Source organism: Nicotiana tabacum, chromosome 8 (genome assembly GCF_000715075.1).
Source record: "Nicotiana tabacum cultivar K326 chromosome 8, ASM71507v2, whole genome shotgun sequence".
In the NCBI taxonomy this organism is placed as follows: domain Eukaryota; kingdom Viridiplantae; phylum Streptophyta; class Magnoliopsida; order Solanales; family Solanaceae; genus Nicotiana; species Nicotiana tabacum.
In genome coordinates, this window is record NC_134087.1 from 43,326,960 (window position 1) to 43,471,138 (window position 144,179).

The 144,179-nt window shown below is 36.0% G+C and overlaps 8 protein-coding genes and 2 non-coding genes across 18 annotated transcripts; 4 read left to right on the top strand and 6 right to left on the bottom strand.

Moving 5' to 3' along the window:
• Positions 1-767: 767 nt before the first annotated feature.
• LOC107825620 (bifunctional pinoresinol-lariciresinol reductase 2-like) lies at positions 768-2,394 on the top strand. Its single transcript, XM_016652498.2, has 4 exons — positions 768-1,143; positions 1,375-1,615; positions 1,708-1,911; positions 2,113-2,394. Exons 1-4 carry the CDS (start codon positions 814-816, stop codon positions 2,298-2,300), a joined length of 963 nt encoding a protein of 320 aa, XP_016507984.2. The 5' UTR covers positions 768-813; the 3' UTR covers positions 2,301-2,394.
• A 31,665-nt stretch (positions 2,395-34,059) lies between these two features.
• Positions 34,060-37,171, top strand: LOC107800051 (mitogen-activated protein kinase kinase kinase 20-like). Its single transcript, XM_016623191.2, has 2 exons — positions 34,060-34,114; positions 35,990-37,171. Exons 1-2 carry the CDS (start codon positions 34,060-34,062, stop codon positions 37,090-37,092), a joined length of 1,158 nt encoding a protein of 385 aa, XP_016478677.1. The 3' UTR covers positions 37,093-37,171.
• Positions 37,172-38,020: 849 nt separating this feature from the next.
• Positions 38,021-40,795, bottom strand: LOC107800052 (endoglucanase 16-like). The gene is made up of 8 exons (XM_075220853.1): positions 40,517-40,795; positions 40,175-40,387; positions 39,888-40,088; positions 39,721-39,798; positions 39,476-39,625; positions 39,255-39,363; positions 38,991-39,154; positions 38,021-38,736 (listed from the first exon to the last, which is right to left on the bottom strand). The coding sequence occupies exons 1-8, from the start codon at positions 40,733-40,735 to the stop codon at positions 38,404-38,406; spliced, it is 1,467 nt and encodes a 488-aa protein (XP_075076954.1). The 5' UTR covers positions 40,736-40,795; the 3' UTR covers positions 38,021-38,403.
• Positions 40,796-41,054: 259 nt separating this feature from the next.
• Positions 41,055-41,136, bottom strand: TRNAS-GCU (transfer RNA serine (anticodon GCU)). Its single transcript has one exon. It is a non-coding gene; the product is annotated as a tRNA-Ser (tRNA).
• Positions 41,137-54,632: 13,496 nt separating this feature from the next.
• On the bottom strand, positions 54,633-54,750 carry LOC142163727 (U5 spliceosomal RNA). Its single transcript, XR_012694659.1, has one exon. It is a non-coding gene; the product is annotated as a U5 spliceosomal RNA (small nuclear RNA).
• An 11,919-nt stretch (positions 54,751-66,669) lies between these two features.
• On the top strand, positions 66,670-70,527 carry LOC107800059 (uncharacterized protein At2g34160). The gene is made up of 5 exons (XM_016623204.2): positions 66,670-66,936; positions 68,248-68,296; positions 69,016-69,078; positions 69,157-69,221; positions 70,058-70,527. Exons 1-5 carry the CDS (start codon positions 66,820-66,822, stop codon positions 70,145-70,147), a joined length of 384 nt encoding a protein of 127 aa, XP_016478690.1. The 5' UTR covers positions 66,670-66,819; the 3' UTR covers positions 70,148-70,527.
• Positions 70,528-71,477: 950 nt separating this feature from the next.
• Positions 71,478-85,574, bottom strand: LOC107800058 (uncharacterized). Of its 7 annotated transcripts, none has more exons than XM_016623202.2 (16): positions 85,348-85,540; positions 84,924-85,024; positions 84,679-84,783; positions 83,811-83,947; positions 83,588-83,724; positions 82,875-83,017; positions 82,597-82,676; positions 81,331-81,588; positions 80,783-80,893; positions 80,421-80,543; positions 79,996-80,117; positions 79,843-79,912; positions 78,476-78,568; positions 78,162-78,289; positions 74,145-74,286; positions 71,478-72,162 (listed from the first exon to the last, which is right to left on the bottom strand). In XM_016623202.2, exons 3-16 carry the CDS (start codon positions 84,761-84,763, stop codon positions 72,052-72,054), a joined length of 1,740 nt encoding a protein of 579 aa, XP_016478688.1. In that variant the 5' UTR covers positions 84,764-84,783; positions 84,924-85,024; positions 85,348-85,540; the 3' UTR covers positions 71,478-72,051. The 7 variants fall into 7 exon arrangements, with proteins under 7 accessions (XP_016478688.1, XP_016478689.1, XP_016478685.1 ...); XM_016623203.2 differs by having other exon boundaries at positions 84,924-84,989; positions 85,348-85,471; XM_016623199.2 differs by lacking the exon at positions 84,679-84,783 and having other exon boundaries at positions 84,924-84,989; positions 85,348-85,569.
• Positions 85,575-87,385: 1,811 nt separating this feature from the next.
• LOC107800050 (pentatricopeptide repeat-containing protein At5g66520-like) lies at positions 87,386-90,113 on the top strand. The gene is made up of 2 exons (XM_075219216.1): positions 87,386-89,599; positions 89,750-90,113. The coding sequence occupies exon 1, from the start codon at positions 87,495-87,497 to the stop codon at positions 89,301-89,303; it is 1,809 nt and encodes a 602-aa protein (XP_075075317.1). The 5' UTR covers positions 87,386-87,494; the 3' UTR covers positions 89,304-89,599; positions 89,750-90,113.
• A 1,610-nt stretch (positions 90,114-91,723) lies between these two features.
• LOC107800057 (putative sugar phosphate/phosphate translocator At4g32390) lies at positions 91,724-93,027 on the bottom strand. The gene has a single exon (XM_016623198.2). The coding sequence runs from the start codon at positions 92,879-92,881 to the stop codon at positions 91,826-91,828; it is 1,056 nt and encodes a 351-aa protein (XP_016478684.1). The 5' UTR covers positions 92,882-93,027; the 3' UTR covers positions 91,724-91,825.
• A 1,172-nt stretch (positions 93,028-94,199) lies between these two features.
• LOC107800056 (DEAD-box ATP-dependent RNA helicase 15) lies at positions 94,200-100,496 on the bottom strand. Of its 3 annotated transcripts, none has more exons than XM_016623195.2 (12): positions 100,362-100,496; positions 100,080-100,210; positions 99,480-99,580; positions 97,090-97,262; positions 96,757-96,988; positions 96,540-96,658; positions 95,897-95,953; positions 95,628-95,812; positions 94,956-95,100; positions 94,779-94,862; positions 94,629-94,692; positions 94,200-94,546 (listed from the first exon to the last, which is right to left on the bottom strand). In XM_016623195.2, the coding sequence occupies exons 2-12, from the start codon at positions 100,193-100,195 to the stop codon at positions 94,536-94,538; spliced, it is 1,287 nt and encodes a 428-aa protein (XP_016478681.1). In that variant the 5' UTR covers positions 100,196-100,210; positions 100,362-100,496; the 3' UTR covers positions 94,200-94,535. The 3 variants fall into 3 exon arrangements, with proteins under 3 accessions (XP_016478681.1, XP_016478682.1, XP_075075318.1); XM_016623196.2 differs by having other exon boundaries at positions 100,080-100,233; positions 100,362-100,476; XM_075219217.1 differs by having other exon boundaries at positions 97,090-97,369; positions 100,362-100,464.
• Positions 100,497-144,179: the final 43,683 nt, after the last annotated feature.

A 144,179-nucleotide genomic window follows, 5' to 3' on the forward strand; every position in this document is an offset into this window, starting at 1 on the left:
CTTGATTTTAAAGAGAAGCAACAAGTTGCTTCTACCAAATAGTATAGTATTTCCCAAGTAAAAGTCATCTCCTTAACCGGTACCTTCTCATATTTATTCATATGAAGTTTAAAACTAAAGAAGATAATAACAAGTTAGGCTATATAGATTTTATTTTCAAATACTTCTAATCTTTTTAAAAGTAATCATTGAGCACTTTTTTTTACATTTTATTCAACTTTAAGTTTTCTAGACACTCTAAAATTTTCCATCAAACTAAGTTACAAAAACATGATCAGAATTGAAACCTAACTAATCACTTCGATTTCTCAAAATCTTGCAAATAAGCAAAGAAGAAAAGGTTAAAAACAAGGAGCTAGCTATATCAGTAGCTTAAACTTGTACCAATAGCACCAGCCAGAATCATGGTGGGAATGATAAGATCCCTTCGCCCTTAATTAGAGGTCTTGGGTTTAAGCCGTGAGAATTAAATAAAAAAACTCTAGCCAGGAGTCTTTCTCCGTTAATGGGCGTTACGTAGTGCGGATTAACTAGACGTTAAATATGAGTACCAGACATAAAGTGAAAAGCAGAAAAAATTCTTGTATCAATAGCATGCTTATGTAGCTTCGTGTCTAAGAAAAAAGATGGAGCAACATTTTAATGTCCCAAAAAAGGAGTAAAATCTAGAACAAAAGAAAACCTTGTACTCCAAGACAAAAAACCCACAACAGAAGGAAAATAAAACGAAATTAATCCATTCTATAAATGGCTAGGTAATGAAGTACTATCATATATAGCAATCCATTAAGAAGAAGAAATTAATATATTAAGATGAAAAAAAGCAAAGTGTTGATTGTAGGAGGAACAGGGTACCTTGGGAAGAGATTAGTGAAAGCTAGTTTAGCAAATGGTAATGAAACCTACATTTTGCATCGTCCAGAAATTGGAGTTGATATTGAGAAAGTTGAATTGCTTATTTCTTTTAAGATGCAAGGAGCTCATCTTGTTTCTGCTTCTTTTAACGATCATCGGAGCCTCGTCGACGCCGTTAAACTCGTCGATGTTGTCATCTGTGCAATCTCCGGCGTCCACATTCGTAGCCATCATATCTTACTTCAGCTCAAGCTTGTGGATGCCATCAAAGAAGCTGGAAATATCAAGGTATATATATAATATAATTAATGAAGAGTTTTCTCATGCACCGCTCGTTTAGGCACATTGAATGTGGAGCGAAAATATCATAACACTTCGAACATAAAATAGCACTTAATTATTCATCCAAACTGATTACATATTCATAATTATATAAAATATGCGTGTGTATTTGAGATTCGGTAATTTTAATCATTGCCAAGACAATTCATTTGGGATATAAAATATAAAAATGTACAGAGATTTTTGCCATCTGAGTTTGGAACGGATCCAGCAAGAATGGAAAATGGAATGGAGCCAGGTAGAGTGACATTTGATGATAAAATGGTGGTGAGAAAAGCCATAGAAGAAGCTCCCATTCCTTACACTTACGTCTCTGCTAACTGCTTTGCTGGTTACTTCCTCGGCGGTCTTTATCAAATTGGCCACATTCTTCCTTCTACTGATTCTGTTGTTTTTCTCGGAGATGGCAACCAGAAAGGTAATTTGTTTGTATAATTAGTTCCTTTTATCTTTCTGTATATGGTTTGTTCTGTATTTTGTATAACTATCTTTGTGTTGATTAATTTGCAGCAATTTGTGTGGACGAAGATGATATAGCAACATATACAATAAAGAGCATAGATGATTCAAGAACACTCAATAAGACAGTTTACCTTAGGCCTCCTAAAAACATACTTTCCCAAAGAGAGGTTGTTCATATTTGGGAAAAGCTCATTGGTAAGGAGCTTAAAAAATCAACTCTTACCAAAGAAGAATTTTTGGCTCCTATGAAGGGTAAGAACCGTAAATCATATACTCCCTTTGTCCCAATTTGATTGGCATTTCCAAAATAATGAAAATGTTGTATTGATAACGTAATTTTCTATGAAAATGTTGTATTGATAACGTAATTTTCTATGAAAATGTTGTATTGATAACGTAATTTTCTCTCTCTCTCTCTTTTTTTTTTTTTTGTTTTGATTCAATCAAAAACAGAGCTTGAATATGCAGAACAAGTAGGAATGTGTCACTATTATCACGTTTGCTATGAAGGATGCCTTGTTAATTTTGAAATAGGAGAAGGAGGAGTAGAGGCATCCAAACTCTATCCAGAGGTTAACTACACTACAACCCAAGACTACTTGAAGCGTTACGCCCAAGTCTATAAGCATCATGTGTTGTAATTCTTAGTTCTAATTGGCTTTGTAAAAACAAAAAATTGGTTCTGACTGGCTTTGTAAAAAAAAATTATTTTCGCTATTAATATATTATTTTCTTTTATCAGAATTTATGATATAGATTATTAATCTCATATTTTAATTTTTCATACCTGTGCCAAGTACAGATTTAGATAAGGGAATGCTTTCCCCAACCATTATAGTTAAGGCTCGATTCGCGCTGACAAATACTCTAATTGAATTTATATGTTGCATTTGCTACCATCGCATCTATGTCCACTATGATATTACCTTCTCCGGTCTTCTCTCTAAAGTTCCTAGAAGTAAAATAGAATACTAATTTGAAATTATTAGAGATACATGTAATTTGATAACTAAATAATATTATTTAAAATTAATATTTGAAATAATGTCACGACCCAAATTCTCCCTCCCCGTGATGACACCTAGTCTCTATGACTAGGTAAGCCTAACAATTTACGGAAAAAGGAATTTAAAAGTACAACTAGCCATCTAACAGGTAAATATAGATAAAGTGTAAAAAATGCTGATCGGCATATACAATAATAACACTCTCGACCAATATACACTCCCAAAACCAGGAATCTCATGAATCACAAACTAGAGAAATTATATAGTGTCCTAACTCCAGAAGTCTAAACAAAAGTAATTACAGAAGGTCTATAGCTAAAAGGGAGAATAGAGAGAGACTTCTCGGTCTGTGGACGCGGCAGATATACCTCGAAGTCTCTGAAATCGCCTCACCTCATTGATAGTATGGCTGAGTAGAAGAACCTAGATCTGCACACGAAAAATATGTGCAGGAAAGGGCATGAATACACTATAGCGGTACCCAGTAAGTGCCAAGCCTAACTTCGGCCGAGTAGTGACGAGGAAGGTCAGGGCCCTACTGGTTATATATATATATATAACAAAGTAAAACAGTATGAAATGTGACAGTATAATTAAAATACTAATAGTCAAATGAGAATAACATCACAAAAAGAATATAACTCAGTACACAGAGATAGCAACATGGGATCTTCAGGATATCATTCCGTAGTCCCAAATGTAAATGTGCAGAATCTCTCCGGGATATCGTCCCGTAGTCCAAATCATACCCGGAATCCCGATCCGTAGTCCCAAAGTAATTATCTAGTACAGCGGGATCTCGCGGGATATCGTCCCGTAGTCCCAATTATAAATGTGCAGGGGGATCTCCCGGAATACCGATCCGTATTCCCAAAGTAAACAGGCCAGAGGATCTCCCGGAATACCGATCCATAGTCCCAAAGTAAATACACAACAGTCTCAAGAAAGGATTCTACAATTCTATTCAAGTTCGTATCAGGAAAGACAGGAATTTCTACCCTAAACATGCTACACAAAATCCAAGTAAACAGTTAAAGCAGGTAAAACAGATAAGACAATTAGGTCACATAAGCATATTTTTCTAAGCTAAACAGGAGGGTTCATATACTAGTGTTGCTCAGTTAAAAGAAAACATAGATATTTACTTAATGTGCAGAACAAGTAGGAATATGCAGAACAAGTAGGAATGTGTCACTATTATCACGCATCTATGTCCACTATGATATTACCTTCTCCGGTCTTCTCTCTAAAGTTCCTAGAAGTAAAATAGAATACTAATTTGAAATTATTAGACGATACATGTAATTTGATAACTAAATAATATTATTTAAAAGGAATATTTGAAATAATGTCACGACCCAAATTCTCCTTTGATTGATCATTAATGCTGCAATTGAATCTTCATTCTTTTCTTGATTGAGGACGAGTCAATCTGCTTCTTTAATTGATCATTAATGCAGTAATCAATTCTTCCTTCTTCCTTTATTTTGAAACCAATAGCAATCTTGCTAATTATCTTCATTCCTTCCTTTTTATTTCTCCCGAAAATATAACGTAAGATAATATTGTCATCATTGAAACTTAAACTTAAAACCTATCAATTTCCCCCTTTTTGATAATGACAATCAATAAGTAGTAAACAGGTTTAAGGACAATTAAGATACTTCCCTTTTCAATTTCTTTTAAGAGTTTCTCCCCCTGAGCTAGTGCGTCCCTTGAATTGTTCCTGTGTTTGGAAAGTTGTGCTCATGTCTCCCCCTGAGTGTTTACTCACTTTTTCTCCCCCTTTGACATCAATCAAAAAGGAAAGAGTAATATAATATATAGAAACACAAAGCAATATACTGAACATGAAAAGGGTTAGAGCAGTAGAGCCTTCAGTAGATGCTTAAGTTAGTACAGACCAAAAAATAATTGTCTAAAGGCTACCATCACAAAAGCAAAAAAAAACATAAGTTATTTATCGTAAAAACAGCCAGAGATAATTAATGATATCCCAGAAAGTATTTGAGGGTGTTGATCACTTTGGTGCAAAAGGATTCATAGGAGTTGTCAATATCCTTGACGAGCTTGTCCATTTTTTCAGTCATGGAATTGAAGGTCCTAGTTCCATGTCTCCTTGTAGCCCCTATGTCTATCCGTAGCTTTGCTACATCTGAACCTGTCCCCTTAGTGACTTCTCTGATTTTATCTACCGAGCTGGAGCACTTTCAACCTTGGCCCTTTTAACCCGTCCATTTTCACCCAATGAGTAACTCATCATCGAGAAAGCAGTTTTATCATAGGTACTTGAGATGTGCTTGGGTGTAAATGGTGCTAAATCAACCTTCATAACTTCCAGAATATGAGAGAAGAATATCATAGTGCAGACAAGCAACAGAAGAGGAAATATCCCTGATGCTCTCAAGCATATACTGACGAATCCATACAAACCAATTGAGACGCTTGTTGTTGACCAGACAGTAGAGGACAAAGATATCTATAGTGGACAATGAACTTAGGGACCCATACCTGGGAAGTAGAGTAGTGGCAATCATGTGGGCCAAAACTCGGTGTTCAAATTTCAGATTTTTGGGGCCAATGTCAGGGGGGATTATCAGACAAGAAAATTTTTGCTTCTTCAAGAGACACGTCAAAGTCTTTGGGCCAAGAATTTTGAACAAACACATCATACCCACTAAATTTGGCAGATTTTTTTTTTCAAATTGATAGGAGTCAAACATGATTCTAGTACCTAAGACCATAGATTCTAAGTCATCCTTATCATTCACAAACAGATTTGCATAGATCATTCTAACAGGTTCTTCATACACAGAATTTCCAAGAGTGTCAAATAGAGGGGAAATATGCTAGAAATCAAAATTTCCAGTCACATCACACTGAAGATTTTGCATAAGAGAGAGACTTAAACAGTGTCCATAAGCCATGAATTTTGACTTATAAGACTCAAACCTTGCCTTTTCACTGGGGTCATAGAAGATCAACTTGTCTTCTAGACCAAAATCCAAGCATTATACCTTGCCCTTTTTGCATGTAGCCTTTTTGGGGGTTTGCTCCATGGGTCGTTTTTCGGTCTTTTTCTGGCTAATGGGTTGATTTTCATATGAGTTATTGCTATCATTGTCAGTCTTGAGAAGGTCTGCATCAATAGATGACTCTACATCCACCATTTCTTCTGTATTGATAGGTTTTTGAAACCTACGGCTTCGTCTGGTTGCAGAGGAAGGATTTCTTTTGGCCATGGAGAAATTTGAGATTTGGTAGAAAATAAGGAAAGTATTTGGAAGAGGGAGGTTTTTTATCAAGGATTTGAGATAAGTGAAGGGGCGTCTTGGTTTTTGGAAGGGTCAAATACAGATCGAGGTGATGGTTCTGAATGACTGCAAGTAATAATTATACCTCCACAGTAAAATTAATTAGTACACGGATAATTAAGGTAATAAAATATACTGAAAACGTATAGAATATTTTAACCACTAAAACAAGTAACTGTTTTACAAATTTGGCAGAATGCCAATCATTTTTCGAAGGATACACAATCTTTCTTCTAAAAGAGGTTTAGTGAAAATATCAGCAAGTTGAGAATCAGTGCTAATGAATTCTAATGCAATGTCACCTTTTGCAACATGATCACGAATAAAATGATGTTTAATTTCTATATGTTTTGCTCTAGAATGATGCACAGAATTTTTATATAGACAGATAGCACTAGTGTTGTCGCCAAAAAAAAGGAGTAGCAGTAAGACATAAATCATAGTCGAGTTGATGCATGATCCATAAAACTTGTGTACAACAACTTCTAATAGCTAGGTATTCTGCTTCAATTGTTGAAAGAGCAACACAATTTTGTTTCTTGCTATGCCAAGATACTAGGGCATTTCCCAGTAACTGACATGTCCCACTGGTACTTCTCCTATCAGTTTTGTCTTCTACTAAATCAGCATCTGAAAAGCCTCTTAAGGAAAAATTATTAGAGTTGTACTATACCAGCCATCTATTTCATATTTCATATTTCGTATTTCGTATTCTGTATTTCATATTTCATATCTCTTATATATTGTTGTTATTTTTATTACGCATTTTTATGGTACTAATATATCATCTCCTATTGCTTTTTTGAGCCGAGGGTCTCCTGGAAACAGCCTCTCTACCCTTCGGGGTAGGGGTAAGGTCTGCGTACATATTACCCTCCCCAGACCCCACTTGTGGGATTATACTGGGTCGTTGTTGTTGTTGTTGTTGTTGTTGTTAAGCACTATCTTAGCTCAAATAGGAAGGATTTTCTGTTCGTTCCAAGTTTACTCAGCCAAACAAGTAGATACACTAAACATAATATCTGGTCGATTAGCAGTTAAATAAAGTAGAGATCTAATCATTCCTCTATACATGGTTTCATCAACCATTTTTTCATTAATGTCATCATCTAGCACAGTAGTTGGACTCATAGGAGTGCCAATAGCCTTAGCATTTTCCATTCCAAACTTTTTGATAAGCTCCTTGGTGTACTTAGTTTGGTTGATAAAAATTTCTTTAGGAGACTGCTGAATTTGAAGTCCAAGGAAGAATGTTAGTTCTCCCATAATGCTTATCTCAAATTCACCTTTCATGGAAAGAGCAAATTCTTCACAAAGAGTAGTGTTAGGGCAACCAAAGATAATATCATCAACGTAAATTTGAGTAATGAGATTACCAGAATTTGATTGCTTAATAAACAGAGTTGTATCTAGGTTACCTCGTTTGAAACCTTGATTCAAAAGAAAGAACTTAACCTTTCATACCATGCTCGTGGAGCTTGTTTAAGATCGTACAAGGCTTTAGTTAGCTTGTATACATGGTTTGGAAGAGTGGCATTTGCAAACCCAGGAGGTTGCTTCACTTATACTTCTTCATATATATAACAATTTAGGAACGCACTTTTGACATCCATCTGATACAGTTTGAATCCTTTGTGAGCGGCAAAGGCAAGTAAAATTCTGATGGATTCAAGTCTTGCCACAGGTGCAAAAGTTTCATCATAGTTGATTCCTTCTTGTTGAGAGTAACCTTGAGCCACCAGTCTTGTTTTATTTCGAACGACTTGGCCTGATTCATCTAATTTGTTTCTGAAAAACCATTTAGTTCCAACAACAGAGGAGTTTTGGGGTTTTGGAACTAATTCCCAGACTTTGTTTTTCTCAAACTGATCTAATTCTTCTTTCATAGCATTGATCCAATGAGAATCTTTTAGAGTTTCATCAATCTTCTTGGGCTCAATTTGAGAAATGAGAGCTACATGAGACTTATTCTTTTGTGATCTCCTTGTAGTTATTCCTTCCTATGGATCTCCAATAATGAATTTGTAAGGATATCCTGGTTCGTTCCTCCATTCATTTGGAGTATTCACTGAAGAGATCTTTTCCATGTTAGTTGACTGATCTGGTTGAGATAAGTCATGATCTTCTGAAGGAGCTTCAGCTGGTTGAGTCTGTTGATTAGCTGACTCACTTTGATGATCTTTTCCTACAATAACAGATTTTGGAGCACACAAAATTTCCTCATCTTCAGGAACATGTTCATTCCTTGGGTGAGGTAGTATCAATAAAAACAACATGAATAGATTCTTCAATGCATAAGGTTCTCTTACTGTAAACTCTATAAACTCTACTTGAGGGAGAGTAACCAAGAAATATACCTTCATCACTCTTTGGATCAAACTTACCCAGATTATCCTTACCATTGTTATGAACAAAGCATTTGCATCCGAAAGGGTGGAAGTAGTTATATATTACATAGTTCATAGGGAGTCTTTCTGAGAATAGGACGAATGAGACACCTGTTAATAATATGACATGATGTACTTACAGCTTCTGCCTAGAAATGGTGAGGTAAAGAATTTTCCACTATCATTGTTCTTGCCATATCCTGCAAGGTTCTGTTTTTCCGTTCTACTACACCATTCTGCTGAGGAGATCTAGGTGAAGAGAAATTATGGGAGATTCCTTGATTATTGCATAAATTTTCAAACACTCTGCTTTCAAACTCTCCTTCATGATCACTCTTGATAGTAGAGATGTAATAGCCCTTCTCACGTTGAACCTTCTTCCAAAAGACTTCAAAATTCTTTAAGGCATCATCTTTATGACTAAGAAATATAACCCATGTAAATCTAGAGAAATCATCTACAATAACAAAAGCATATTTCTTACCTCCAATACTAGCAGTTCTAGTGGGGCCAAATAAATCCATATGCAGCAGTTGAAGAGGTTTAGAGGTTGAAACAATGTTTTTAACTTTGAAAGAGGATCGAGTTTGCTTTCCTAATTGACATGCATCACAGATATGATCTTTTGAAAAATCCAGTTTTGGAAAACCAACGACAAGGTCATGTTTTGAAAGTTTTTGGATGTTGTGCATGCTTGCATGCCAAAGTTTCCTATGCCAAACTTCAGGAATCTTCAATTATAGAAGAAATACAAATTTGATCCCCAAAGTTTTCTAGGTTTTTAATAGTATAGACATTTATGTCCCTATTACCAGAGAGAATGGTATTACCTGATTCGTCTTCTATGAACCAGCCATGTTTCTTAAAACGAACCTTATAATTATTGTCACATAGTTGACTGATGCTGAGAAGATTGTACCCGAGTTCATCCACTAAGTAAACTTCATCCACATCACATGTTGAGCTTAAAATAACCTTTCCAACACCAATAACATTTTATTTGGATTTGTCATCAAAAGTAATTGTTCCTCCATCTAGTTTAGTGTCTGATTTGAACAATTGTTTGTCACCCATCATATGTCTGGAACACGCGCTATCGAGATATCATTTTCCTTTTCGATTCTTCTTGTGGTGTTCCTGCAAAATAAGATTACTTATTTTTAGGTGTCCAAGCCTGCTTGGGTCCTGACTGGTTAGATTTTTGAGAGTTGGTTTGATTTGAAGATTTTGGTCTCCAAATCCACCTCTTGTTGTTTTTGAACTTGCAATGATTTGAGGCATGACCTCTTTTACCACAGTAGGTGCATGGTGAGCTGTTGATGTTTCTAGAGTTATTCTCAGCTCTAATTCTGTTCCTGCAATTATTAGTGCGATGACCATTTTTACCACAAAAAGAGCATGTTATTTTGTTTCTAACAGGAATGTTCTGAACTGAACTAGAGCTAGATGATTTTTGTAGGTCATTCAATTGAAGCCTGAGTTCGTTTACTTCTTCTTGAAGTATATCATGTTCAATTTCGCATACATCTAGTTTCAGGGCCCAATCCTTCTTTTCTCTTTCTCTTTCTCTCTTGACTTTTCTGAGTCCATTTACTACTCTTTCTATGTCTGCAAGAGCAATATCAACAAATTCTTGAAGTTCATAACAAGATGGACATAAAGGAGTACGTACCTCACTAGTTCCTTCATTCAAACGGTGAAAAGGGTCTTCTTGAATCATCTTCTTCATCATTGATGTCTGCCATTATTCCAAGTTTATATGATTCTTCATTGTCGCTAAGATCCATAAAATACATGTTGGCAATTTCTTCATGACCAGATTCCTCCTCATCACTCCATGCTCCAAAAACTTTCTTCTTTTGCATGTTTCTGCTAAGCTTCCTTTTTAATTCAGGACAGTCAACTTGAACGTGTTCGAGCTTTCCACATTCGTATCATCTTCCATCATTTTTATATGTTTCATAGCTCGCCCTTCCTTTTCTGAAATTAAACTTACCTCTTCTGTAATTTTTGTTTCTTCTTATCATGTTGGTCACAACTTGCGAGAGCATTGCAATGTTTTTATCTTGTTCTCCTCCTTCTACTCCATCTTCATTTTCAGTGGTATGAACTGCCTAAACAAGAATTCTTGAACAGCAAACAACCAGTTCAGATATTCACGACCAAGAAGTACTGGATTATCTTTCGGATAGGCCCTGAAAGGAGAAGGAAGGTTGGAATGCCAACAGGCGTCTATTATATTGAATTTACCCGATAGTCCCCATTTTGGGAACGTCCAGTGCCAAAGTCACTGAATGGGTAAGTCGCCAATCAGTCATAGTTGCTTTGAAAGCAATGGTTTTATTTTTCTCTTGAATTTGTCTATCAAGATGAGTTTTCTCAAAAGAAATCAAGTCACCTCTGAGTTCATCATAGGGGATTTTGTCAAGGTCTTGACATTCTAAGGCGATAACTTTCGGTTGCCAGATTGTAGGTAGACTTCTGAGGATTTTTCTAACCTGTTCGCCACTTTTAATAGGTCTTCTAAATGATTTGAGGTCTCCAAGGATTTTGCTGAATCTGGAAAAAATTTCTTCGACAAATTCTCCATCCTTCATTTGAAATAATTCATATTCCCTAACCAGGAGATTTATTCTAGTCTCTTTCACTTTGTTGGTTCCTTCATAAGTGACTTCCAGTTTATCCCATATTTCTTTTGCAGTCTCACAACTGGATATTTTTTCATATTCTTCTCCACTGATAGCGTTGTACAATAGATTTTTTGCTTTTGCATTTACAGTGATAACAGCAACTTGTTCATCAGTGTAATCGTCCAAATCCAAAGGATCAGTTAATGTGATAATTTCACCATTTGCATCCTCCGTTGGAGGGATTGGAAGATTTCCCTTTTTTATCACACGTCATACTTTGATGTCATATGACATGGTATATATTTCCATACGAACTTTCCAATGAGAAAAGTGCTGACCATTGAAGTAAGGAGGTCGAACCTAAGAGGTTCCCTCTTGAAAGAGGGCACCGGCAACAGTGTTGGATCTCATTGATCTTTTTCTCACTAGCCGTATAGCACAGTTTGTGAGCCTTGCTCTGATACCAATTGTAAGTACAAGAGGGGGGTAAATTGTTACCTAGTTAAAATTTAGTCGACTAATATAGGTATTAGTTTACTAACCACGAGACAGAAACAGTAAAAGCAATATGGAGCAATAGAAAGACACACACGATTTCGGTATCGTTGTGGTACTTACATCCAGTTCCCTTGGGTCACTAGGGTTCCCTTAAGATCTTTGAATAAAGTTACAAGATTGATGGTTTTGTGTTTACCACCACCGTATAGAATCAACAATTTGAGTTCTAATCAATTGACACAACTTTCTTTTGTACCCTAGATCTCTCTATCTTTTGAACACTGATAACTCAGAATTACAGTGTTTGACTAAGAAGTAGACAGATTTGGAATACACTTTTTGTAGTTGTGTGATCTTCTTCTTGAAAGAGCAGCCTTTTTATACAAGAGAAAAGAGTCGTTGAGTCCTTTTTGAAACTGGAGGCACAAGATCTTTAATTAAGGGATTTGACCCAAGAGATGCCTCTTTAAATCTTGCTCTTTGACTGGCCCATATTCGAATGTGACCTTCCTTGGCACAGCTGAATTCAAGGAGAGATTAATTTGTGAGTGTGTTCTTCGAAACTGGAGTGACCATGATTGGTAATTTGAGTTCCCTTGATTGAGTCAATCTGCTCCTTTGATTGATCATTAATGTTGCAACCGAATCTTCATTCTTTCCTTGATTGAGGACGAGTCAATCTGGTTCTTTAATTGATTATTAATGTAGTAACCAATTCTTCCTTCTTCCTTTATTTTGAAACCAATAGCATCTTCATTCTTTCCTTTTTGTTTCTCCTGAAAATATAACATAAGATAATATTGTCATCATTAAAACTTAAATTTAAAACCTATCACATAGTTGGAAGAAATAATGCCTCGATAGTACGGATCCCTAGTGGCCTTTGTTACTGCTATCAAAGTCGAGAAATTGAATGAATAAAACATTGTGGTAGATGGGCTAGATGAAATTTCGGTATGCATTAATTCATGTGGTAGTTTAAAGTTCTGTCATTTCCAGTAATTACAAATGGGCTTTGATGGTCAAAAACTAGTCAGAAAGACATAACACAATATTATACTTGTCAAGTACAGCTGGTGCTGGTACAACTAGATTGGCAAATTGCCAAAGTATTGAGACATAACAAAGTTGACAGGAAATATACCTTCTGGCTTGGGAAGATTGACAACAGTTGGAACTCTTGACCTTTCCTTTCCTTAGTTCCTGATGATCTCAATTTCTTTATGGGTTCTTAAAAGAAGACTATAAAATATTGATGCAGTTGTACCATAAAAACTCTAAGGAGCCTAGCCTTAATGCTACTCCTCTTCTCTCTCTTTTCTTTTAATTTTTTTTTATTTTTATAATACAATGGGTGATTTGCACAAATAGGATACTTCGTTACCATTATTAATTTTTTGACACTACTTGTCCCATAGTCAGAACTTTAAGTTTAACAAGTGTTGTCCCTCGCCTTCCCCGTGGATAAACTTTTGAACTTAATTGTTTACCTATGGGGCAAGTCAATGTCAAAAAATTAAGACCATTCATTTTCAAGTTCACTGGTGTAATTTTCTGTAATACTACAGCTGAAAAGTCCCATTACCAACACTATTGAATGGAATTTGGGACTACAAATTTACTGCTCAAGACTTCATGAAGACTTGCTTTTAAAATTTAAATTCTATATTACTTTTAAAATAAGTGGATGGAGTAATTTCTACTATTCACTCCCGTACTACTTATTTTTCAATTTAGCCATTTTGCATACAATTTAAGAAAATATTAATAATATGAGTTTTTTTTAAACTAAAATTCCCTTATTTATTCTTTCACCTTTCAATCATTTTACTATGTTCTATAACATTTTGTTAGAGTGTCACACCCCTTTTTACCCCTCCAAGAAATAATGTGGGTGTTATGGATTGTGGGTTAAAGACCTTTCCAATTAAAGTAACAAATTTGAAGTAGGGAATATTTTATTTACAGAGTCGCCACTTGGAATTGATTTCTACTGGTGTTCCAAATCACCTTTTATTTGAATCCCTATTCAAAGTAAGGTTTGACTCTATTATTATTGGTCTGCGAAAACAAAGTCCGGGTAAGGAATTCTGTTGACCGGGGAGAAGGTGTAAGGCATTCCCTGAGTCCCGTGGTTCTAGCACGGTCGCTTTATTGACTACATTTGACTTGAATTAAACTTGGATAAACTGTGGTTTATTTGATTTTTATGCTTTTCTTATGTCCGTTTTTATTTATTTTAAAAAAAATAAAGAAAAGATTTGAATAATAATCTACAACTTAACTAATGAGAGAAAATTATTGTTATGAGTACTAATTTAAAAGATGAGAGTAATGAGAGAAAATTATTAATTGACATTGCTTAAAACTAGTAAGATGTGGGCTTGTCTTGACATTGAATGAGACATCCCACTATTGGGTTGATGGAGTCAAATGGGCTTATGTCCAAGACAAAATCCAAAAGCTCATATGCTTTTGGACTTTAAATCTGCAGATATGGCCTTTTAAAGCTATGTTACAGATTTGGCCATATCTTGCTATTTGCAATCCGTAGCCAACTATTTACAAAAATAAGTTTACAGATTATCTTTCTAATCTACAACTTAACTACCTTACTAAATAAGTATTTTTTAAGAGATAAAAAAAGATTATTGGGACTCTAAAATATAATAATAATAATAATAATAATAATAATAATAATAATAATAATAATAATAATAATAATAACTTAGCTTGGTGACAACAAAGGGACAAACATGGCTACAAGAGTTCAAATTTTAATATATATGCTTCTTTCAGACAACCAAATGCCAGTGGAATTATATCTAATGCTTTGCAAAAATAAAAATAATTAAAGATGTTTAACACAATTTAATTAACTAACATATCGTTATAACATTATCAAACATTCAAGAGCATATAAAATGAATTACAATATAAGGATAAAGCTACTAATATTTCCCAGTGTCATTATCTTTCATTCCAACTCGATTTTATGAGTTTACATAGTCCGAAAATTACCATTTTATAATTCAAGTGGCCGAAAAAATGGTGGTATGCCAAAAGAGGGTGTTCGGGGAGGTCGCCGGATTTTGATCACCGGATTTTCATGGTGAAATTGGCATCAATAGCTAGGTCTTGAAGAGCTCTATTCATTGATGTAAGTATTTTGGGGTGGTAGTGGTTGGAGCTTCAAGAATTTGGGCAAAAAAGTGACGGAAAAGTTTCCTAGATCTAAGATTCAAGGAGTTTGAGGGATTTTTGAAGGATTTGGTTTGGAGATATGGGAGGAGGAAGTTGTGGAGATTACACAGTGTGAATTTGGAGGTATTTCGCCGGCGGCAGCGATTTCCGGCCGGCGGCGGTGGGCGGAGCTGGGGCGGCATATAGAGAGTGAAGAGAGAGAGAAGAGAGAAGAAGGAGAAAAGAATTATGGGTGAAAAATGAGAACAAATTTCAAATTTTTGAGGCTTTAAATACCTAAGCCAAGAGTGAATGAGATCCATTGGATCAAGATGGAATGGATGGGTATGATTTGATCTTGTTTCATTTAGTGAAACGACGTAGTTTTGAGGCAAAACTACGTAATTTCAGACCCTTTCAATGGCAGCCCTTTATTTTGCACTCTTGGACACTTTTTCTTTCAAATTTGGCCAAATTTCTTCCTTAATCCTACTTATTAAACTAATTTTACACAAATAAATTAATTAAATAACTTATTCTAATGATCAATTAACTAGATTAATTCACCAACTGAACAACTAGTTAATTTTTAAAATGCACAATGAAGAAAGAACTATTTTTTTTAGTATTTTATGATAGGAAATATGCAATTAAAATCACAAAAATTGAGAAAAATAATTAAAATAACAAAACACTAATAACTTTAGGAGGTGTTAAATAGTGCAAATATTAGGTGTTCACAGCTACATGAAGAGTCTTCGTGCAAGGAAAAGTGAATGTCATAGCTAATTTTTGCTCACATGTCACTCCAATGGAAGGTGACCGAACCTTGCTTCCGAGGCTGCCTACATATCCTTGGCTATAAAGGAATCAGGTCAGTATAGTTCTGGAAAATTTTGGTAGCTGGGACTACCGGACACTAGAGTTAAGACTGTTTTTGTTGTTGTTGTCGTTGTTGCTATTGCTGTTACTCGCTTCTTACATCAAAAAAGAAAAAGAGAAGAGTACTATATATGTCTGCAAACTAAGAGTACAAAATTCCTATCTATGCGTCTTCTGGAGTCAAATCTTGATTCTTGACCTGCTCGTTTGCGTTGACCTTAGATTGGATTTTGATATTCTTTGAAGAAATGATTATGACTCAATTTTAGTTGTTTGCTTTTCTGATCTGAATTTGAGATGATGAATCTTGAGAAGCTGGGTTACATGACACATTGTCAAAGTTAACTCCAACTATCCTGGGATCGAAAGACTTCTTCCTTCTTATGAGAAACTGAAACTGCAAGCTTTAATCTTCACTTGTGTTATACGGCCGAGCCTGCAAAACCATCAAAGACAAACAAAAACGAACAAAAATATTTTGCCCCAGTCTGGCACTAGAAAAATTTTGTGAGTTATTAGAGAAATCTGTATATTATCTAATTTATTGAAAAGGCAGACAGAAATAGTAGTATAAACTAGCTAAAAGAGATAAAATTTGGTAACGAATGATTGTGTAACCAGGGATCGGTATCCCGTACTACTGAAAGGAAATGTAACCAGGGGTCGGTACCCTATCTTACTGGAAGGAAATAGAATCAGATGTTAGCACCATGTATTACTGATAAAGTGTTGAATCCTTCTAGGTGAAAAAAGGTTCGATCTGAGTTAAACTGTATTAAACAACCCGAGCGAAGATTACTTCTACCCGAAAACTATGAGCTGGATCCCCCTAGGCGAAACGGTTCTACCTGGGTTAAGCTACGTAAAACACTGTGAGCGAAGATTACTTCTATCCGGAACTACGAACTAGATCCCCCTAGGCGAAACGGTTCTACCTGGGTTAAGCTACGTAAAACACCCTGAGCAAAGAGTACTTCTACCTGGAAACTAGGAGATGGATCCCCATAGGCGATACGGTTCTACCTGAGTTAAGCTACGTAAAACACCCTGACCGAAGAGTACTTCTACCCGAAAACTATGAGTTGGATCCCCCTAGGCAAAACGGTTCTACCTGGGTTAAGCTACGTAAAACACCCTGAGCGAAAAGTACTTCTACCCGAAAATTATGAGTTGGATCCCCCTAGGCGAAACGGTTCTACCTGGGTTAAGCTACGTAAAACACCTTGAGCGAAGAGTACTTCTACCCGGAAACTATGAGCTGGATCCCCCTAGGTGAAACGGTTCTACCTGGGTTAAGCTACGTAAAACACCCAGAGCGAAGAGTACTTCAACCCGGAATATGAGCTGGATCCTCCTAGGCGAAACGGTTCTACCTGGGTTAAGCTACGTAAAACACCCTCAGCGAAGAGCACTTCTACCCGAAAACTATGAGCTGGATACCCCTAGGAGAAACGGTTCTACCTAGGTTAAGCTACGTAAAACAACTTGAGTGAAGAGTACTTCTACCCGGAAATATGTGCTGGATCCCCCTAGGCGAAAAGGTTCTACCTGGGTTAAGCTACATAAAAACAACCTGAGCGAAGAGTACTTCTACCAAGAACTATGAGCTGGATCCCCCTAGACGAAAAGGTTCTACCTGGGTTAAGCTAATGTAAAACAACCTGAGCGAAGAGTACTTCTACCCAGAAATATGAGTTGGATCCCCCTAGGCGAAAAGGTTTTACATGGGTTAAACTACGTAAAATAACCGGAGTGAAGAGCACTTCTACCTGGAAATATGAGTTGGATCCCCCTAGGCGAAAGGTTCTACCTGGGTTAAGCTACGTAAAAACAACCTGAGCGAAGAGTACTTCTATCCAGAACTATGTGTTGGATCCCCCTAGGCGAAATGGTTCAACTTGGGTTAAGCTAATGTAAAACAACCTGAGCGAAGAGTACTTCTACCCGGAACTATGAGCTGGATCCCCCTAGGCGAAAAGGTTCTACCTGGGTTAAGCTAAAATAAAACAACCTGAGCGAAGAGTACTTCTACCCGGTAATATAAGCTGGATCCCTCTAGGCGAAAAGGTTCTACCTGGGTTAAGCTACGTAAAAACAACCTGAGCGAAGAGTACTTCTACCCGGAACTATGAGCTAGATCCCCCTAGGCGAAAAGGTTCTAACTGAGTTAAGCTGCGTAAAAACAACCTGAGCGAAGAGTGCTTCTACCCGGAACAATGAGCTGGATCCCATAGGCGAAAATGTTCTACCTGGGTTAAGGTTTGGTGACATTCGTTCTTTTAGAATCACCATTCTGCATGTTGTGTTCCTGCTTCAAACAAAGAAATATTTGTGAGTTTTCAAAGTGGTGGTTGGTTTTGTACCCTTGATTATTTTGATCACTTGATCTCGGCCCTTTCAACTGAAACTGGTTGCTTCCTGAATACCGATTGCATTTCTGACTCTGGAGAAACTCTAGCTTATCTAGACTTTATCATGATGATTGGTTGGTGGAACTCAACCTTTTCAACTTTATCTTGTCTTCGTAGGCCTTTTCCTTCTGATTTCTCTTTTTTTTTTCTTTTTTTATATTCTTTTTTTTTCATCATTTTTTTTCTTTTCTTTTCTTCGGAGCATTGGGAAACTTTCGGCTCCTCAAACTTTGCTGCAACGGCTAGTCGCGTGGGACTTAACATTTTCCAATTTTATTTCGCCTTCGTTGACCTTTCTTTTCTGGCTTCTTTCTCCCAACTTCAAATTCAGAGCATTTGGGATACCTTGGCTTTTTTCAACTCTTTGCCGAGACGGTTAGCCACGTGGGACTCAACCTTTTCAACTTCATTTGCCTTTATAGGCGCTCCATTTGATTTTCTCTTTCCAAGAGTTTTGATTTCAAAGCATCGGCCGCCATGGCTAGTCGGGGTCGACTTGATGCCCGTACGAGGCTGGGTGCCTTTCTGCACATTAGTTCACGCCAAATGAGAACCCTATAAATCAGTCTTGCCATCCTTTCTTTGTCTTAGTTTCGGAACAGTGTTAGACCGAAAGTGATTCAACGAAAACAAACAATGGAATGGAGAATGAGTTTAAAACAAGAAGTGTCCCTTTCGGGGAAAGGAAAGAATGACTTATCTGGAATACATGCGAACTCAATGAACATGACATGCCTTTTGGACTGGATGCTTGATCTGTGTAAACTGTCCGACTCTCAGAAATTCATCACAATTTTTTCCTCAAAATCGAGAAACCTTGCCAGGACTCTGTCGGTGCTAATGGTTGTGAGGATCCTCTTTTCGATCAAGGGCGCCCTTTGCGGGTTTTCACGAGCTGACCTCTCTCATTTTTCTTCTCGCCTTATAGTGCTCTTTACGAGTTTTCACTAACAAGACTATCTTATTTTTCATTTCTCTTCTTACCATTGCCTAATGGTGCCCGTGTGATTTTTCACCAATAAGACTCTCTCATTTTATTTCTCTCATTTTTATTGCATCGGATCGAAGTAGTCGTATTCTCTGCCTTGAACATTCTCACCGATTGATCGGAAGGACTTGAAAGGATTTGGGTTAAAATGATTTGGATCGAATTACAACTTTGGAACCATTCAGGCGGGATCATCGCCGGACCATTACAACATCTGCCCCAGTTTTACTTTTGGGGGAATTTGGATTTTTATTTTGGTGTGACTGAACCCCAAAGAGAGGTTGCCTATGTATCCTTTCGGAATCAAGTCGAACGGAGTTCAGGGAACTTTTTTTTCTTTCGTTTTTCTGTTTTATTTTGTTTGCTCTTTCTTTTTCCTTTCCTTTTCCTCTTTTGTTTTTCTTTTTCTTTGTCTTTTCTTCCTCTTTTTTTTGTACATTTTTTTTTCTTTTTCTTCTTTTTTTTTCATTTCATTTTTCAATAACACTTTCAGGTTCCAAAGAGGGTGATCAAAGAATGGGAGCCGGCTCAAAAGGTTTGCAAAGGGTTGATAGTGTTTGGTTAGCGAGAATGAAAGTCTTCGTCATCCCAATTGGAGAATATTAGTACTATATGGAGGATCCAACATAGTATTTTTTGACTGCATTTGCATTGACAGTTATTTCAGGGACATTTCCTTCGATGTGTCCCAAGTGCAATGCACTTTTTTGGTAGTACTCTTGTTGCAATGTACAGACCTTTCCAATCCGGGAACCAATTTTCCTTCAGTTGTTCCAACTCTTTGTTTTATTTCCTTAAACTTTATCTTCATTTCGATCTAATCCTTGATTCATTATTTCGAGGCCTGACAGCTTTCAAGATCTGGGCATGAAGTCCGCAAGCATGTCATGTTTTTGAAATTTGCATTTAACAGAACTAAAAAGAGAATAAGAAAATGACAAGATTAAGAAAAGAGACAATCCTAGACAACGAAATATTAATTTCATTTGATTTTTGATTTTTTTCAATTTTTGATTTTTTTTTTTTGGTTTTTTTTATAGAATGGTTTACATCGTAAAATAAGACAATAAAGTAAAACACCCGGATTACATCCTAAGATAATTCAGACGCAGAAAGGATAGCAAGACTGGCTACTAAGACTCCCGTCTGATAGGGAACTTTCATGTTTGGCGGCCATTTTTTAGCTTTTCTTCTGTCTCGGCAATGGCTACAATGACCTTCAGTGTCGGATCAAATTCCTCAGTTTCACAAATCATTCCGACCATTGGCTTGATGTTGTGGGCAGGCAACAGATTGTTCATCACATTAGGAGCTTCTTCATCCCGAAAAATGATTCTTTCAGCTTCAATCAAATCTTCAACTGCCCTTTTGAGGGTCCAACAGTCCTTTGTACTGTGTCCCACTGCTCCAGAGTGGTATTCATACCTAGCGTCAGCTCGGTGCGAGGGGGACTAGGGGTTCGGCCATTTCGGGGCCACTGGCTGCAATAGATCTAGCCTGATTAGCTTTTGGAACAAGCTTGAATACGATTCAACAATAGGGGTGAACTAATTCTTTCTGAAAGGCTCTCTTGGGAGAGGATTGTATCGGAGATCATTTGGTTGGGGATTATATGGAGCTGGGTAAGGATGTGCATTTTTGGGAGGTGGAGCTCGATTTTGTGTATAATGTTGTGGCCGCGTGCAAAGTTGCGCGTTCATCACTGCATACCAACAAAACCAACCACCTGAACAGAACCTAACTAATTTGCTCACACCACAACCTGGTTGGTTTTGAGACATTTAACACATAGGAAATCGCACGTTGGAGATGCAATGCACCTAATAGTTAAACATTTCTACCATGTGTTTGAACGGTTGCATGTTTCATCCCGGCCTTAACTAACCCTTTAAGTATGTACCTCTTTTATTTCTACCTCTATTTAATCACTCTTGATTTTTTTCGTCTATGTCGCTTTTTATTTTTTTGGCATTCTCCTTTCTTTCTTTTTTTGGTCACTCTTTTATTTTTTGTCACTCTTTTTTTTTTTGGTTTATTTTTTCCTCAGTTAATTCTAAGGTTATGATCGAATCCGATGGGGATTGCCTACGTATCATGACGCCGCATGAATCAGATCATTACGTAGTTCAGAAAAAATCAGAGATAAAGTACACAAACTAACTCTCGTTTTTTACTCATATACAAATAACTCCACGAAAGCTCCTAACAAGGAAAATAATTTTGGATTTTTTTTTTGTTAGAAAGAAAAGATTCAAAAGAAGAATGACTTTATTTTTTAGATTTCAATTTGTTTATTGAATTGTTGAAAGTGAGACTTCTAAAGAAGAGCGATTTATTTTTTTTGAAATTCGATTTTTTTTTTTCATTTTGTTTTTGGAATTGTTGAAAGAAAGAATTAAAAAAAAGATTTTTTTTTTCATTTTAAAGTTTCTTTTTTATTGAATTTTTTTTTTGGAATTTTTTGAAATAAACACTTCTAAAGAAGAAATAAATTTTTTTTGAATTTCGAATTTTTTTAAAAAAAATTTTTGAAAGAAAAACTTTTGAAGCAGAAAAAAAAATTGGAATTCAACAATTTTTTTTTTTGGAATTTTTGATTTTTTCTTTTACATTTATTTATTTTTTTGTGATTTTTGTTTGAATTTTTTTTTTTGATTTTTTAAAAATTGGAGTCTCTAAGAAATTATTTTCTAAATAAGGATGTAAAGGGAAATATATTTGATTTTTTTTTTTTTGAAAATTAGGGGGCAATCCTGATGAAGGTTTCCTACGTACCCCACTAAAATTGTGAGAATCGGACCTGCGTAGTTCAAACCAAGACTAGACCATTTTTATATTATTTTTATTTGGTGAAAACGAATTACCTGTACAAAACTGGGGAATGACTTTTCTTTTCTTTTTTCACTCAACTAATTTTTTAAAGCAGGTCAACAAATGCAAGCAAGACTTCCAAATGATGCAACAAGTAGCACATAAGTGAACATGATGGTCTCAAAAAGGATACATGTCTTATACGGACTCGGTCCCTGTGCCGAGCTTCGCTAAGTCAAGTGCATATGATGCAACAAAACGATCCTACTAGGGATAACCAGTCATGTGGCTTGTTCTTCTATATTTTAAAAGTCCTAAGGGATGAGGCGTATCTTGACTGACTATAAAACGAGCGAACAACTCGAGTTGGGAAGGGGTAGCGTACCAGGAGCAATACTTCTCCGGTTTAACTACTGGACCCTCCCCGTTCTTAAATATGGGTGACTAATAATCCTTCATCGGGAGCCCAAGCCCACCAGCTTTATCTCAACAAAGAATGGGGCGTGTATCCGCGATTCCCGAGGTTGTATTCAGAAGACTCAAAGGGGGTGCGCAAGAAGACAATTTATAAAACAGTTCAACAATATCAAAGCGGTAAAGAGCAAGCAAGTAGCACATTATGCCCAAATAGATCACAGTTATATATAAAAAATTAATAAAGCCAAATAAAGTCAATGTACAAGCTCGAATTCTGGTTGTCCCCAGCAGAGTCGCCACAGCTGTCACACCCCTTTTTACCCCTCCAAGAGATAATGTGGGTGTTATGGATTGTGGGTTAAAGAGCTTTTCCAATTAAAGTGACAAATTTGAAGTAGGGATTATTTTATTTACAGAGTCGCCACTTGGAATTGATTTCTACTAGTGTTCCAAGTCACCTTTTATTTGAATCCCTATTCAAAGGAAGGTTTGACTCTATTATTATTGGTCTGCAAAAATAAAGTCCGAGTAAGGAATTCTGTTGACCGGGGAGAAGGTGTAAGGCATTCCCTGAGTCCCGTGGTTCTAGCACGGTCGCTTTATTGACTACATTTGCTTGAATTAACTTTGGATAAACTGTGGTTTATTTGATTTTTATGCTTTTCTTATGTCCGTTTTTATTTATTTTAAAAAAATAAAGAAAAGATTTGAATAATAATCTACAACTTAACTAATGAGAGAAAATTATTGTTATGAGTACTAATTTAAAAGATGAGAGTAATGAGAGAAAATTATTAATTGACATTGCTTAAAACTAGTAAGATGTGGGCTAGTCTTGACATTGAATGAGACAGCCCACTATTGGGTTGATGGAGTCAAATGGGCTCATGTCCAAGACAAAATCCAAAATTTCATATGCTTTTGGACTTTAAATCTGCAGATATGGCCTTTTAAAGCTATGTTACAGATTTGGCCATATCTTGCTATTTGCAATCCGTAGCCAACTATTTACAAAAATAAGTTTACAGATTGTCTTTCTAATCTACAACTTAACTACCTTACTAAATAAGTATTTTTTAAGAGATAAAAAAAGATTTGAGTCTCTAAAATATAATAATAATAATAATAATAATAATAATAATAATAATAATAATAATAATAATAATAATAATAATAATAATAATAATAATAATAATAAACTTAGCTTGGTGACAACAAAGGGACAAACATGGCTACAAGGGTTCAAATTTTAATATATATGCTCCTTTCAGATAACCAAATGCCAGTGGAATATATCTAATGCTTTGCAAAAATAAAAATAATTAAAGATGCTTAACACAATTTAATTAACTAACATATCGTTATAACATTATCAAACATTCAAGAGCATATAAAATGAATTATAATAGAAGGATAAAGCTACTAATATTTTCCAGCATCATTATCTTTCATTGCAACTCGATTTTATGAGTTTACATGGTCCAAAAATTACCATTTTATAATTCAAGTTGCCGAAAAATGGTGGTATGCCAAAAGAGGGTGTTCGGGGAGGTCGCCGGAATTTGGCCGGATTTTGATCGCTGGATTTTCATGGTGAAATTGGCATCAATAGCTAGGTCTTGAGGAGCTCTATCCATTGATGTAAGTATTTTGGGGTGGTAGTGGTTGGAGCTTCAAGAATTTGGGCAAAAAGTGACGGGAAAGTTTCCTAGATCTAAGATTCAAGAGTTTGAGGGATTTTTGAAGGATTTAGTTTGGAGATATGAAAGGAGAAAGTTGTGGAGATTACACGGTGTGAATTTGGAGGTGTTTGGAGGTGGTCCTCTGGCGGCGGCGATTTCCGGCCAGCGGCGATGGGCGGAGCTGGGGCGGCGTAGAGAGAGTGAAGAGAGAGAGAAGAGAGAAGAAGGAGAAAAGAATTATGGGTGAAAATGAGGACAATTTTCAGATTTTTGAGGCTCTAAATACCTAAGCCAAGAGTGAATGAGATCCATTTGATCAAGATGGAATGGATGAGTATGATTTGATCTTGTTTTATTTAGTGAAACGACGTAGTTTTGAGGCAAAACTACGTAGTTTCAGACCCTTTCAATGGCAGCCCTTTATCTTGCACTCTTGGACACTTTTTCTTTCAAATTTGGCCAAATTTCTTCCTTAATCCTACTTATTAAACTAATTTTACACAAATAAATTAATTAAATAACTTATTCTAATGATCAATTAATTAGATTAATTCACCGACTGAACAGCTAGTTAATTTTTAAAATGCACAAATGAAGAAAGAACTATTTTTTTAGTATTTTATGATAGGAAATATGCCATTAAAATCACAAAAATTGAGAAAAATAATTAAAATAACAAAACACTAATAACTTAAGGAGGTGTTAAATAGTGCAAAAATTAGGTGCTCACAGTTGCCCCTCTTTGCTTGAGAACATGAAGAGTTTTCGTGCAAAGAAAAGTGAATGCCATAGCTAATTTTTGCTCACATGTCACTCCAATGGAAGCAATTTTTTTTTTGAAAAAAAGGTGACCGAACCTTGCTTCTGAGACTGCCTACATATCCTTGGCTATAAAGGAATCAGGTCAGTGTAGTTTTGGAAAAATTTGGTAGATGGGACTACCGGACACTAGAGTTAAGACTGTTTCTGTTGTTGCCGTCGTTGTTGCTATTGCTGTTACTCGCTTCTTACATCAAAAAAAAAAGAGTATTATATATGTCTGCAAACTAAGAGTACAAAATTCCTATCTATGCGTCTTCTGGAGTCAAATCTTGATTCTTGACCTGCTCGCTTGCGTTGACCTTAGATTGGATTTTGATACTCTTTGAAGAAACGATTATGACTCAATTTCAGTTGCTTGCTTTTCTGATCTGAATTTGAGAAGATGAATCTTGAGAAGCTGGGTTACTGACACATTATCAAAGTTAACTCCAACTATCCTGTGATCGAAAGACATCTTCCTTCTGATGAGAAACTGAAACTGCAAGCTTTAATCTTCACTTGTGTTATACGGCCGAGCCTGCAAAACCATCAAAGACAAACAAAAACGAACAAAAAAATTTTTGACCCAGTCTGGCACTAGAAAAATTTTGTGAGTTATTAGAGAAATCTGTAAATTATCTAATTTATTGAAAAGGCAGATAGAAGTAGTAGTATAAACTAGCTAAAAGAGATAAAATTTGGTAACGAATGATTGTGTAACCAGGGATCGGTATCCCGTACTACTAAAAGGAATTGTAACCAGGGGTCGGTACCCTATCTTACTGGAAGGAAATAGAATCAGGTGTTAGCACCATGTATTATTGATAAAGTGTTGAATCCTTCTAGGTGAAAAAAGGTTCGATCTGAGTTAAACTGTATTAAACAACATGAGCGAAGATTACTTCTACCCGAAAACTATGAGCTGGATCCCCCTAGGCGAAAAGGTTCTACCTGGGTTAAGCTAATATAAAACAACCTGAGCGAAGAGTACTTCTACCCGGAGTTATGAGCTGGATCCCACTAGGCGAAAGGGTTCTACCTGGGTTAAGCTAATGTAAAACAACCTGAGCGAAGAGTACTTCTACCCGAAAATATGAGTTGGATCCCCCTAGGCAAAAAGGTTCTACCTGGGTTAAGCTACGTAAAACAACCTAAGCGAAGAGTAGCTCTACCCGGAAATATGAGCTGGATCCCTCTACCTGGGTTAAGCTACGTAAAAACAACCTGAGCGAAGAGTACTTCTACCCGGAACTATGAGTTGGATCCCCCTAGGCGAAAAGGTTCTAACTGAGTTAAGCTGCGTAAAAACAACCTGAGCGAAGAGTGCTTCTACCCGGAACAATGAGCTGGATCCCATAGGCGAAAATGTTCTACCTGGGTTAAGGTTTGGTGACATTCGTTCTTTTAGAATCACCATTCTGCATGTTGTGTTCCTGCTTCAAACAAAGAAATATTTGTGAGTTTTCAAAGTGGTGGTTGGTTTTGTACCCTTGATTATTTTGATCACTTGATCTCGGCCCTTTCAACTGAAACTGGTTGCTTCCTGAATACCGATTGCATTTCTGACTCTGGAGAAACTCTAGCTTATCTAGACTTTATCATGATGATTGGTTGGTGGAACTCAACCTTTTCAACTTTATCTTGCCTTCGTAGGCCTTTTCCTTCTGATTTCTCTTTTTTTTATATTCTTTTTTTTCATCATTTTTTTTCTTTTCTTTTCTTCGGAGCATTGGGGAACTTTTGGCTCCTCAAACTTTGCTACAACGGCTAGTCGCGTGGGACTTAACCTTTTCCAATTTTATTTCGCCTTCGTTGGCCTTTCTTTTCTGGCTTCTTTCTCCCAACTTCAAATTCAGAGCATTTGGGATGCCTTGGCTTTTTTCAACTCTTTGCCGAGACGGTTAGCCATGTGGGACTCAACCTTTTCAACTTCATTTGTCTTTATAGGCGCTCCATTTGATTTTCTCTTTCCAAGAGTTTTGATTTCGAAGCATCGGTCGCCATGGCTAGTCGGGGTCGACTTGATGCCCGTACGAGGCTGGGTGCCTTTCTGCATATTAGTTCACGCCAAATGAGAACCCTATAAATCAGTCTTGCCATCCTTTCTTTGTCTTAGTTTCGGAATAGTGTTAGACCGAAAGGGATTCAAAGAAAACAAACAATAGAATGGAGAATGAGTTTAAAACAAGAAGTGTCCCTTTCGGGGAAAGGAAAGAGGACTTATCTGGAGTACATGCGGACTTCAATGAACATGACATGCCTTTTGGACTGGATGCTTGATCTGTGTAAACTGTCCGACTCTCAAAAATTCATCACAATTTTTTCTTCAAAATCGAGAAACCTTGCCAGGACTCTGTCGGTGCCAATGGCTGTGAGGATCCTCTTTTCGATCAAGGGCGCCCTTTGCGGGTTTTCACGAGCTGACCTCTCTCATTTTTCTTCTCGCCTTATAGTGCTCTTTACGAGTTTTCACTAACAAAACTCTCTTATTTTTCATTTCTCTTCTTACCATCGCCTAATGGTGCCCGTGTGGGTTTTCACCAATAAGACTCTCTCATTTTATTTCTCTCATTTTTATTGCATCGGATCGAAGTAGTCGTATTCTCTGCCTTGAACATTCTCACCGATTGATCGGAAGGAGTTGAAAGGATTTGGGTAAAAATGATTTGGATCGAATTACAACTTTGGAATCATTCAGGCGGGATCATCGCCGGACCATTACAACATCTGCCCCAGTTTCACTTTTGGGGGAATTTGGATTTTTATTTTGGTGTGACTGAACCCCAGAGAGAGGTTGCCTATGTATCCTTTCGGAATCAAGTCGAACGTAGTTCAGAGAACTTTTTTTTTCTTTCGTTTTTCTGTTTTGTTTTGTTTGCTCTTTCTTTTTCCTTTCCTTTTCCTCTTTTGTTTTTCTTTTTCTTTGTCTTTTCTTCCTCTTTTTTTGTACTTTTTTTTCTTTTTCTTCTTTTTTTTTCATTTCATTTTTCAATAACACTTTCAGGTTCCAAAGTGGGTGATCAAAGAATGGGAGCCGGCTCAAAGGATTTGCAAAGGGTTGATAGTGTTTGGTTAGCGAGAATGAAAGCCTTCGTCATCCCAATTGGAGAATATTAGTACTATATGGAGGATCCAACATAGTATTTTTTGACTGCATTTGCATTGACAGTTATTTCAGGGACATTTCCTTTGATGTGTCCCAAGCGCAACGCACTCTTTTGGCAGTACTCTTGTTGCAATGTACAGTCCTTTCCAATCCGGGAACCAATTTTCCTTCAGTTGTTCCAACTCTTTGTTTTATTTCCTTAAACTTTATCTTCATTTCGATCTAATCCTTGATTTATTATTTCGAGGCCTGACAGCTTTCAGGATCTGGGCTTGAAGTCCTCAAGCATGTCATGTTATTGAAATCTGCATTTAACAGAACTAAAAAGAGAATAAGAAAATGACAAGATTAAGAAAAGAGACAATCCTAGACAACGAAATATTAGTTTCATTTGATTTTTGATTTTTGATTTTTGATTTTTTTCAATTTTTGATTTTTGATTTTTTTTTATAGAAGGGTTTACATCGGAAAATAAGACAATAAAGTAAAACACCCGGATTACACCCTAAGATAATTCGGACGCAGAAAGGATAGCAAGACTGGCTACTAAGACTCCGGTCTGATATGGAACTTTCATGCTTGGCGGCCATTTTTTAGCTTTTCTTCTGTCTCGGCAATGGCTACATTGGCCTTCAGTGTCGGATCAAATTCCTCAGTTTCACAAATCATTCCGACCATTGGCCTGATGTTGTGGGCAGGCAACAGATTGTTCATCACGTCAGGAGCTTCTTCATCCCGAAAAATGATTCTTTCAGCTTCAATCAAATCTTCAACTGCCCTTTTGAGAGTCCAACAGTCTTTTGTACTGTGTCCCTTTGCTCCAGAGTGGTATTCATACCTAGCGTCAGCTCGGTGCGAGGGGGACTAGGGATTCGGCCATTTCGGGGCCACTGGCTGCAATAGATCTAGCATGATTAGCTTTTGGAACAAGCTTGAATACGATTTACCGATAGGGGTGAACTGATTCTTTCTGAAAGGCTCTCTTGGGAGAGGATTGTATCGGAGATCATTTGGTTGGGGATTATATGGAGCAGGGTAAGGATGTGCATTTCTGGGAGGTGGAGCTCGATTTTGTGTATAATATTGTGGCGGCGTGCAAGGTTGCGCGTTCATCACTGCATACCAACAAAACCAACCACCTGAACAGAAACTGACTAATTTGCTCACACCACAACCTGGTTGGTTTTGAGACATTTAACACATAGGAAATTGCACGTTGGGGATGCAATGCACCTAATAGTTAAACGTTTCTACCATGTGTTTGAACGGTTGCATGTTTCATCCCGGCCTTAACTAACCCTTTAAGTATGTACCTCTTTTATTTCTACCTCTATTTAATCACTCTTGATTTTTTTCGTCTCTGTCGCTTTTTATTTTTTTGGCATTCTCCTTTCTTTTTTTTTGTCACTCTCTTTTTTCTCTCTTTTTTTTCTTTTCTTTCTTTTTTTTTTAGTTTATTTTTTCCTCAATTAATTCTATGGTTATGATCGAATCCGATGGGGATTGCCTACGTATCATGACGCCGCATGAATCAGATCATTACGTAGTTCAGAAAAAATCAGAAATAAAGTATACAAACTAACTCTCGTTTTTTACTCATATATAAATAACTCCACGAAAGCTCCTAACAAAGAAAATAATTTTGGATTTTTTTTTGGTAGAAGAAAGGATTCAAAAGAAGAAAGAATTTTTTTTTTATTGAATTGTTGAATGTGAGACTTCTAAAGAAGAGCGATTTATTCTTTTTGAAATTCGATTTTTTTTTCATTTTGTTTTTTGAATTGTTGAAAGAAAGAATTAATAAAAAAGATTTTTTTTTTCATTTTAAACTTTCTTTTTGTTTGAATTTTTTTTTGGAATTTTTTGAAATAAACACTTCTAAAGAAGAAATAAAATATTTTTGAATTTCGAAATTTATTTTTTCAATTTTTGAAAGAAAAACTTTTGAAGCAGAAAAAAAAATATTTTGGAATTCAACAATTTTTTTTTTTTGGAATTTTCGATTTTTTCTTTTTCATTTATTTATTTTTTGTGATTTTTGTTTGAATTTTTTTTTTTTTGATTTTTTAAAAATTGGGGTCTCTAAGAAATTATTTTCTAAAGAAGGATGTAAAGGGAAATATATTTAATTTTTTATTTTTTTTTTGAAAATTGGGGGCCAACCCTGACGAAGGTTTCCTACGTACCCCACTAAAATTGTGAGAATCGGACCTGCATAGTTCAAACCAAGACTAGACCATTTTTATATTATTTTTATTTGGTAAAAACGAATTACCTGTACAAAACTGGGGAATGACTTTTCTTTTTCTTTTTTTGCTCAACTAATTTTCTAAAACCGATCAACAAATGCAAGCAAGCCTTCCAAATTATGCAATAAGTAGCACATAAGTGAACATGATGGTCTCAAAAAGGATACCTGTCTTATACGGACTCGGCCCCTGTGCCGAGCTTTGCTAAGTCAAGTACATATGATGCAACAAAATGATCCTACTAGGGATGACCAGTCATGTGGCTTGTTCTTCTATATTTTAAAAGTCCTAGGGGATGAGGCGTATCTAGACTGACCATAAAACGAGCGAACAACTCGAGTTGGGAAGGGGTAGCGTACCGGGAGCAATACTTCTCTGGCTTAACTACTGGACCCTCCCCGTTCTTAAATATGGGTGACTAATAATCCTTCATCGGGAGCCCAGGCCCACCAGCTTTATCTCAACAAAGAATGGGGCGCGTATCCGCGATTTTCGGGGTTGTATTCAGAAGACTCAAAAGGGGTGCGCAAGAAGACAATTTATAAAACGGTTCAACAATATCAAAGCGGTAAAGAGCAAGCAAGTAACACATTATGCCCAAATAGATCACAGTTATATATAAAAAATTAATAAAGCCAAATAAAGTCAATATACAAGCTCGAATTCTGGTTGTCCCCAGCAGAGTCGCTAGAGCTGTCACACCCCTTTTACCCCTCCAAGAGATAATGTGGGTGTTATGGATTGTGGGTTAAAGAGCTTTTCCAATTAAGTGACAAATTTGAAGTAGGGATTATTTTATTTACAGAGTCGCCACTTGGAATTGATTTCTACTGGTGTTCCAAGTCACCTTTTATTTGAATCCCTAGTCAAAGGAAGGTTTGACTCTATTATTATTGGTCTGCAAAAATAAAGTCCGGGTAAGGAATTCTGTTGACCGAGGAGAAGGTGTAAGGCATTCTCTGAGTCCCGTGATTCTAGCACGGTTGCTTCATTGACTACAACTTGGCTTGAATTAAACTTGGATAAACTGTGATTTATTTGATTTTTATGCTTTTCTTATGTCCGTTTTTATTTATTTTAAAACAAATTAAAGAAAAGATTTGAATAATAATCTATAACTTAACTAATGAGAGAAAATTATTGTTATGAGTACTAATTTAAAAGATGAGAGTAATGAGAGAAAATTATTAATTGACATTGCTTAAAACTAGTAAGATGTGGGCTAGTCTTGACATTGAATGAGACAGCCCACTATTGGGTTGATGGAGTCAAATGGGCTCATGTCCAAGACAAAATCCAAAATTTCATATGTTTTTGGACTTTAAATCTGCAGATATGGCCTTTTAAAGCTATGTTACAGATTTGGCCATATCTTGCTATTTGCAATCCGTAGCCAACTATTTACAAAAATATGTTTACAGATTGTCTTTCTAATCTACAACTTAACTACCTTACTAAATAAGTATTTTTTAAGAGATAAAAAAAGATTATTGGGACTCTAAAATATAATAATAATAATAATAATAATAATAATAATAATAATAATAATAATAACAAAGGGACAAACATGGCTACAAAGGTTCAAATTTAATATATATGCTCCTTTCAGACAACCAAATGCCAGTGGAATTATATCTAATGCTTTACAAAAATAAAAATAATTAAAGATGCTTAACACAATTTAATTAACTAACATATCGTTATAACATTATCAAACATTCAAGAGCATATAAAAATGAATTACAATAGAAGGATAAAGCTACTAATATTTCCCAGCTCATTATCTTTCATTCCAACTCGATTTTATGAGTTTACATGGTCCGAAAATTACCATTTTATAATTCTAATGGCCGAAAAAATTGTGGTATGCCAAAAGAGGGTGTTCGGGGAGGTCGCCGAAATTTGACCGGATTTTGATCGCCGGATTTTCATGGTGAAATTGACATCAATAGTTAGGTCTTGAGGAGCTCTATCCATTAATGTAAGTATTGTGGGGTGGTAGTGGTTGGAGCTTCAAGAATTTGGGCAAAAAAGTGACGGAAAGTTTCCTAGATCTAAGATTCAAGGAGTTTGAGGGATTTTTGAAGGATTTGGTTTGGAGATATGGAAGGAGGAAGTTGTGGAGATTACACGGTGTGAATTTGGAGGTGTTTGGAGGTGGTCCGCCGGCGGCGGCGATTTTCGGTCGGCGGCGGTGGGCGGAGCTGGGGCAGCGTAGAGAGAGAGAAGAGAGAAGATGGAGAAAACAATTATGGGTGAAAAATAAGGACAATTTTCACATTTTTGAGGCTTTAAATACCTAAGCCAAGAGTGAATGAGATCCATTGGATCAAGATGAAATGGATGGGTATGATTTGATCTTGTTTCATTTAGTGAAATGACATAGTTTTGAGGCAAAACTACGTAGTTTCAGACCCTTTCAATGGCAGCCTTTTATCTTGCACTCTTGGGCACTTTTTCTTTCAAATTTGGCTAATTTTCTTCCTTAATCCTACTTATTAAACTAATTTTACACAAATAAATTAATTAAATAACTTATTCTAATGATCAATTAACTAGATTAATTCACCAACTGAACAGCTAGTTAATTCTTAAAATGCACAAATGAAGAAAGAACTATTTTTTATTATTATTTTATTATAGGAAATATGCAATTAAAATCATAAAAATTGAGAAAAATAATTAAAATAACAAAACACTAATAATTTTAGGAGGTGTTAAATAGTACAAAAATTAGGTGTTCACATAGAGTAGTAAGAGTAAATTGAAAAAAAAATTAATTCTTTTTTGATATTCTAAAATGACAAGTATTTTCGAACAACTCATTTTAGCGAAAGTGACAACTGACAAATAGAACAATACTTTTCGTTTTAGAAAAAACAAGAGAATAAACGTGAGGAGAGAGATTAATCTGGTGAAATCAATATGTAGTATTAAATTTAAATGAAAGAAAAATAACATTATTTTGGCCAAATTCTCCTTTTAATTAATATTTTCTTAAGATGCGGAAAAAACAAAAGTAACATATAAAATTTGGAGGGGAGAGTAATTACAACATATCTCAAACCTGCAGGCTGAACACCGAGTGTTTATTGCATAGAAAACATTAGAGGTAGAAATGCATTGATGTAAACATAGGGGCGGAGCAAGAAGCCTGGGTACGAGGTCGATCGGAACTAGTAACTTTTGCTCAAAATTAAAGTGTATTTGTGTTAATAAATTTATTTAATATAACATATATTAAATTTAGAACTCCATTATTAATACTTAAAATTGTAGTTCTAAAATTCAGAACTCATAGAGTTAAAAGTTTGGCTCTGTCTTTGTGCAAATACCGAATGCCAATAAGTTTTTACTAATATTAAAATTATTGGAATATCGATGCATTGTATCGGTGATCGTATTGGGTTGTGAAAGAAGAAACATTATTTTAGATCTCAATTGTTTGGATTGACGATTCAAAACATAGAGAATGACATCTTACAATTACAGTATTCCCTCCGTTTTAATTTACTTGATGCAATTTGGCTTTCGAGGGTTAAATTCTTAAATTTCAATAGACAAATTGGATGTGAAATCTATAAGATTTTGTTAAATAAAATTTTGATACTGGAAAAATATATAAAAATTGTGATAAAAAAAATTATTTGACTCTCAAGATTCGAAGCAATAACAATAACAAATCTGATATCATCCTACAAGTAGGGTTGCACTAGGTTTGTTATTGTTGTTGACTTGTTGCTTCGAATCTTGAGTGAGAGCATATAAAGGTTCAAATATAATGATCTTGCACGAACTGCTGAAATGGGCAGGGTTTTCGGTTCGAAGTTTTAGGGGCAAAGAGAGTGTCAACCAGCAGAAGGGATATTACGAAAAATACGTTGATTACGGACCCAAGATTTGAGCACAACGGAGGCACCGCAATATGCTAATCACTAGCGATAAAATTCAGCGCACAACTCTTTGAAAACTTAATGATTATGATGACTTATTATCCAAGTATAAACAAAAAGTTCTAAAGAAAAAAAACACCGATGACCGAACAAAGAGAGAGAGATTTCTTCGCAAATGGTTGTTACGGAGCGGAAGGTATTTGATTAAGCATGTTTCACGCTTTAAAATTTCTAGTTTTTTAATTAAAAAAGGGGTCAATGATCAAAAGGGCATTCAAACTTTAAATTATCAAAAACTTACTAAAGAAATCAAGATTAAGGGTGTTAATAGTCAAAGAAGCGTAAAAGAGTCTCAAACTCTTAGTTACCATTGTCGAGTCGGGGTCAAAGTGATTGTTAAAGAAAGTTGTGGCAGAATGATTTATATTTTTTTATTTGTGGAGCAATAAATTACAATTTGAGGTTTTTAATTTTAAGTGAGGAATTTGAAAAAGAAAATTAATTAAGTTAACCTATTATGTGTTAGTGCTAAACTATAATTGAATTAAAAAAAGAAGAAGATAAAATTAAAAAATAAAGCAATTTGCTAAGTATTAAAGCAAGAACTAAAATGGGAAGGAGGAGATAAAACAGAAGCAGGGAACTTAAGTGCACAAGGCCACTTCTCCTATCCGGCGTTTTGTATTGGGGCACGCACAAAATATTTAAGGGGTCCTATGTATATGTATAGATATACATAAGATATATATACAAAAATTTTGCCGAGGCTAACGAGGTCCCGTGACCCCTCAAACCACAACGTGGGTCCGCCTCTGGTCAAGAAATTTAAAAAGTTATAAAAAATACATAGTTTGAAATTTATTATTTTGGCTATAATTTTTTATATAGCTCTAAAATATATATTTTTTACAGATTCTACCTGAAAAATATACCATTGAAATAAATAGTCATTGCATCAAAAGAAAGAAATAAAAAAAGTGTACAATTGCAAGTCCATTATTTTGGCTATACTTTTTTTATTTGGTAAAAAATAATGGAGTTGTAGCCAAATTTTTTTATTGATTTGACTGGAAAATAAAAATACAAAATTAAAATAAATAGACATTATATATAAATAAATAAAAACAAAAAATATACACAACTGGTACTCAATTATTTTTGCTAACCGTTTTTTATTTGGCTAAAATGATACAGTTCCTACAAAACATTTTACAAATTCGGCCAAAAATAAAAATAGAAATATGCAGCTGAAACAAATAGACATCATATCTTAGATGAAATTAAAAAGAATAAAAGTTAGAGTAAAGTCCACATTATATATTAAAATGAAGCAAGAAGAAAGACATAGTTGTAACAAATAAATCATTATATATGACTATATGATAACTAAAAGTTAAAAAATAACCTACTTGAAAGCTAATTTTTTAATTTTTCTTCACTATCACGTTTTGCCACATTCAGTATGTTTCTATCCCCGAGGAATTTACATAAATCTTCATGCTTTATACTATTATGTGTTAAATAATTTTTTTTCTTGAGGATTTGACAGTAACGTGCAAAAATCAAAAGGACGATTATAGTATTTCATAAAAAAATTGGCCTAGTTTTTTGTACTCCAAATTTGAGTAAAAATCTACTATGAAAGACGTTCTTCACTATGAAAAAATTTATCATCGAAATTTGCAAGAAGCCTAATTCTGGAACATATAAAAATAGTAACTGACAAAATATTCAAAATAATCCTATTAACAAAAGAAATTTGTTATATTTGTGTTATTTTTTGGCCATTTGTCTTCTAAAATTAGAAGTAATCAAATTCGTTAACTGACCCTAGCCTCATTTGAAATAAAATATTTGCATTTTTATTTTTAACACAAGAAAAAGTTGAGGTGGCGTAAAAAATGAATAGAGCCGTAAGTAAAAATAGGAAAAGGAAAGTGAGAAACCTAATTAATAATGGATTGGGATTTCCTAATACTCGTCAACTTCACCTTATAACGTGAGAGTACATATAAGCAGCAGCAGCAGACGTTCACAAACTACATAGTGATATTTCACAAATTACTTTCAGAAATGGCTTCCCTCTTGTGGAAGAGAGTGAGAATACTGGGTGAAGGTGGATTTGGGGTTGTTTCTTTAGCTTCTACGTCCGATAATCAGCCTCCCACGTTAGAGCGGCTTCCACCTCTCATCGCCATAAAATCTTGCTTACTCCATCGCTCTCAATCATTGCAAGATGAAGAGGCATTCCTCAGCATGTTTGCAGACTCGCCTTACGTAATCCACTGTTTCAGACCTAATATTGAACTACAAGATGGCGTCGCCGTTTACAACTTACTTCTCGAATATGCCTCCGGAGGAAGCTTAGCCGATCATCTTCACAACTACAACTCAGGAAAAGGACTGTCAGAGTTTGAAGTTAGAAAACACACGAGGAATGTTGTTTTAGGGCTCGTTCACATACACAGCAGAGGAGTTATTCATTGCGACATCAAGCCCGATAACATTCTTCTTGTGGGCACTGATGAAACAGCCAAGATCGCAGATTTCGGGCTCTCTATGACTTTGGAACAGACTAGGGCAGAAAAGCATGGACTGAGGGGAACTGAAAGGTATTTGGCACCAGAATCCCTGGTTGACGAAAAGTACGGACCAGAAGTTGATATATGGGCTCTCGGTTGCACTGTCTACGAGTTGATGACGGGGACACCGTTGTGGGAATCAGATGAAGATAGTCAAGATTCGAATGTTTTATACAGAATCGGGTTTGAGGAACCAATGTTTCAGAACGCAAAGTTGTCGAATGAAGCACAAGATTTTTTGAAGAGGTGTCTAGTCAAGAATCCCGCTTCACGTTGGACAGCGGAGATGCTATTGAACCATCCGTTTCTGAATTCATACAAAGTAGCAGACAGTAATGTCCAGCCTGCAACAAAGACAACTAAGAAGCTAAAGATCATTTTACGCAAACCGCAGCAGAAGATAGCATTCAAGAACCCCAGTTCACGTTGTACAGGCGACATGCTATTGAACCATCCGTCATCCAAAGTAGAAGACAATATCCAGCCAGCAACAAAGACAACTAAGAAGATAAAGATCATTTTACGCAGACCGCAGCAGAAGATAGCATTCAAGATACAACCACATAACCGTGATCTGATCATAGGACATTGATGCAATAATCAGAGAAGGGAATCTGAAGAAATTAGACAAGGGAACTTGCGGAAGGCTGCTGGTGATACTGAAAGTAGATACTCAGATTGATAATTGATTTGTAATATAGTATGTAAAAGAACTACGTGTGGGCTTGATCCCTCTTTAGGATTTGTTGGGGGTACGTAGGCAGCCTGTGATCAAGATGATCTCAGGTGCAGCCCCTTTTTAGTTAAAAAAAATATAATTGACTGATGTACATATGCTTATAGCTAGTCAATCAGTACTCCTTACAAAGAAAAGGTTTTCTTTTGTGTATGATTTTTGCCATTGATGAGTGGAACCAGTTTTGCAATACATGCCTCAGTAAAATAGTTGCATAGTTCTGTTTTATTTCATTCATTAATACTGCTAGTCAAACTGCAAACTCTGTTGCAGGTTCATATATGTTGTTATCTTCTGATGTTGGCTTGTACAAATCATAAAGTTGAATGAAATGTTTCGAAGCTTGTTCTTATTCCTTCTTTGGATTTTGACGTATTGCCTCTTTTTGGCATCCGAGCTCCTGTACTTGATGCAGCAGCCAGCCTCGCATAAACACTACTCAGTTTTTGAGTTTGTTATTAATGTTGATCTGCAATGTTATTGGTTTCTTTAATATTGCTGATCTTCTGCGTTTTTAGTTTCCATATCTGTGCTCACTCTTTTGTTACCCAATTTAGAAACAATGCTTTTACCTGTCAAGTACTCTACATTGAAACGTCTTGATTTAAATGAAATGGAAGGGAGTGCTTGTATTCTGGGCATGACAAATATAATTTTGATATAAAGATGAGTATATGATGTCATAGACATGCATGCGTCGTTTGATTTTCATATGGAAAAAATCGAAGTACAGACACTGTTCCGTTGATGGGAGGTTGAGAGATTTGTGTTGTTAGAAACTAACTCATAGTAAGGATCTTGGAATTACTGTTATTCAAATTTGTGTTTCCTTACAAATGTACACAATATTTCATCTATAAAACCACCACAAGAAAGTACTCTTCTTGGGTGCAGACTTTATGTAACTAATCAACATTGCAAGAGTAGTACATTAGATTCTAGACCATCAAAAGAATCCTATTCTAAGTTAAACACATCTGATCTGTTGAAAAAAAGAGAGACAAACTCGAGCTTATTTGCCCCGATACCTTGCAGCCAGCTATCCGAGGCTGTCACTACATATATAGGACCTACAAAGACATCACTATATATACTGTCAATTCATCTGCAAAAAATAACTTGTACACCTTCAGAAATCTTCCCCATAATGAACATGTGGCTAGGTGATCAAGACAGGGCATGGTGCTTCGCGAGCTTTGCAAGGACACCAACGGCCAAAGAATTTGTGTATGTTGTTGGCTCAGTCATGGCTGAAGTGGAACGACGATCTTCAAAGTTATCATATCGATCAGGACCACCAACAATGGCGCCTGTTAGCTCATTAGGATTGGGTTTTTCTGTGTTATACCAGTACACAAAACTCATGGAGCAGTCCACCAGTTTGTTTGGAGACATTTTCGGGACAGAGGCACCTCTGTGATGAGCTTGAGTTGGAGGTTTGTTCCCAAAACCAACCATGTATGATTTTCCTCTTGGGTTTTTGCCTAGTATATAGTCCATCTGCATATTTTAATTATTCATAAGAAACTTTGTGCTTTCATTTCTCAATCGCTATTTAAAGATGTGCCCACATACACGGGCATAAGGTTTTAGAACGGCTCCTGTTCCAAATAAAAAGTATAGTACTCCACTAAAAATACAGTGGCAGAAATAGCTCTCATGAGTATGACGGCGTTAGAAATTTTTATCCAGGGCTGGCCTATTGCTAAGATTAAAATTGCGAGAAGCATCAGAAAAGTGCTAATATATATTACCTGTTGCTTGGCAAAGGCCATGAGATCAGCTGAATTGAACTGTTTGTTACCACAGCTGACCTTTTGCTTATGCTTGGCTAGATAATCACTATAAACACTAAACAGAAAAGCTGTGGCAGTAACATATTGAGTATTAGCTCCATCTCTAAGGTGAAGCAGACCCCCTGATAAATTACACATTTGGCAGTTGAACATGTTAAACCATTGAAACAAGCTCAATAGATGAAAGACATGAATTTTTCGATGTACAAAACAAAGAAGTACCTGGAGATATATAAACCTGGTGATGGGGGCTATGTGGAAGTACTGAGCAAATATAACCATCAGCCTGTTGCTTAAAATTCTGTAAATCTTTCTCCCCTTCAAAATAGAACTGCATATTATGGACCGAATATCAGCACTTTTTTCGACCCCAATTGTGCCCTGGTGTTGTTGCATGGCACCACATGTTCGCGTCTATATAAAGAAAGAGTTTTAAATATTACCTTAGAGAGGAGTATTTGAGCTCCAGCATATTTAAGGTCCCAACTAAATTCAGCTACAGTTGCAGTAGTAGCCTCCTCTTGTATGAATTCCAAGTATGTCGGCCTCCTGGTTGCTCTATATAGCCATGTTGCTGCCCACAACAACTCATCCTACATTTTTTGCACATTTTAGGGACAAATTACAATAACTTGCATGTAACTAATTAACCATATAATAAAATGAACATAAGGGAGAGGGATATTACATGAAAGCCAGAAAAGGAGCAATAGAAAGGGCATTCCCCATCATAAGTTCCTTTATGGCTTTTGGCAAACTGAAAAAGCTGAGCCACAAACCCAAAAAAAATAGTATGAGCATATATTTAGGAGCCAAATGATATAAAACATCACACAATGAGGATAGAATGAGTACCAGTTTGGCCTTGTTGAGAAGTTGACGGGCATAGGTACGATTGGTTCCACGAAATACAACAGAAGCAGCCGCCATTGCTGCAGAAGTCTCAGCTGCAATCTCTGTTCCAGGATTATTCTGGTCTATCATTAGTACAGTTCTCGGCGTTTTCATGTTTTCTGGCCTTGTCCAACATTCATGATCTTTCACTGGATCTCCAACCTTTCAAAAATAATGCACGATTAGAATAAATTTAGGACTACATTAATTCTCAATATTCTTGGAAACTATTGGGATTTGGGACCAACCTGGACATAGAGACGATTACGCTTAGAACTGGCTTTCAAGAAATAATCAGTGCCCCATTTGATAGCAGACTGAACATTTTTTAATTCTCCAGCAGCTTGGAGCTGTGATTGATACGCGATAGCAGCCCATGCTAAAGTTGTTACTGTGAAAGCCATTGGAAGACCATATTTTACGTTGTCTCCAGCATCATAGTATCCTCCTACAAGGTCAACCTACATATAAAAATACAAAAATTTTAGTATTTACACAATTAATGTCAGCCCATAATTTGGGGGGAACATACATAACATAACACAACATCTTATATAGTAATAAAATGGGAAGGGGAGAGAGAGCTATACATTTACAGTTTGACCATCTTGAAGAGCAGAATCTCCTCTCCATAAGGGCCTGTGATTAGGAGGAAGTTTTCCTGATCGTTGTGCCTCGAGAAAAATAATCGATTTGGTAAGAGCTTCTTGATAATTAAAATCTCCATATACAACCACAAAATGACCTTGAAATATAATGAACCATGCAAGAAGAAAGGTTCCAAATGCTTTTATTACAGAAATGTTCATGACTAATAAAAATGATTTCTTAAGTGAAGAATATTGCGATTGATGAATAAGCTAAGCACCAAAAAGGATTAGAAAAAAGTTTGTTAATTTGGAGAAGTAAATGAGAGGAAATAGGTACAACCCACTCACTAGGAAGTTAGATAGTAATGGTGTTTGTTTAAGATGTTTTTCTTGAGGTGGATAATCAATGGCTAAAACTTTTTGGACTTTGGCATTGGTAATTATAATGGCGGGAAATAACACAAAGTTAGTTATCGGCTTTGGAAAGTTGTTAATATCCAAAAATTAGTTATTGAGGGGCTAAAGAATAAAAACAAAACGTCGCCTGAGAGATTTGAACTCTCGCGGGGAAACCCCATGTACTTAGCAGGCACACGCCTTAACCACTCGGCCAAAGCGACGAAGTTGTTAGTAGGCTATTGGGAATATAATATTGATCATTCTGGAATAAAAATGTGAGGTTATTTAGGGGCATTTGCATCTATACTCGCTTTTTGTGTCACATTTTAACTTGTGCTCGCTTTGCAAAAAAGATTGCAAGTGTACCCACTTTTTCGCATAACTTCAGCATACGGGGCTGAAGTAGCAAAGGCAATCACGCAGAACTTCAGCATTCTAGTAGCCGGGCCTGAAGTTCAGCTCTAGAGCTGAAGTTTTTGTGTTGTAAATGGGAAACTTCAGCTCTAGAGCTGAAGTTTTTTTACCACCTATTAATATTACATAGTAGAGCTGCAGTTTCTCAGTTACTACACAAAAACTTCAGCTCTGGAGTTGAAGTTTTTTTACCACCTATTAATATTACATACAGTTGCTCGTTTTGTATTACCTAGGCATGTATAAATATTTTTAAATTAATTAAAAACGTGAAAGGCACAAGAAAAAAACAAAGGTCGGAGAGTGATATATACATGTATCATCTGGGGGATTGGATTAGTGGGTAGAAAGCAGAGGAGAGAGCTAGAGCAGTCATTCCAATTCTCGAAGGGAAAAAAGAAAAGCTAAAAAATAAAGTAAGAACGTGAAAGGGTAGCTTTTGCACAGCTTGTGATATTGTTTTTATGCATATCAATCTCAATCTAGATCCTTGCTTTCTTCTGGTGAGGTACTGAAGCGGAGAAGAAAGGGAGCTGAAGTTGTTTAAAAAGTGGGTACAAGTTAAAAGTTTTAAAAAAAATAGGTATAGGTTAAATGGGGGCGATCAAATAGGACGCCCCGTGCAATTTTTACGGTTATTTAATCCTGTGTTAGTGTATTTTCTTGGTACGGTATAAACAATTGTGTTTAGTTATACCCTAATTTTGGTATCATTTTTATATCGTATTCAATGTGGGAGAATAATCTTGAGATAAAACAACCAAATGACCAAAAGTGCCATTCTCCAAAACTCTTTTTTAAAGTCCTTTAAGAAGACCAAGATTTTAAAGTTGAAAATAATAGTTTGTCTATTATAAAACCAAACACATGCTTTTATATTATATCCATATATTTCATTTTTTATCCAATGAACCAAACGTTTCAAGAAAATATATTCACCAAATAATTTCGTTATTACTTCAGTTTGAATTGTAATCTCCATCACATTATAATAATCATGATATGACTTGTTTGCAAACCTCAAGTGTATTGTTAACGACTTTTGTAGCGAGACAACTCCCAAGCTTTAACAATTAGTAGCCGAATGTGAGAGTAGTGGATATGAATATGTGTTAATTTTTCATCAAGCTTAATAATATTTTTCTCTTGAACTTTTAAAGCTCTCTCATTACATATTTTAACTTTTCGAGTGACTCATTACCCACCTCAACTTGTAAAAATATAGTCAAGATAAAGTCTCTTGGTTTAGTTGTTTTAAAGCCTTAAATGGAACTATTTTCATTAGTTATCAGGAAAAATATATTCGTTTTGTTTTTTTTCACGTACTGAGTCACTCTCAAATCTCAAACAACGTGCTCGGAATAAGCAATTTCTCCCTTAAATTGTTAGCACCTTCACATTCCAATCACACAGTAGGAGACTGACTTTAACTCAACTGTAGTTAACCATATGTAACATGTGAAGATCCTATTCAATTAAGTACTTGTCTGGAGGACAAGTCCGTTGGCTATCTTTAGCATGGACCATTTATTGTGCAATAACCCGTCCATAACCAGAGATGAATTTAAAGTTTAGGAGAAGTTTTATTTTGTGTCTCATACCACTTACATTAATTGTATGAGGCTCATTTTTGTCTCACAAATTTGTGGACTCAATCTTATACTTCTCGGTCCACAGAAATCTGGGTCCACAAAATTATAAGACAAAAAAGTTGTCTCATACAACTAGTGTCAGTTGTATGAGACTCAAAATAAAATTTTCCAAAGTTTAAGTTAAGAGGTACAATAATTCCTGTTCGTTAGAGTACTTGTTTTGCTAACGGTCGTACACAACATTTGTTAGAGTACTTGCTTTGCTATCGGTCGTACACAACATTTGTTAGAGTATTTGCTTTGCTATCGATTGTACACAACAACACTCCAGAGACAATTCTAGAATTTTATTGTTTTGATTGTCCAAATGCTTCCTTCACGCACTTAATGAAATGTGATTAAAGTGCCCCGCATGAGAGAAGCTGAAACTGAAATAATGATTTTTTGGACTTAAAATACGTTTATATAATTAAAAAAAAAGTTACATTTCTAATTAAAACACAGTATAATACTGCGTTTTAGTTTAACGAAAAATTAGCCGTTAAAATAAAACGTAGTATAGTACTGTGTTTTATTTAATAATTTATTTTTTTATAGGGAAACGCAGTATAGTACTACGTTTTAGGAAAAAGTAGTATAATATTGTGTTTTACTTCAATTTGGACCCACCAATAATAAGTGATCTACAGGACTGACATAAATAATTTGTTTTGTAGTGTAAAACGTAGAATTATACTACGTTTTACTAAAATGCAGTATACTAAAATGCAGTATTATACTGCATTTTACACTAATTTTTGGGCCTACCAATAAGTGTTTTGCGGATAACTGACATAACAATAATTCAAATACATAAAACGTGGTATTATATTGCATTTTACATAAAAAAAAAAAATTTGCACCCCAAGCTAGGACTTGCCTTATTTAAAGGCGTTAGGATTTTATGAAAATTCATTCAAAACTTTCCTTCAAACTTCCGTTCATACTTCTCTTCTTCTTATCAAGCATTTTTTTTATAATGTCTGAAGAGCCAAAAATAAGGGTTTCATTATATTAGGGGGTGAGGTTATAATGGAGAATAACTCTGTGAGGTATAGTTCACCTCCACAGTGTCATGTTAAATTGTCGCTTACAATGGAGTACGATAAATTGGTATCGTTGTTACGTAAAAAAATGAGTGTCAGGAAACGTTCGGTGAACCTTAAAGTAACAGGTAGATTTCCGTATTCTGTGACTCCGCAGGTGTTTGCTTATTATTCTGAGTTTAACATCGAAGATGATGAAACTCTTAGAGATTATTTGCGGATTCCAGATGAATACAGGGAATTTATTGTAATAAAATTGTTGGAAATGTACGTCAAGGTTGAAGACATTCCCAATAATGAGGGCGTGCATAGTAGGGATAACCCCCAGTCATCGGGTGGTTATTCTAAAGCAGTTTTTGCCGGACAGATTCCTGATGAAAGAGCTTGCCTTGATTTAAACTTGTCACCACCGGCGAATGAGCAGCCACAAAATAATTTTTCGACTTTATATAATCCACAAGACGGCTAGTAAACTTCAATTTTTCTACGCTTTAACGATGTTTATTTTAAGTCTTTTGAATTGAATTTGTATAAACACTCATATTTTTCATAGGGGGTACCGTCCAGATATGAATTTTACAAGTTACGACCCCGCTCCTAATTGGAATATGCGTAGTTCTGGCATGTTGGACCACGGTGGTCCATTCGGGAGTCATCACCAATAAGAAAATGTCCATCATGGATCGTCAACACAGTACGACTTGTAAGTAAAGTGATAGCTATATGTAAATTATTTATCTAGTTGAGTAGCTTATCATTTTGTTCTTTTTGTGCAGTGAAAACGAGCAACTTGATGTTCCTGACCTCACACAGTTGCCCATAGACGACGTATTGACTCGTGATTTGGCAGATGCGCAGAGTCAGGAAGATGATAGTGATTATGACAATAATGTCGATGAGTCTGGAGATGACACACCTTTCCCTGATGAGGGTGATGACGAGGAGGAAGTGGATGCCAAACTTGAGCTGACGAGGGAGCATGCTCCTCCACCTCCCGTTAGACCAAGAGTGTACGAGTCCCACATGCCGTTTCATGAGCGGAATATTCCCTACCTTGATAATTTGCCAAATATGTCGGACGTGGATGCCCTCACAAGGGATGATGACGAAATTCAGTCAAAAATATGGGATGAGTCAAGACCAGCGGTGCTGGCAAAGGGCATGTATTTCCCCAATAAAGCTCGCCTAATCAGAGCTATAAAAATCTACAGCGTAAGAGAGTGCCGCAAGATGACGGTAAGGGAGTCAACTATGGAGGTGTACAAGGTTGTATACCATAGAGACTTTATGGGTTGTCACTCGATGTTGCGTGCCAGCAAGAAGAAATCAGGATTGTGGAAAGTGGGTAAATATATTAGCACCCACAGATGTGAAATGGACACATTCAATGAGAATCACTTCAACCTGAATGTAGACTTGATTTCTCTTGTCGTAATTCCATATTTGGAAGTGTCCATTAGGTTCAAGATTAAAGAGTGGAGTTTAGTCGTCCACCAGGAATATGGTTGTACTATAACCAAAAGAAAGGCATATCTCGGGCGCAAACGTGCCTTTGAATCGAGGCACATCATCGGGATGGAAGTGCTCCAAAGCAGTCGTTCGACCGAGCAATAATCAGGCAGATCAGCTAGCAACTCGTCGATGTATGGCGTCTAGATGAACTATCCAATAATAACATAAAAGTGAGTATGCACAACACAAGTGAATTTATAACAAGTAAGTTTAGGTACATATTTACCTGTCCGGCCTCCAGCATATCCAACACATCCCTGACAAGGGGGAGATAATGATGAGCATCACTGCCTCGGTAGTTCCCACGCTGGAGAATCCACCTCCTAGCTAGAGGGAGAAATGGAGGTACTACACCGACTCTAATGATGGTAGAGGTGGTTGCGAGGGCAGGATCCGCTCCCAGGCTCAAACCTAAGATAAAAGATTGACGTAAATTTTAATAGTCATTTTGACTATATAGAATTTGAAGTAATGAACAGAGTATTCGAATATGTTGTCACCTGTAGAAGCGATAGAAAATCACATATGTCCACCTGGGTGACTATGCTACCCCGGCACATACTCCTGTACATGTATGCGAGAACAACAGCACCCCAGCTATACTGGGGTAACTCATTTAGCTGCTGCAGATGATGCAGAAAGCGCAGACTCACTAGATTTCCCGAAATGTTCGGGAACAAGACACACCCAAAAAGAAGGAACAGTGCCAACCTCGTGTACCAGTGAATATAGAGATCCTCTGTCTCGCCGGTAATGTCGGGGTGCAATACCTTCATATGTTGTCTGATAGCTGTCACAGAAATGCGACTGCCCCCTCTAAGTGCAGCCTCACCCTGTGGTCTGAAACCAGTATACTGCCCCAGCAAATCCAAATATTGGGAACGCGTCATAGCTCTCATATACTGGGGCAGTGCAACGGCCAGTCCATCTACACGCAGCCCATATAAACCTGAACATCCTGAAGCGTGATGGTGGCCTCTCTAGTGGGCAGGTGAAAAGTGTGTGTCTCCGGTCGCCACCGCTCTATCAACGCCGTGATGAGAGACCAGTCGAGCTCATCCGCCCAATCTCAAAAATCCTAGGGAATTCCGTAGCACGCAGGCGATGGACTACGCGGGGATGGAAATCTTTCTCCCTCAAAAAGTCCCACAAGTCGTCCGGTCTCCTGGCGCGGAGAGTCTGATCCAATAGATGTCCCTCCCATACGTAGGCGGACCTATGGTCTCCCTGTAACACTAATATCTGATCCAATGCTGGTCCAAGATACACAAACGGCAAGTCCATGTCGTCTACTGTAAATTAAACAATATTAATTGTGTGTTTGTGTTATAATAATTAATATTTTATTATTTAATAGGACATAATATATATAACTAAGGGTTCCAAGCTCGATAATTTGGGCCCAGTAGCACCAAGCTATCCTGAATTCTTATGTGTGTCAATTTCAATAATTTTAAAATTTTGTTAGTTTAATAAATTAAATAATTAATTTTTAATTGGACAGAGTATATAACTATGGGTTCCAAGCTCGATATTTGAGGCCCAGTAGTACCAAGCTATCCTTAATTATTATGTGTGTCAATTTCAAAATTTTTAGAATTTTGTTAGTTTAATAAATTAAATAATTAATTATTTAATTGGACCGAGTAAATATCTATGGGTTAGCAAGCTTGATATTTGAGGCCCAGTAGCACCAAGCTATCCTGAATTCTTATGTGCGTCAATTTCAAAATTTTTAGAATTTTGTTAGTTTAATAAATTAAATAATTAGATATTTAATTTGAACTATCTATGGGTTCCAGGCTCGATATTTGAGGCTCAGTAGCACCAAGTTATCCTGAATTCTTATGTGTGTCAATTTCAATATTTTTAAAATTTTGTTAGTTTAATAAATTAAATAATTAATTTTTAATTGGACAGAATATATAACTATGGGTTCCAAGCTCGATATTTGAGGCCTAGTAGTACCAAGCTATCCTTAATTATTATGTGTGTCAATTTCAAAAAATTTAGAATTTTGTTAGTTTAATAAATTAAATAATTAATTATTTAATTGGACGGAGTAAATATGTATGGATTAGCAAGCTCGATATTTGAGGCCCAGTAGCACCAAGCTATCCTGAATTCTTATGTGTGTCAATTTCAAAAATTTTAGAATTTTGTTAGTTTAATAAATTAAATAATTTAATTGGACAGAGAAAATATCTATAGGTTCCAGGCTCGTTATTTGAGGCTCAGTAGCACCAAATTATCCTGAATTCTTATGTGTGTCAATTTCAATATTTTTAAAATTTTGTTAGTTTTATAAATTAAATAATTAATTTTTAATTGGACAGGGTATATAACTATGAGTTCCACGCTCGATATTGTCACACCCCTTTTTTACCCCTCCAAAAGATAATGTGTGTTACGGACTGTGGGTTAAAGAGCTTTTCTAATTAAAGTGACAAATTTGAAATAGGGATTATTTTATTTACAGAGTCGCCACTTGGAATTGATTTTTGTCGGTGTTCCAAGTCACCTTTTATTTGAATCCCTATTCAAAGGAAAGTTTGACTCTATTATTATTGGTCTGCGAAAACAAAGTTCGGGTAAGGACTTCTGTTGACCGGGGAGAAAGTGTAAAGCATTCCCCGAGTCCCGTGGTTCTAGCACGGTCGCTTTATTGACTATATTTGGCTTATATTATTTTAGGATATTCTTGTATTTTATTAATTATGACTTGTTCATTACCACTTCACTTAATTTTATTATATTTTATTAATTATTTTGACCTAGATGCGGTATGCACACAAGGACTTCCTTTAAAGGTAGATATTAAACTAAGGTACGGAATGTACACATGATTAAAACATAATCATTTTAAATTTAAATGCATCGAGATGCGGGAATGTGCACATGACCCTTTTATTACTTAAGCATATCAATCCAAGGTTCGGGTGTGAACACGTGAGCTAATAATTAAAGTACATCCCAAACTTTTAAGTGTATTTAAAGTATTCCATTTATTAGTCCCTTCTTATCCAATACATATATTTGTATATTTTTAATTATTGCCAATACATATATTTGTATATTTTTAATTATTGCAACAATTCTTGAATTAGTTAATGACTATTTCTCTCTCCCGCAATTATTTCTTTAGTCTAATAATATATATATTTTATATAGCGAGCTTTGAATTAATTAACCCGCATGTATATATTGACAGGCCTTACAATGTGTCTAGACCAAATAAGCTATATCCTTCCTTGAACCAATTCATGATAAAAATGAAAATATATATATATATATATATATATATATATATATATATATATATATATATATATATATAATGTGAAACGTCCAATTAATTTACAATAAACAATATTTATGCTAACAAAACAAACAAGGAAAAGCAATTCAAATAAAGTTCATAAAATGAAGATAAAACTTATGACAATTAGAAGTTATTCTTCAACAGTGAACAAATAGAAGTATACATTCATAGACTAATTTAAGATAGTTAATCACAATATTAAAGTAACTTACAATGAAGTTAACGGCATAGAGAAATTGATAGGATTAGGAAGATTTTCTAATTTATAAGGTATTCCTACTAAAATTAATACCTGATTTTTTTTTTAGTTTTTATTGACAAGTGGTTAACAGTTGTAAATATATACTCAAAGAAGAAAAAAAATTCATTATATAAAATAAACTTACTACAATCTTATTAAAAAAAAATATTATAGATTATGGCCTATTCATAAGAATGACCGGAAAATATGCTCATTTTTAATATCATAGTATAATTTATGTAAGCTTAACTGACCACTAAGTTTAACACTATGCAAACATTTATATCATCACTGTAATCGTTTTAGTCTTCTATCTCTTATGAAATCTCTTTCTTTTAGTCTTTCATCAAATAAACTAAATGATAACGAAATTCAGAAACATGTGCTCAAATAGGAAAATAACAGATTAAGGAAATAAATTACTAATAAAAGGAATCAAATCCTAATGCTCTAAATAAAACTAAGAAAATAACAGTGAAGAAGAATAGAATCAAAACCTTAGTAAAAGAGTTTCAGTAATACAAGAAAGAGAATCAGTACAACTCTAATCCAATATTGAAACTCGAGTCGGACAAAGTAGCAGCAACGTCGAACCCAAAGCCACGAACGAAAACTTGACCTCCTACTTACACGAGAATCTCTCAAATTTTTTATCGAATTGAATCTTTTCTGTTTCTTCCTCCCACTTTTCACGTTATTTTCCTTGTTCAAAGATCTCCTCCTATTTTGTTACCCCCTCCTTTTTTTTAATCTAAATGTATGACTTATATAGAGAATGTATAATAGTGTGTGTTGATGGAGAAGAAGAGTCCAAGGGTGAGGGGTCGTGTGTGTTTTTTATAAGAGAGATGAGGGAATTTCTCCAATTACCTTCTTTCTGGCACCAAGAAAAGTGGGTGTGTGCTGTGAGGAAATAAGGGAAAGGGATTATGAGTGGGAATGTGAATTGTAAAGAGTATGAGTGGGAAGGTGAGGGAAATCATGGGGTATTTTCTGGGAATAATTGTGTTGGTGGTAACGTATGTGCTATATGACGTGAGTGAGTTGGAAAGAAAAATTCAAATATGGTCAAAAATTAGATGCTCACCGATATTTAATTTGACAACATATATTAATTTGTTAGTTCTGTAAGTTTGTTTTATCGATTAAATAATTAATTTTGTAAAGTGTAATTGGATAGAGTTTGTTGTTAGTAGATACTTAAACTATAGAGACTCTATGCTAAAAGACTCTATATTTCACTACGCTAAAAGGCTCTATATTTTACTACGTTAAAAGGCTGTATATTTTACTACGTTATAAGGCTCTATATTTTACTACGCTAAAAGGCTCTATATTTTACTACGCTAAAAGATCACTATTCTTTAAGCAAATAAATAATCTAAACTAAATAAAAACCACAAACATATGAACATAATATTCACGAAATTACATATAAAACAGTAAAAGATATTTATGAACAATTTTATTAACAATAAAAATTATTTTTCAACTTTTAACTTTTTTTTAAAACACTAATATTAATCCGGGTAAAAAATAACATATAAATTTAATCGCAAACATAACACAAATCAACGTGAAAACACATTCAAGAAAACAAATATGCATATGCTCTACGAGTTTCGACATAAACTAAATCGAAATACCTCGATTTATGTTTTTTGAAATGTCGGAAATTTGAAATTTTGAGCCCAAAAGAAGAAATCCACAACAATCGAAGGCTTTGATTGTATGCGGGACCTATGCTCTTCACTTATTGTGTGACGGGTGGGGCCCAAGGATTTTTAATTGGGGGGGGGGGGGGGGACCAGCAGAAAGGGATTTTTTTTTAAATAGAACCAGTGGTTCTGTCACGGGGAAGAAGACAGGCTTATATTTTTTTATAGGAAAATGCTGTATAATACTACGTTTTCCTTAAACGTAATACTATACTGCAGTTTCCCTATTAAAAAAACAAATTATTAAATAAAACGCAGTACTATACTGCGTTTTACTTTAACGGCTAACTTTTCGTTAAACTAAAACGCATTATAATACTGTGTTTTAGTTAGAAATATAACTTCTTCTTTTTTAACTGTATAAACTTATTTTAAGTCCAAAAACCATTATTTCAGTTTCGGACTCCCTAATGAGAGTGTTTTGAACCAGAAGCAGTAGAAAAATGAGCTCCTGATTACCATCACAGACTTAGTACAGGTCCTTCTGTTATTCTCATTAGCTAGTCCTGAATATTACCGATGAAATCCAGATTAATGTTTTCAACCTTCACTTTAAAAATACACTTCACAAGTCACTCTAAATTCTCTTTAGTTTACGTAGCTCGATTTGCTATCTCACCGTTTATCCTCAAATTCGAATAACAATTAAATTTATACTGTTTTTTTTTTAAGAATATGTGATTTCGCCCAATACCAATTGATAAGTAAGAGAATAAATGAATAAATTAGAAAATAAAATAAATCAAACCAGTATGCTAGTCAGATCTCGACCTCGACTCGGGATAGTCTCGAGGCGGAATAGTAAAAACAGTAAATGATAAAGCAACTTTGATGAGCAATAAGAGTAATATATAGCAGGAAAGTAACGAGTATATATATTCTTCTTAGTGAACAATGATGATTACAAATGAATGGGATCCCCTCTTTATATAATAGAGGAGTCCTAAATAAGGTACACTTCTAATTATAGTAGGAAACCATATTAACATCTGATTAACCGCCATGGATTGATCCGTTCCGAGATTCACGCCATGGTCCTCGACCAATTGCGGATATCTTGCCTTTTCCGTTATCAAGTTATACCGATGTCACTCGGAGTCTGTCTCTTTCTGGCCGCGATTGACGTCGACCTTGGTCCGGAAAGAGGCTTCGATTCCGGACTCGACATCCTAGCTCCTTGACGCAACATTCCCATCTCGAGCAAAGGATGAAATCGGGTAGTCCCGCTTTCTACCGTATACAAAGAGTAAAATGATAAGAAACTACATGTGTGATCAGTAACAATTCCATTTTTGTTTTTCTCGTGAAAATTTGAAGAGAATAATTTCCAAGAAAACCAACGCATACCAAAAGTATGGAATCCGATGTCGCTACCATAAAACTAAAGCTAGTATTCAATTGCTCCAGTAGTAAACAAACAAGAGAAAATTAGTTGAAATTTCAGTAAGGAACTGTCTAACAGCAAAGCTATTTTCAGAATTGAACAATGGTTCAAAACTGATTATACAACCTCAAAATTAATTCAAGTCTAACGCTATTAACTTCAGTAATCCCCTAGTAGATTAATACTAATTTACCTGAATGACCTCCTTTCAAAAAAAATCAACTGTGTACTTTTCTTCACATATTCTAGTGCACAACAATGGCAATGATTCTACCAACTCCTAGTCCTAGCACGCGATTTGAATTATGACATTTTGATAACTGAACTATCCGTTCAACTATCAACTGCTGAAAAACAACTCCGACATCGTCTCTGTCTACTCACCGGACTTGATCTCGGCGAATCCAAACTCCTTAACATCAGTTGCTTCACCGCCGATATCAGTTCCTCCGTTGGCCTTAAAGCTCTCAACTTCTTGCAGAAATTCATGTGCCGAATCAGAGCCTCCGATCTCATGATCTCATCTTTCACTACCTCCACGCACAGCCCGCAAATCCACCGCCCTCCGTTCCTCTCCCGAACTCTAGCTATATACGCCACCGTGCACTCCTCCGTCAATCTGCAACACTCGCATTTCACCATCTCCGCTTCAACTTCAGTAGCTTCCGCGCCCATTGCTGCCGTTGCTCAAATAACTAGCCTTCTTTTTAACACATATTCGTAAAGACCGTTTCGAAATTTTGAAATTCAAATCACAAAATCAGCATTTACTATAATAATTCTTCGTATGAATCCTTAGGCCGATCCGGCGCAATAAGTTAACGTATACCAACCTCCTCTTGTTAGGATTGAAGATATATATACAAATTACTCATATTGTAAGCCCATTGGCTTTAAATTCTAAGTCCGCCTATAATTATGAAAGACAGATACAGTACAAATCTGGCAGGAATTTTACAGTTACGGCTTGGATTTTGCTGATGAAAATGTTGAATCCACAAATACTCAAAATCTCGTACCTGAAATTTTTCCCCCGGAAAATCAAATGATTCTCCGAATATATAACAAAAAGCGTGTTGTTATAGAATTTATGTTTCTGTTTCCCACAGGACTTCTTCTTCAACAATATCACAACCAATGATCAACAGCTTGAATACTACATACATTTCATAGAGCCCTGTTTGGCTCGAATATATCCTCTTCTGATTTTGAATACGGAATCCAGCTGAAAGTTACGCTCAAACAAACACGACTTTTCTATTTGTGAACAGAGAAGAAGATTCAGGAAGTTGATGTTATACTATGTTCTTGGAATATTAGTTATTTATATGAGATGATTAGGTATGTAAGGGAGAGATTATGGTAATTTTTCATTAAATTAAAATTGCTTTTTTTTTTAAAATTAAAAAACAGACAAAACATAAGTTATTATAATAATTGGAAGTTTGTGTAAGACAGTAAAAGTTGTTCACGTCAAGGTTTAGATGGCGGCCTTGAGTTGTAAATATTGTGTTTACACGTAAAATTTGTTGATACTTATCATCACAGTCAAATCAGATGGTGTAAAAAAAATTAGCCCAAGTTAAACAAGTTTTCATCACATGGTTATATAATGTTTGACTTTGGATGAGTACTTTTTCCTTGAAAATACCACATTAACATGACAAATGAGCAGATTAAGGGTGTGTTTGGTACAAAGAAAAATGTTTTTTATGGGAAACTTTTTCCTTGAAAATATTTTCCTGGAAAATGAGTGGTTATATCACTTATTTTTTCTTGTTTGGTTGGTAAGTGAAAATAAATTTCTGATAAAATCTCATTGAAATTGTTCTTTAACAGAAACCATTAATCAAATTACTAAAATGACCAACTCAACAATTGACTTTGGTAAAATATGTCTGAAGAGATTGGATCAAATTGATTTTGATGTTGATATGCATGATGTAACATTTAAACTTCAAATTAAAGTATCATTTCTAGCAAAAAATAGAGTCTAATACATTTGCAAATTGTTTAATGGTATCCCATGCGAAACACGCCTTTATAAAATATTATCATTGCTAATTAATGAACAATTACGCAAGTAGGTCATTATTTGGTATATCCCTGATCTTGCTTCTTTATTCTTCTCAATTTTTCGACACGCTTAGGATATGCTCTAAATATTAAAGGGAAAAAACGTGCTTAATACTGTACTGATGACCATGACTTATTATTAAGACAATAACTTATTATAATTGCTTAATATATTAAACAAATCGAATTCAGACGTGAGGATTACTGTAGAGGCAGGTATACTGCATATTAATGTGAACGTCAACATTGCATATTTGGCCACGAGCGATTAGTATTACGGGCAAGATATGACCAAATTACATCAATTATTTAAAAACCAAAATTAATTACATGTTTTTTCAATTAAAAAGAATTTTGAACTAGATTTGTTGGGGGCACTCAAGAAGAGCGCACCCCTCCAAAAATTGGAGTATGCCACTAATTGCAATGCTCACACGGTATTCTTTAGTAAAAGGCGAAAGAATAGTTCGCTCTGTGCTCACTGCGTGGCTGCGTGGTTTAATTAGTCTTCTATAATCCCTTTTTATTTCCTCCAAAATGTTTGACCTTACTCTTTTACTGCCGGTGTGGGAAGCACCACAAACAATTCTCTTCATCAACCATAGCCCAAATATTAGAGCCCGTGCCAAGCTGCTATAATCTGCTTATTTTGAAAAAAAAAATTGTTTGTGTTTGGCAAATTCATTTAAGAAATACTTTTTGCAACATTTGGTAAACAAATTGTGTTTGGCTAATCTTTCTAAAAAGTGCTTTTAAGTGTCAAATTACCAAAAAGAATAGTACTAAGGTCTTATAATTCTTTTAAAAAAAATAAACTTAAATATTTATCATAAGACACTTTTATTATTTCTTATTTTATCTAATTAAAATATAAAACATAAAGTACAAACATATTAAAGATTTAAATCAATTTTACATATATAGTTATACCAAAGCATATAATATTATCTAGTATAATTACTTATTGTTACAAGATGATTCGAATAATTAAAATACATCATTCAGTATAAATTAGAAGTCTATTCCACAAATTACTATATATTGATAATCCACCATGAAATAATAAGTAAAGTTACTTATATATGATAATATTTCTCAACAATTTCATCTCTGCTTCTATCGCACGACGCTTCCATATTAGTAGAAAGCTTGCCTTGCATTTCTAAAGGAATATCAGAAGGCACATCTCCTTCCCCAATCTCTGCAATAATATCTTCATTAGCATAATAGTTGAATTTCTTTTCGGTAGAAGAATGTCGTCGGATGAAATTATGTATAGTGATGGTTGTTTGAACTAGATGATTCTGAGTGTCAAACTTGAAAAATGGCATTGAGAGTAAAATAATAATAATTTTAAATATATATAAAGATTCGTAAAAAAATAGTTAAGTATGTTTAAATTCAAATTCAAAAAGTGTAACTAATTATTAACAATACACAATGTATAACTTAATTTTTTTTTAAAATTTAAATTCAAAGAGGAACAAATTATTACATAATCTTACTAACTTTTTCCTAAATTGCCAAGTGACCTATTATGAGGCCACCACTTGGCTTAATGTGGATATTTTTTCTTCTTCTTTTAATAATATAAAGATAGATTATGTGATGCAATTATAAATTTATTATCTATTTATACGTAATTTTCACAAATTAGATTTGATGACTGTTTTGAAGATTCGGGAACTAATAGTATATAGTAGAAGAAATTATAAATGATTATTTGTAGGAAGAGAATTGATATCCAAAGAAGGATATAGATAATTTGTTTTAGTGTGAAAAAAGAAGAAGATAATTTGTAAAGTTACAAGACATTACACCAAGAAAAAATCAAAAACAAGAAAAGTCAATAAAGAATTTGGAAAGTTACAATATGATTCATGTATGCAATGTCTTTAATTTTAAAAGAATGGTAAAAAGAAAAACCTTAAATTTTTAAGGGATAATTTGAAAAATATAAATTTACGGTGAGGATAGTTTTGTCTTGAATAAATTAATTTTCTATTTCTGCTTCTACTTCTTGGAAGAAGCTAGAATTTTCTGTTTCTTCCCAAAAGCAAAAAAACTGTTTCTGTTGTTGGCCAAAAGTATTTCTGTGTATTAGCCAAAAAGCTTAATTTTTTTAAAGAGTACTTTTTTGGAGAAAAAAAGTACTTTTGGTCTCTAGAAGCTTGGCAAAACAGGCTCATAGTTTCTTCGTATTATGACCTGTATTCCACTTCCTCCATTTTAAGATAATCTTTCTAAAGATTTTCCAAGGGTTTTGCTCTGATTGAGTCGAGGCATTCTTTAGGAACAATAGGTTTATACATCAAATGAAGTCTTATAGTCAAAGAGATAGCTTGTGTTTGTTGTGTACGAGCTCCTCCTAGATTAGTTGATATAGTTTAAAGATATAGATTTTAAAAAATAGGAAGAGTAAGAGCATCATGTAAATATGATAGTTTTAGTCGTGTTAGCTAGCTATGATACTTTGTAAAATTTACTGATGATTAATAAAAAGTTAGTTACCAAATAAAATGAAGTCTTACAATAAAAGTGTGAGAAAAGTTACCCTGAGTTAACAAAATTGACCCACTTGCTAAACAATTAGAGGAAAAAATGTTGTTTTTTCTCTACGTATAAGGAATTCACACAAGTTAAAGTAAAAGTTATTTGCGAGTCTGCAGTTCTGCTTGAAACACATGAAAAAGAAGTAGGTTGTGACAAAGTTAAAATGGATGGAATTGAAATATTAGTGCTACTTCTATCGTATTTTAATTCTTTTTATCGAATTAGTATTTGGACATGTGCGTTGCACGTGTATCCTATTATTATATATTCCTTTTTCATTAATTTATTTGTTTTTTGGTCTGCTTTAATAAAATGTCACTATCTATATTTTGGTAACTCTTTAGTTTTAATGTTTTACCCAGTAAAATTGAGAAACATAAAATTTGATGGAGGAGTATACAATGACAAATTTTAATTTCACCCATAATCTATAAAAAAGTTACGAAAATCGAAAGGTTGAAAATCAGACCCTGACTAATTTGAGAACGTGAGTTTACTCCTTTGGATTTCAATGGCTATCAGAAAAGATGTTTTACGACCTTAATTATCACCCCAAGTATTTAGATTTTCAAAATAATAGAAACCAACAGATCATTTACACTTAGAAACTTCTAAAAGAAAAGTAATAGATAAATGGCTTTGAAAAGACATTTTACTGGGTTGTTGTTGTTTTTTTGGTTAAATGCTTAAACTTTATTTAACCAAGTAAGAATATTTATATCCGTTAGTTCTTTTTTGACTCTAGAACTAGATTCTATCTATTACACTATCTGAAAACTCTCAGCTCTCACTTTCTGTATGCACAGCTATCCTTCAATTATTTTAATCTTTCTATACTATACTAGGATAATTCTTCAGTCTTGCTAATTCTTTCTGCCATTTTCCTTCGTTATGTCCAGCCAAGTGCAGTTCCAACACTATGTCTTTGATTCTTTGCCTGCCTTCTATTGCTTCTCCTCGGAATCTTCTGTTGTTCCTTTCTGTCCAAACATGATACACCATGGCTGTGAACAGGAACATGAGCACTTCTCCACGAGCTTTGCTTGTATTTCTGTTTTTCAGCCATCTAATCTCCTCATCCCAATTACCAATCTGATGGGTTTCATTTAGCCAATGTAATAATTTAGACCATATTGTTTTGGCATAACTGCATCCAAACCATAACTGCTCCATTGACTCTTCCTCATTTGTATCACATAATACACATTCATTATCAACTATACTGCCCCATCTTCTTAGCCTGCCCACTGTGGCTAATCTCCAGTGAAGTGCTAACCAAAGAATAAATCTATGCTTTGGTATTGCTTTTGATCCTGTTGTAATCTTCTTCCACCAAATCTTCTAGAACTGATGTCTCATTACAATGTATAGCTTTTTGTTGTTAAACTTTTCATTTCTATAGTATTGCTCCAACTCATTTCTTGAATGCTTTTCCAGAAACCATTGCCTAGTATCAAAGATTTTCTTTACAATGCAACATGCTTGTTTAGGAGTGTCCATTATCGTAACATCTTTCTCTTTGACATAATAACTATGGACCCATTGAATTCATAGTGTATCTTTCTTTGCACTAATGGCTCATAACAGTTTGTACAATGCAGTTTTGTTCCATGAATAAATATCCAGAATATTTAACCCCCTGCTGATAATGGCATACATATTGTGTCCCATGCTACCAATGCTCTCCTTGATAGATCACTTTTTCATGTCCACGAAAAAGTTCTAAACACAACAACTATCATCTTGAGTATCTTCTTTGGCAATAAAAACACTTGTGCCCAGTAAGTTTGCATCTCGAATATCACACTTTTCAGTAATTGGAGTCTTCCACTATATGATAACAACTTAGTTGTCCAGCAGTTATCCTAGCTGTAATCTTTTCAATCAAGGACATACACTGCTGCACTGACAACTTCTTTGAAGAAAGTGGAACACCAAGATATAGAAATGGTAATTCCCCTAATGTGAACTGCATTTCTTCCAGTATCATCTCCTTGAATTCCTTTGTAACTCCTGCAATGTATAGAGCACTTTTCTCCAGATTGGCCTTCAACCCTGATACCTCTGAGAAGTGATTGAAACTTTTGAGCAACAATTTGATAGACACCTCATCTGCTATGCAACGAAGATTTAAATCATCTGCAAAGCAAATGTGAGTAATATTATTTCTGGAACATCTTGGATGATGATTGAAGTCTGGGTTATCTTTTAACTTCTTTAGAGCTCTATTCAGATATTCAATCACAAGCACAAAAAGGTACGGAGACATTGGGTCTCCTTGCCTTAGCCCTTTCTTCCCTTGAAATCTGTTTGTTAACCCTCCATTAAGGATCAGAGAATAGTTAACAGTAGATACACAGACCATAATCAGCTCCACAAACTTCACAGGCATACCATACTCTATTAATATCATTCTAAGAAAAGTCCATTCGACTGAGTCATAGGCTTTCCTTATATCTATTTTGATACAACATCTTGGTGACTCTCCCTTTTTATTGTATCTTTTTACCAACTCATGTGCTATGATCATATTGTCCAGTATGTTCCTTCCTTCGATAAAAGCTGACTGGGATTCTCCTACAATTGAGTCCACTACCAATTTCAGTTTTGCTGTGAGAATTCTTGATATGATCTTGTATATATTTGTGCAGCATGCAATAGGTCTAAACTCTTTGACTGAATTTGGGCTGGCCACCTTTGGAATCAGTGTTAAAGTTGTACAGTTAACATTCTTCAACAGTTTCCCATTGCTAAAGAATTCTAATACAGTTGTTCTGACCTCATCACCAATTGTAGACCAATATTCCTTAAAAAGTTTTGCAGGAAAACCATCTATCCCTGGTGCTTTGTCATTTGGTAACTCCTTCACTGCTTTATCTACATCTTCTCTAGTTACTTTGCAACTCATTATCTGTTGTTGCTCCTTTGTGAGACAATGTCCATTCCTAGCTATTTCTAGATCAATGCATGGTAATTCATTTGCTACATTGCCCAATAAGTTCTGAAAGAAGCTTTTGAATTCATCTGCAATCTGTTTTGGCTCTGCTACTCTTCCTCTTGTTCATTACAAATGGAAGCAATTCTGTTTCTAGCCTGTCTATTCTTTAATTGAGCATGAAAGAATTTTGAATTTCTGTCACCTGCTTTTATCCACGCTGCTCTAGATTTTTTTCTTAAAACTTGTTCATTTATTCCTTCTCATTTCTCTACCTGCACTATCATTTTCTTTTCTTGTTCAATTAGTTGTTGATTCAGGGGATCATTATCAATCTTTCGTTGGATATTCTGTAACTCCATTCTGATTTTCCCAATCTTCTTTTATAATGAGCTCATTTCTTTGTTCATCGGCCTTGTTCTATCTTGTATTCTTTGCAATTTAGTCCATATGGAGTACATAGTATGCCCTTCAATTCTTTAGTTCCATATCTCTTGCACACTCTCTTGAAATTCCTTTTGGTGTATCAATACATTATACATCCTAAAAGGTTTTTTCAAGTGACTTCTTACCACCTCAGTATTTATCACAATAGGAGAGTGATTAGAAATACCTGGTAACTCATACACTGCTTCTAAGCTACTGTATTTAGTAAACCGTGAGGCATTCCCAAACACCCAATCAATGTTACTATATATTCTTTCTCCAGCATCTCTTTTGTTACACCATGACCACTTATACCCTTTTCTATTCAATTGCCCCACTCCAATATCCTTTATATAATTATGAAAGTCTAATATCACAGTTTGATGAATAGGTTGACCATTTATTCTATCATTGACAAATATAACACTGTTAAAGTCTCCTATCACCAACCAAGACTTCTGCATTGTGCTATAAATCATCCTTAGTTGTTCCCATAGCTCCTTCCTTTCATGTATCTGGTTCTTGCCATATACAAAAGTAATACATCATTTAAATTAGGACCCTTTATCCTTCACTTGACAATGAATCACTTGAGTAGTGACCATCAGGATGTTGACTTGCACCATACTGTCTTTTCAGAATACCCATAGTCTACCAATTGGACTTATCTTCTCATCTGAAATATCTGCCAGTCATTTCCAAATATTCTTTTAACTTTACTAACACTCCTAGGCTTTATCTTTGTCTTAAGGCAGCCTAGTAGAGTAATTTTATTTTTCAGCAGATAGGCCTTGAGTTCTCTCTGCTTATAGGGCTTATTCAGCCCTCCTATATTCCAGGAGCTTATTATCATGGGGGATTTTCCTCATTGAGGTCAATCCCGTCAGTCATTCTTACAATGCTGCTATCTTCTGTATTCTCAATGTACTGTATTTGTTGGTCATTAACAGTTTTTCTATCTCATTTCCACTCAGAACTTTTTTGTTGTGGACCTTCATCTTTTGCTTTCCTTTAGATCTTTACTGTGGCTGAAAATTTTCCTCTTGTGTTTCAATGTTCTGATCTTCTTTTTGTTCCTTCCCCTGATCTTTCATCTCCTTATCCTGTGATATTGTTGTTTCCTGCACCTTTGTTGTTCCTCCTTGTTCCATAGTAACTTTTACTTTCCATTGCATCTTCTTTTGTTGCTTTATTCCGGCTTGTCTATCCTGTTCCTCCCCTCTGTATTTTTGCTTCTCTATTGGGGCTTTCTCACAATTGACTTCATGTTTGCCTATTTGGAAGCAAACTTCACAAAAAGCTAGTCTCCATTCATACTCTAATTCTTGTTCCATGTATGTACCCTCTGCCTCTTCAATTAACATTACATTTGGCAACTCTTGCGATATATCCATTTCAATCAACATCCTAGCATAAAAAATTCTTTCACCTTCTGCAGTTAACCTATCAGAGCATATAGGTTTCCCAATACAGCTTGCTATTCGCGCTAAATTCTCCTTTGTCCAATACTCCACTGGAAGACTTGGGAATATCACCCAAATTGGAATATTTCTTGTTTTCTCCTTACTCATTTGAAATTTAGGTTCCCATTGCTTCAATATCATTGGTCGATTATTAAAGGTATATGGTTAGCTTCTTATCATATTCAGATTCAAATTTGAAAACAAAGTATCCATCATCATGAAGAAATACATGTGGAGTTGTAACAAAACTCCACACACCATACACAAACTTAAGCATGTCTTTAAATGATGGATTTCCACCCAATACATACCCAATTAGCGATGTCTGCCATCTCTGAGTTTGCTCAATGACTTCAGTTTGATTCAGACGAACCATCTTCACTCCTTCTTTGATAATTGGGGGATAATACTCCAATTGCATCCCCTGTTGTTGAGATATGTTTCCTTTAACCACCTCCGCTAAGTTTATCTCTGTTCCCCGGAATTTGTCTGCTGATTTGAGAACATAAGTTTTCTAGCTTAGGTTTCTCTATTTCCTCACATTTTGAATTTTGCATGACAGTTGGTGCACTCCCCATTCCAGTCATCCAGTGAACTAGCTGTATTTGATTCATCGTTTGTGGAATCCCTAACTCCGGTGTTACCATTCTCTCCTCTTCTACCATCTCCGGTCTCATCGTCGGTGCCGTTTCATGCAATTTCCGTCTAGCCATCGTTGAAGGCGTATGTTTAGCTATCCCTGCTTAACATGCGCCTGTAGAGAGAGTTTATTTTATTTAAGTTGAAGTCTTACTGGGTTGTTGTTGTTGTTGGCTTTGAAAAGAAAAAGGATTAAATAAAGCAAATTAAACCCAAAAACAGATGTATTGTTTACACTTTAAAAAGTTAATTAATTAATTAAACTACCAAGAAAGATGTTCAAGCTGAATTGTAGAATCGGACATAAAAGTATTATTAAAAAAAAAAAAGCAAGAAACAAAATTTAAGAGAAAAACATGAAAATAAAACTATAAAATTAACAAAACAAAATTATAAATTTATTTAACTACTATATTAGAACTTTAATACAAATGACATTATTACAATTCATCAGCAGTAGTGAACCAACCTTTCTCTGTTCACATAACTAGTAGTCGTACCCGTGCAATGTGCGGTCAATATTAAAAATATATTAATTAAACTAAATTATAATCGGGCTTGTTTGATCCTATTAGATCGCATTGCTTTAATAAATTTCAATTGTCATCTTATTTGTCAATACGATATATCCAATAATAAAATCTTTATTAAATTAAAAGTACTTATATAGTTAGTGAATAACTTTTTTGTTCTCTATTTTTCTTTATTATATCATCCAACGTTTAGTATTATTACATTGTTAATAGAAATTTTTATTAGTATATTACTTTATTTATTATTTTTGTCTGCTCGCTTTCTTTTTGTAATATAAGAGAAGATATATAATTTATTACTGTTGAAATATTTTTTTTATTTTAAATTTTATTTTGTTTTTATTAATAATATTATCTAAATTTTAATTGTATAAAATCTCTATTAAACTAAAGGGGCTTGTACAGGCATCGAATAACTTTTTTTGTTATGTATTTTTCTGTATTATATCATCCAATATTTAATATTATTCATTGTTAATAGGAATTTTTATTAGCATATTACTTTATTTAATATTTTTCACTATTATTTTATTTTTGCAATATAATAGAAGATATATATTTTATTACTCTTGAAATAATTTTTATTTTAAATTTTATTCGATTGTTCTCAATAATATTGTCTGAATTTTGATGAACAAATCCCCAATTAAATTAAAGGGACTTATGTAGTCATCGAATAATTTTTTTGTTATGTATTTATCTTTATTATATCACCCATGTTTGAGTAGTTAATTTTAGGTAGGTAATTTCATTGTGTCTTTTTTATCTTTTTTTTTTGTAAATAATTTGTATATGTCCAAATTTGTTGGAGTTTTGTCCTGAAATTTGTCACTTTGTTAATTTTTTGATGTTACGTTTGGAATTATCACAATGATTTGCTTCTCCTATTCCATATAAATAGAATAAATATTGTTTGAATTTTAATGAATAAAATCTCTATTAAATTTAAGGGACTTATATAGTCATCAAATAACTTTTTTATTATGCATTTTTGCTCATTAAATTATCTAATGTTTGGTATAATTATATTGTGAATAGAAATTATTAGCATATTACTTGTTTAATATTTATGTCTGCTAATTTTTTTGTAATATAATAGAAGATATATATTTTATTACTTTTGAAAATATTTTTTTATTTTAAATTTTATTATATTTTTCTTAATAATATTGTTTGAATTTTAATGAATAAATACACTTTTTATTTCAAAAAGGAAAAAAGAAAATGACTTTTAAAAACGAAATAAAGAAATTAACTAACCTAAACCAACTCTCACCAATGTTTGAGTAGTTAATTTAGGTAGTTAATTCCTTTGTTAATTTTCAATAAATATTTTTTTTATTAACTTTCTGCCATGTGGCTTTTTTTCTAGGCTACCACTTGAATTAATGTGGTGCCTTTTTCTTTGGCTTTTAATAATATATATATATATATATATATATATATATATATATATATATATATATATATATATAGTGAGAGAGAGAGAGATTATTAGCATATTACTTATTTAATATTTTTGTCTGCTATTTTTTTTTAATATAATAGAAGATATATTTTGTTACTCTTGAAAATATTTTTATTTTAAATTTTAATACATTTTTTTCAATATTATTGTTTGAATTTTAATGAATAAATAAACTTTTTATTTCAAAAAAGAAAAACGAAAATGATTTTAAAAAATAAAATAAAGAAATTAATTAACCTAAACCAACCCTCACCCATGTTTGAGTAGTTAATTTAGGTAGTTAATTTCTTTGTTAATTTTCAATAGATAATTTCTTTGTTTTGGTCAAAATAAAAAATTTTATTCAACCAATTGTGTATATTTACAACTGCTAATCCTTTGGACTCTAGGATTAGTTCTCTATAGTCAATATCTATCCACTCAGCATCTCACCTATACATATCATCTACTAATCTGCAGAATCTATATAGGAAAACTGTTTAGACTCTCTAATAATTTCTGCCATTTGTGATATCTCTGCCCTCTGATATGTAGCTGGAGGACAATTTCTCTTATCCTGTAGTCACTTTCTTTCTCTTCCTGTTGAAATCTTCGACTGTTCTGTTCCTGTCAAACGTGGTATACAGTAGCAACAAACATCCATCTCACCACTTCTTGCCTCGCTCTGCCTCCCTTTGTTCTTTTGGTCACCCAGCTAAGTTCTTCATCCCATGTTGATATTTGTCTAGGTTCACATATCCACCTAATAGTTTAGCCCATATCTGTCTTGAATAAGTGCATCCAAAGAACAAGTGTGAGAAAACTTCATCCTCTCTTGAGTTACATAAAACACATTCCTTTAGGACATGGACTCCACATCTTTCCAGCCGATCAATGGTAGCCAGTCTTTGTCGAACTTCAAGCCATAGTATGAACTGATGTCTTGGCATTAGTTATGTTCCCATAGTAACATGCTTCCAAGATACCTTCTGATATTGTGGGCATAGAGATAGGTATGCCTTCTTGATGCTGAAACCTCCCTGCGTAATGCATTTCTTCAGCTCCCATGTACAGTCCTTGCCCCTATACCAGTTTCTTGCATCAAAGATTTTCCTCACAAGCCCACAATATCAGAAGGTATTGACTAATTATGCCATGTGACTTCTTTTCTAGGCTACCACTTGGATTAATGTGGTGCAATTTTTCTTTGGCTTTTAATAATATATAGATATAGATATAAATATAGATTTGAATTAGAATTTTTTCGTTTCAATTTTTATTATAAAATAATTTTAAAGTTCCAACTTTATTGGAGCTTTGTCCTAAAAATCTACACTTGTTGTCTTATAATTATACTACGTGGCATTATATAATTATTTACTTCTCTTTATATATATATATATATATATATATAGAGAGAGAGAGAGAGAGAGAGACTACAATATTAGAAAGAAACTACTCCACAATTTGAATCAAAAGTTTTTTATTTCTTTATTTTTATTTTTATTTTTTTATTTTAAAATAATTTTAAGACTCCAACTTGAAACTACTCTCACCCAATTTGAATAGGTAGATATTTTCTTATATATTTTTATTTTTATTTTTTTAATTATAGATAATTATAAGATATCGATATTTATTAATTCAAATAAAGTAACATATATATGTATATATATATATGGTAGTTTTTTTCCGTTATTTATAGATATTTAAATTCAAAAATAATAATCAATAACTAATTATTAACTAAACAATTAATTAGTAACTAATTATGCCATGTGGCTTTTTCTTAGGCTGACACTTGGCTAAAGGAGAGAGCTTTGTCCTCTCCTTTTAATAATTTAGATATTGAAATTCAAAAATAATAATCAATAACTAATTATTAACTAAATAACTAATTAGTAACTAATTATGCCATGTGGCTTTTTCTTAGGCTGACACTTGGCTAAAGGAGAGAGCTTTGTCCTCTCCTTTTAATAATAATATATATATAGAATATAGATATGGATTTATTGGATCAAGATATGCTTCGTAGTAGTACGCATAAGTCAATAATAACTTATGCTTTTAAGAGGTGTAAAAAGTCTGGCCCTTTACTTATTTTTTATTTATTTAAATTCTCTCTAATTTAGGAGGATTTATAGTGTTTGTATAGTTTTTCTCCAATGTGACTAACGAATGCTTTACCAATTGAGCAAGCCTATTGAATATTGCAAAGAGATAATAAGTGCACTTACAAAGGAAAGAAAAGTGTACACATGAGTCATAAACTCGAAACCATAACTAATTCTCCAATGCGATGAGGTAAAAAGTATAATTCTCGAATGAAAATGGGGTACATAATACATTTGAAGGAAAAGACAAAAGAGACATAAACGTCATCTTATAAGGTGCCGACCCCTTTTAAACCACCTGGCTTGAACCCGGGAATGACCCGAGGGTTTATCTGTTGTTATAATTTTCCCAATTTGTACGGAACCTCTCCAAAAGGGAAAGTGAACATCGAAAAGGAGGCTGGGAAAAATTAGGGCTTTTTGGAAGAAGAAGAAGAAATCAGCAAAACAATGGAAGGAATCACAGAGGGAGTGAAGAACATAAGTGTAACTGAAACCCAAAAGAAGAACAGGATCCAAGTCTCTAACACCAAAAAATCCCTCTTTTTCTATGTTAACCTCTCTAAGGTTCTCTTTTTTCTCCCCGTATATTTATTACTATTATATACTTTGAAAAATATAATGTTTTTAACACTATTACTGTATTTTGACGTGTTGTAATACTGTATTTTAGCAATTAGTCTCTTGATATAGATAGTTCCTTGGGTTGGTGATAGTGTAAAAAAATTTTTTTACTCGTTTTTCCATGTTACAAAAGCCACGCATTGTAATTGACACTAAAGTAATTTAATAGTGTAATTACTCTTTACCCTCCTCTGGGTGTGTGTTTGTGGGTGTGAGCTGGTGGAAATTGTCTGCACATATTTGTTATTACGATGTACTCGGTTAGTTTTTAAAATTATGATACTTGTTTGGCTGAAAATTGGTTATGGAGCTTTCTTTTGTTACTGAAAAGATGTTGCTTTGAAGACAGCTGGACTGACAAAAATCTTAGCTTCAGAAGTAATTCCTTCGATTTAATGGTTACATGGTTTGGGGTTAAAGAGCTTATTATGCTGGTTGATCTATGATATAATGCACTTGTTAGGGTCATTCGCAAATGGGCATATTGTTTGCTTCTCTCTCTTTCTTTCTTTTTCCCTCTATAAATCTAAAAGATTGCTTATCTGTGAGAGGATGGAAATGATTAATTATATCCTGTAAGAAATGACATTGCTCATAGTGGGACTGGAAGACCTGCAGAATATTATCAGTTTAAATTAATGCACAATACACGGGGTCTTTGTTAATTTAATTTGTCTGATTATTTATGTTGCCTGAGGTCTATTTTCCTGGGTTTAATTGAAATAAAACTAATTTCATCGATGATTCGGATGGTTGAAGAAAAATTGCTACATCTGTATTACAGAGGGAAAAAATGAAGAAACGTTTTTGTTTGAGAAGCATAAGTAAAGAAAGTAGTACAATAAAAAATAAGTAAAGAAAGTAGTTCTTCAAGTACTAGTTGTCTGCTGTAGTGGTCCACGACTTCACAAAATCAAGAGCGATGGCAATGGAAGAGAATTGAATACGCATAAGGTCTGCATAGATACCTCTGACTTACGCTTGAGGTACTTCATAGGTATATTACTTATCTAAAGGTACCTCACAGGTATATTTGAAAATATTGCGCATACAGTGTCAACTAGAGGGTTCGCACATGACTTATAATATAGTTTGAGGCTTTTTTATGCAAGTGGACTCATGATGAGCATTAGACAATCTTGAAAAAGGTTATCTATGAATATCTATATCTAGTTTCCTACTCTTACACCAGAACCACCATTGTTGCTATTGATCGGAGCTAGTATCCTGAGATATTTGATATTTTGCTTGCAGAGGTACATGCAGCAGTACAATGAAGTGGAACTCTCTGCTCTTGGGATGGGTAAATCTTCTAGGCCCTCAATTTTGAGTACTTGTTGTGGTTTTCCTCGTGCATATAATTGATGTCATATGGGTCTTCTTCTTCATGAATTGTATTATGCTGTTTTTTTCGCATCAATAATACACCAAAATCAAACATAAACAAATGAGTTCATACTTGGGTTAGGGAGGCTTTCTCACTTTCTGCAGCTAGTTTTCCCAATTTAATTTTCTTTTATGATTGGTGAATTCCAATCTTGGCGTTGTGTGATGCTGTTTTGTCATTTCAAGGACTCGGTTTCGTATTGTCACCCTCTATGTGTACAACAAGATTATAATACACAGTGTTGCACACTTTAGCAGGGATGTGATATGCTGGTGAGACAATTTTGAACCAACATCTGGCATAAAAAGCATCCTGTTTTTAAATTAAGAAAGTGGTTGAGTGTTTCTGGGATAAATTCTGATTGATCATAAACCTTTTTCCTGTGGCTTCCCAAGGATCTTTTCACTGAAAAGCAGAACATGTTTGAGAATATGTTTGAAGCGGCTCTTGTGCTTGCTGGGAAACCTTATTAATACAACAGAAATACAGAGTGGTGGCAGAGTTCAATTTGATGTTCTTTTCATATTTTATGTGGACTCATCCTTTTGCATTATATTGAGAACTCATTGATAGTTGAATTGGCTTGCCGCGTATAGTTCTCCAAAGGATTAACATTCTTTCCCACATGCATGCAGCTATTTCAACAGTGGTTACCGTTGCTGAAATTCTCAAGAACAATGGATTTGCTGTTGAGAAGAGTGAGGCTTCTCCTACTTCATTCTCATCCCTTTTATTGTCTTTCTTGCCATCTAACTTTGAGGGTACACTTGCTGCAGAGATCAGGACACTCACTATTGACATGAGGGATGAACCAGGAGCCCGACCGATACCAAAAGCCAAGGTAAAATCCAAAAGCATAATGAGTACTCATAAAAAAAGTTGATGCATTGGTCTGCTTCATTTTTAGTGGTTTTGAAGTAATGGAACTCCTTTGGAGGTTCTAGGTAAGTGCTAGCTTGGGCCTCAAGATTGTTTGCTGAAGAGTTATAGCATAGACCTTGCTTAAAATAAGCATTCAAGAGACGTGTGTGTGCTCATTCTGCTCTCTTTTGAGTCAGGATTGTGCAGAATTTTGCAAAAGCTGTAGAATAGGATGGTAGGATTAGTGATGGTTTACATCCTTGCTCACCAAAATGTTTGTCGAGTCACATTTGAGTTGTTAATCATAACTTGACCTCACAAGGGAGGCCCCACGCCGAGTGATTCTCCCCCAAAAAACTCTACAGGTGTTGTTCCAAATTGGTCAGCTTAGACCTGATTGAAAGTTTGTCTTACACCCCATGCCTGTTGATGTGCATTCCCTTTAAATTGCATTTTGTTTTTTGTTTTTGTTGTTTGCTCCTTGAAATTGTGTCCTATTTTTAAGTGCTGTGGAATAAAATAAATAATTTCCTTTGGCAACTCAGGAATGGATAAATAAAATCTGGGCAGTATTACATTGTATGTGATGCTGCTTTTACGGCTTTCATGTTCTTCTACTTTATACTCTCCAAAACAATGTCATACTAAAATGGATTGAAGTGATGTGAGCTGAAAGTCTATCTCTAGTGTATATGGGGCTTGCAATCCATCTTGAACTTTTTTCCTTTTCGTAACAGTCATCCTTGTCTGTTCTGTGGTATCCTCTTGTGATCAAACTAAGGTTTTTGTTTTATTTATCATCTTCGTTTGGTGCAGATTGAAATAGTGCTCGGAAAGACAGAGAAGTTTGATGAGTTAATGGCTGCAGAAGCAGAGCAAAATGGGGACAATGAGGAGCAGAACTAATTATTACAACATCTGCTCTCTTTCCTGATGATTAAAGCCAAGCTACTACTTTCAGGGATTCGGAAGAGATAAGGAAACTGTTATTGGGATCTATGGTGTTTGATTCGATCTGTTGACACTTTCTTAATCTGTTGAAAAGAAGAGGATGGTTTAATTTAAATTCATTTATTTTGTTCGATGTGTTTGCTTTTATTTACTCGCTTAACTAAGGTGGTGTTGGATGTAAAACAATCTTTACTCCTATCCTCACTGTAAGTGATGTAGGATCAATTTCTCTGATACTTCATCATTGAACAATAAGGATATGTGGGTTGATGATTCTGTAATTACATATCCAACTGATTGCCATTGTGCAATGCTATTGACCATCTGGTGGTGTCTCACAATTGGCCAGTGCTGTTTGGTGTGCAAGTATACTAAAATTCTCTTCCAAAAAGGTACCTGTTCATCAGCTGTTGCATGCAACATCTCTAAAACTGGTTCTGTACATGTTTCTATGGGGGCTGTAGATAGAAGCAGAAACTTCTAACCATTAGGTGGATGAATCGAGGTTGCTAGAAGGGAATCCCTGTTGAAAGAACTGTCATAAATTTATTCAAACGACGGCTGTGGAACGACGAAGCTGAATGTGATATGAGAGGAAGGAATTAAGCTGTCAAATGGACGAGTTGAGTTTGATTTAAATCGACTTTAATGGATTGATCATGAATCAACTTGTTAAAAGCTTGCTTGAGTCAAGATATGTTGGTCTAAATTTAGGTCAAGAAATGGCCAATGCGTAACTTATCCAATGTAAGTTAATCCTCGCCCTTGAATACGTTGCTAATCCGACAAGTTCAAATTATAACGAGTTGGACAGGTTACATTTCATAGGCTAAATATGCCACATATATGAAAGATAACATTGTGGTGGCCGGTGGGTTATTGACAGGCCATCCCTTCCACTATATCACCAAAATCTCCAATTATTTCTTTCTTGTTGAGAATAAGTAAGGTCAAATTTTCAATTTTCCTAATTTCAAAATCAACATATGTTCCAGGAAAAATAAATCAATGCATGAATATATATGGTAATATTCTACCCCTTTTAGTTTCTATCCTTAAGGTCATCTTTTCTATTGCATCCTTTATATCCTCTTAATGTCTTACTCCTATTTGTTTTCTTTTTTCGCTTCATACTTGTCAGGATTGGAAGAAAAGGAAAGCCAAGTCTATGAACATGGTAGCTTTGCCCTCAAAGACATGCCATGATACAAACACAAGCACACACTCTCCAATTCAGCATCTCAACTTCTTGTAGTAGCTGAAAAGAGAGAATCACACAGATATATGTGAAAAGTTAATCTGACTTAAGATACTATAAAACTCGTTTCCATTGAGAAGTCTTTACACACATACACACACATAGAGGAGAATAAGAAGACACAAATGTGTAATGTCTCAAAACTTAACTGACCACAATAAGCACCTTGTTAGATTACCTTTCAAACTTTGAAAATGCTGCAAACTGAAAGCACTAAGCTCAAAAGGCTTCTCATTTTTCCAGTTTTTTAATTCCTTTCTCTTCATACTGCAGAGGAGGAGGAACTGGAATCGATGGCTAAATGCCAAAAGACAAAACATTTCCTTTCTTATTGATCTAGCTAACCAAGAAATTAACTTTGCAATCTGAAACAAGATAACTAGAGCCATTTTGTCTAATACATCGTCTTTAATCATGAGAAACCTCACAGGACTATCCTATGTTTATGCCACCCCTCGCTTCCTTTTTATTTTCTCTTCTTTTCTCCTAGAAAAGCCTGTCTTGTCCCAAAAAGAGAACTAGGAACAAGACAATTGGAAGGGTGGAAAAGAATCGTCAACAAATATCTTATACATACACCTCTTCACATAGACCATCGTCCTTAATTGGCACTAAATGTTTCAAACTCTCTGTGCGAAGAATCAAAATAAGGATGGAAATGCTGAACTGCTTCAAGGTATAAAGGCGTCTGCATCTCAATCAAGCGGGAGACCTGCAAAAAAAGAATCTTCCATTCAACAAAATGTCTCATCATGTATGAAGAAAAGCAATACCAATTAACAGACATGTCGTACACGATAAAATCGGAAACTGGTAATAAACAGTATAGCTGTCTAAAATCCTGTATTTGGTGTTTTACTTATATTTGTGCTATTTCAGTTTGAATTTTTCCATTTTATGCTTTGTAACCACGCAAACCAAACTGAACTGTGATTAATTCAGTTTGTTTCTTTTTCTCAGTTTGGATCTTGCATTTATTTTTTCACTTCGGATCTGCTGTAAACTTTTATTTATTTTTTGGACTCCATTTAGGCCTATCTATTTCACATGGTAAACTGGGAACAGTAAACTGTTGTATCAGCTTTTTTTTCAAACTATTGAAATGTAAAGGATGAAGAGGAACGCTAAACTATGAAAAAGATCAAGAGAGATGCCAATGGAGTTATTTACAACTTCGAAATGCCTAAAGAACTTCCACCATCTAAAGATGGTAAACAGGAAACTAAAAATTCCAGTTTTGGTCATTTCTTTCAGTTAACACGATAATGCACACCCCTAAGTTGTCTCATTCTTGTTTTTTTTGGGTGGTGGATGTATCAAGTGGAGCACTTTCGCGGGCAGAGAAGAGTAATAGGTTGCTGGTTTTACATCTGAGTCAAAGTTTCTATTGTTGATGCTACTGTTCTCTACTTGTTTATGCGAAGAGCTCCGCTAATCCTCTTCCCTTCCAAATGTCTTTGAGGTTGTTTGTGGCTCGAAAACAATCAGAAAGCAGCCAAGCTGCCAACCAACCAGACGGTGACAATAATAGTCATAAGTCCTGAGGTTCTATTGCTGGTCGTATCACAATTTTCCTTTTCCTTATACGGAGTATCCTTAGGGGGTAAACCTTGTTCTATAACTTTCGGGACCATGTGGTGAAGAGGACTACCAAGAGAGTTGCTAATTAGATTCTCCTTGGGTGTTCGAAAAGCATTAATTCCAAGAGGCTTGACAAATGGACTCCCCTAAAGGGCTCACAAGACTCTCAAATCACGCCATTCAAGCACTAGCCATCATTATTACTCTGTTTGAAATCATAAGGAATAACAGAGAAGGTTGAACTGGTGATGCGTGCTCTTTTCAGATCGAGAGGTGTTAACAGAGTTTGGAGGGGTATTTAAAGAGTTGGGAACTAGTTTGTTTCTCAAAGGGAGTCTGGACAATCTACAGTGTAATATCTTTCATCACTCGTGAAATGGTTGCGACAATTTGTCAGAGATCGCAATATCCTTTGTTAGGTGCATTTTCAGAAGGGAATTCCACACAGATTTTCATTGTTTTAAAAAATATAAACTAGACATAGGCCAATGCTCCTGTAGTCCTACCGACTTGGTGAACTCAGTTCACGACCTCCACTTTTCTTTTCCAATTTCCCTCTTCACCTCCTGTGCTACTAACAAATTACTTTTTTCTGATAAGACGATCAAGCAATTACCAGGCTATGATAGTATTGGATAATAGCTTGAATCCCCAGTAGACAATGAAGTGATGCAATAATAGCACCTCAGAGCACAGTTGCAAAGTTTTCATCATCAGTAGGAAAAGAAGAAAAGTTTAAAAAAAAAAAAAAAAGTAGTACTCTAATCATATGCCGATAAGCAACCAGCATTATGGAGTGCTAGTTATCAACTGCATTTCTTTTCCTTTTGAACAAGTAAAACGAATGATGTATCCAAGGCTGAAAATCCAACTACAACAAAATTTATAAGGAGAAATCCAGGAAGTTTCAGAAGGGTTAAGGGTTAAACCCAAGAGCTTTGTCCGACATGACATGCAATGTGAGAAACTTTTTCCAAGTTCTATTTCCTCAACAATCAGATGTTCACAATTGTCCCTATAAACTTTCTCCTAATTGAGGCTGACAGCTGAAGAAACTGAGGCCGAGAATCAACTGGATAAGAAAATAGAGGCATATCAATGAAAATCACTTACAGCTCGTCGAAATGCAAACTTCTCCTCTTGACCAGATAGCATGGAAGTAATGCCAGATGGAGCACCTCCTGAACTAACACTGCCTTCAGCTAAAACATCTCGCCGGAGCTTCGTACCTTCCATCTCTGTCTCAAACTGGAAACTGGACAAATAGCACGCTGACCTCAATTGAACTGAATCCTTTTACTAAATCTTAAAATTTATTCCTGTAAATTGTAATGGAACTACATCGAAATACCCTAGGTAACTGCTTTTTAGTGTTTAGTGTTGGTGCATCCGCAATCTGCATGGTGTAATGCAGCTGCCTAGAATGTTTCTTGAATCAACTCATGCATGGAGAGATCCTAAATATAGTTGTATCAACAACAACAAACCCAGTGAAATCCCACAAGTGGGGTCTGGGGAGGGTAAAGTGTACGCAAACCTTAACCCTACCTTATGACGGTAGAGAGGTTGTTTTCGAGAAGACCCTCGGCTCAAAAGAAGTGAAAATGAAGCAATAAATAGACAGCAACAACAACAAGGCAATTAGACATGGGCGCAAATGGAGATACGTGCAATAACAGATGTATAAGAATTTCGACACTTTGTTGGAGGTTCTACTTGGAACATAATCAGTGCGTACGCACCCCAAGCAGGCTTAGATGAGGAAGTCAAGAGGCGTTTCTGGGAGGATTTGGATGAGATGGTGCGTGGTATCCTGCATACCGAGAAGCTTTTCATAGGAGGAGATTTCAATGGCCATATTGGAGCCACGTCTGGGGGGTATGATGTGGCTTCGGTTTTGGAGATAAAAACAGAGGAGGAACTTCTTTGCTGGACTTTGCTAGAGCGTTTGATTTGGTGATAGCAAACTCGAGTTTTCCGAATAAGGTGGAACACTTGGTCACCTTCCGGAGTTCGGTGGCCAAGACCCAAATTGATTATATACTCTGCAAGAAGTTCGATAGAGGTCTTTGCACGGATTGGAAGGTCATCCCAAGTGAGAACCTCACGACCCTTCATAGGCTCCTGGTCATGGACCTTGAGATCACAAGGAAGAGGAAGAAGAGGGCGGTGTATAGCCAACCTAGGATCAAGTGGGGAGCCTTGACGGAAGCCAAAGTGCAGGAGTTGCGGGTTAAGTTGCTGACTATGGGGGCTTGGAGGAGTAGTGGGGATGCAAGCGCTATGTGGACCACAACTGTGTTGTGCATTAAGGAAGCTGCTAGAGAGGTAGTAGGGATCTCGAAGGGCTACTATGATGGTCAAACAGAAAACTGGTAGTGGAATAGAGAGGTGCAAGGAAAAGTGGAAACCAAGAAAGCGGCGTATTTGAAGCTAGTGGAAAGTGTAAACGAGGAGGAGAAGAGAGGGAATAGGGAGCGGTATAAGTTGGCTAAGAAGGAGGCGAGATTAGCATTTACCGCGACCAAGACTGCAACTTTTGGTCGTTTGAATGAAGAACTCGAGGGCCGAGGTGGGTATAAAAGGTTATTCAGGTTAGCCAAGGCGAGGGAATGGAGGCTCGTGACTTGGACCAAGTGAAAATGCATCAATGACGAAGAAGTTAGAGTTTTGTTAGATGAGGGGCTTATCCGTCGGAAATGGAAGACCTACTTCTATAGTCTCTTGAACAAGGAGGGGGACAGGAACATTGTACTGGGTGATTTGGAACTTTCTGAGAGTCGTTGTAACATTGGGTATTGTACTGGGTGATTTGGAACTCTCTCAGAGTTGAGGAGGTTGAGGGGGCCATGCGTAAGATGAGCAGGGGCAAAGTGACCGGGCAAGATGAAATCGCAATGGAGTTTTGGAAGAGTGCGGGCAAAGCGGGCTTGGTGTGGCTCACTAGGTTATTTAATGTCATTTTTAGAACGAGAAGATGCCCGAAGAACGGAGGTGGAGCACGATGGTTCCTTTATAAAAAAACAAGGGTGAAACTGTGGGAGAAATTAAAAAATAGTCAGATTTACAAGTGGTCATTCAAAAATAGCAACAGTTTCAAAAGTAATCGAAACTTAACCATTTTTCATGTAAAGATAAATCTGAACGAAAATATTGTTCAAAATCCGGAAAAATACTCTAGTATAATATACCGGTCCAGCATAATATACGGGAGATTGGAGGACCGGTGCTCCAATCTCCAGTATATTATACTGGAACTTTTCGCGTGTTGGAGTTCCAGCATAATATGTTGGAAGTTCATACACAGGTGCACCGAAATTATGCTGGAATTTTCTGTGTTGCAGCAAAATAGTGGCTATTTTTCAATGACTTTGCAAACGCTGGCTATTTTTGAATGATCAGTCCGAAAACTAGCTAGCCCTTGCTATTTTTACAGAAACTATCAGGGTATCAAGCTGCTTAACCATACTATGAAAGTTTGAGAGAGGGTGGCAGCGCTAAGGGTGAGGAGAAGTGTGTCTATTTTAGAGAACCAGTTCGGGTTTATGCCGGGGCGTTCAACTACAGAGGTCATTCACCTTGTTAGGAGATTGATGGAGCAGTATAGGGAGAGAAAGAGGGACTTGCATATGGTGTTCATCGACTTAGAAAAGGCGTACGATAAAGTCCCGAGGGAGGTTTTGTGGAGATGTTTGGAGGCTAGAGGTGTACTTGTTGCCTACATTAGGGTGATTAAGGACATGTATGATGGAGTAAAGACCCGAGTGAGGACAGTGGGAGAGGACTCAGACCATTTTCCGGTCATGATGGGGTTGCACCAGGGGTGGACATTCCGCCCTTTTTTGTTTGTCGTGGCGATAGGCATACTGACGCGCCACATCCAAGGGGGAGGTGCGATTGTGCAATGTTATTTGCAGATAATATTGTATTGATTGACGAGACGTGAGGCGGTGTGACGCGAGGTTAGAGGTGTGGAGGCAGGCCCTAGAATTTAAAGGTTTCAAATTGAGCGGGACCAAGACAGAATACTTGGAGTGTAAGTTCAGTGGTGAGACTCAGGGAGGGGAAGGGGAGGTGAGGCTAGACTCGCAAGTCATCCCTAGGAAGTGAAGTTTTAAGTACCTTAGGTCTATTATAAAGGAGGATAGGGAGATTGATGAAAATGTCAAACATCGTATTGAGGGCGGGATGGATGAAATGGAGACTCGAATCCGGTGTTTTGTGTGACAAAAAGGTGCTACCAAAACATAAAGGTAAGTTCTACAGAGTGGTGGTCAGACCGACTATGTTGTATGGGGCCGAGTGTTGGCCAGTTAAGAGCGCCCACGTCCAGAAATGAAGGTAGCAGAGATGAGAATGTTGAGATAAATGTGCGGGCACACCAAGTTAGATAGGATTAGAAATGAGGTTATTCGCGACAAGGTGGGTGTGGCCCCTATTGAGGACAAGATGCGAGAAGCGAAGCTTAGGTGTTTAGACATGTGAGGAGGAGAAACACAGACACCCCAGTGAGGAGGCGTGAGAGGTTGACATTGGAGGATCTACGGAGAGGTAGAGGTAGGCCGAAGAAGAAGTGGGGAGAGGTGATTAGGCACGACATGGCGAAGCTTCAGTTGACCGAGGACATGACCCTTGATAGGAAGGTATGGAGGCCAAGGATTAGGGTAGTAGGGTAGGTGGTCTAAATTGTTCATACTGGTAATATTAGCACGCACTCTCGCATTTTGTTGGTATTAGGTTTTTATGACTACCTGTCGGCTTTTTTCATTTTGGTCATCTTAATATCTTGTTGTTTTCTATGCTGCTTTTACATGGCTTCTTGGTATTGTCTCTTCTCGTCTGTCTTTTCATTAATGTGGTGCTTATGCTTTCCTGCGCCGAGGGTCTATTGGAAACAACCTCTCTATCTTCACAAGGTAGGGGTAAGGTCTGCATACACGCTATTGTTGTTGTTGTTGTTGTTGATTAACATTATCTAGGATATATAATTTCTCACCGCAACAGAATGACCATTCTATCTAGTGATGCAAAAACATACATAACAAAAGGTATACAAGATAACAAATTAGGCCACCATCTTAGCAGACCAGAAGATATAGGAGAGTAAAACTGTAAAGCAATATAACACACCTTTCCAAATCAAAAAGTGTTCCTTCTTCTGTTCCTTGAAATAGATCCTCTACTGAAGAGTCAGCAGCGCAATATAGGCAGCAATGATGATTGTACAATTCATCGATGAGGGTGATAAACCTTCTTGCCTGAGAAGTAGAAAAATTGTATCCAACACTAACATCAAAAATAGCCCCCCCCCCCCCCCCACCCACCCACCCACACACAGAAGCATGACCGTAGAAGTACTAATATCTCAAAAAGAAATAGCACTAAGATCTTAATCTGTTTTACATTAGTTAGCATGTTTACAGATAGAATATTGAAGATGTTACCTTGTCACGGATACGCATGCTCATACTAGGAATATCAGAAATGAAAACAGTGTGATAGTTTTTAGCCACTGCAATGTAATCTGCTGCTCCAAGCTGAAAATGTCCACACATTAGGTTAAATAAGCACTCCGTTACGAGGTCAAAGTTAAAGATACAGTCTTGTTCTTGTTCATTGACGAAGAGGTGAAAAAATTTTGGCAAAACAGAAATGCAACATGAAATACAAATTCAAGGTCAAGCTGACTACTACCATACTTTATCTAAATTTAAACGGCCTTAGATCTAGGACATCACTGAACTTCTATTTATTGGCGCGACTTTTTGTCTCCTCTATAGTTCTAGAGTTGTTTAAGTCCAGGTTAAATGGAATTACACGAAAACCGTCAAAGCATATGAAAGCAAACTTCCAGAACTCTACAGCTAACTATAGACATAATCAGAGGTTAAAAACAAGTTGAATCCTCTATCCAGCCCAGAATTAATGATTAGGGTATCCACCAAAAACCTGAAAGACGAGCCAAAAGCCTCCAGAAAAGAAATGACAAGTTCTACAGTCAGTAACATCGGTAATCGAGTACAGCAGTATAGATAGTTCAGTGTCCTCTTATCCTTTATTTTTTTGTAAGAACATCTAATTTGCTTAAAATTTGGCTTCTTTTGCACCTATTCTTTTAATCTTGTCCAGGCCATGGTTATTATTTTTGACAAATCCGTAGATCATTTACTCAGTAAGCTGCTTGCTTATCTGCGGGTCCAGGCACCAAACCCAGCTGAGTAGAGCCTAAGCTGGCTCTTATGTGTTTTCAGTTCATCTGTCAAATTACTAACTTAAATTAAGATTAATTTTTTCAAATGCAGTCAAAAACGGAATAGATCTGTATAATAATATATGGAGCTTTAGCAGGGAATGTTATCGTTACGCGTGAAACAATTTTCAATGAATTTCACGAATATCTTAATCACATGGATTAAAAAATTTAATCACAATTCATGTCACCACAAGCTAGCTTAAGTTACAGTATAATTAAAAGCTCATCACATTATATAAGTAGAATACAAGTAAATTTTGATTCATAAATATTTTTTTAAGATGGAATAAGGCGTCCACTCCTACTTACATGACAGACTGTAATATCAAATGGCTAACCCAGATCTTATTTCAATATTCAAATGGAAGTCAAGAAGCTTGACAAGTGCTTATATCTGACTGATATAAATAAGAGTGTATTAACCATGAAGAGAAATGGAAAAAGCACAAATAAATAGATAAGAATAAATCTCTCTAATTCACAGTTCGTTTTTTCTCCAGTATAAGCAAGTTATACAGAGAAAAGAAAGGAAAATTCTGACTGACAAGAGCATAGTACCGGCCGACCACAGAGATATTCAAAGGTGAACCGTGCCACCCCATTGCAGCTCTCAGGAACTTCCAATATTCTGATAGAAAGCAAAGGATTATGATATGACAGATTCAAGGGCTCTTTCTGACTTGGAAAAGATCAAGGGTTAATTAAAAATACCTTCCAAACATCACAGGAATAGTCTGTGAAGTGATGCTTCCTCTGGCCTCTTTACTGATCTTATTCCAAATATCCTCAAATTCTCGTTTAGTGTTGCTATTAAGAGGCCAAATGTAGTGGACCTGCAAATTAGTCTCCCTTAGTAATCCATGATGTACAAAGTTATATTAGATCAATCTTAATCGTTCAGCCTTTTTTTGGTAGATTTGGCATTGGTTTACACTAAATTCTTCATGTTTCTTCTCATAAGTCCTACTCCCCAACCTTGGAGACATGTGGCTTCTTAAGGGTGACAAGAGAGAGGCTTGCTTTTACTTTTTACAATTGGATTTATTTATCAGATTAGACAGGAGACAAATCGCAAATATATCATATCGAGTTTGATAATTAGGGAATAGAAACAGGTAAATTTCATTAAATCTTGCCTGGTCTATAGATCTCTGAGCAATAAGGCGGCGATAATCAACTTCACTTCCTATTAGAACTGTTTCACAATGCTTCTCAAGGTTTTTTAGTAGCTTCTGAAAGATCTCCTTTTGCATACCATCCTGAATAACAAAGAAATGTCACAAATAAATACTTTTATCAAAAAACAAAAAGTCACAAGTAATATAACAATGTTTCAAGCACTTTGAATCAGAGACTGCCATTATATTCATCTTCCAAGTTCCAAGTCAAAACTTGCAACAAAATCACGCGAGGCGAGTTAGAAAATGCAAATGGAATACTTTTTGAGAGTGAAAAAGAATACTGCGTTGCTTTTCCAGAAGAAATACTTTAAATGCACCTGGTTTAAATCCGTTGGAGCACGATTACTGGTTGCCACCAGAACAGTTCCAGTACTCAACAATCTACTAAGAATTCCAGATAATGCCACAATAGCAAAAACATCAACTGTCTGTCACCACACAAAAAAGGTAATCTTCAGTCTGATTCATTTTGCAACACATGACCCCAGCATAAATAGGTTGCTACAACTTTTTCAAAAGTATTGCCAACTTAATGTTGTAATTCCACAAAATAAATAGAGAAGAAGATTGAGACGGCTCTAGCAAATAATGCAGACTTCCAGATATACTGGATGGTGTATTTTTAACAATAACAAAAACAGATTGAATGAGACAAAATATAATACTGAAGCTGAGGTTTACTGTAGCTAACTTCTTATTCTTTTCTTTGGATCGACTGTATCTGATAAAAATCATAACGGCAGCTCCTGAAGATGTGAAGTTGGCAAAAACCTAGTTCGTTTCTCGTACTTTAAGTTCAGTAACAATATAATGTGTGGTGGTAAGGTCAGAAAAGTTCCGGTAAACAAAATCTAACCATGTTTACCTGTATTTCATCAAAGCAAAGGATGCTAGCACCTCTCCTACGACCTGCCTGGTTAACAAGAAACTTGTCAGCTACGTCCAAAAGAATGTTTTTCATCTGCACCTCTTGCTTATATCTTTCTTCAGCAGCTATCCATTCTTTAACTTTTGAATCAAAAGGAAGATTCATGACCCAACCAGAAATACTTGACTGCAGAGACTTTTGTTCCATCTGAGTCTTCCAAATTTTATGCATATGTTCATTAATTTCAAGCATAGCCTGGCAATTGCAACATTTGGAAAAAATCAGTAAGTACAGTAGATGACAACTCTTGTGATCACAGAGCAGAGTGATTGGATTGTTTGACCATTTCAAGTATTGAAGTGCATGACATAGGCAGATTAACATGAGTACATATAGAAAAACCCACACATAATGCTTTGGCCATTCAATAAGCATGCTTCATACAGGTTTCAATCCTGATGTTTCTTGAAAACAGAGAGAACTTGGCGAACTACTCGAGACTCGAGAGTAATCAGATATAGACCAGATGATTCTTTTGCTTCAGGAACCCATACTAGCGTGGCCCATATTATGCCGACCAACTTCATGCCAGCAACAATGATTGAAAAATCAAGATCTTTTATGACTCTTAAGATAATTTCATTACAGAAGCAACGTGGTGGACCAGAAGATATATACAAATCCAGTAGCCCATGCAGGTACCAAAAGGGTTTTAATGTTTCATGCGTCAACTCCAATATGCTTTACCTCATATCACATCGAACTCTTACTCATTCATCCTTCCCAGACAAATGTACTTTTCTTGCTGATTATTACTGCACCACCTCACATAAAGATCTAGGAGATTTTCCTATTAAGCAGCTATTTGTTATCAGCATCAGACAACTACCAGTTATTTTCTTTTCGCATCAAAACAATGTCGGTCAACTACATGTCATCTACCTGTGGTTTTTGGATAGACAGTTAGTCTTGCGTTGCAAGTTGTCAAGCTTGACCTGTGAAATTTTGCTTATAGACACTAGTGAGGAAGTGCAATTCAGGATAAGACAGACTAAAATGTTTTAGAAAACTGAGATGAAAGTTTCTCATAGCATATATTGAACCTGACAAGTATTTGGATGAAATGGCCCTGAGAGCGTGGAACGATAGGGCTCATATAGCCGGCCCCAACTAATTTGGTTTGATGAGTAGTTGATCAATTGATTGATTGATGTGTAGAATGTGACAAATCAAGTCAAAATATAAATCCAAACAAGCACTCGCCTCGTGAAAGTGAAACCTTCTTCGATGTTTCACAATTCCATCACTGGCCTTATAAAACATATCCATAAGCATTGTCTTCCCTACATGATGTCCAATATATAGTCAGATTTACTTATGTCTGCAAGTAAAACATGGCTGATACTGATCGTGAATAGAAGCTAACACCTAAAACATTTACTGGTGGCAAATGTTCATCATAATGGAAAATGAGGATGAGACGAATTTGTACAGCATGTATGAACTACCATGCAACATATATAAACAGGAAGCAATTGTACCACTCCCAACATTGCCATATAGGTATAGTCCTTTTGGGGCTGGAGGAGCAGCAGGACGGCGACCGACTAGTGAGTCTAACTTCTTCTCGCGATTAAGATATGAAACCCATTTCCCGACTCCCTCTTCTACATCTTCAGCTTTCCTGAGTCAAAAAGATAATGGTAATTAAACCACTGACAGTGAAGAAGAAGGAAATGAATTTTTACTTTATACTAATGGCAGTGACATACTTTCTTTTTTTTATTCTTTAAATTAGTAAAAATTCTGTTAAATCACTCAGATACATACATTGTCCATATCTTTCACAATGCTCTTCCTCCACCAAAAGTTTAAATTTCTTTTAAAAGAATAACTTGAAGGACCACAATGATGGTATATATGAGTGATGAATGTGTAAACATTGTTATTTCTTTTGAATAGGATATATGCAACAAGGAAATTCATTACACAATAAACAGTCTAAAAAAATAAACTGGACCAACTCAATTAGAAAAGAGAATGTGATAAACCACCAATCAATGCATTCGAAGTATCAAGAAGTAAGATCACCTTATCCCTTTAATTCCTTGATGGATCTCTTTGAGAACCAAAACAATTTCTCTCACTTTGTTTAGAAAAACAAACCTGCTTTATTTAAAGTGAAGAAACTATGACCAACAAAAACTATTGCATGGAAAGCATTTCCATAAGAATGTTGAAAATGCACACTCACCGAGACATCCACCTTTGGAAAATATTGCGAGATTTGTTTATTGGTGTAAATGCACCTTGTTGTTTGGCCTCAGCTTCCTCCGTAAGAAGCTTACGCCTCTGATTTTCCCTATTATCCTCCCACTGTGCAAGTTTTGCCTAAAAATGGAAATAAAAAACAAAGCCTTAGGACGACACTGAATCGATGACTTCAATTAAGTTTGTTATCACTATATAAAACTCACATGATATTCCTCCATGTCCTTTTCATATTGCACCAACCTTCCAAGAAGATTTTCTAGTTCAGAAGCAACTTTTTCCTGGTAAGGATCATGCTGCAGTTTCCCCTGATCAACAAGACTCCTATAATGTGCAAGTAGTCCTGAAAAAGGGAGCAGCATTACTTTGAAATATAGAACAAGTAAGAAAGATCGACGAGAAGAGTAAAGCAACCAGCCAAACTGGCGCACAGTTTTTTTTCTATTTAGTCATGTATTCATTAAATATCAACATGGAGCACAGTTCAGACTCAAGTCTCCACAATTCTCATTATGCATACATGTAATATGAATTAGATGAATCTTGCTTCGAACATAGTAGTTGCTATGAGTAATAATCGAGAAAAAGAAGCGGTTATAGACTTGACCAAAATATTTCAGCAGGAAATATAGTATGAAATATTTTATCAGGAAGAGCAATATGTTCTAGATTTCTCTTATCATTTATTTGGCAATATAAGGAATCTATGCACAAGATACTTATAGACGTTACACTTGCCAAATAATAGCTAAAAGTGTTAATGTCTTGTGCTGGGTTTTTCTAGTTGTTAAGCAAAATACCAATGTGTCATTTGTCAAGGTATAACTTATAATGGCATTCCGTTAACTATTCATCAACTTAAAGGGGGAAAAGCTAAATAGATAGCTGAAGCTAACTGGAGGAGCAGATCCAATTCACACTCAAATTTTAACCAAGAATAAAATTTTAAGAGTTTTCAACTTCCTCAAGCATTGCACGTCCACAATCTTAGTGTTCTAACTTCTAAGAACTTCATTCACGGTTTTGTCAAGGTATGATAGGGAGGGAAAAGAGAAAAGGAAGACGCAATCCAACCATGAAAACTGCCTTGTTCACATAGAGAACTGAGCTTTCTGCTAGTGACTTGTGAATGGAACTCCATACTCTCAAGCATTAGCATCTCCAACGTTCAATGATAAGCTGAGGTTTAAAGCAATGAGTCATAATTTCGAGAACACGTGTAGGCGCATTATATAAACCTAATCTAGGTGGCACACAAGGATGTGGCCTAGTGGTCAGTGAAGTGGGGAAGCATAAATACACAAGGTGAGGAGAGTTACCTGGTAGCTGTGCTGGTTGGCCTAGTAGGTACCTAGTGGAGTAGTCGAGTTGCGCCGCAAACTGGCCTAGACACCACCGTCATAATGTTTTTCAAAAAAGCCTAATATTCGTGACATAAAAATGGGAATTGGCTAAGAAAAGCAAGTGAATTTCCCTCTTACACCCTAAAATATACCGATTTATCTTTCCCCAGCTCTAGCTCAATTTGATTGGAAGTGAAGTGAACTCACATTAGATTGATGAAAAAGTAGTAGATTTCATTTAATTACAGTATGTAACTTTAAATAATCCTACAACAAACTTTTGGTCCAATTCTCATCAGATCCTATAAATCATCAATAATTGTTACACAGACACCTGAATTCAAAGCTTATTCACTAGAAAATGGAAAGAAAGAAGAAAGAATTAGGGGAAGGGACTGACCAGGATTGTTGGAGGGAGAAGGGGAATTGCAGTAAAAGCGAAGAGCATTATTATTACTGCTGCTGCTGCTGCTGCTGCGGAATTTGGAGGATCTGTGAGACAATCCAAGAGAAAGAAAAACAGAAAGCTTTCTCATTTGCACGAAACGGAGAAGCAGCGTGTGGAGAATGAGGTTCGTTAGAAAAGTGCGCCAAATGCGTAGTAGAGAAGAGAGGAAAGAAAAGGACAGACGTGGCCATACGAGGGTCCAATCGTTTTTGTCTATTCAATCACATTAGCTAGTTTCTACTTTTGGTAATACAAATGCTTAATATACGAATTTCACTTCATTAATCAATAATCACCACTCCGCACTTCTTACATTTTAATATGTATAATTTATTTATAGTAATACAACAATAATACTACAAATTTTCTTATTAAAGGTTTGGAGATATATTGTCAAAATTAGAGAAGTAATTTTATCATTTTAAATTAGTAATGTTCGTTTTATTTTTATTTTATCCAACATAAAAGTAAATTGTAAATCTATGCATAAATTATGAGGTCGTTTGGTAGGGTGCATTAGAGAAAATAATGCATGCATTTAGCTATGTGTATTAGCAATACCTTGTTTGGTACATTTTTTTAATTTATGTATAACTAATACAAGCATTAGTTATACTCCCTGTTTGGTATTATCCTATGTATAGCTAATGCATAGCAAACTTAGCAATATCAAAGGTATTAACACTTGCATTAGCATGGTTAAAGATAAAACTATCCTTAAAGTCCCTTAAAGCTAAAGAATATGGAGGGCATTTTTATAAATAACTAATTTTCTTAAAAATTATGCAATGCATTTTAATTTTTAATACACCACACCAAAACAAATGGATAAGAAATAATCTCTGTGTAGCTAATACTTGCATTACTAACTCATGCATTACTAATTTTGTATTACTTATATACCTTATTCAACATTATTCTTACACACCCTACCAAACGACCCCTTGTATTTAGTAATACACTAGTCTTTGGGTACGCGCGTGCGCTTGTATTATGTGTCAATAATAATAATTTTTTTAGAATTATATGAATAATATCCAAAATATGTGTTTGCGTTATAAAATAAAACTTATTGAAAAATTGTGTCTTCCTAAAACTGATAAACATTAATCAGTTTTAGGAATTCGGGTGAGTGGTTCTTACTTCAGTTTATTTCGGTACGTGCTTCATCATACAAATATATTGTAGTATAATAACTATACTATATATTCCATCGTTACGTAACGACGGATTTAACGATATGATACTATAAAATTTAAGTATCAATTAAAACAAACATCGTATTTAAAGTAACAGTAGAATACAATACAATCGGTAACAACCATCCAAAGTTGTTAGTCTCGTCTAGCAACATGTTCTGTATAAAGTGATACTATACAGAAATTTTAGTAAAAGAATCCTAGTTCTAGAGCATTAATTGTTGCGCAAATTTTGGAAGAAGAATCCTAAATCTAAAGTGAGCGTAATTGCTTGGATACTATTTGTTAGCCATATTGATTAAAGTTACCCACTTATTACGTGTTTGGCACAATTTTGGTAAAAGAATTCTAAGTCAGAATTGACATTAATTCCTGGTTCAATTTCAAAAATTTGGTTTATATTTACATATTACAATTTTATCCAACATAAAATATACTTACGAAGGGCAAAAAAGGCGAACGACATTTCGCTAAGGGCATTCGTGCTTTTAATATAGTTATACTTTCATTGTTTTTTTAAAAGTGATGCGTAAACGCATATGGGAAACCAAATAATCACAAGTTTTATTCCAAAAACTAAACCTTGTATTAATTATTCAATATTTGCATTAGTGATGTATTATGAAAACATTAGTCAAGCATACTTCATGATTATTTTCTCGTATACAAACGAACTTGTATTGTAAAATAATGGTGTATGTATTAACAATAATAATGCATAACACGCAAAAGAAAGAGTGTCATTTATATATCATTCATTCAGTTCATATTCTTATTTATTATCTCTGCCTACAAACTTTTGTTACGAAAGAATGATAAAAATAATATACTCCTATTAGCGAAAGACACAAAATCATATACTCCTATTAGCGTTTCTCGCCATTGATGACATCTAACTAGATGAATCATTTGCCCTCCAAAACAAAGCTATTCGGTTCACTTCACAAACCCATCAGCAAGAAACGAGCAGCAGAGCAAAACTGCTTATCTCTCCTCCAACTCTGCAATTCTCTTCCAAAATTCCTTCAACTCCAATCCCATATCTTCAAATTGGGCCTACAAAATAACCCACTTGTCCTCACTAAATTCACCTCCATTTCCTCTGACCTCAACGCCATTACCTATGCTTCATCATTTATTTTCTCCCCATATGTCGAACCCCATTTCTTTGATGTCTTTCTTTTCAACACCATTATCAGAAGTTACGCTGTAACTAGTGATTTAAAGCATAATGCTTTGTGTTTGTATGGTAAAATGTTAAGTTATGGTATTTGGCCTAATAAATTTACGTACCCTTTTGTTCTTAAGGCTTGTGCTGGTATTGGTGAGTTGAAATTAGGCCACATTGTTCATGGGTCAGTGGTGAAACTTGGGTTTCATGATGATTCTCATGTTTTGAATACTATGGTTCACATGTACTGTAGTTGTGGTGGTGGGATTGAGTACGGGCGGAAGATGTTTGATGAAATGCCTAAATGGAATTCAGTAGGGTGGAGTGCTATGATAGGTGGTTATGTGAGATGGGGTTTGTCTAGTGAGGCTGTAGAGTTGTTTAGAGAAATGCAGGTTGCTAGGGTAGCACCCGATGAAGTTACGATGGTTTGTTTGTTGTCTGCGTGTACGGACTTGGGTGCACTTGAGCTAGGGAAGTGGCTCGAGGCATATATAAAGAGGGAGAACGTTCCGAAGAGTGCTGTTCTTTGGAATGCTTTAATTGACATGTTTGCGAAATGTGGTGATGTTGATAAAGCTTTGAGTTTGTTCAGGAGCATGAGTCAAAGGAATATTGTTTCTTGGACTTCTGTAATAGATGGTATGGCGATGCATGGCCGGGGAGCTGAGGCTGTTTCATTATTTGAGGAGATGAAGAAAGATGGGGTTGTACCTGATGATGTTTCCTTTATTGGGTTGCTTACTGCCTGTAGCCATTCGGGTTTAGTTGAGCAAGGTAAGGGATACTTTTATTCGATGACAAAGGAATTCGGGATTTCACCAAAGATAGAACACTATGGATGCATGGTTGATCTGTTATGCAGAGCTGGACTTGTTCAAGAAGCATTGGATTTTGTTCAGAGAATGCCCATTAAACCAAACCCAGTAATTTGGAGAACACTTATTACTGCTTGTCGTGCTCATGGTGAACTGAAGCTTGGTGAAAAAATAACAAAAGAGTTGATAAAACATGAACCTACGCATGACTCTAATTACGTACTACTTTCTAACATTTATGCAAAAATGTTTTCTTGGGAGAAGAAGACCATGATTAGGGAAGTTATGGTGAAAAAGGGAATGAGAAAGGTTCCAGGGAGCACTATGATTGAGCTGTACAATGAAATCTATGAATTTGTGGCAGGAGATAAAAGTCATAGCGAGTACAAGATTATTTTTCAGATGGTGGATGATATTGGGAAGGAGATTAGCAGAGCTGGATATATTGCTTCAACATCAGAAGTGCTACTTGATATTGATGAAGAAGATAAAGAGGGTGCTTTAAATAGGCATAGCGAAAAGCTTGCTATTGCATTTGCCCTTATGAAGACACCTCCCGGAACTCCTATCCGAATTGTGAAAAACTTACGAGTCTGTGAAGATTGCCACTCTGCGACTAAATTCATTTCGAAGACTTACAAGCGAGAAATATTGGTCAGGGACAGGAACCGATTTCACCGCTTTATAGATGGGATTTGCTCATGTAAAGACTTCTGGTAGCGTTATGTACATGACGTTCAATAGCAGTCCTGGCAAGTCAGGAGTTTCTTTGCCATGAGCATTGATAGCTGAGCGGCTTATCCAATATGCATGATCTTCTTGCATAAACGCCGGAACTAGAAGTATCATGCTATAAAAGAAGATATTTTGGGACGTCTAAAATCCAGAGAACCTGGGGGACATTATCTTCTTTGCTTCACCTGTGAGTTCCGTTGTATCTCTACGTGGAGGCATTGTTTGGGTGGAACACGTAACGATGGCATGGTTGGCTTCCTTAAACTTCGTCATGAAGGCAGGTATGCTCAATTGGTTGTCTTTGAATTGTGGCATGACATCAATCCTGAGCAAAAGTGATGAATGCATGAGCCGTTTACAATTGATAAAACAAAAAAATGCCCATAACAATATTTGAAGTATACGTAATAAATTTATCTTAATTCATAAAGATGCTTTGAGAAGGGGGAACTTGGCGCAACAATAAGAGTTGGTGTCATGTGATCAGGATGTCACTGGTTCAAGCCGTGGAAACAGCCTCTTACAGAAATATAAGGTAAGATTGCACGTAATAAACTGTAATAGACTCGATGTTGTTCGGACCCTGCCAAAGCAGGAGCTTTGTCATTGCGCTGCCCCTCAAAAAGATGCTTTGTGCTGTGAGATGTTGTATTTGGAAATGCTTTTGATTCCTAAATCGTAACAGAAGAAAATTCAGGAACTTGATCCTCGGTTTTCTGTAAACACATGATATGACCTAAACCATTCTAGTTTGTTTGATGAAGTAAATGACTATCAAAGCTGTACATTCTTGCATTGGAAATGATTTAAGATCGTGATATACAACAAATACGATTTCTTTTTCCATGTTTAAAAAAGTAGGACCAATAAAATAGGTGCCATTGGCTGACATACATTTCTTTCTTCCACGTTCAATCCACTGCCCTAACTTGATGGTTATGCAGCAGATACTGAATTAGCTTATCGTCTATAACTTCAGTAAAATCTCATATTTTCTTTAAAATTAAAAGAAAGATGCATTATATTTGTTAAAAGCACATACTACAGTTTACTCAATTAAGTCAAATCCGAGAAAAAGGATAGAATAGAGAAAGGAAAGTGACGAGAATAGTCTTCTTTGTATAATGTACATTGGGCTACTCCAACAAGATAATATTATTTTTTTTACAAGTGTAATTGTCGAAGAAACCCCAGTTTGGATCATTCTATGTTGCATCAAGTTACTAGGATCCAATAAAAACATTTGATTATCAAAGTTAACCGTCCATCAATCACATTGCAGATACCCAGTCAAGTCATAAGATGGACTAGACTCCACAATGCCGTGTTACTTCAATTGTTCACAAACAATAAGTGACTAAGGTAGTAAATTCAGCAAAAAAAAGAAGTTGTAAACTTCGGTGTAAAAGTTGGCAATATTTGTGGCTTAAAGTTTTAACTTTAATGCAAGAATCATCACTTCAACTGCATTAAAGTGTGTTAACAGAGGAAAACGATAAAAGTATCCCCATAAAGGTAAGATTCCCATGAACTTATGGCGGATTTCCTCTTTCTTCAAAACTTTAACGTGCAGCAGAAAACTATCTCAATAGGTTGCAAGAACAGATCTGAAATTGCAAATGGCATCAATATGAACTCAATCCACTAGAGAGAGAAGACCACCTCGGGTAACAAATTGAAATTAGAATATGCAGAACAAAGCAAGCTAACTCTGTATATCACTTGGGACATCCAAGTGTGACACAATATACATTTTAGAATATGCAAATTGGGATCTGGCTTCATTCTTTGTTCATGTCGCTTCATATAAATCTGTGTCATTCCAATATTATATAAAAATAAAAATATCAACAAAAATAATAATTTCTCTAATAGTAGAACTTCTCTTAACTTAGCAAACATCATATCTAAGTTAGTCGGGCTAGTAAGGTTTGATTAACCACAGACTAAAAAAAATGTTCTCATCTGCATTTACAGAGGTCTGCTACCTCAACTGTACCTAATCCAAAGAGGAAAAAGGGGAATAACTTGTTGAATTCAAGTTGCCTCTCATTACATAACTTGCTATTTCCCCTAAAGGCTCCACTCAAACACTGCATCGTTACTTGCCTTTGCAGCTAGAACCAGAGAACAAAAATAGCTAGCACGCATACAGAGGGGAGGAAGAGGAAAAATGAAAATCTTGTAGCAGAATATAGAAACAGCTATTGAGCTATCTAAAATATTAACACTAACCATAATATATGAATTTAATTTGCAGTCAAAGCTGCTAAGACCTTTGAATATCCCAAAAATCCTATATATGAAAAAAGAAAAGTTAATTTATCAAAAAACAGTAACAGATCATCCAGCCAACATACCTAAAAACCAAGATCCATCCATCCAAGAGCAAAAGCCATCCCCCCCCCCAAAAAAAAAAAAATACTATTTCATGCTATGCAAAACTAAGTTAATAACTTCATACCCTTTTGTCAATAAAACCAAATTCTTCAAACAAAACCTTCAAATCAGTCCTGTGAATCACCCTTTTTTCCTGATCCACTCTGTTCTCTCTCTGTTAACAATATCCCACTTTCCTCATCTTCTTGCTGAGACTTCTTCTCTACTTCATTTGCTTTCAATGCTTGCAATTTCTGATGATTATAATAAGCAACTCCCAAGAATGCTAATCCATACCCAATCAAGTTCACTGGAGTTACAGTATCCTTAATCACTGACCAAGAAAATGCAATTAGCAGCCAATCTTTAACCACTCCACCAATATTCATTGTCAAAGCTGAAGTCTTTCCCACTACCAAGAATACAGCCAAGTTCAATGCAAATGCACACAATGAATTACTACCAAATATCACAAAATCAAATTTGAAAGAGTTACTTGCTCTCAAAATTGGAAGCTCCACAAATATCCAAGGAATTGACAAGAAAACCAAACAACTAGGAGCAACATAGTATAAAGTAGCTATAGGGTTAAAACTAATTCCCTTTGAATTCAACAAGATTTGGACCATAACCAACCTAGTTGCTTCAACCAAAACAGCTAGCAACTGAAGCAAAACACCCCAAGAATCATATTTTGCTTCACCATAAGCAGCAATAGCAATACCAACTGAAATAGCCAGCATGTTACACATAGTTGAATTCTTGAAAGTATCTTTTTTAAATAAGATTCCAATCGTGTAAACAGCAACTGGCATAAGGGCTTTGAGCATTTGGATGAACGAAACAGAGAGGTAAATATAAGCAGAATTTGAGAGCCAGAGGGACAGAGAGTAAAGTGCACCAATGGGGAGTACGCATGTAAAGTACACGTGGCGGGACAAGGTTACAGGTTCGACAAAGTTAAGGATACGTACGAGGAAGAAAGCTAGTGATGAACAAAAGGCCATGTGAATCATTGTAAGGGAAATAGGGAAAGGCCAGTTGTAGAGTTTTTTGTCAAGAATGTATTTGTTGTATACAATTACAGAGGAAGAGAGGAGGATCCAGATTCCTAAGTAGGTGTAGGAAACAATTATCTTCTTCATTACTCCGCCGGAGAGGGTGGCGCCACCTTTGCCCGTCATGGTGGCGGTTGACGGCGGAGGAGGTGGTGGTGGGAAAAAGAGGAGGGTGGTGAGAGTTAACAGAGAGATTTGGGCTGTGTATAGAGTTTGAGAAGATGGGGAAAAAGTGAAGGACTTAGATTTTATGTAGAAGTCTTGTTTTGCTCTTCGAGTTCAATTCTAATTACGGTAAATGTTATTTAATAGAATTAGGATTTAGGATACTTAAAAACAATTACCAAGATAGCTATATGCTACATTACATTATTACATTGAGTCTGTAAAAGTCTTTTCTATTTTTAAAAAATTACACGTGTTTTTTGAACTAATACTTCGATGTTTACTAGGAATTGGGGACCATAGTATACCTTGTAGTTCTGAGTTTATTTCTTCTAGTAAAATTAATATTATACAGTAAAGTGATCTTTATCTCGGAAAGAAAAGGTAGGAATGACAGTTAAAAAGTACAACTCAAAGAGGAAAATCAGTTTATACCTTTTATTATAAACAAAAACGGGAGAAGAATATTGAAAAGGGGTTGGTCGAGATGGAACGAGTCCATTAAATAAATTTAATACAGTGAAGACAACATTCAAATAGAGGAGAGTGGTGGGAGTTATACAGAGTTTGGACTGTGTTTTTGAGGGGATGAGAAAAAGTGAAGAATTTAGATTTTATGTAGAAGTCTTAGTCTAGGTGGTGATGTGGATAATAGTGGTGTATGGTTTAATGGAAATTGGCAGAGTCATAGTTTTGATTGTTTCCCTGTTCTTGTGTGGGATTTCTTTTTTCTTTCTGGGATTTAAAGATGAATCTGGAATGAGAGAATAATCCTTAGGAGTCAACGTTAATGTATTTTGAGTTTAATTCTAGTTATGAGCAATGTAATCTGAAATATAATTTCATCGTGGTATCGGATTGAATCATCAGTTCATCCTGCATCATGTAGGTACAGGTTTTTGACTTCCACTAAGTAGGGACTTTAATTTCCATCCAAAGATAAGATATGGTCTCGTAGCTCTAACCTTGACTTGTCGACTCATTGCCCAAATTGCTTTTGTATTTTTCGCTAGAATTATGTTTTGTTTTACTATAGAGTGTTGTAAACAGCTCTTTCTTTATCTGCTGTTTAATTATTTAATTTGTATATGCTTATACATCTTATCACTTATCACGAGTGCTATCCATGGAAATAATTCATCATGCCAAATTGAGTACCTCCAACTCCTAACCCCTTAAAGATAGTAACAAAATTCCCCATCGTATCACCACAATTTCTGCAATTGCACAGGATTATAACAGACTTCCACCAGGTCTTCACAACATGATCCCAGCAGTGTAGAACCATCAGGAAAATAGCTCCAGAAACTCGAATTAACCAAATATTATGCATGTTAAAGTACCAGCTAACATTAATATGATTCAGCAACTAAGCATAATAAAATTCATTGGGAATAAGTTATAGCGCTTAAAAAAATAAAAACAGAGACATTGTAGTGCTCCTCTTAACTGAGGAGAAAAGAGTAGTTCAACAAGGGTACAGCAGCTCAGCAGTGCAAGAGCATATAGTAGGAGGCCACCAATTCTTCAAATTAACAACAATAGCAAAACACCTGTCAGTTCCCCCCATCTTTTAGCCGAAATGACTTGATATTGCTGGAAGCTCTCGAGATCGCTAAGATGGCACTGCATACACCAAAAAAGTACATAAACACCAAGAAAACTTAAAGAAAGCAATAAATCAAACACCAAGAGAAGAAGGGCATACTGTATGTAGAAGTATCAATCTGCTCAGGAAGCTCTTTTATGTCTACTTCAAACCTTTCTTGAACCTACAATGGTGAAGCACAAGCAACTCAGAATCATATGGACAAAAAGATATCATATAACAAGATAAAATATTCAACAGTCTCCAAACCTGATTTAGAACATCAGAATCTGATGCAGATGACACAAATGTGATGGCAAGGCCTTTAGTTCCAAACCTACCAGCTCGACCCACCTATCAATGTTTTCAAACATAAAAGAATTAACACTACAAGCATAAGTAGATGTCAAAAGTTGAAAGTGCGACTCCAAAGAAAGTAGGACCTACTCTGTGAAGATAAGTGTCTGCAGAATCTGGCATGTCATAGTTAATAACAATGTTGACCCTTTCGATGTCAATGCCCCTACCAACCAGATCAGTTGCGACAAGAATTCTCTTGTGACCCTCCTTGAAACCCTTGTAGCGAGTCAATCTATCCATCCAAACGCAGAAATGTCAAAGAACCGCAGTCACAATTACAAAGAGTTTAACAAAACATCAAGAATAGCATCTTATAAATTTCACACCCTTCTTATTCCAAACAACTGACATGCAATAAAGTCGTCAGGAAATTAGAGAGAAGATGCCTGCAAGCTTTAACTATGTCAACAGGACGAAAACGAAGAAGTCAAAATAGCAGATACAACAAAAAAAATCCTATCTCATCGTCTAAACCATAAAAAGATGTTAGAAAGACATTCTAACTGATTATCTGGCTATTGTTACCCCCTTTCTTGGGTGACAAGTTGCTACCACTACTTTATTTTTACGTTTTTACAAGTAACGCAATATTTAATAAATGATAAACTTGCAGCACGCTAGTGCTAAAAAGACTCTACCACTACTTTATTGCACTATGCGCAAATTTATAAAACAAAAAATGTATACTGTTCCATATTTAATGTTTACTAGAATAAACAAGTACAAAAGAAGAAGCGCCTTTCAACAACAGTAACAAACCTTTCTTCCTGCGTCATGCCAGAGTGGATGCAGATAGATGGAAAATTACACTCCACTAGTAATTTATCCAGCTGTGCTGCCCGATTTACACTCTTGACAAATATAACAACTTGGTTGAAGTCCAAGGCGTCCAGCAGATCATTTAGTTTCCGGTTTTTCTCGGTTTCGCTCAATTTAATGTAGTGCTGTTATCGAATAGAAACAAGATAAGAAAGCTAACTCTGACGTAAAGAAATACATGGCATCATATGCATGCACCCAAGATGTACCTGTACAAGTCCATGAAGGGTCAACTTGGCCTCATCGTCAACATAAATTTCCATAGGCTGAAAGGAACAAATGTCATAGTAAAGCATGTTAGGAGCTTCGTGAAGCTAATGACATCCAGAATGAAACAAATGATGGATGAAGATGAATTGGAAGTCCATCTGTGCACTTTCTCCTTGGAGATGTAAAATCAGAACTATGTCTCATTGTTGCTCAGTATGTTTTACAACTGCACTAACAAGAATCTTTCCAGCAACAGTGCAAGCACCGATTCCACCCAGATTATCCCATTCTACTCAATACCTTCCCCCAACACTCCAGGCTTTTTTAAAAATTATCTAGGAACTTCTGATACAAGCACAATTGGAAGAAGACAAAGGAACTACAAGCTCAGTGCAACCCATTTTCTTTGTACTCAATACCTTCCCCCAACACTCCAGGCTTTTTAAAAAATTATCTAGGAACTTCTGATACAAGCACAATTGGAAGAAGACAAAGGAACTACAAGCTCAGTGCAACCCATTTTCTTTGTACACGTCCCTCTGGCTTTGACCAAATAAATTCACTACCAAGTGCCTGGAGAAATCTGAAATTACGGAAAACAGAAAACTTAGAATTTCAAGTAGAGCTGGCAGAGGACATTACATCTTGCATAAATTTTTTGCAAACTGGGCGGATCTCCTTGCTGAGTGTTGCTGAAAACATCATTACTTGCTTGTCATGGGGAGTCATCTTGAAAATTTCCTGCACATCTCTCCTCATGTCTGCAAACAAAGTACATGTATCGTATCAATACAAAAAGAGAATATCGTAGAAATGGGCAACTAGTTTCATGAAAGCAGAATAGTAAGCCAAGACATACCAAGTGATTCAAGCATCTTATCGCATTCATCCAGAACAAAATGCCTCACATTCCTTAGAGATAGGTCCTTATCTCTAGCCAATGAAAGTACTCTCCCAGGAGTTCCAACAACAATGTGAGGGCATTCATTCTTCAGAAGCTCCTTGTGAAGTTTGATGTTCACACCACCATAGAAAACAGCAACCTTGATATCGGGCAAATATGTACTAAACCTTTCGAATTCATGACAGATCTGCAGACAGCCAACGAGTCCCACACGAAAGAGGGTTACTTAAATAAATGGAAATAAACGAAAGTTGATTTTGAAACAGAACTGCAGATTTCATCACATACCTGATAAGCTAATTCCCTTGTATGACATAGAACCAAGGCAGCAACCTGACCAGCAACAGGTTCAATCTGTTGCAGAGTCGAAAGAACAAAAACAGCCGTTTTGCCCATTCCAGATTTGGCTTGACAAATAACATCCATACCCAGAATAGCTTGTGGAATACACTCATGTTGCACTGATGAAGAGAACCAAATAGAGTGGAGCCAAGAAGGCCTCAGTTTCAGTTTAAAAAAGTTTACCACTGTACACTTCTCCAAAATAGTAGTGATAGTAATAATTTACCTGAAAATAGATAGAGAAATAGATTGTCAAGAACTACACAGTAAGCAAACAGGGTGAGGTTTTGCCCAAGACAATGAATGAATAATCAAAGAGAGAAAGGGGAGCTTGAATCAGCATACATTGCAAAAAATACAAAAATATAACCCTAAAAGAAACACCTTGACCACAATCCAGAACACTAAAGTACAATTTGTTTCACATCCAGATGCTATATATAACACCATGAGCTTATGATTACAAAACTCAAAGAAAGGTTTTTGACCCATAGAACTGTTCACCTACAACTAGTGCATAAACTTGAAGGTAAACCGGATAATAAATTCAAATTATTGGAGAAGATGGACTTTTTTAAGGATTCAATCAATCAAACAACAGAAACTAATTCCGATTGGCGATATGAATCCAAAAATTTATTCCGCATTACACCAATATCATAAATACACAGCAGGGCACTGGGAAGGGGAAGAGGAAGATATGGGAGACTATTCCTGCTTGTGTCAGGAGGGTGATTTGGAATGAGAGGAACCAAAGATGTTTTGAAAACAAAGATGAAAACATTTATACTTTGAAATACAGATGTATCCCTTTTAGGGTTTTTGGGACTAGAAGACCTTAAAACAGTTGATATGATGATACATTTTCTCTGTTTCATGTTTAATTACAGAGTGAAGAAACCAGACTGCAGAGATCAAAATGGATTCAAAGAGTTGTCAAACTTGGTCAATGAAAATGTAACTCGTTTAACCCATCCAAACTTGGACGTGTTTGGATAGGGATATATTCAATGATGGGCCACAAGTCAGACAAAACCCAAATTTGGCCGCAAAATACAGAAATATCTTTTTGGTTAGTTCTTTATGAATACCCCCCTTTACACTCTCCTTAAAAAGAAAACTTCTTTGGCTTGGCTTGGTTGGTTTATGTCACTACATATATTTTCACACTTTCTCTTGGAAATTATTCTCTTTCAATTTTGCTCACCAACTTTCTCTCTCTTTAAAGAAGCATATTTCTACCTGATGCCTCTCTAATGAATCTTCTTACTTCATCAAGAAAAAGATAGAAAAACTTTTTTTGATGGGTACATATCACTCTATAACTTCACACTCTCTCTTCTCTATAAATAGCATAAGTTTTTTAGGATCCCCAGGGCTTAGTTCAAGTGGCAAAGGTTGAAGGACTTGTGACTTAGGTCACAGGTTTGAGCCATGTGCCATACAAACTAAGCTTGATATTTAACTGGAGAATAGTATTAGGGACAGACCCATTATCGCCGAGTTCCAAAGGCTGCAGTTGGTTCTTGGGGAAGGTCCTAGGACATCAAATAAAAAATTAAGTTTGTTCTGGATTTTTAGGTGTAATTTACTCTCTATTCAATTTCACCAACTTTCCCTTTATTAAGCCATTTTTTGATTGAATTGGATATGTATTTTCTTCTCTACACTATAAAGAATAGAGCTTCTTCCGTTTGCTAATTACACAAATTACCAGAAAAACAAAACAAACTAATAGTGGGTTCTTGGGGAAGGTCCTAGGACATCAAAATAAAAATTTTAAGTTTGTTCTGGATTTTTAGGTGTGATTTACTCTCTATTCAATTTCACCAAGTTTCCCTTTATTAAGCCATTTTTTGATTGAATTGGATATGTATTTTCTTCTCTACACCATAAAGAATAGAGCTTTTCCGTTTGCTAATTACACAAATTATCAGAAAAACAAAACAAACTAATAGTTTCACTTGGGGTGGCTTGTGCTATAACTGGTTGTTTAGCCCAAATTGACTCACCCATCATGACCTACGCAATTTGTAAGTTGGATCATGAAATATTTTATCAATCCGTACTGAAACACAGCAAATAAAGTTCAATACTTCCATTTGACACCCATAAAACAGCATAATAAAATGAAGATTGCCTTCAGACAGCTCAAAAATCTTTATTAAATGTTTGAACATCATTCATTAAACAAGATGATGGCAAACATAACACCCGATAGAACAACAAATTTTATATTTCTTATTGGTAATTAAAATATCCCCAAAAAAAGGAAATAAAACACCCCATAAAACAGCAAATTGCAGAATCAAATGCAGAGATAAGAGATGACTTGCCTTCAGAGGGATGCTCAAACCCTGAATCCACAATAGCCCTCAGTAGCTCTGGCTTTAAAAGGAAGTCTCTGAATCCAGAGCTGTGAATTCCAACATAACCCCTATATTGACAAAGCATGACAAAAACATTTCAGACTTAATGCGAGAATAAAAAATCTTAGGCGTAAGATGAGGAGTATTAACCAGACATCGTCGCAAACTAAATCATTTATCAAATGAACATGCAGACATATTTAAAAAATTCTCACGTCTCACTATATAGACATGGCTACATAAGAGAGGGCACCCGTCTTCCAAACTCAAACTATATTAAAAAAAAAATAAGAAATACATATTTATATCTCACTTACTAACTTTAAAGCACATAGAGAAAAAAAATTCTCACTTTCAATCCATAATAGGGATGGACCGCAACAATTGAATTGATTATCTCATGCATACGGGTACAGGATTACATAGTAAAAATATGAAAAAGAACTCCACAAAGAGGCATGGGCTGAGGCGCACAACTTACTTTACACACACACATAGTAAGTTCGCATGTTCAAACAGACATAAGAAAAAAGTGACAGAACATAGAGAATGAAGTATAAAGCTCACTTCTTGGCGGACTCGCCGTTAACTTTTCCGTTGACGGAATCGGGGGCCTTCTCATCATCTTCTTCGTAGTCGAGAAGCTCTTCCTCGTAAGCATCGTTCTCCTTGTTCTCTCCCATTTTTGCTACTTAACTCTACATGTAAGTAGATCATAGATCTTGTAAAACAAATTATTTCAAAATCTAACAAAACTATTCAGCTCAGTAAATCAATAATAGTGAATTTCCAAACTATATTGCACAAAACGGAGAAAATAAGATAAAACTTTCACAGGGAACTGCTTACCAGCTGGAGCCTATCGGAAAAGCTGAGTTCTTGCGGCGAAATAGGGTTAGGGTTTGTAGCGTCTGCAGAGAAAAATGTTAGAGCAAAACGAGTGTGAGAGAGGGTTTGAATTAGAGGGGACGGGTTAATAACGAGGGCATAATGGCTATTTTTACCATTTTGTCCTTGTGTTATTTCAAAAATACGGGTTTGTATAAGTCGGCAGTGTAGTAGTTTTTGGCCGAAAACATCCCTCAACAATCCACCAAATTTATAGCCCGATTGGCCAACCTGCAAAAATCAGCTTATTTTTATAAATATTTTTTTTCAAAAGTACTTTTGGTGATAAACAGTTTGTGTTTAGCTAATTAGTTTGAAAAGTACTTCTGAGCAGCAATTAGTGTTTGGCCAAGCTTTAAAATCTGTTTCTAAGTGTATTTTTCTCAAAAGTGTTTTTGGAGAGAAACTACTTTTTTCTGTTTTTCCAAAACTGCTTCTGATTCTCCTCAAAAACACTTTTTTCTTCCAAAACCTTGGCCAAACACCACAATTTTTGCCAAAAGTGCTTTTGGCCCAAGAAAAACACTTTTGGCCAAAAAGAAGCTTGGCCAAACAGGCTATTAACAACATCCTTGTGCTACACGATGAACAGAAACATCCCTAAACTTATTCTAAAGACTAGAGAACTTATTGCGCTTCGCGCGGTTATTTTGTTAAAAAAGTTAATGGATTTATGAGATATTTTTTTGTTAATTGGATCGAGGTAGACGAAGAACTATGAGAAATATTAGCCTCATCGATACAAATAATGTCAATTGTCTATTAATGACATACTAATAATTATGTAGGCAAGTAAACATTGACATATAGTCTGTTGTCTACATTCAATTTTTTTAATTAACTCGTCCTACATTATTATGACCATTCATTCTTTTAAAATATTACCAAGTGTGTTTAGAAGAGACTTGATGACACTCTCTGGAAGTCTTAATACACATAGTAATGAAAATAAAAAAAAATTAAACAACAAACACATAGCAGTGAAAATAATTAAAAAAAAATAAACGATTGAATACTTACAAAATTAAGAAAGATATAGCTATTTTTCTATTGGTACAAAAAAGTTAGATTTCAATTTTATTTTTCTATTAATAGTTTATTTTAGTTTCTTCTCGTTCTAGGAGAAGATAAATTTCAAAGTAAAATATTTTCTACTAATTTTATAACTCGGTTAAATGTTTTCAGGAAACTTTAGAATCCTTATATTATATTTTTTTCCTATAATAATACATATATTTGGTTACATTTTTCCAATAACACGTTCGTTTTTCATATTTTTATAAGCGTTTAAGTGAATGATATTTGGTGTGCATTTAGTATTTATTCTTCATTTTCCTCGGGCTAATTTTTCGTAAATCTGAAAAGTCGCTTTCCATTTTAACACTATTCGTATATAGACATTTTGCTCCCATCAATTTTCCCAAGTAACTCTTTTATTTTCATTTTAAACCACAGTAAGTAAAAATAATTTTGAATTAGGATTCATAAATACAAAATATTGGCGCAATCTTTGAATACAGTCACAACAATATTTTTTTGTTATATAAGCATATAAGCAATAGATATTTACAAAATTACACTATTAATTATGACCATGAATAAGGTATAAGAGGTAAAAAAAAAATGCATGATAATAACGTACTTTAAATTCTTCATGTACCAGCTATACCCAAAAAGAAAGAGAAACTTCTCTCCACAAGGCACTACAAAATTGACCAGAATTCATAGCATAGAATTCTTCAAAAAGTTTATCCTATACTACGGCTTACTCAAAAATTTATTTTACTAAGACAAAATTTCCACCAACTATTTGAAAAATAAACGAAATAAGAGAAGGGAAACGAAAAAAGAAAAAGGAGGAAATAGTTAAAGAAACTTATTTTGTTTTTAAATCCTTTTATATAGTTTAGGTGTAAAGAAAATTAGTAAAAATAAATTACAAAAAAAATTGACTATCGTTTTTTTCAACGTAAAATTAAATTTGTAGTTGGAAATTTTATTTTGATCAATCAAAACTTCAACCAAAATGTAATAATGCATTAATTACCATTCCTCGTGATATACTAAGATGTCTTGCAAATTGCAATTGCTGAAAAAAATACAAATTAAAAAATAACTTAACAACAGCCTTGTAAACAAAATAATCCAAATTCAAAATTAGTAAAAATAAATTATAAAAAATTAAAATTAATTGACTATCGTTTCTTTTTCACGTAAAATTAAATTTGTAGATTGAAATTTTATTTGATCAATCAAAACTTCAGCCAAAATGTAATGATGCATCAATTACCATTCCACGTGATATACTTAGATGTCCTTCAAATTGCAATTGCTAGAGAATACAAACTAAAAAATGACATAACATCATCCTTATAAACAAAATAATCCAAATGCGGCAATTACACATAACATTAATCAACCTGCAAAAAACACAAAATCAGAATCAATGAAATAAAAAAAAAATGAGAAAGAAAACATCATGAACTTATAATACACTAAGCACAATGATATTCTATTTTTTTTGCATTTAAAGCAAGAGTAGTAAAATTCAAAATTACAATGTTTCCAAATTAATATCAATTAAAAGTAGAAGAAATAAAATAACATAGATGAATAGTAACAATTAACATTACAATTTTCAACCCTTTTCAACGAAAAAAGGTCTCAAAGATACAAGAAACACAAAATTTATCTACAATCAAGAAAGTAAGAAAGAATAAAGAAAAAAAGTAAAAAAGTAAGAAGGAGGGGGGGGGGGGAATAGGAGAAGAAATAAATAGTAGCAGTGAGGAAAGAAATAAAAGTGCTGAGAGAGTGAAAAAAAAAGTGATATGCTTGCATTGTTCAATAAGGACCAAATTTATTTAGAAAGATGTTAACACATGGAAGATGAAAAGTAGTTAACATTAACATTAAAGATAACATTAAAAGTTAACTTGATAACTATTATAGGTAGTTATATTTTTCTTTTCGAGGAGTTACATCTTTTTTTTCTTTTTTTTAAGGAGCTAACTTTTGGATTATTTAATATAGGACATAAATCAAAAAATAGGTAAAGAAAGCCAAAAAATAAACGAAAAATTAAAAATTAGAGATAACATTGAAAGTTAAAATGATGAATGCACTTTAAAGGGGCATTTACGTCTTTTTATATTTAGCAGTTGCAATTTTTCATTAAGGAGGTTACTTTTGAATTGTTCAACAGAGGACATGCATCAAAAAATAGGTAAAGAAAACCATTTAATACTATATTTATTTATGTCATGTGATGTGATGACTCTAAACTACCGAGAAAAAAAAGAAAGTGAAAAAAAAAGAAAAAAAGTAAGGAAAAAGCGAAAAAAGAAGTAAAAAAATAAATAGGCTTCTTGGCCATAGAGATGTGTCATGTCAGCATTTTTTCCCCCTCTTATATATATATATATATATATATATATATATATATATATAGCAAGAATCGTCCTTTTGTTATTCTTTGTTAAGATACTAACGGCACTCACATGACTTTACCACAAATCCCCGTATTATATTCCCTCTCCGATTGTCTTGAACCTCGAGAGGAAATATAGCTAGGACTTCAGCATTTGCTTGAAAATCTCAATTGTAGATAATTAATTGAATACGCCATCACGATGATGGAACTATAAATTTGAAAAAAAAATTGAATACGCCAAGAAAGTTGGTTGCCAATCTAAATTAGAGAAAGGGATGAAGATCTTAGCAAAATTAAAGGAGAAAAGTAAGAATTGTAAATAGAAATTGTTGTTGTCGTAATTGAATATATAGATATGGGATATTTTATTCCGATGAAGTATCAAATTGTCTTCATTTAACAAGTAGACCATGGGCAAGAAATCTGCACCATGCTAAGATTTATTCCGGTTATAACCATGTGTAGGCATTTAAATTTTAAATTCATAAAATAATTTGGATTATATTTTAAATTCAAGATATATTAGTCCAAATAAATACTATGGGCTAATATAATTGGATTGATTATATAAGTCCAATACATGTGGGTTAAATAAATAAGTCTTAATTCATTGGGCTAGCCCATTTAGTTGGGCTAAAGTGATGAGCCGAATTCATTAAGCCCAAGATGTCATCTTCCTAGATGCCCAGTTTGGTGCCACGTGTCAAATGACGTGGCGCGCCAAGTCAAACGAAAAAGCCAATAGGGCTCATGCCATGTGTCAAAATGACAAGGCATGTCGAGTCACACTGAAAGGCCAATAAAATCGCGCCGCGTGTGCAAGTGACATGTTCTGGCCAATCAAATGCGGCCATGTCACACTTCAATTTGATTGGTCGGAAAGTGTTTGTTTTTACCATGACTCCTTCCTTCCATAACTATAAATAGGGGTGTTCATAACTCAGAAAAAATACCAGAAGTTATAACAAGAAGCAAGAAAGAGCTCGTGGATCAAACGCTGCAAATTCCTCCACAAGTTTCAGGCTTCAAGTTCAAGTTCAAGAAATCAAGTGCAAGTCCAAGAACGAAGAACAAATCAAGGTCAACTTCAAGCAATCAAGTTCAAGCTCAAGAACAAGATTATCGTTCGAGGCAACAAATACATATTCAAGATCAAGCTCAAAGGCCCTGGAATTTATTTACTATTGAAAAGAAGAATCAGAGGATTCATAGAGATTGTAACACTCAAATATTCGAAATAAAATACTACGATTGTTGCGATATTTTTCGGTCTTGATTTTATTTTCTCGACGCAAATTTATTGTCTACAAATTCTGGCACGCCCAGTGGGACAATCTCTACCTCTCATCTCAACTTTTCAATCACCAAAGTTCAAAAACATTGAAATGGCTTCGAAGAAAATCAACTCCAAATCAACATCCACCAAGGCTGCTAACTCCAGGTTCTATGCTGATGTGGAAAGCATCCTCGATGTCACCTTTGGAAGCTTCGGACCAGTTACGAGGAGCAAAGCAAGTTCTTTAGGACAACAAGCACCCCAAGTGTCGTCCGCATCAACCCCTGTTTTCGGATCTTCATCCTTAAAAGGAGCAAGATCTTCCACAAATGCATCTGAAGGAGGAAGCGATGTTGCTGAAAAGATCAAGAAGACTCTTGCTCTGCTTGACCTCTCCGGCTCCAAGCACTCTGTTATGAAGGAAGACGATGATGCTTCAAGCGATGGATCCTCCCCAGTTACACCACATAGCGTGACCCAGTCAAGGATCAATCTGTGTGAAAATCCATGCTATTCTCCGTCATCGACGACAATCATGCAAGCCATGGTGACAAACACTTCATCTATGAAGGAGCAGTTGGCTAACTTGATGGAAGCAATCACTGGCTTGACCAAATGCATGCAAAATCAAGAGGCTAGAATTGACAAGCTAACAGACAGGGTGGGAATCTTGATGGAAGAAGAATCTACCCATGCACCCGGCAAGCTCCCAGAAGTTCTAGAGAGTGACTCTCCCCCAAGACAAACAGCGTCCACTAAGGCTATCCCTGTCTCATCTGAAGGGATTATTCCAATCGATCAACTAAAGGAGTTCATCAAAGGAACCATTAAGAACAAATATGAAGTTGCTGCCAAATCCTCCCTTACATATGCAAAGTCGTACACTGCAAGGGTCAATATGTTGAAGATTCCTGCTGGCTATCAACCTCCAAAGTTTCAACAGTTTGATGGTAAAGGTAACCCAAAGCAACATATTGCGCACTTCGTTGAGACGTGCAACAATGCTGGGGCTTATGGAGATTACCTCATCAAGCAGTTTGTTCGCTCGCTAAAAGGAAATGCTTTTGACTGGTACACGGACCTCGAGGCTAGATCTATCGACAGTTGGGATCAACTAGAGCAAGAGTTCCTCAATCGCTTTTTTAGCACAAGACGCACTGTGAGTATGATAGAGCTCACAAATACTCGTTAACGAAAGGGGGAACCAGTTATCGACTTTATCAATCGTTGGAGGAATGCAAGCCTCAACTGCAAAGACAGGCTTAGTGAAGCTTCAGGCATAGAGATGTGCATCCAAGGCATGCATTGGGGATTGCGCTACATCTTGCAAGGTATCAAGCCTAACACATTTGAAGAACTTGCAACTCGTGCCCATGACATGGAATTGAGCATGGCTTCCGCTGGAAATGAAAGGCTACCCATCTATGAACCTCGCAAAGTGAATGACAAGCAAGAAGTCAGGAAGTGGGGCAAGTTCGTACCCAAGTCTGAAAGCAAAGAAGCTATGAATGTCAATACGTCACTTGTGAAGTTCACGACGAAGGAGAGCAAGAAGCAGAGTATGAAATCCACTTCGTTTCAAGATAAGCCAAGTGGGAAGTTGACTCTAAAAGAAATGCAGGAAAAAGAGTACCCATTCCTAGATTCTGATGTGCCAGCCATTTTCGAAGAACTCCTCGAGTTAAATCTCATTGAGCTTCCGGAGATGAAGCGACCAAATGAAGCGGGGAAAACAAATGACCCGAACTACTGCAAATATCACCGACTTGTAAGCCACCCTCTGGAGAAGTGCTTTGTTTTCAAGGATAAAGTCATGGACTTGGCTCGCGAAAAGAAGATCGTGCTTGAAGATGAGAAAGCAAGCGCAAACCAAGTCTCTATCACCTTTGGCTCACTCAGTCCGGATGACTTATGTGGTTTTAAAGAAAGTAAAGATGAAGAATTACTGGAGAGCGACAAAGCTGAAGTCAATCAACCTGATGACGATGAAGGTTGGACATTGGTGACTCGTCGTAGGCACCACAAAAGGAGCCCTAAAAAGAATCAATAGAACAACCAACAAGGAAGATGATGGTAAAAAGACCAACGAAAAAGAATCCAGTTAGGCATTTGAAGAAAGCAAAAGTGGAGATGCACCATCCTCAAAAGCCACGAAATCCAGTGACCTTGGAGGAGTTTTTACCAAGTTGGTTCCGCACGAAGATTTCCCAGGAGGGCATTGATGCCTCTTGTTGCCATGCTGACAAAGGGGAAGAAAAGATTGATGACCTACCGTTGGCACCACCTTCAGAAAAGCCCATTGAGTCCACTCCTCAAGAAGTTAATGCTTGTAAGGAAAAGGTCACGTTCACAAATGACTATCTTTTGCTAGGTGACACTCCTTATAACCGCCCATTGTACCTGGTTGGCTATATGCGCGATGAAAGGGTAAATCGAATTTTTGTTGATGGAGGATCCTCAATGAACATTTTGCCAATCCATACTGTGAAAGAACTTGGTATTCCCATGAACAAACTCTCAGAAAGTCGTGTGATGATCCAAGGATTCAACCAAGGGAGGCAAATAGCCATAGGCACGATCAGGCTGGGAATCACTATTGAAGATATGCGATCAAGTGCATGGCTGCATGTGATCGACGCGAAGACTTCATACAATGTTTTGCTTGGGAGGCCTTGGATATATGAGAATAAAGTTGTTCCATTTACCTACCATCAATGTTTGAAATACTACGAGGGCGAAGTCGAGAAGACGGTAGTTGCTGATGATGAGCCATTCACTGAGGCTGAGTCACACTTCGCCGATGCAAAGTTCTACTTGAAGAACCACATTGTGAAGGAGCCGAAAGTTGATGATGGTATGAAAAGCAAGAATGACGAACCCATAACTAAAAGAGCTGAGCTGACTATTGGTAAAGCCAAAGTTGTTACTGAGGAGATACCCGCCAACGTGAATAAATCTCATAAAGGGGGTATTGCGTCTTATGGAGAGAAAGTAAGTCTCGCGCTCCAATATGTCCCTAAAAGGAAGAAAGACGAGGCCGAATCATATAATATCTAAACCAAGACGTTAAGGGAGTTAACTCTTCCGGTAAAACGAATTGAGGCAGTAAAGTTGCCCTCAAAGTTGCTTGTAGGGTTTGTAGCCCATAATCATTTGCAGAATGTGGCACTCCCTACAAAGCAAACAGATGAAGGTTTTGATCCTAACGCTTACAAGCTATTTGCAAAAGCTGGATACAATCCCAATGAGCTGTCAAAGTTAGGGAAGCTCCCATCAGAAGTTGCAACGAGGCAACCCCGTGAAGGTCTGGGATACAAGCAACTGTCACCAGTGCGCATCTCAATAAGAAGGGCGAGTAGCAATTATATCACTGTAGAAGACGAATCTGCCGCTTCTAATAGGCCTTCTGTCTTTGATCGGCTTGAAAAATCAACTGTGAGAACTTCTGTATTTGAGAGATTGGGTCCATTAAAGAAGGGGAATAAATTCCAGAGAAATCATCGAAATACAAGAACACCCGCTTCACCCAAAATTCAGGAGATTTCTAAGGATTTCCAAAGTTTGGTTCCTTCTAGAATGAGGCGACAAACAAAACTGATGGTTTCATGTTAAGAAGTACTGAAGGTAAAGCCATATACCATGGTCTACACTAAGGAACGTAATGAAGATGAAGAAAGTGTAGGTTCTTCGTATCATATCACTGTACAAGGCGAGAATGGTGTTTCGTCTTCGATGGAAGATAATGTGGAATTGGAGGATGTTTCGCCGTGTTATCACATATCCTTCAATGATGGGGACCCTCAAGAAGATGAAGATGCGAAAGATGCTCCACATGAACTTGAAGAAGGAGTGAAGACGACAGTTGATGCCTTAAAAGAAGTTAACCTTGGCACCGATGAGGAACCAAGACCCACCTACCTAAGTGCTTTAGTAGAAGCTGATGAAGATAGCACTTATATTGAGTTACTCAAAGAATTCAGGGATGTCTTTGCTTGGAGTTACAAAGAGATGCCTGACTTGGACCCGAAAGTAGCAGTCCATCACCTTGCAGTCAGAAATGGTGCTCGCCCTGTTAAACAAGCTCAAAGGCGCTTTAGGCCAGACTTGGTTCCCCTGATTGAAACTGAAATTAACAAACTCATTGAAGCTGGATTTATTCGGGAAGTTAAATACCCAACATGGGTTTCAAGTATTGTCCCTGTAAGGAAGAAGAATGGCCAAATTCGAGTATGCGTTGACTTCAGGGACCTCAATAATGCATGTCCCAAAGATGAATTCCCGCTTCCTATTCCAGAGCTGATGATCGATGCTACTACTGGTTACGAGGCAATGTCTTTCATGGATGGTTCGTCGGGCTCTAACCAAATTTGCATGGCACCAAAAGATGAAGAGCTTACTGCATTTCGCACCCCCAAGGGTATTTATTGCTACAAGGTAATGCCTTTTGGCTTGAAGAATGCTGGTGCTACTTACCAAAGGGCTATGCAGAATATTTTTGACGATCTTCTCCACAAGAATGTCGAATGCTATATTGATGACTTGGTGGTGAAATCAAGAGAGAAGGGTGACCACATGAAAGACTTGAGGATGGTATTTGAATTGCTCCGGAGGTACCAACTTAGGATGAATCCGTTGAAATGTGCCTTTGGAGTTACTTCTGGAAAGTTCCTTGGTTTCATTGTCCTGCATCGGGGGATCGAAATTGATCAAGCCAAAGTGGATGCCATTTTGAAAATGCCTGAGCCTTGAGATATCCATGAATTGAAGAGTCTGCAAGGAAAGCTAGCATACCTTAGAAGATTCATATCAAACCTGGCTGGGAGGTGCCAACCATTTAGTCACCTCATGAAGAAAGGTGTTCCTTTCAAGTGGGATCAAGCTTGTAGCAATGCCTTCGAAAGTATCAAAACCTACTTGATGAAGCCTCCAGTTTTAGCAGCTCCTATACGAGGAAAGCCATTGATACTATACATTGCGGTGCAGGAAAGGTCTGTTGGAGCATTATTGGCCCAAGAAAATAGTGAGGGGGAAAGAAAACTCTTTTTACTACTTGAGCAGGATGATGACACCTAACGAGTTGAACTATTCGCCAATTGAAAAGTTGTGTTTGGCGCTAGTCTTCTCAATTCAAAAGTTGAAGCACTACTTTCAAGCTCATGTTGTCCGTCTTGTTTCTAAAGCAAATCCCATCAAGTTCGTGATGTCAAAACCTGTTCTTACTGATAGACTAGCAAGATGGTACCTCCAATTTCAACAATTCGAGATTTTGTACATCTCTCAAAAGGCTGTAAAAGGACAAGCATTGGCAGACTTCTTGGCAGATCATCCGATACTTGATGACTGAGAGTTAACTGATGAACTACCTGATGAGGACGCAATGGTCGTTGAAGTTCAACCCCCATGGAAGATTTACTTTGATGGTGCTGCGCATCGTGGGGGAGACGGGGCTGGCGTAGTATTTGTCACTCCTCAAGGTAAAGTCTTGCCCTACTCCTTCACCTTGACACAACTCTGTTCCAACAATGTTGCTGAATATCAAGCATTAATACTTGGGCTTGAAATGGCCGTTGATATGAAGCAATTGCAATTGCAAGTCTTTGGTGACTCCCAGTTAGTGGTCAATCAGCTTTTGGGTAGTTACGAGGTCAAGAAGCCTGAACTATGCACATATCATTATTACGCAAAAAAGTTGATGGGGTAGCTCAGCGATGTGACTATTCAGTATGTACCAAGGAAAGAAAATAAGAAGGCTGATGCTTTAGCTGCTTTAGCTTCATCATTAACCCTGCCTGACCAAGCGCAAGTTACCATCTGCCAGAAATGGGTAGTACCGCCGCCAAATGAGGTCGAATGTGAAGAAAACGAACTCAAGCATCTTGTTGCTGTTTTTGAAGTTGAGAAAGAAGAATGGCGACAACCCATCATCGACTACTTATGCTATGGGATACTTCCAGAAAATCCGAGGAGGAGGACTGAAATCCGTCGTCGTGCACTTCGCTTCCTTTACTATAAGGATACTCTATACAGAAGGTCGTTTGAGGTAGTACTCTTGCGATGCCTAGGAGAAGAAGAAGCTCTCCAAGCTTTGCAAGAGGCACATTCTGGGGTATGTGGGTCACACCAGTCCGGACCAAAGCTCCACTTCCATATAAAAAGGATGGGATATTATTGGCCAACGATGGTAAAAGATTGCTTGGACTACACTCGAAGATGCAAGGCTTGTCAATTCCATGCGAATTTTATTCATCAACCTTCTGAAGTGTTGCACCCACCTGTTGCATCCTGGCCATTTGACGCTTGGGGATTGGATGTTGTTGGACCACTACCAAAGTCCTCTGGTGGGCATCTATACATCTTGGATGCAACTGACTACTTCTTAAAATGGGCTGAAGTTGTTGCTCTTAAGGAAGTAAAAAAGGAAAATGTTGCAAGTTTCATCCGAGTAAACATTATTTATCGCTTTGGCATACCTCGTTACATAATAACGGATAATGGAAAGCCATTCGATAATAGGTTGATGAACAGGATTTGTGATCTTTTTGGCTTCAAGCAACGTAACTCTTCGATGTACAATGTTGCCGCCAATGGTCTAGCTGAGGCATTCAACATGACTCTATGCAACTTGTTAAAGAAAGTTGTCTCCAAATCCAAACGAGATTGGAATGACCGTATGGAAGAAGCTCTATGGGTATATAGAATGACACATCACACGCCAACACAGGCGACTCCTTATTCACTCGTTTATGGAGTCGAAGCTGTCTTGCCACTTGAGCGTCAAATACCTTCGTTACGACTGGCTATTCAAGAAGGGATCACTGATGAAGAAAATGCTCGACTTCGATTTGCAGAGTTGGAAGCTCTTGATGAAAAGGGATTGGAAGCTCAACAGAGTCTTGAATGTTATCAAGCTCGACTGTCTCGCGCCTTCCACAAAAGAGTTCGTCCGAGATCCTTTCAAGTAGGAGATCAAGTCCTTGCCGTACGAAGACCCATAATTACTTCCCATAAACCTGTAGGGAAGTTCACTTCAAAATGGGATGGGCCATATGTCGTACAAGAAGCTTATTCAAGTGGGGCTTACAAGCTGGTTGATGCAGATGGTATGCGAATCGGCCCTATCAATGGCAAGTTTGTGAAGAAGTATTATCCATGAAGTTGCAAGTCATGGTGCTCCTCGACGTACGAGCCTAAACTGCAAGTCATGACGCTCCTTGACGCACGAGCCTAAACTGCATGCTGCTATACTCCTAGCCCGCAAGAGTATAAACTGTGTACGGCCCAAAAATAAAAATAGTCCGCTAGGTTGAAAATCTCGAAAGAGGCGGCCTAGGCAAATCTACCCAGTCTGAACTACGGTATGACTTGATCCTCTTCACCGAGGTACGTAGGCAGCTTAGAGTTTCATTCTAAGTTCAGTCGCATAAGTTCAAAAGATACATATTGCCCCAATTGTTGTTCGAGTGAAGTATGGAGGAATGCAAAATCAAGCTGAAATGCCATTCTCCTGTTGAACTTTGATCTCATTTGATTTAAAGGGGGCAACCCTCCTTGGTAAATTGATATCTTCAATGGGCCGATTTTAGAAGGATGTCAAATATTTGCATTAAAGTCCAGGGATTCTCTATGTCTTCAGGTTCGCCAAACCTTCAAGTTTGTTGGTCTCCAAGTCCGCCCTCCGCCTAAAAAAAGGGGAAGAGAAGCGAGGCATTAAAAGGAAACACAAGTATAAGGAAATGATTGCTTGGCGCAACGTTTCAAATTCAGTGAGATTTGAACCCCAAGATATTTGTGAGAATATGGCTCTTAAATTTAGATTTATGGCAAGTAAGACGTCTTCCGATCTCGAGGCTTCCATATCAAGATACAAAATATTTGGTGAAGTCGCGCAAATCTAAAATTGTGTATCAGAATTTAGTCTTGACTTCAAAATATTATCTGAATGTATCTGTAAGGAATTAAATCTTGAATTTTGGATATGTTATATAGTTTGAAGTTAAGTTTCCAGTAGATCAAACGGTTCATGATTTCGACGTTGCTACTTCAAGATACAAAACTTTTGGCGAAGTCGCGCAAATCTGAAATTTTCAACGTGGTGGAACCTAAAGTTGATTTCAAAATATAATCTGGGACGATACTGAAGTTATTTGATTGAAAATTTTGGATATGTTCTAGATTTTGAAGTCTAGTTTTCAAGAAATCAAACGGTTCATAATTTTAATGTCCCTACACCAAGATATGATTTTTTTAGTGAGACTGGGCAAATCTGGAATTGATAGCGAGGTGCAATATAAAGTTGATTTCAAAATATAATCTGGGACGATCCTGAAGTTATTTGATTGAAAATTTTGGATATGCTCTAGATTTTGAAGTCTAGTTTTCTTGAAATCAAACGGTTTGCAATTTTGATATTTTTACACCGAGATATGAATTTTTTGGTGAGACTGCGCAAATCTGAAATTTTCAACGTGGTGGGATCTAAAGTTGGTCCCAAAATATTATCTGGGGCGATTCTGAAGGTGCTTGATTCTGAATTTTGGATATATTTTAGATATTGAAATCTAATTTTTGAAAAAATCAAATAGTTCATTTTTGGACTCTCCCACGATAAGATATGAACCTTTCGTTACAAGTGCGTAAAGTAAAAAAATTATGCAACTAAGGAGAAACGATTTTATCTAAGATGAAATAAATATCCACTATGTCAACCTAATATAAAAAAAATAAAAGAGGAAATAATGCTAACACCCTAATCTAAACAAAATTTGTAGTTGATCAGTTCTTGACAGCTAGTCTCCAAGTTCTTCTTCTTCTCCTCCAAATTGGCTGAATCATCAACAGTCAACAAATTTATGTTGTCATATGAAGAGACCTCAGTCTCGGCAGTTGAAATTTTTTCTGAATCTCTTCAACCTCCTTTTGAGTCGCTTCTATAACACCTTCGAGGTTCTCCCTCTCTTGTTGTAATGTCTGCAACTTCTTCACGACTCTCTTCAATTTCTTTTCACTAGAGGAAACTTTCTTGACTTTCTCACTTGCTTCAAGTTTGAACGATTCGAGACGTTCTTTAGCTTTGGAAATCAGCTCTAGCTTCTCATCTTCACTCGTCTTATCAGCCATATTGGATCGCTCTTGGTCATATGATGCGGCAAGTTCAAAAAAAGAATTCAGTAAATCTTCTAATGGAGAAAAATCCAGAATATTCGTCTTCTTCATATCCTCGAAAATCTCAATGATTTGCTCCTTATAAGATGAGAGCAATTCTGGACGAGTTTTGGAGAGCCTATTGCAAATATCCTCTCAAAGTCCCAAAATGAATTCCTTCTTGCGATTGAAAACAATGCTTTTTCCTTCAAATATAGATACTGCTGTATTTGTCATTGGTGAAATGCGAGTTATCTCATTTGGAGTTTGTCTTTTTAGGGATTCGTCATGAGGAAGAGATGACGCCTTTGACGATGACTTCACTTTACACGTAGGCCCTCCAATAGATTCATCACTCACTTGCGACTTGTCGCATGGGGATACCATCGGATGCCCAATGGTGTTTAACTGCATAAAGAAAAGGCAAAAAAAAAAGTAAGTAACTTATAGTGAAGCTACTCCTAAAAAAAAGAGGAATGAGCGAGGCGATTGTATTTTACCTCTTTGTTACAAGCAATATGTGTTCTTGAGGGACTATCAACACTTTGAACCTCTACGATCTCTACTGGGTCAGGCCGTTTCCTTTTCCAATTTTGATCTTCATTGGTACTCTGGCTTGTGTCTTGAGGAACACGCGTGTTAAATGGAAGAACTAGAGGGTGTGTCTCTATAGTTGTTGAAGTGCACACCACTTCTTTCAAAGCTTCCTTTTTTTAGGTTGCGTAACTACTTTTGGGATTGGAGTTGATATTTTTTTAACTTTTGTGAGCGTCTTTCCAACACCTTGATCTTCACCTCCTAAAGGAGTTGTAGACTTTAGCCCAACATTGTCTACCAAAGCTTGTAAGTTATTCTCAAGAAATTTCCCATCCGCTTTCTCCCACCAAGACATATAATTAGTGGAGAAAGGCTTCTCCATAGGATCTCCCGCTGGGGGAAAAACTGCACGTGACATAGATCGATATAGTGTGCAAATTCTCCAAAATCCGATTCCTTCATCTAGAGAGGTGTTGCGGATGTCGTTCTCCAAAAAGCCGGGGACGTTCTGGTAAAATCCAAATTGACGACCAAACTGATGCGGGCTATATGGCTCGATAATGAATGAGTTACCATACCTCAAAGGAAGGTAATTAAAACGTAAGCTCATGAAGTAATTTGATTCCAATTCTTGAGGGGCATCGTTATCCACGTAATAATAAGGACGAGAATTGGTTAACATTATTGGTGCCCAAACTATATGCTTCCCATTGTGGATGCGTTTTCTTCCATCCTTCTCGTCAAAGTACCTTGCAGCCCCTTCTCCTGAGTATGCCACCATCAAAGGGACAGACGGACCCTTAGCAAGTGGATAGTGGGTTTTGAAGTAATGTGCAAGCCAGCCATAAACATAATAAATGGGAAAAGAAACTTTGACCTGATCGAGTTGGGAAGAATGCGAAATCTTATTCAAACCATGATAAATACTCGCTAAAACTGGGACTGCAAGGCTAATCTGTCGCCCGCTTGCCATCATGCTTGCCATCTTAAAAGTCTCAGGACGAATGGAGTTTTCTACCTTGGGGAACACAAAGGCACATAGCCAAATTGATAAGAATGCCGCTACATATGTCTCATCTTTCTTGTCAGACCTCACCCTGAGCTTAGAGAATATAGTTTCTTGATCACTCGACCACCTCGTCGTCTCGGGAATAACTCCGTTAGGATTATGTGTTGACTTTAGGTGTGCAGATTTCTTTTCCTTTCGCAAATGGGCAGGCCTATATATTAAAGTTTTTTATACCAAAAACTTGTCCACTTGATGAAGGATACCTTTTGGGTAGCACCCGTACCCTCCTTAAGATGATGAAATGCGGAAAATAAATACTCGCAAGATCAAAGAATAAATCTGACTTGTTTTTCATTCAAACCAATGAGTTCCCTTGTCTCAGTTACCACTTCTTCGTACGGAGAACCCGCAATGGGAAAACCCCCAAGGATATGTAAGTCCCAAAGAGATATAGATAGCTCCCCAACTGATGTAAGAAGTGTGTTCATCTTGGGGCACCAAGCCTCACAAAATGCTTGCAAAATGTTCGAGTTTCGATCATAAGTGAAAAGTGAGGCATAGACAACATCGTAAATCTTTGTTGTACTCAGAGTTTGTTGGCTTCCACCAAGTACGTCTTCAGCCCATTCCCAATATCCTGGGATATGATGATACTCATCCTCAATTGTTGTTGTGTTTCCCCAATGTACTTCGCCTTGAATTATGCGACCTCCTAAGTTCGGAAGGGTGCTAGCAATATTTACATGGCGATGGATTGGCGCTTGGAGAGACCACATCTTGGATAATGGATTAGAAATCGATTTATGTTCCAAGGTCCAGTTCTCTACATGAAGGGAGTTCCTTAGAGGAGGCCATGGGGCTGCATATCGGCCGGCTTGTGAGGTGTGAACCAAAAGCTTGGTTTGTTCTATGCCATCTTCACTCTCGATGATGAGATATCTAAGTTTTGAGGAAGGTGAGGTATAGTCCCTGAAATTTGCCATCTCTTCGTGCTGAAAAAAGAGAGAGGGGTCACCAAAGTCCGAATCAAGAATATTAGAATGGGTACAAAGGTCTAAATGGATGAAATGCTCTCCAAGAATCGGGCCACATTGAGAGTAATCTCTCCAAGAATTTGGCCATTTTGAGAGTAATATCTCCAAGAATTTGGCCATTTTGAGAGTAATCTCTCCAAGAATCGGGCCATTTTGAGAGTAATCTCTCCAAGAATCGGGCCATTTTGAGAGTAATCTCTCCAAGAATCGGGCCATTTTGAGAGTAATCTCTCCAAGAATCGGGCCATTTTGAGAGTAATCTCTCCAAGAATCGGGCCATTTTGAGAATAATCTCTCCAAGAATTGGGCCACATTGAGAGTAATCTCTCCAAGAATCGGGCCATTTTGAGAGTAATCTCTCCAAGAATCAGGCCATTTTGAGAGTAATCTCTCCAAGAATCGGGCAAGGATGGATACTCATCCCCTCACACCCCAAAATTGTCTTCTTCATGCATGGATCATCTCATTGAACAAGAACATATCTTTCTCGCTTGACCTACAAAAAGAATGACAAAAGAAGAAAAGCACAAGAAAAGAAGAAGAAATTACCTTCTCGTCAATGCTTCCGAATCCACAAAACTAGACTCAAGTGGCTTGAGAAAACTACGAATTGATATTTAGAGGGGAAGAACATACGTCTATATATACACATATAGGAAGGCATCGGAAATAAATTTGACGATGTGGGATATTGCAATTGTTTTTCGAGTCGGATTCGGCTACTGCTTGTGTCTTCGAAGAAGAATTTGACTAGTAAAGGCGGCAACAGAAATTCGTTTCCAACATGGAAATCGAGTACGCATGTTTATCTCCCAAAATCTTATTAGAAACGAAGAAAACTACTTTGCAGAGAATATAAATTGCCAACAAATTTGTTTTGGACAGTAATTACGTGAATGTAATGAGATTACTACAAACTTCAATCATTATAGTTTTGTTTTATTCAAATATGAATTATCATTGATACTGTGAGGCAAAGTGCAAGTTAGTTGTGGAAATTATCTCATTCGAAGCTCTAGTTTGACACCTGTGTTTGGGACTTCACTGATACTTCAAGGCTTTGTCGTTAATAAGTTTATGCTCCGACAATACTTGAAGTAGGGGGCATTTGTAGGCATTTAAATTTTAAATTCATAAAATAATTTGGATTATATTTTAAATTCAAGATATATTAGTCCAAATAAATACTATGGGCTAATATAATTGGATTGATTATATAAGTCCAATACATGTGGGTTAAATAAATAAGTCTTAATTCATTGGGCTAGCCCATTTAGTTGGGCTAAAGTGATGAGCCGAATTCATTAAGCCCAAGATGTCATCTTCCTAGATGCCCAGTTTGGTGCCACGTGTCAAATGACGTGGCGCGCCAAGTCAAACGGAAAAGCCAATAGGACCATGCCACGTGTCAAAATGACAAGGCATGTCGAGTCACACTGAAAGGCCAATAAAATCGCGCCGCGTGTGCAAGTGACATGTTCTGGCCAATCAAATGCGGTCATGTCACACTTCAATTTGATTGATCGAAAAGTGTTTGTTTTTACCATGACTCTTTCCTTCCATAACTATAAATAGGGGTGTTCATAACTCAGAAAAAATACCAGAAGTTATAACAAGAAGCAAGAAAGAGCTCGTGGATCAAACGCTGCAAATTCCTCCACAAGTTTCAAGCTTCAAGTTCAAGTTCAAGAAATCAAGTGCAAGTCCAAGAACGAAGAACAAATCAAGGTCAAGTTCAAGCTCAAGAACAAGATTATCATTCGAGGCAACAAATACATATTCAAGATCAAGCTCAAAGGCCCTGGAATTTATTTACTATTGAAAAGAAGAATCAGAGGATTCATAAAGATTGTAACACTCAAATATTCGAAATAAAATGCTACGATTGTTGCGATATTTTTCGGTCTTGATTTTATTTTCTCGACGCAAATTTATTGTCTACACCATGCTTTTAGCATAAGCTTGCATGTTGAACAAATTAAACTTGGTACATGCAGATTGAAAAGAAATAATTTTAACTAGCATTTTACAAATTATATGATAGTAAACTTTTTGATTTAATTGTTTCATATTCACAAGTTAATTGATGGATATGCTTTTTAAAAGAACACTAATTTCAGAAAATGAAAGATGGAATTACTGCTTTCACAGAGATACTAAATGATCCCACGTTGTTGGAAGCTACTTACTTGTTTGATCATTGATGAATAGAAAATTCTCGGAGAAGCAGCAGTCCATTCTTATTAGTTCCACCATTTTGATAAAATTAAAGCACTAAAACTTACAAAGCCTAAAACACAGAATTTTATGGAGCTTAAAAGTCTTCCTACAAATGATATTACTGATATAGTTTAAATAGAACAAAGTGTCAATAACTTCTACCTAATCTCTAAGAAGTGAATAAACATGGGATAATGACAACACAAATAACCTAAGTGGATATCTACAACTAACTCCACTATCTTAAATAGAAATAACTACATCCTAAATATAAGGCTACTTAACTTAGCTTCAGTTGTTTCCTCAATGCCACGTACTCCGCTTCAGTTGTGGAAATACTTGTACATTCTTGCTTCTTTGTTGCCTAAGCTACAGCTAGCTGCCATGCCAAATTTAAAGACATAGCCTATTGAGCTGCGTCTGTCTATCGAGCATCCGGCCCAGTCACTGTCTGAAAATCCAAGCAGCTTTGCATCTTCATTATTCTCATACTACAAGCCAAAATCAGTAGTTCCTTTCACATACCCCAGGATCCTTTTTGCTAATACCCAATGTTGTTGATAGGGCTTGTGCATGAACCTGGAGATACAATTTGTTGCAAATACTAAATCTGAAGTTGTATTGGTGAGAAACATCACTCCTCCAACCTGTATTGGGAAAAATTGTATTTAAATATAAAGGTGACGTGTCAAGACATGTAGACTGGTCAAATGGTCAAAGAATTACAACTAGCCAAGAGGCACGAGTTGCAACAGATACGAACAAATGGCAGAGGAAGAGGCACGAGCAGTTATTCAAATAACTCAGCGCCCGTACCTATCTAAGTCATTTATGTCCGAGAATCAAAAGGAATGAATCTGACAATAGAAAAGAGTGCAGATACGACATTTAATATGCATTAAATGTTGAATACGTTAAAGAATTTGTATTGAATGTAATGATTATGTAACGTAGCATTAAATGTCTTTAATTACTCATAATAGCCTCATTATGATTTGGGCAAAACGTATATCTCCAAGATATCTATAAAAGGGAGATATCTGATCAATTGTAGAGACACGAAACACTATTGGAATAAATTTTGGTTTACTTGTTTTTCTCTTGATTACTCTCTTGCTACCTAAATTACTTCCTTTTATACATTCTTTTGATTATTAGTAACCCGTGTTCTTCTAAATTCTAGCTTTGACTAAAATTTTATTTTTTTGTTAAATAAATTGGTTCTGTTACCGGGAAACTAATAATCTATTTTGTTTTCACTTAACTTTCCTTGTTGCATAAATTATGTCGAACAACAATGACAACACTCAAGGAAACCAAGAGAACCAACAAAATCAGGGAGATCCACAGAATATTAACACTCAAGTTCCTACTCCACGAGACTCTCCACGACAATCTCGTGAGGGTACTCCTGATGGGTCTCAAATAAACGAGCATGCTCAATTTGAAAATGTTGAAGCTGTTGATGAAGCTTTGCAGAAATTAATTGCTGCTTAGGTCAACAAAGCTGTTGAGGCACTTGTTAACCAGTTACCTATTGCAACACCCACACCTACTCCAAATAGTAACACTTTGGAAAACCCTCGTTCCGAGCTAGTTAACTCAGGCAGCGGTGGAACTCCCAGTGAATGACATGAGAGAGAAACAAGTAATGTAATTAATTCTGATTTAAATAATTTAGTACTAACCTTGCAGAAACAGCTCAAGGAGCAAAGTGAGCGCGTAGAGCAGATACCGGGGGTGCCGTCCATAATCAAAGGGGTAGATATGGATAGATATTCGCAACAACCCTGGAAGCCAAGTGCTGCTCCACTCCCAATTCCAAAAAGTTCAAAATGCCTGATATTCCAAAATATGATGGAACAACAGACCCACGAGATCACGTGACTGCATTCACAACGGGCATAAAAGGCAACGATTTGACTAAGCAGGAGATTGAATCAGTATTAGTCAAAAAATTTGGTAAAACGCTCACCAAAGGAGCGCTAACATGGTATTCTCTTTTACCCGAAAATTCTATAAATTCTTTTACTGAGCTTGCAGATTCTTTCATCAAAGCACTCGGGAGCTCAAAAAGTAGAGAAAAAATGGAGGATATTTTCAAAATCAAGAAAGGGGACTCAGAACTGCTTAGAGAATTCGTGGACAGATTTCAACGTGAAAGAATGACATTGCCACGTGTACCTAACAACTGGGAAACTATAGCTTTCACAAGTAATTTGAATGAGAAAAGCTCGGAAGCTACGAGGAGACTCAAGGAAAGCCTTTGAGAATTCCCAGCTACAACGTGGAATGATGTTTATAACAGGTATAGCACGAAGCTGAGGATTGAGAAAGATACTGTTCCACAATTTCGAAAAGAATAAAAGGTAAGTTCGAGACGTGCGGAGATCGAAAAAAGATCCAATAAAAATAGGTACGAGCCTTACATGGGACCTGCGGGAAAGGACTCACGGTCAAAGCAGGATAATCAAAGGTACGATCACAGATCAAGAAATAGAGAATCAGGTTCTTCATCAAGATTCAGGAACGAGCGAAACAACTATGAGTCACGAGATGATGATAGAAATTTAAAAGCGAGATTCGGTGGTTACAACTTCAACGTCAGCACCTCCGAGCTCGTAGCTGTTTTGAGAAGCATATGAGATAAAGTTTGATGGCCAAAGGAAATGAGATCGAATCCAAACAGGTGCAACCCCGACCATTGGTGTGAGTTTCATAATGACTACGGACATAAAACAGCAGATTATAGATTTTTACAAAGTGAAGTTGATCATTTATTAAAACAAGGATATCTTACTGAGTTGTTCAGTGAGAAAAGCAAGCAAGCTTACATGAAGAACATGCAGGAGCCTCCAAAACTACCTTCTCCCAAAAGAACTGTCAATGTTATAAGTGGGGGTGAAGACGTCAATGGTATATCATATACTGCACCTAACAAAATTTCCAAAGTAACAATTACCCAAGGGAAATGGGTGCGGCATGTTTTAGAGGAAGACAACATTACATTCAATGACGCAGATACAGATGGCGTATTAACCCCTCATAACGACGCACTAATAATATCTTTAATTGTATATGATCCTAATGTGAAATGAGTTTTGATTGATCCAGGTAGTTCCGTGAACATTATTTTGCTAAGAGTATTACGTGAGATGCAAGCTGAAGATAAAGTGATAGCAAAGGCGCATACTCTATCTGGATTTGATAATTCTAGTGTCCTCACAAAAGGAGAGGTAACACTCATCACATTCGCTGAAGGAGTCGTCAAAGATACAAAGTTCCAGGTGGTAGATATGGAGATGGATTACAACATGATTCTTGGGAGACCGTGGATCCATGAAATGGATGTTGTTCCTTCAACCTTGCATCAAGTTATTAAATTTTCATCGCCATGGGGAATCTGTCAAATTCGTGGAGATCAACATACAACCAGGGCTATCAACTCTGTTACAGATACAAGCACGAGAAATGAAGGTAAATAGCAATCACAGAAGGCAGTTGAAGACACCACAACAAAAACCTCAACTGAACAAGGGCAAACAGATGTAGATTCAAGGCCTGATACCATTCAAGAACCGGAAGAGAATGAAAATATCAAAATAACAATAGAGGAATTAGAGTTTGTCGTGTTATTTGCTTAATGACCTGATAAAAAAGTCTATGTTGGATCCAATCTTAGCCAAGGTATGAGAGGTAAGTTAATTGAATTTTTGAAAACCAACGTGGACTGCTTTGCTTGGTCCTACTCTGGCATGACAGGAATACCACCTGAGGTGATGACTCATAAACTAAATGAAGATCCATCATACCCTCGTGTCAAGCAAAAGAAAATAAAGAAAGGAACTTTCAAGAATCAGGTGATTCAAGAAGAAGTCCAAAAATTGCTAAAAATTGGTTCCATTCGTGAGGTAAAGTATCCTAACTGGTTAGCTAACACTGTTGTCGTTCCAAAGAAGAACGGTAAGTGGAGGGTTTGTGTAGATTACACAGACCTTAATAAAGTCTGCCCTAAAGATTCTTTTCCACTACCACACATAGATCAATTGATTGATGCAACTGCAGGTCACGAACTATTAAGTTTTTTAGATGCATATTCAGGTTATAATCAGATTAAAATGGATCTGGGAGATGAAGAAAAAACTTCATTCATAACAGACAAGGGGACTAACTTTTATAAAGTAATGCCCTTTGGTCTAAAGAATGCAGGTGCAACGTATTAGAGGTTAGTTACCAAAATGTTTCAAGAGCATTTAGGAAAGACTATGGAGGTATATATAGATGATATGCCTGTTAAAACTCAGTATTCAAAAGATCACATATCACACTTATCTGACACATTTTTAATTTTGCGCAAATTTAATATGAAGTTAAATCCCAAAAAATGTGCATTTGGCGTTGCATCAGATAAGTTTTTTGGTTTTCTTGTTTCTAACCGTGGTATTGAAGTGAATCCTGCAAAGATTAAGGCCATTGAAGAAATCCGTAATATACTTTCAAATAAGAAAGAAGTTCAAAGATTAACAGGGAGAATTGCAGCCTTGGGAAGATTCATTTCTAATCATCAGAGAAGTGTTTTAAATTCTTCTCAGCCCTTAAGAAGCAGGATCATTTTGAATGGAATGAGGAATGTCAACAGGCACTCAAGAATTTGAAAACGTACTTATCAAATCCACATTTGCTGGCAAAACCAAAGGTTGGGGAAAAACTACTCATTTACATTGCTGTTTCGGAAGTTGCGGTAAGCGCTATCTTGGTCCGAGAAGAACAAGGTAAACAATCCCCTATCTATTATGTTAGTAAATCTTTGTTAGATGCGGAGACACGGTATCCTCAGTTAGAAAACTTGCACTTGCATTAATCATGCCATCTAGAAAGTTAGGACCTTACTTTCAGTGTCATCCTATCGCTGTAGTAACTGCCTACCCTTTACGTAATATATTACATAAGCATGAGTTATCAGGTAGGTTAGCTAAGTGGGCAATAGAGTTAAGTGAATACGAAATCACATACCAACCTAGAACTGCTATAAAATCACAAGTGTTAGCTGATTTCGTGGCTGATTTTTAGCCAGGAGATGCAATTAGAAGCAGAAAAAGAATTGCAGGTATTCAATGGAGCAAACCTGGGAACTTGGACTTTATTCACTGATGGCTCATCTAATGTAAAAGGTGCAGGTTTAGGGATTGTCTTGGTACCACCAACAGGTGAAACCATTCGACAAGCTATTAAATGTTACTCCATAACTAACAATGAAGCGGAGTATGAGTCTGTGATTGCAGGTCTAGAATTGGCACGAGAGCTTGGCATAAATCAGATTATAATCAAGAATGATTCGCAACTTGTGGTTAATCAAATGATGGGGACTTATACAGCTAGGGAAGCAAGGATGCAACAATACTTAGAAAAGGTACGGGAACTGATAAAGCAATTTCAAACCTGAAAAGTTATACAAATACCAAGGGATGAAAATGTTGAAGCGGACGCCCTAGCTAATCTCGCATCTGCAACTGATGTGGCAAGCGATGCAAACGCCTTAGTTATACATTTATTTTATTCAGTTCTCGATCCTGATAAGAATGAGGTAAATTTTAATAATTTAACTTGGGATTGGAGGAACGAGATTGTTGCTTTTTTGCAGTATGGTACCATCCCTGATGATAAGAAAAAAGCTCATGCGCTTCGAAAGAAGGCTGCTCGGTACTGGTTAAAGCAAGGCAATTTATATCTTAAAATGTTTGGTGGTCCCTTAGCAAGATGCCTCAGACCTTCGCAAACGGAGTATGTAATGAAAGAAATATACGAGGGACATTGCGGGAATCACGCAAAAGGAGGTCATTGGTAAGAACCTTAATTAGGGTAGGTTATTACTGGTCTAAAATGGAAGAAGAAGCAGAAAGTTTCGTGGCCAAATATGATAAATGTCAAAGGTACGGTAACAATATGCATAGACCTGCAGAGTTATTACATCCGGTCATTGCGCCATGGCCATTTATGAAATATGGAATGTATATCGTGGGTCCATTACTACAAGTAAAAAGACAAGTAAAGTTTCTGCTTGTACTCACTAATTATTTTACTAAATGGGTGGAGGCAGGAACATTTAAACAGGTGCGAGAAAAGGAAGTCAAAGATTTTATTTGGCGGAATATCATATGACGATTTGGTGTACCAAAGGAGATCGTGTGTGATAATGGCCCTCAATTTATTGGAGCTCAAATCACGGAATTCTTTCAAAGTTGGCAAATTAAAAGGATTACGTCTACACTTTATCATCCGGTGGGTAATGGGCAAGCAGAATCAACGAACAATGTTATTATTAATAATTTAAAGAAACGATTAGAGGAATCAAAAGGTAATCGGCCTGAAGTGTTACCTGGTGTTTTATGGGCATATCATACAACTGCAAAAACAAGTACATGAGAAACACTATTTTCATTGGTTTATGGAGCTGAGGCTTTAATTCCAGTTGAGATAGGGGAACCAAGTACACGGTTCATACAGGCAACATAAGAATCAAATGATGAGGAGATGCGGGTCAATCTAGATTTACTCGAGGGGAGGAGAGAAGCTGCATTAATAAGAATGGCAGTACAAAAGCAAGTCATAGAACGATATTACAACCTAAAAGCACGCCTCAGATTCTTCAAAGTGGGGGACTTCGTGCTTAAAAAGGTTTTTCAATCTACAAAGGCAGCTAACGCGGGTAAATTAAGTCCAACATGGGAAGGACCCTATAGAGTTTGTGATATTACAGGAAAGGGAGCATATGAACTGGAGACGATGGATGGCAAGATACTACCTTCACATTGGAATGTTGTTCATTTGAAGAGATACTATTTCTAAGGAATACCCATGGTCAGGTATCACCATTTTAAATTTAATTTTTGAATTGTTAAAATTTTACTAACGATTTTAGATGATAGACAAAAAGCTAACTCGTACTGAATGATGAGTCACGACATGTAAGGCACACGTAATAACCTAAAATTCCTGGCCTAGGGTTACAATTATTCTGATAGAAATTCAAACGGGTTAAGCAGTCTTTATCTATAATCGCACATCCGAGTCTGGTATGTTTTTCCTTTTCAGAAAAAGGACCAAATGAGAGAAACTATCAAGTTCTTGAGGCTTCATACTTCAACACTCAAACACTTGGGGGACTACATAATATACACAGACATGTGTATAAAGAAGGCAAAGAAGATTGAGGAAAAATCAAGCCTAAAAGAGTCAAGTGCAGAGTAAAAGTCACAAAGTCACGAGATGGAACCATGAGCTAAGGCCAAAGAAAAACCTCACTATAGTTAGGGTAAAGGCTATGTACTAAAACGGGTTATAAGAAAAAAACCCGTGTCTATTATTCTTCTTTTGTAAAAATCTGTTACAAGAAAAACAGTTACGAGAAAGTTATAGATGTAATTCAAATACATGTAAAGTATTATTCAAAACTTGTCAAAGTTATTTCAAAGAAATATGTGTGTTCCTATTTATTTTATCGTATAATAACACCATTATGAAGTTGAGACGTCTTCTTCATTAAGTGTTGAAATATAAAAGGGTCCTCTTTTATAAAACTCATGTTTAAATTAGTTAGTCATGAGATTAACAGAAGCATTTTCGAAAAACAAAAATGCAAATTATTCTATAAGTCCTTAAAAATAAAGGCAAGAATAAAGCAGACACAAGTTTAAGATAATAACATGAAAAACTTCTTAATACTTAAAAACTGAAGACTAAGTATGAACTTAGTCATAAAACTATGAAATTGTTTATACAAATTGCCCCATAAAAGACTTTGGGACTTGCGTTCCCAAAGCCAACCCTCAAACGAAGCTAAGGGTTTGATTACAATTTTCCAAAATAAAAACAAAAACAAAATCATTCAAATGATTAAAACTGGTCACTGAGAAGTTTGTGAAACTGAAACAGGAGCATCAATAGCAGCGAGCTCAATTTGGGCAGGTGCATCAACAGATGCGGTTTCAACTTTGCTTGCAGCAACAGGCTCGATTGGGCTTGAAAGAGTTGGGATACCCGTATCACCTTCAACATTCATGAGAGCTTCAACCACGGGAGAAGGGAAGTCCTGAGTTTACTGAGCTTTTTCAATGGTTTCATTGATCTTAGCTAACTCCGACTCCAGGTTGAAGTTTTCTTGGCCAGCTTCAATTAGCGTATCACGACGTGAATTCAAAAACCTCAATAGCCGATTTTTCTTCAAGGATCTCATAATCCTTTTTCCAATCAGCAATCTCATTCTTTAACTCTTCATTTTCAGCCAAGGCGGAGTTATAAGAAGCTTGAGGAGAGGCATGGGAGCTTTCTAAAGCACGCACCTTATCAGCAGAGACTCGAAGGTCTTCTTGTGCTTGAGTTAAGCTTTGCATGAGCTCCCCAGTGTAAACTTCTCTTTTACTCAAAAGAGCCTTCAACTCTCTGTTCTCTTCACTGGCCTTAGATAGTTGCTCTGAGAAAGAGGATTCGAGACGTTCTTTTTCTTTTTCTACTTGGCTTGAAGAAGCTTTTACAACCGCTAACTCTGAAGTTAAAGCCCGCACCTGCTGCTTTAAGGTACTCTTGCTCTCTTGTAAATCTTCCATATCAATTTGTGCACTCTCAAATTGTTTCTTCCAATTGATCGCCTTCAATTGAGAATCATGTGCTACCTTCTCTAAGAGGGGGATTATGTTCATCATTTTTGTGCCGATAAGATTGGCCTAAAAAAAGGAAGGGAAATAAGAATCCCAAAGATAAAAATATTTTACAAAGTAAAGAAGGAAGAGAAGGAAAATACCTTTAAAGTGGCATGCACGACATCATTCATTAGAGTCAGGGAACTATGGCTCTCCAGCTTTACTTTTTCAATTAGGCCAATTAAAGGCTCCAGCCATACATCTGCCTGACCTAACTTCCTCAAAAGGCTGCTATGAGTAGGAACTTCAATAGTTACCCTCCTCATAGCGGCACTTCTACTTGAAGAGCCCATTTCCGTATGATGAACGATAGGACGGGAAATTGTCAAATGAGGAACAGTAGAAGAAGGAACAAAAACAACTGGGGATGGTAAGGAAGGAATCACAGGCACGGGAGTTGAAAAAGAAGATAAGGGTATTTCATCTAAAATAGGCCCTAAACTTTCACTACCAAAACCACTGATGAAAAGTTGATCATAGACTCACGGGTATCCTGAGGAGTGACGTTAACGTCAGGAATTATTACTGGGGTTTCAATAGGTTCGGTAAGAGAAATAGAAAGACGAGGGGAAACTTCAGCTTCGTCATCAGAGACGATGCGTCTCCTAGCTCGTGGCCTCGTCACCAGGGAGCCCCCATCTTCCTCTTCTTCAGAGTCTTCCTCTTCAACAGCTTTCCTTTTCGCAGAAAAAGAACCCAAGACTATTTCTCGGGCTCTTTCTAAAGAGATATGGGTCCCCAAAGGAGTACGGTTTCCCGAAGAGACACGACAAGCCGCAACTGCTTCAGCAGTAACTCCTCGAATAGCAAATCCTGATAAAAAGAAGGATGGGAGTTAGAGCAATAAAGAAAAATATATATATGCGTGAAAGATGAAATAAAAACTCTTACCATGAGTCTTTACTTTCCAATCGTAACGGTTAGAAAGTGTTCTCCAAGACCTACCATCTATTGGTGTGGTCTTCAGCAATTTATCTACCCAACAACGGAAATTGGGAATATCCTCCACAACCCCCATGGTTGCTAAAAAAAGGGAAAAATTAGAGAAGTTGATAAACTTGAAGAAAAAAGGCACGAGAAGGATAAAAGACTTACGTGCAAAATTCCACTTCTCAGGGAAGGGAACGTTATCCTCACCCACTAAGCCAACAGTGGGGGCAGCAACAAATCGGACATACTAGCCACGGTCCTTGTCATCTTCAGGGCTCACCAAAACCCTTTTACTCCTGGCCACTAGGGTAAAAACGCCATTACGGAAAAGCCGAGGGGAGTAAAGATGAATCAGGTGAGGGAAAGTAAAGGAAACGTCAGCCATATTGGTTAAATGCCTCAAACAGGCAACAACCCTCCATATGATTGGGCCAAATAGATATTAAAGAAATGGTAAAATTCAAGAATGACTGGGTCAATAGCTGGTTTGAACCCTAAAGTGAAAGGGTATGTATAAACAAAAGAGAACCCAACCAAATAAGAAGTAATTCTCTGATTTGGATTAGGGATAATAATGGGAAAATCATTACTCCAATGGCAGTCTTTGCGAACTACAGGAGTCAAAACTTCTGTAATTTGAGTGGGGTAAGCATCAACACGATCTAAAGCGGAAACCTGATTTCTAATAGATTCCCTATCATGGTAAAAAGATAGTTCTGTAGGGACTATCTCCTCTACTAAAGGCTCACATAATGGTTCAGAAGGTTCTTTACCCCTAGAAGAAGATTTGTGAGAAAGGGAACCTCTGGTTCTAGAAGAAGGACCAAAACTAGGAGAAGGTATGGACGAACCACCACCACGAGTAGACCCTAAGCTACGAAGCCTACCTCCCCTTATATGCCTAATGGGGGAATTGGGGAAGGTATCAACAATGGTAACTCTCCTAGGGTTAGGGTTTGGTGAAGACATGGCGAAGAAGAATAATGTGAGGAAGAAGTGAACTGAGATTTGAGGAATTAAGTGTTCAATAAGCTTTATGTGGTAAAAGACAAGGAAAGAAGTTATATTAATAAGCAAACCGCCAAAGATAAAAGTGCAGTGATGGAATGACCATAATAATGATAACTGGCACTTCGTGAATAGTGGAGCCGTAAAAAAGCCTTGAAAAGGGCTGCAAAACTGCAGAACCAATGGAAAAATGACACGTGTACGAATCATTAAATGGAAGCAACAATTGAAGCATCAATTTTGTCATAGCATTAATGGTGACAAAAATTCTCTTTTAATGAAATCCACTTCCCAAATATTCAACTAATGAATAAATGGAAAGTGGGGGGAGTATCTGTATTGGGAAAAATTGTATTTAAATATAAAGGTGACGTGTCGAGATATGTAGACTGGTCAAATGGTCAAAGAATTACAACTAGCCAAGAGGCACGAGTTGCAACAGATACGAACAAATGGCATAGAAAGAGGCATGGGCAGTTATTCAAATAACTCAGCGTCCGTACCTATCTAAGTCATTTATGTCCGAGAATCAAAATGAATGAATCTGACAATAGAAAAGAGCGCAAATACGGCATTTAATAGGCATTAAATGTGGAATACGTTAAAGAATTCGTATTGAATGTAATGATTATGTAACGTAGCATTCAATGTCTTTAATTACTCATAATAGCCTCGTTATGATTTAGGCAAAACGTATATCTCCAAGATATCTATAAAAGGGAGATCTAAGATCAATTGTAGGGACACGAAACACTATTGGAATAAACTTTGGTTTACTTGTTTTTCTCTTGATTACTCTCTTGCTACCTAAATTACTTCCTTTTATACATTCTTTTGATTATCAGTAACCCGTGTTCTTCTAAATTCTAGCTTTGACTAAAATTTCATTTTTTGGTTAAACACAACCAACCTTCTAAATTGCTTTTCGTCTACCTTCTCACATCCATCATCTACTTGCAACTTTTCATTAGTGCACATTTCTAATGACCCGGCCGGTCGTTTTATGAGTTACTACTCTATTTCTCCCATTTCTGCTTCTTATTGCTTTGTTTATCGGTTCTATGTGTGATCGGGTTGGTTGGCTCGAGTTCGGAAAGGTTTTGGTAAGGTTTGAGACACTTAGTCTCTTTTGAGAAAACTTAAGTTGGAAAAGTCAACCAGATGTTGACTTATATGTTATAGGGCTCGAATGTGATTTGGGACTTAGGAGCGTGATCGAAATGTGTTTTGGAGGTCCGGAGTTGATTTAGGCTTGAATTGGTGAAATTGGAATTTTGGCGTTTTCTGGTTGATAGGTGAGATTTTGATATAGGGGACGGAATGGAATTTCGGAAGTTGCAATAGGTTCATTGTGTCATTTGGGAGGTATGTGCAAAATTTCAGGTCATTCGGACGTGGTTTGGTAGACATTTTGATCAAAAGCGTAATTCAAAAGATTTTGGGAACCTTAGGCTTGAATCCAATGTGTTTTGGTTGATCCGATGTTGTTTGAGGTGTTTTGAAGATTGGTACAAGTTTGGATGGTGGTATGTGACTTGTTTGTGCTTTTGGTTGAGGTCCTGGGGGCCTCGGGGTGATTTCAGATGGTTGGCGGAAGGTTTGAATTGGGTTGTAACAACTGAAGTTTTTCCCATTGTTGTCATAACCGCACCTGCGGCTAGGGGACCGTAGGTGCGGTCTCACAGAAACGAGTTTGGAGCCACAGATGCGGCAAAGGAAGGCATTAGCGGGAACCGCAGAAGCGGTTGAGGTGGCACACCTGCGATATCGCAGGTGCGGGAATTGCTTCGCAGATACGACGCTTGGGATTTAAGTGGTGACCGCAGAAGCGGTTGTACAGGAGCGAGATATGGATTGCAGGTGCGAAATGCCTGGCCAGAAGGTATAAAAGAATTCCTTCGCGATTTTTGAGTTGTTCTTTACCATTTCAAGTCGGTTTTGGAGCTTTTTGGGAGATTTTGAAGAGGTATTCAAGGGATAACGTCTGGAGGTAAGATTTTTGAACCTAATAATCAATCCTAAGGCATTATTTCACTGATTTGGCCTAAGATTAATGGAAATTAAGGGTTAAAAATTGGGGATTAGGGCTTTGAGGGGCCATTTGTGGTCGGATTTTGGAACTTTTGATATGTATGAACTCGTGGGGAGATAAGGAATCTATTGATGTAAATTTTATCGAATCCCGAGATGTGGTCCCGGGGGTCAGGTTTTGGTTAATTTTGGAATTTATGTTGTAAATTAATTATTTTTGCAGGGGCTTCGTTCCCTTAGCATATTTTGATGTTGTGATTCTGATTTTGGATAGATTCGACGCGAATTAAGGCTGATTCGAGGGGCAAAGGCGTAGCAGGCTAGAGTTTTGATCGGATTGAGGTGAGTAATAATTTTAAATATTGTCCTGAGGGTGTGAAACCACGGATTACACATCGTTGTGCTATGTTAAAGTGACGCACACGCTAGATGACGAGCGTGGAGTCCTGCACTGTTGGGGATCGAGACTTAGTCCATCCCGAATGACTATTTTATTGCATATTTGATTGAAAATTGTTTGTTATCATCATGTTTTGGGGTGAATGCCATATTTGGGCCTCGTGCAAACTATTTGGACCCTTAGGGGATTTTTACTGATATTTCCTCACTGTTTTGATTTTATATCTGTAATCAGTCATGCTACATTATACTGTTTTCATAACTCAGCCATGTTTACTCTATTTTAACACTTTAAATGATATTTTGGGCTGAGCATCATGTTTTACTGTTGTCCGAGTGGCTTATGAGATTCTGATTGAATAAGGCCGAGGGCTTGTGTTGTGAGGATACTTTGGGTCGGGCTGCATGCCACAACAGTGATATAGTGATTATGATTATGAGGCCGAGGGCCTGAATTGCACACCACGAGGTGGCTTAATATGAGGCCGAGAGCCTAATGATTATGCCACGAGATGACTTGATATTGTGCTTGGGCCATAAGGGGCCCCTCCCGGAGTCTGTACACCCTCAGTGAGCGTGGGTACCTATTGTGGTATGAGATATAGCCCGAGGGACTGGTGTTGTTCTATGTTATTGCCCGAGGGGCTGGTTCTGTTGGTATTGTGCCCGACGGGAGGTTTTTATGTGTTTATCTTTTCTAGTTGCCTGTCATTTACTTGTTTAACTGTTAAAAAGGTATATTAAAGAAGCTTAAACTGAACTATGGTGTTTTCATGAGCTTTCACTGTTTTATTGCACTTTATTGGTTTTACTCTGCCTCTTTATAGCATGTTGTTGTGTTTTTACGTGATTTATTATCGCTCAGTGTTCATTTATTAGTATTACTCACTGAATTGGAGTACTCACTTTACTCCTTGCACCTTGTGTGCAGATTCAGGTGCTTCAGGTCCTGCTAGCAAGGGTTGATAGCTTCCAGCAGATTTTTGGAGTCCACTAGGTAGTTGCTCGGCGTTCGCAACCCAGTGTTTCTCCCTCTTATCATTATTTCTTTCTCGTGTACTAGATTTTGTAATAGACTGTGTAGTCTCTTTTCTGTATTTCTAGACTTATGTTAGATGCTCATGACTGGTGACACCCCGATGTCGGGCTGTGTTTGTTTTCCGCAGTTGATGTATTTCACTTTATTATGGGATTTATCATTATTAATGACTTAATTACGAATTATTATCTGTTAATTTAATTGGATGTTGTGTCGGCTGATCTTGTCTTCACGAGAAGCATCATCACGATCGGGTATGGGTTTAGGGTCGTGACAACATTGGAGTTGCAATTGGCTTGCAATCAGCCATGTTGAACCTCTTTAATAACTCTATACTTCTGCCGATTGATAAAAATTCCTTCTTCAAGTTTCTCTCTTCAATTCCAAGGAAATACTTCATTAGCCTCAAATATGTCATCTCAAATTCTTCTTTCATTGAAACTTTAAACTCCTCAAGAAGACTAATTGAGTTCCCTGTATAGATTATATCATCCACATATAAGCAAATGTATATAAAACTAATTTCCTATCTTCTTTGTATATAAAGTAGGCTCATGCATGCTTTTGACATAACCATTTTGTTCATACAATGCTCAACAATTCGTTTATACCAAGCTCTTGTAGCTTGCTTCCACCAAAACTGTGTCGTTTTCAATTTATAAACCATACGTTCACTACCTTCATTCTCAAAGCCAACAGGTTGCTCCACATAGATATCCTCTTCAAGTATTCCATTTAAAAATGTAGTTTTCACACCAAGTTTATACAACTTCCATCCTTTTGTTGCAGTTATATTGATGAGAGTTACTACTGTTTCAAATCGTGCAACTGGAGCAAAAGTTTCAAAAATATCAATACCTTGAAATTGAGCATGCCCTTTATCCAGCAAACATGTTTTGTGCTTGTGGATACTCCCATCTAGATTCATCTTTGTCTTGAAAATCCACTTCAGCCAATTTTTTTTTCCTAGTGGCAACTCAGTTAGCTCCTAAGTTAGTTTTCTCTCTATGGCTTCAATTTCGGCTTCCATGGCTTGCACCCACTTTTCTTCTTGTTTCGCTTCTTCATATGTTACAGGTTCTCCAGCAAACAAAACTTGGGTTGATGCATAAATATCTACCAAACTTCTCATCCTTATTTTTTTTTCTTGTTCAAGAAGGCCATTTTTTCTTGTTTCACCTGTCTCTACAATGCTTATACTCCAATCCCAAGTATTATTTTTTTTTCAAAAATAATATCTCTATTGATAGGTTACAAGTACTTTGGTCATAAATATTTTGCTTTATGTTTTGATGATCTAGCAAACTTACTATCCAGAATCAGATAAGGAACATGTTACACATTCACAAGACCTTAGGATCACAAGGTTCTAGGTTGGGATTCAGCGTGGGTAATGATTCAACTCTTTAGAGTGGAAGGAACAGCTGAGGGAACAAGTCCCTACCAATTCCCGAGAAGACTATGCGAAGTCAACTCTCTAATTGGAAAGTTGTTGCATGCACATGCTACAATGCAGGAACAATGCTGCAGTCAACTTTTCAGGGAAGACTTTTTACCTACCTTGCTTACATCATTATAAGTGATGTCACACATGTATATATATAATCAAGGAAGGTAAACATATTCACTTGAACTTTTTAGAAGCTCATTTACGTGACTATCCAGCAAGAAAGTTTCAAGTGCTTCAAGAACAAAGAACAAATCAACTGCGGACCAGTTCCCACATCAAGTCATTATATGTCCTTAGTAGAGTTGTAACTTTGTAATAGTTCTTCAATTGTAATTCCTATCTAGCTTGTTTAGAAGCATTCTATAGGAACCCCTTTGTAAACCTTAAACCTGAGTGTTTGAGTCTTGGCTAGAGTTAGTCATGTTGTAAAGTCTTTGTAATAGAGTTATTACAAAGTGGCTTGTAATAGAGTATTACAAGTTAGTGAGGGACTAAGAGGTTAATTCCTAGGTTGCATAGGTTGTAATCTAAAAGTTGCTCAGTAGTGAAGTTGAAATCCTACAAGGGTAGGTCGTGGTTTTTAATCCCGTTAAGCTGAGAATTTTCCATGTAAAACTCCTCTTGTCATTTATTTACTGCCCCGTATGTATGTGTATTGTTGAATCTGATAGAGAACCTGGTTCTCTATAGAATTTGGTGGACCCTTATATTCTATCAATTGGTATCAGAGCAGGTTTTTTCTATCAGGTTAACACCTAAAAAGGATCCTCATGGTTGCTCCTCCAAACTTCGAAGAAGGCCAGTTTACTTATAGGCCTCCAAGGTTCAACGAGTAATATTATGGATGGTAGAAAACGAGGATGCACGACTTCATCATGGCTGAAGATTCTGAGCTATGAGATGTTATATGTGATGGGGCCTTTGTCCCTACCAAGAACCTTGGTGAATCAGGTGTAGTCATCCCCAAGACCAAGAAGGAATTCAATGACGCTGACAGAAAGGCCATAAAAAAGAACTTTTGTGCCAAGAAAATTCTTGTTTGTGGCATTGGTCCTGATGAATATAACAGGATATCAGCATGTCAATCAGTAAAAAAGACCTGGGAGGCTCTTCAGACAGATCGCAAGGGAACAACACAGGTGAAGCAATCCAAGATTGATATGCTCACAACTGAATATGAGCTCTTCAGAATGAAAGGTGATGAATTCATCCAAGATATGCATACTCGATTCACTTCCATCATCAATGAGCTTCACTCTCTTGGTGAAAGTATTCCTAGAAATATGCTTGTTAGAAATATCCTTAGTATACTGCCCAATTCTTGGGAAAGCAAAGTTAACGCCATTGCAGAGGCTAAGGACTTATAGACACTGACCATAGATGAACTTGTTGGAAACCTGAAAACTTATGAAATAAAGAAGAAGAAGGACAATGAAAGAAGAAAGCCCAAGAGGGAAAAGAACATGGTCCTCAAGACGGACAACAATGAATCAAGTGGTAAAAACAAGGACATGGCTACTTGACAAGAAGATTCTAGAAGACAGTTCGCAGGAATGGAGGCATTCCAAAAAAAGGAAAGTTCTAGCAAGCCAAGAAATTATGACCTCTGTCATAAATGTGGCAAGCCAGGACACTTCATCAAGGATTGCTCCCTCCTAAAGCAAGATCAGTACAATAACAACTTTGATAAAGCAGTAAAGAGGAACCAGGTTCCTGACAAACGCTACAAGAGGAAAAATGATGATGACAATGTTGTGAAGCAAGCTCTTGCTGCATGGGGAGACTCCTCCGGCGAATCTGAAGAAGAAAACAACCATGGTGGTAGTTCAATGATGGTAGTGGAAAATGAAACAACTGAGTATGATTCAATCTCTGCTTTAATGGCTCAATCTGATGACGATGAAGATGACGACAGCAATGAGGTAAACTTTCTGGATGTTCAGAGAAATATGAAATCTTACTCTCCTAAAAAGCTCATGTTATTAGCAAATGTGCTAATTGATGCATACCATAGTCTTATCAATGATAAAGATGCATTGCCTATGGAACTAGGAGAAGTTGAACAAACCAGAGATGATTTAGTAGTCGTTGTAGTCGATTTGAAAGAAACAATAGAGAACCTGAAAAAAAAAGAATGCCTTAGAAGAGAAAATTGTTGGTATAGAACATGAAATAGATGATCTAATGGTTGTTGTGGTGGACTTAAAAGAAACCATTGAGTGTGCAAGTAAAGAAAAAGAAACCTTGACTGAGAGAGTTGCTATCATTGAGCAAGAAAGAGATGACCTAGTAGTGGTGATAGTAGACTTGAAAGAAACAACTGAGGAATTTAAAATAGTAAATAGGCATATAAACTTTGAAAAGGGGAAGGAAGTTGCAAGTGAGGCATACATTAAGCTTGAAAATGAGTTAAATTCGGTGAAGACTAGTTTGTGTGCTGAGCTTGAGAAAAACAAACAATTTTAGGAAGAACTAGGGAGGGTAAAGAGTGACCTTGAAAAATCGCTTAAGTGGACCTGGTTCTTTGATGCTATCACTACCATGTACACCAACAGTGTGAGAAATAGGCAGGGGATTGGGTTTCAAAGGGAAAAGATTCCCTACAACCCTCATGGCAAGTATGCTACTGTAACCAACAATTGGTTATGTACCCACTGTGGTAACAATAGGCACCTCAAGGAAAAATGCATGGCCAGGGTTCAGCCAAATCAGAAAAATAAAGTCTTTGATTGTCACACCTCTTTTTTTCCTCACGCAATCCTATTATGAGGTTGAGTTAGAAGAGTTTTTTCAATTGAAATGACGTTTTGAAAAGGGATTATTTATTATTTAGAGTCGCCACTTGGAATTGAATTTTGGTGTTCCAAGTCACCTTTTATTTGAATCCCTTAACAAAAGGAATGTGTGACTTCTAATTTATGGTCTACGAAAACAGAATACTGAGTTAGGAATTCTGTTGACCGAGAGGAAGGTGTGAGGCACCCATCGAGTCTCGTGGTTCTAGCACGGTCGCTTTATTGACTCATGTCCGGCTTAAATCAATTTTGGTTATTCCTGTATTTTATTAATTATGACTTGTCTATTACCACTTCTCTTAATTTATTATATTTTATTAATTATTCTTATCTAGATGAGGTATGCACACAATGTATTCCTTTGAAGGTAGATGTTAAATCAAGGTACAGAATGTACACATGGTTAAAATATAATTATTTTAAAATTTAAAGGCATCGAGACGCGAGAATGCGCACATGACCCTTTTATTACTTAAGCATATCAATCCAAGGTTCGGGTATAAACACATGGGATAATAGTGTATTTAAAATATTTAATTATTTTATCTCTTTTAGATCCGAGACATTTATTTATGTGTTTTTTTCTTTTACTTATCGCTATGAGTCTTGAGTTAATTCGTAACTCATCTCGCTTTCTCATTATTATTTTTACCACTTTTGAATTATCTATATCTATATTATATTAAAAGGAGAGTAGTATGCATTATGGTTAAGCCAAGTGGCAAGTTAAAATGAAGTCATTTGGCAATTATAGGACAACATTAGTTATTAAAAATTATAAATAGAAACATAATTAAGAGAAGTAGTTTAATAAATCTTATACATAATCTAAATATATCTTAGACAAATCTAATCTCTCTCTCTCTCTCTCTCTCACACTATATATATGTGTGTGTGTGTATTTGTATTTATATCTATATTTATATCTATATCTGTATTTATATCTATATATTGATCTATGGAGGTAAAAAATTAATTAAAAAACTATAACTGAAAAAAAATAAAAATATTGAAAAACGTAAATTGAGATAACCGATGACTATTTATACTTTGAAGTAAGTTAAAATATAAAATAAAACTAAAATTTACTTATGATATTAAAGATTTATTCACTTCAAAAATTAAAAAATTCAAGCAGTAAAATAAGATCTTATATAAAGTATACAGTTATTTATAAGATAAGAAAAAACTTACATATTTATATCTTCTCTCTCTCTCTCTCTATCTATCTATCTATCTATATATATATATATATATATATATATATATATATATATATATATATATATATATATATATATATATATATATATATATATTATATTAAAAGGAAGGTAGTGAGGCATGACATTAAGCCAAGTGGCATATTTAGAAAATATCACTTAGCATTTTTAATACATAATCTAAATAGATTTTTAGACAAATTTAATAAGGATTAAAACAACTTAGATTTGATCAAATTTAATTTATGGTAGAAATCAATTAAAATTGACTCATATTCTTATAGTAAATAAATTTTGATAGCTTTCCAAATATAATTATTCACTAACCACTTGATCTGTTTTCTTTCATTTCGTAATTTTATTATTTTTAGAAATAGTACATAGAGAAATAAAATGATGATGAAAATATTATCATTAGATATAATGTTTTCAAATAAATAAGAAATTAACTTTTATGATTAATACTAAAATGAGTGTGATAGAAATAGATATTAAATTAAACAACCTAATGAAAGCCACATAACAATATAATAACATTATGTATTGAATAATAGAATAGCAAAAATAAGAAATAAATAGAGAGAAATTAACAAAACTTTCATCATAAAGAAAATGATAAAACTTATTTAAATTTGAGATGAGAAAGTTATTATTTATCTATTATGATAAGAAAGATCATATTGTGGATAATACCATGCAACTTATGTCTAATAGATAAAATAAGAATTTAAAAATATTTAAAATAAATTAGAAATAGGGTGAGAATATTTATGCTAAGAATTAGTTTAGAAAGTAAAATAAAATACTTAAAAATACTATTGATAAATTTAAATAACTTAAGAATTCAAGAATTTTTTTAGAAATAAAATAGATATTTATTTTAAGATTACAAAATTTCTAGATTATCTATATTATATTAAAGGATAGTAATGGATAATTATACTAAATAAAGTGGCACCAAAAATTAAAGTCTTACTAGATATATAATTAAAAGTTAAAAAATATAAAATAAATATCTAACATAAGTAATTTTATTAATTAATTAAAAGTCATATTTTGTATCTTGAAACTAAAAGAGAATTTTTTTATTGCATGTAATACAAAAAATAAATATAAGAAAACTTAATAAATTTGGAATATAATAATCAAAGAACTTATATATTAATATTTTATACTAATCAAAGTTACAACTTAAAGTCAAATATGATATTATTTTGATTACTGGTAAAATATTAATTAAAATTTTTTTAGTAGGGAAGAGACGGTATAAAGGAAAAAATAGATATAATGTGAGAATATTTATACTTTAAATTAATTTAAAATAAAATAAAGAAAATAATTGAATTATATTCAAAAATATTATTGATAGATTTAAATAGTAAAATAGTTTTGAGTAAGAGGATAAAAGCGTAAAATATATTAAATTGCAAGAGTAAAAAATAATATTATAATTATTAAAAGGATAATAAGTAAAATATTAAGTCAATTAGTAAGCCGAAAAAATCACTTGAAAGTATAATAATATTAAATAATAAATAATATAATAATTATAAGCAAAGAATAAAAAAAATTGTGTAAAATTTAAAAGAATAAGACTTATTTAAGCTTAAGATAAAAAATAAACTAATACTGAGAATTTTATTAAAATAATATAATTTAATATGTTCGAAGGAGACAAATCACCACATGACATAGTTAGTAATTTTCAATATTGATAATGAAACGACATTACAACAACAACAACAACCCAGTGTAATCCCACAAGTGGGGTCTGGGGAGGGTAATATGTACGCAGACCTTACCTCTACCCGAGGGGCAGAGAGGCTGTTTCCAGGAGACCCTCGACTCAAAGAGGCCCATGCTTAATAAAACGAAAAAAGAAAACAGGTTATCAACTATGAGATTTGCGAAATGGTTTCATGTCTAGCTTTTAAATTAATATCTAATGATTATCAATAAATTTTATCTAGAAGGTTTATATTTTAAAGTTATTTATACATAATTCAAATATTCCAAATCACAACCCGACATGATTTGTATTCGCGTATCGCGTGGGTACTAATACTAGTTATATTAAAAGGAGAGTAGTGAAGCATGTGGTTAAGCCAAGTGGCAATCTAAAAAGAAGCCACTTGGCAATTTTAAGACAACATTAATAATTAGAAATTATAAATGGAAACATAATTAATGGAAGTATTTTAATAAATTTTATACATAATCTAAATAGATATTAGACAAATCTGATCTATATATCTATATTTATATATACATATTTATAACTAATGAAAATCCACCGCTAATTGATCAAGCTTTATAATTAATGGAAATCCACTACTAATCTGAGCTTTAATTTGTTGGATTCTATTCGTATAACATTACTAAAAGTTATTAATTGGTATTTTTTTGGTATCTAATTAATAATTGGATTTTTTTAAATTGCATAAAGTATCACCGAATTGTATAACTAAGTAGTACTAAATATCTTTTTCTTTTTTGTTTTTAGATTCTTTATAATTTTGTATTTAGAGAATGTTTTGTGTATAACTAAATAAGCTTTGTATCTAATCTTATTTGGGTACAATATACATTACTGTAGGTATGTTTAAATAAATATTTGTGTATAATTCAGTTATGGTCGGTATCCCTTTTTGAGAAAAAATCAATTAAATTTTTGTTTTGTATCTTATTTTAAGTTGAAACTGTTGGATGGTTCGTTATACGTATCTTTAAAAGAAAAATACATGAAATGAGATTGTATGTTATGAAGAGTTTTGTAGTTGGACCAAACGATATGAAATTTAAGATCAACAAGCATAAATTGAAACTGGCGTTTTCTCATAAGACGGGTGTGGTTGAAATTAATGTTCTGCAGTTTAGTTTGAATATCATCAATTTTAAACCTTTGTGAGCATTTGATAAATCAACTTGATGTTGATAAGAATGAACTATTCGATAGTTGTTTTATCTTTCACTATTTCGTCTACAAGGTGTTGATCACACAAATGGCAGATGGAGCAGAATCGAAAAAGAAGAAAATCAATCCTACTTTTGCGTGATATAACGAATGGTCAGTTCTAAACAGGTAATCATTTTTCACTATAATTGTGCATATATAACTTACCTAAATTGATTATTGTTCATATACAATTTTCCAATCGAGATAGAAGAGGGCGTCTTTTAAGTATTGGTGTCAATGAAATAAGGATACAAAAAAATGTGATAAGCTCAAACATGTTAGTTAATACAACTGCATTGACAACATAGCGACTATAAAATAGGGAAGGTTGATCCATAATTGCAAAGTGAATTTGCACTCATTGATATGTATTTTAAATGTGGATAATTGAAGGAAGCTGAAATTTATCTCAATAACTCCACGAGAATAGTAACATACTGGTATTTAGTTAATTACTCATATATCTCGAATGCTTATGAGAACTGAGATTTTTTTGCAGTATTTCGTACGTTTTTAATCTTTTCTCACTTTTTTTCTCCTATACGTGTGTATTCTAGATAATGAGCATACAATGATGAATCAAAGTTAAAGTATAGTATATTAAGTAATAAACTTAAAGTCCAAGATCTGCTAAAAAAATATATAAACATATTTAAGAAAATTGATCAAGGACATGTAGAAGATGAAAAATTAAAGAGATCATTAAACTGATGTTGCTCACAGGCTTCATATGAAGCAAAATTTATAACACCATTATTTATTATGGAACATTTCTATCAAACAAATTGTATAGTATCATTATTTTTCATAGAATATCTATTAGGACGGCGGAATAAATTTTTTACTGGAGTCTCAAAATATATTTAATGTTTGATTGTAAAGATGATATCAACACTAACAAATTAAAATATACATTGTAGACATACTTTGGAAGAACAAACCAATATGAAAAGAATAAATTTTGGAAAACATAATTTAATATTTTTTCCACCATCAAACTGTGATGACCCAACCCGTCGTCTCATGAGAACCGCTTCATTTTTCCCATTTTATGCTTCTTCATGTTTCGTTATCGGTATTCGGTGTGTTAGAGTTAAATCGGATTGGTTTTGATAGGAAATGAGACACTTAGTCTCTTTAAGGAAGGCTTATTTTGGAAAAGTCAACCGGATGTTGACTATTGAGTTAGAGGGCTTGAATGTGATTTTCGGTGCGGTTAGCTTCGGGAGATGATTTGTGACTTAGGAGTGTGACCAGAAGTAATTTTGGAGGTCTGGTGTAGAATTAGGCTTGAATTGGCGAAGTTAGTATTTTGGCGACTTCCGGTTGATAAGTGAGATTTTGAACCGAGGGCCGGAATGGAATTCCGAGAGTTGTTGTAGCTCCGTTAAGTGATTTGGGATATGTGTGCAAAATTTCATGTCATTCGGACGTGATTTGGTCGGATTTTTGATCGAATGCGTGTTTTAGAAGTTTTAGAAGAACTTAGGCTCGAACTTGAGGTAATTTGATGGTTTTTGGTGTTGTTGAAGTGTTTTGATGATTGGAACGAGGTCGAAAAAAGTTTTAGGATGTGTTGGTACTTTTGGTAGAGGTCCCGGGGGCCTCGGGTGTGTTTCGGGTGAGTTTTGAGCAACTACGGACATCCCGAAACTTAGAAAATGGATGGGGCAATCATTGGTGCGCTGGGCGCGGTGGCCTAGCGCGGGGGCGCAGTCAAGTGCGCGGTCCGCGCGAAATGAAGACCTGCAGGTCGTCGGTCCAACTTCAGAAGCTCATATTTTTTGATCTACAAGGAATTTTGAGGTGATTCAAAAACAAAAGTTGTAGCCCTTCGTGTCTAGTTTTCAGAAAGGTAAGGATATCGCAATTTGGACATCTTTAGCAAAAGTTATGGCCAACATACTAAAGCTTGTCCCTGCAGAGCAAGACCTGTGCGGTCGCGGTCGTTTTTGCGCGGGCTCCGCTGGTTTTACGCGGACCGCGGTCATTTTTGTGCGGTCAGCGGTGTCAGAATCCGAGGGGTACTCTATAAATACGAGGTTTTGGGTTTTATTTGATATTTTGACCTAGAGAGCTCGGATTTTGGCGATTTTTCGAAGGTTTTTCAAGAAATTGGTCGGGGTAAGTGATTCTAACTCAAATTTGGTTAGAGTACATGAATTTATCACTGAATTCATCATTTAATATTTGAGATGGAATTTGGGAAGAAAATTGTGGAACCTTTCAAAAATGTAAAATGATGATTTGAAGGACCAAATGGTATCGGAATTGGATAATTTTGGTATGGTTAGACTCGTGAGGGTATGAGGATTCTGAAAAAATGTAAATTTACCGATTCCGAGACGTGGGATCGTGGCTCGAGTTTTGCTAATTTCGAGATTTTTGATATTTTTCGAATGTTTTCGCTTGGGCTTTGTTCCCTTAGCATCTTATGACGTATTCGTTCTGATTTTGGATAGATTCGACGCGCGTGGAGGCCAATTCGAGGGGCAAAGGCATCGCGAGCTAGAGAATTAGCCAGTTTGAGGTGAGTAATGATTTTAAATGATATCATGAGGGTTTGAAACCCCGGATTTGCACAACGTAATGCTATACTAAG

Excerpts from the sequence above, each read along its gene's own strand:
- LOC107800056 (XM_016623195.2), bottom strand. The coding sequence starts at position 100,195 with ATGGGAGAGAACAAGGAGAACGATGCTTACGAGGAAGAGCTTCTCGAC. Across the intron at positions 99,581-100,079 it reads AACGGCGAGTCCGCCAAGAA|GGGTTATGTTGGAATTCACA; the intron begins GTGAGCTTTATA and ends TTGTCAATATAG. Across the intron at positions 95,101-95,627 it reads GGCATGACGCAGGAAGAAAG|ATTGACTCGCTACAAGGGTT; the intron begins GTTTGTTACTGT and ends TTGGATGGATAG.
- LOC107800059 (XM_016623204.2), top strand. The coding sequence starts at position 66,820 with ATGGAAGGAATCACAGAGGGAGTGAAGAACATAAGTGTAACTGAAACC. Across the intron at positions 68,297-69,015 it reads ACTCTCTGCTCTTGGGATGG|CTATTTCAACAGTGGTTACC; the intron begins GTAAATCTTCTA and ends ACATGCATGCAG. Across the intron at positions 69,079-69,156 it reads TGGATTTGCTGTTGAGAAGA|AGATCAGGACACTCACTATT; the intron begins GTGAGGCTTCTC and ends CACTTGCTGCAG.
- LOC107800050 (XM_075219216.1), top strand. The coding sequence starts at position 87,495 with ATGAATCATTTGCCCTCCAAAACAAAGCTATTCGGTTCACTTCACAAA.
- LOC107825620 (XM_016652498.2), top strand. The coding sequence starts at position 814 with ATGAAAAAAAGCAAAGTGTTGATTGTAGGAGGAACAGGGTACCTTGGG. Across the intron at positions 1,144-1,374 it reads AAGAAGCTGGAAATATCAAG|AGATTTTTGCCATCTGAGTT; the intron begins GTATATATATAA and ends AAAAATGTACAG. Across the intron at positions 1,616-1,707 it reads CGGAGATGGCAACCAGAAAG|CAATTTGTGTGGACGAAGAT; the intron begins GTAATTTGTTTG and ends ATTAATTTGCAG.
- LOC107800051 (XM_016623191.2), top strand. The coding sequence starts at position 34,060 with ATGACCGAACAAAGAGAGAGAGATTTCTTCGCAAATGGTTGTTACGGA. Across the intron at positions 34,115-35,989 it reads TGGTTGTTACGGAGCGGAAG|AAATGGCTTCCCTCTTGTGG; the intron begins GTATTTGATTAA and ends AATTACTTTCAG.
- LOC107800058 (XM_016623199.2), bottom strand. The coding sequence starts at position 85,483 with ATGAGAAAGCTTTCTGTTTTTCTTTCTCTTGGATTGTCTCACAGATCC. Across the intron at positions 84,990-85,347 it reads TTCTCCCTCCAACAATCCTG|GCCAGTTTGCGGCGCAACTC; the intron begins GTCAGTCCCTTC and ends GGTGGTGTCTAG. Across the intron at positions 74,287-78,161 it reads ACACTTTTTGATTTGGAAAG|TTTCCAGTTTGAGACAGAGA; the intron begins GTGTGTTATATT and ends CTATTTGTCCAG.
- LOC107800057 (XM_016623198.2), bottom strand. The coding sequence starts at position 92,881 with ATGACGGGCAAAGGTGGCGCCACCCTCTCCGGCGGAGTAATGAAGAAG.
- LOC107800052 (XM_075220853.1), bottom strand. The coding sequence starts at position 40,735 with ATGAACATTTCTGTAATAAAAGCATTTGGAACCTTTCTTCTTGCATGG. Across the intron at positions 39,626-39,720 it reads GCTCCTTTTCTGGCTTTCAT|GATGAGTTGTTGTGGGCAGC; the intron begins GTAATATCCCTC and ends CAAAAAATGTAG. Across the intron at positions 38,737-38,990 it reads TGGCCTTTGCCAAGCAACAG|ATGGACTATATACTAGGCAA; the intron begins GTAATATATATT and ends TAAAATATGCAG.